This window comes from Hibiscus syriacus, unplaced genomic scaffold, assembly GCF_006381635.1.
Source record: "Hibiscus syriacus cultivar Baekdansim isolate YM2019G1 unplaced genomic scaffold, ASM638163v2 tig00116995_pilon, whole genome shotgun sequence".
Classification (NCBI taxonomy): Eukaryota; Viridiplantae; Streptophyta; class Magnoliopsida; order Malvales; family Malvaceae; genus Hibiscus; species Hibiscus syriacus.
The window spans coordinates 858512-976560 of NW_024063511.1; the positions used below are offsets into that span (position 1 = coordinate 858512).

General features: G+C 35.5%; 9 protein-coding genes, 1 long non-coding RNA gene and 3 pseudogenes across 14 annotated transcripts; 8 read left to right on the forward strand and 5 right to left on the reverse strand.

Moving 5' to 3' along the window:
• The first annotated feature begins 3572 nt into the window (after positions 1–3572).
• On the forward strand, positions 3573–5899 carry LOC120193340 (annotated as a pseudogene).
• A 24286-nt stretch (positions 5900–30185) lies between these two features.
• On the reverse strand, positions 30186–32198 carry LOC120193316 (transcription factor HHO2-like). Of its 2 annotated transcripts, XM_039195834.1 has the most exons (6): positions 31745–32197; positions 31373–31665; positions 30969–31275; positions 30809–30885; positions 30411–30629; positions 30186–30380 (listed from the first exon to the last, which is right to left on the reverse strand). In XM_039195834.1, exons 1-6 carry the CDS (start codon positions 31872–31874, stop codon positions 30297–30299), a joined length of 1110 nt encoding a protein of 369 aa, XP_039051765.1. In that variant the 5' UTR covers positions 31875–32197; the 3' UTR covers positions 30186–30296. The 2 variants fall into 2 exon arrangements, with proteins under 2 accessions (XP_039051765.1, XP_039051764.1); XM_039195833.1 differs by having other exon boundaries at positions 30186–30629; positions 31745–32198.
• Positions 32199–34074: 1876 nt separating this feature from the next.
• On the reverse strand, positions 34075–49064 carry LOC120193331 (allene oxide cyclase, chloroplastic-like). Of its 2 annotated transcripts, XM_039195845.1 has the most exons (3): positions 48736–49064; positions 48103–48654; positions 34075–34085 (listed from the first exon to the last, which is right to left on the reverse strand). In XM_039195845.1, the coding sequence occupies exons 1-2, from the start codon at positions 48974–48976 to the stop codon at positions 48131–48133; spliced, it is 765 nt and encodes a 254-aa protein (XP_039051776.1). In that variant the 5' UTR covers positions 48977–49064; the 3' UTR covers positions 34075–34085; positions 48103–48130. The 2 variants fall into 2 exon arrangements, with proteins under 2 accessions (XP_039051776.1, XP_039051775.1); XM_039195844.1 differs by lacking the exon at positions 34075–34085 and having other exon boundaries at positions 48003–48654.
• A 559-nt stretch (positions 49065–49623) lies between these two features.
• Positions 49624–53659, reverse strand: LOC120193333 (methionine aminopeptidase 1B, chloroplastic-like). The gene is made up of 10 exons (XM_039195847.1): positions 53471–53659; positions 53288–53369; positions 52432–52669; positions 51992–52153; positions 51867–51908; positions 51619–51690; positions 51335–51410; positions 50604–50705; positions 50452–50499; positions 49624–49928 (listed from the first exon to the last, which is right to left on the reverse strand). The coding sequence occupies exons 1-10, from the start codon at positions 53619–53621 to the stop codon at positions 49768–49770; spliced, it is 1134 nt and encodes a 377-aa protein (XP_039051778.1). The 5' UTR covers positions 53622–53659; the 3' UTR covers positions 49624–49767.
• Positions 53660–53789: 130 nt separating this feature from the next.
• Positions 53790–57585, forward strand: LOC120193431 (annotated as a pseudogene).
• Positions 57586–62301: 4716 nt separating this feature from the next.
• LOC120193325 (serine/threonine-protein kinase STN7, chloroplastic-like) lies at positions 62302–65733 on the forward strand. The gene is given in 11 exon segments (XM_039195837.1): positions 62302–62753; positions 62755–62817; positions 62900–62989; positions 63109–63231; positions 63344–63442; positions 63660–63828; positions 63910–64003; positions 64658–64751; positions 64835–64891; positions 65027–65440; positions 65531–65733. Coding segments are annotated over 11 exon segments (1773 nt in total). The 5' UTR covers positions 62302–62381; the 3' UTR covers positions 65729–65733.
• A 2653-nt stretch (positions 65734–68386) lies between these two features.
• Positions 68387–68738, forward strand: LOC120193332. Its single transcript, XM_039195846.1, has one exon. It carries the CDS (start codon positions 68426–68428, stop codon positions 68564–68566), a length of 141 nt encoding a protein of 46 aa, XP_039051777.1. The 5' UTR covers positions 68387–68425; the 3' UTR covers positions 68567–68738.
• Positions 68739–73772: 5034 nt separating this feature from the next.
• LOC120193334 lies at positions 73773–91903 on the forward strand. The gene is made up of 3 exons (XR_005522856.1): positions 73773–73784; positions 73896–73898; positions 91677–91903. It is a non-coding gene; the product is annotated as an uncharacterized LOC120193334 (long non-coding RNA).
• On the reverse strand, positions 74563–77565 carry LOC120193327 (SUPPRESSOR OF GAMMA RESPONSE 1-like). Its single transcript, XM_039195839.1, has 6 exons — positions 77456–77565; positions 76961–77090; positions 76100–76286; positions 75526–76016; positions 74897–75334; positions 74563–74817 (listed from the first exon to the last, which is right to left on the reverse strand). The coding sequence occupies exons 1-6, from the start codon at positions 77461–77463 to the stop codon at positions 74764–74766; spliced, it is 1308 nt and encodes a 435-aa protein (XP_039051770.1). The 5' UTR covers positions 77464–77565; the 3' UTR covers positions 74563–74763.
• On the reverse strand, positions 77903–93314 carry LOC120193328 (transcription factor bHLH30-like). Of its 3 annotated transcripts, XM_039195841.1 has the most exons (4): positions 92952–93314; positions 92273–92858; positions 90867–91365; positions 77903–77931 (listed from the first exon to the last, which is right to left on the reverse strand). In XM_039195841.1, exons 2-3 carry the CDS (start codon positions 92843–92845, stop codon positions 90898–90900), a joined length of 1041 nt encoding a protein of 346 aa, XP_039051772.1. In that variant the 5' UTR covers positions 92846–92858; positions 92952–93314; the 3' UTR covers positions 77903–77931; positions 90867–90897. The 3 variants fall into 3 exon arrangements, with proteins under 3 accessions (XP_039051772.1, XP_039051771.1, XP_039051773.1); XM_039195840.1 differs by lacking the exon at positions 77903–77931 and having other exon boundaries at positions 90339–91365; positions 92952–93313; XM_039195842.1 differs by lacking the exons at positions 77903–77931; positions 92952–93314 and having other exon boundaries at positions 90339–91365; positions 92273–92914.
• Positions 81986–83767, forward strand: LOC120193329 (leucoanthocyanidin reductase-like). Its single transcript, XM_039195843.1, has 5 exons — positions 81986–82186; positions 82277–82417; positions 82492–82729; positions 82969–83172; positions 83255–83767. Exons 1-5 carry the CDS (start codon positions 81998–82000, stop codon positions 83512–83514), a joined length of 1032 nt encoding a protein of 343 aa, XP_039051774.1. The 5' UTR covers positions 81986–81997; the 3' UTR covers positions 83515–83767.
• Positions 85769–87773, forward strand: LOC120193326 (pentatricopeptide repeat-containing protein At4g14170-like). Its single transcript, XM_039195838.1, has 2 exons — positions 85769–85773; positions 86207–87773. The coding sequence occupies exon 2, from the start codon at positions 86224–86226 to the stop codon at positions 87658–87660; it is 1437 nt and encodes a 478-aa protein (XP_039051769.1). The 5' UTR covers positions 85769–85773; positions 86207–86223; the 3' UTR covers positions 87661–87773.
• A 14452-nt stretch (positions 93315–107766) lies between the features above and the next one.
• On the forward strand, positions 107767–109365 carry LOC120193319 (annotated as a pseudogene).
• The last annotated feature ends 8684 nt before the right edge of the window (positions 109366–118049 follow it).

A 118049-nucleotide genomic window follows, 5' to 3' on the forward strand; every position in this document is an offset into this window, starting at 1 on the left:
CAGATCTACAGAAAAAAATTGATGCATCAAATGGAATGTTTGTAACAAGCTTCTCTATAAGGCATGAAATGTTTCGTGTCACAGAGTTACCGCGACCTCTTCAGGGATTGAAGCTGTGTCGTTAAGAGTAAATCTAAGGGACAGAACATGCAACTGCGGGTTTTTTCAAGCTCTGAAGTATCCATGCTCTCATGTGATAGCAGCTTGCTCGCATACACGTCAAGACTATAACCATTTTGTGGATCTCGTATACCTACTATCTGAAGTTTTTAAGGTATACGAATTTGAGTTTCCCCCATATGTAATGATAAAGACCCTGATGAGGTTCAAGATTGGCTTCCGATTGTACCAAATCCGAGTTTATTGAGGGAGCGTGGTCGTAAAATCCAATCGAATTCATTGCGATATGGTTAGAGAAAGATCTAGACAAGACAGAAGATGTGGGCATTGTAGAAACCCAGGACACACTAGAAAAACATGTCCACTTCTGTTGTCATCAAGTAACAATTGATGAGGAAATGATGTATTTTATTATCAAATAATAATTCTTCTACTTTAATTTGCATTTACTTCAAGTTAATGTCATTTGATAATCACCGATGAAGATTAAAAAAACAAACACAATCATTAAATTTTAACAAACTAATAACAATAAGTATTAAATGGTAAATGATAACCAAATTACAATAACTGATATTAAATGGTAATAAAAAACGAATTAAATACATTAAAAAACAAAATAAAGTAAGTATTAAATGAGAAATAATAAAAAATTATAATTTAACAAAAAAAGTAAATACAAATATAATAAAAAACGAAATCTATCGATGCCTGCGACGCGAATGTGAGGATTTCTTCGTATCACTGGTTCTGACTCCTCACTGTCATCATCATCACCGTTGTCGTCGTCGTCGTTGTCATCGTCTTACGCATGTACATGAGGAGCTAATGACGATGAAGCACCTCCGTAGAATAAGGACCCTGGAGGTGTATGACTGACTATCCCACCGGCCTGCGAAAACTGGGAAAAGTCATAAAACCCAGACATCGCTGAGTGTGAAAACTGTACAGGAGGCGGTGTATGTGCTGCGGCCATATGTGATGAGGTTGAACTCGCCAAATATCCAGCATATGAACCCCAAGTCGGGTCTGCAAATATAGACCCATAATAGCCTCCAGGAGGGGTCATCTGTGACGGTGACGGTGGCGGTGGCGGGGTCATAAAACCGGGTGAAGGCAAAGGCGGTGACATCTGGTAATGGAAAGGCGATGGCGGCATCATATGGCTGCGGCATCATATATGGCTGCAGTGGCTGCTGGGAAGGTCCTGCTGGTGCAGCTGAGGATGAACCGGAAGCACCTGCTCTCCGTCCACGAGTCAGGGGACGATGGTGCTGTGTCGGTGAACGTCTCTGTCGACGTCGTGGAAAGGTCTGCCCTCGTGCATCCTCGGGAAGTAGAAACGGTTTCCCGTTACTGTTGAACCACTCATAATAATCCTCAGCATACATCAAGAAGTCAGTAAAAATGGGCTCTCTACGTGGAAGGCTCCGATGTCGATCCTCCCATAACACGACCCACTCATGATGCCTCACCAGCCAATCTGTATCTGTCTTGCCACGTCTATCTAAGCTATGCAACTCATTCATATTGCGAGGTGCTTCCGGAATTGGTTGAAAACAACCAAACTGCCGGAGCACGCGATCAGTAGAGTGCCACTCGACGGTCGCATAACAGATCAGAGGGACCATCGCCATCCAAACATCTAATGGACCCCTCAACTCAGGTGGGATCACCGCCCACATCATTAGTAGAATATGACACTCATTCAAACTAAAACAAATAATATATAATTTTTTTCAAAATAATAATCTAATTATAACTATAATCTAAAATCGATTTTTAAACATTAAAATTCATACATGTGTGTCAGCCTTCTGATCGATTAGCACCCTAATCTTTTCTAAATCATCAGGTAGCTCCTGATGATTTTTCCTATCAGTAGACCACCTATTCAAGGAAAAATATTTGTTATACGCTGTATAAAATTATTAATATACAAAATCAGTTTTATAATTACCTCAGAAGTAGTGGAAATACGAATGGGTTCTTCACAACGGGACATAAAAAGGGCAATCGATACCATGCCCAAGACTGCAGCAGCAGGAGACATCCGCCAATAGCATTACGCCTGTAGTCAGTGGTTCCACACATCTCCCTGTACAGCAAAGCCAAAACTGTCGAGCCCCAACTGAATGATCTAGCGAGACGAAAGTCGCTAAGATGTCGCAACCACATGCAGTGAACTAGGTTGCGCGATTTGTCCGGCATCAACAACCCTCCTATCAGCTGCAGTATGCATGCCCGTGCATACATCTCATCCTCAGAGGCGTCTACGCTCAACTCCTGAAAATTGGCATCTAACCAATTTAACGGTATCCTACCTCCGATAAAATTTTCCGGGACACGTCCTAGACTATCCCGAAGCTATCCCCGATATCACATCTCCATCCACCGGAAGCCCCAGGTGCATAGAAACATCCTCAAGCGTGATCGTGCACTCTCCGCACGAAAGATGGAATGTGTGGGTCTCCGGCCTCCACCGCTCTACTAAGGCAGAAATCAGGTCTGGCTCTATCTTACAGTGACCCTGATATCTACCTATGTAACCGAATCCAGCATCTACTAAATACGACAAGACACGACTAGGTATCACTAACTTAAGATTCCTAATAAAATGATCTAATACACGATCATTCTCCTAAAAATAAATAATTACAAAAATTAATTCTTAATCTAATAATCATGCATTAAATGAATTAACTAATTATTAATAATAATTTAAATTAAATTAAAACGTTAAAATGTTACCGTATCAGTAAAGTGTTGAAATATTAATTATTAATAATAATCATGCATTAAATAAATAACTAAATATTACTAATAATTTAAATTAAATTAAAACGTTAAAATGTTACCGTATCAGCAAAGTGTAGAGATATATGATTTATATCCGAGCGAAGTAGACTGCCTTCCATTATATATTTGCAAAAGAATTATATTAGTAAAATTAAATAAAGTACAAATATAATAGTAAAATATTATAAATATTAAAAATACCTTAAAAAGAGTGTATTTGAGAGAAATTTAGGGAATTTGAGAGAATTTGGTATGATAAAATTGATTGAGAATTGGGGTATTTATAGGGAGGAGGGTCGGTAGTTTGGGGTATAGCGCGCCCCTGCACCGCGCTATACCCCACGTGTCAGATATACTGGTATATCGCGCTGCAGGAGTCGCGCTATACCCACGTGGCACCAGCTCACAGTATAGCGCAGTGTAGGAGGCGCGCTATACCTCACATAGCGTCAAATCATTGTATAGCGCGGTGCAGGAGGCGCGCTTTACTGCTAAGGGTGTTAGATCGAGAAATATAATCTGACCGATGTTAGATCGATAATATTACCAGTCACCGGTGATATATCGGAAAAATCACCGTTATTTCCGAAGAGAATAATTTTTAAAAGTAAAGGTTGAGAGCTGTGCCAAGTGTCTGAATCAAAACCAGTAGAGAGAAGGATGGCATTTTTCTGAGTTGGTTAAAGAAACGCCTGGAAAGTGGTAACAAAAGGCTTCCACAACCAGTTCACGCTCTGGGAGCTTTCCAATGCATTAAACTGAAGAAGCGAAGCAGCATGGCTATTCAATGCAATTCCGCTCCTTTGTCTTGCAAACCAATGAGAAACAGAGGCCCCAGACCCGTATACGCGCTCTTACCCGCCCGTCTATTCTCACTTCCTCAAACCCTCTTCAGTTTCCATTCAGATAGATTAAAGCTCTCAGCTTGCACGTATTCATTAACTTTAGAACCAAAACCTACGATTCTTTCTGTTTGTTTAATTGCGTGCTTTACATTGTAGTCTTTATATGTATATGTTTTCGTTTTGGGTTGGTTTCGCAGGTGGGATAAGGGGGTTTCTGCTGTTGGGTCCAGCTCTTCTGGGACTGATGTATTCAACCTTACTTACCTAGAGGTGGGTTTCTTTTTCTTTTAAATTTAATCATTCCAGTTAATTTGCACCCTCTTTTTTGTTGTTGACATGGTTTTAGTTTGGTTTTTAGGGTAATAGTTGGCTGTGGGATGTAAGTGAGGTCAAAATTTTGGTTGATCCAATTTTGGTGGGTAACTTGGACTTCGGCATTCCATTGCTCTATGATGCGGCCAAGAAATTTATAATGAATTTCAAGGTTTTTTTTAGTTTGATATATATATATATATATATCAGTAATTTGCTTTGTTGTTTAATTAGTGTGGTTGTTGTGATTGGGATGTAACTTTCTTTGTGCAGCTTTCTGATCTTCCTCAACTTGATTGCTTACTGATTACACAAAGCCTTGATGATCACTGCCATTTAAAAACCTTAAAGCCGCTCTCGGAAATGTCCCCAAATCTTAGAGTCGTCGCAACTCCAAATGCCAAGGCTTTGCTGGATCCTCTTTTCAGAAATGTGAGTTAAATCTTTTGGTTTAGTTTTCAGATGTTCTACTAGGCATCTGTTACTGTTTGCAGTTCACTCTCCACTGCGTTTTTGTGGTTTGATTATGGAGTATATCATCGTAAGTTGATGCTAGTGTCAAATGTAAACAATTCAGGACAACTTGTCATTTTATTAAGCTATTTAGTAGTGAGCATCTGGTTTTAAAACTAATTTTCAACCGCATTTGCTACTGTTCGATATATCCATGCATATGGCTTTACTTTCGTTCACCGTTGCATTGGAATCATTCAGGTCACATATCTAGAACCTGGTCAGGAGTCTGAAGTCGAATCAAGCAATGGTTCCAAGTAAAAATTCAAGCTACTGCTGGGCCAGTTCTCGGTCCTCCATGGCAACGACCTGAGAATGGGTAAAACTCTCCGAGCTTCAACTTGTGAATGTGACTTTAAGTATAATGCTTGCACTCTCCAGTACTAATCATTGGTACCTTATGGTGTGCTATATTATTTTCTTATGACTGAACTTAAATGTAAGGTTTTTTGTCATGACGTCTTGGAATTATGTGTTTCAGGTATCTAGTCATTTCTCCACAGGGCCACTTAACTCTTTATTATGAACCTCATTGCGTATACAACAAAGATTTTCTCGAGAAGGAGCGTGCTGACATTGTTATCTCCCCAGTCATCAAGCAGCTTCTTCCGAATTTTACTTTGGTTTCTGGACAAGAAGATGCAGTGCAGTTAGTTAAACTGCTGGATGCCAAGTACATTACCTGAACTATTCCTTGAAGCTAAAACTGATCAACACATTTTACAATTCTCATGCATATGCCATTTCCTTTCTTTCTTTTAGGTTCGTTGTGCCAATGAAGAATGGAGATCTAGATAGCAAAGGGTTTCTTGCTAGCATAGTTCGGTCTGAAGGAACAATTGAATCGTTCAAGGTCAGATTCCTTTCTCCTTGAAAATAAATGAACCTAGACCTCCCTTATGGTGTACACATCCACCTCATGTTGATTACAGCTCATAAACGCTGAAAATGTATTTGAATCTCTCGCGCGCGGGCATATTGACAAACAGCGTGGGAATCGATCTTTAACTCTGGAATGAGTCTGATTTGTGGTGTTCATCTGCATGCTCAGTTGAACTGATCTTTCATTTTCTATCACTCGGTTAAAATCCATCGTCGCTTATTCAATACGTATTCAAGATGTATTTTCTTTTGGAAATACAGGAGCTTCTGTCGAAGGATCTACCGGATGCAAAGGTGTTAGAGCCCACCCCTGGTGAACCATTGCAAATTCCTCCCCCTTAAAATCTCTTTATAGTGATTCACAATTTGGTGGTAAAACTGTGTATATACACTTCTTGTAATTAGTATCAAGTCCTCTGCTTGCATTAGGTATAATTATTACCTAATTTGAACTTGGGATTAAATACATAAACTGTGTATTACTAGTGCATTAAACATATAAATCGCTGGTTTTGAACTTGGGATTTGGTAGCCAAGGAAATGTTAATAAATATTAATTTGGAACTGATTAGAATTTGGAATTTTAATTTATTTGCTTAATACCAAATTGGCCACTTTCCCAATTTCACTCAAGTTTATTTTAAATCAAATATAAAGTCAGGGATTAAATTACAAACTAATCATCATCTATGAATAAAAAATACTATGATTATATCAAATAATAAAAACTCAAATAAATAATTTGAACAATTGATAGATACAAACAAACACTATTTAATGATAAAGAATAATGAAAAAAAATATTGACATAAAAATACATATAAAAATGATGGTTCGTGAATAAATTGACATTATTATAACTCAATTGCAATCCATCTTCGGTGATGCACGCACTAATTAATATCCATTTTAAGAGTATAAAGAATGGATAAATCAACAAGATAACTAAATAAAACTAGGCATGTTTTCCTCATTATTTTTAATAATATTTGAGGAGTTTCATTCATGTGTTGCAACATTTGAATAAAATAATTTCATAATTAAGAAAAAGAAAAGGGGGATGGATAATTATTGTTTTCTTATATGTAAAGAAGACATGTTTATTCGTATCATTGAAATTAATCATAAGAGTGGGGTGAGTAATCGCACAAAAAAGAAATGATGGATTTGGTGTATCACGATGTCAACGTATTCCATTTCCATACCAAGCAAATGTTGACCTAACTGATGCGCATTCCTAAATAACCCTATTTTCGGAACTAACCAGTTTGGTCAGTCGAATAGTCTCGAATTTTGCGTCTACTTATTTTATATTATCATGCGATATACCAAGAACAAGAAGCGGCTTTGTGTTATGTTGTGTACTCTTCTCCTCGCCTTACCATTAGTTTCTTTAATAAATAGGTGAAGAGCATTTGGCCTTAGATTCACTCAAGGGACGCTTTTCCCCTCACCACCAAAACAACACCACAAATAAACAACTTCATAAAATCAGGCAAATAATCCCCAGCTTAATGGATCTATATTTCATTTAAATATATATATATATAATTTCTCTAAAAAATAAATTAAAAATAATAATTTTTATAAATTAGAATAATATTTTTTTTTCTAAAATTGGGCAAAGCTTGGTTGGGGGGATTAGTTTGAGTTGAGTTTAAGAGCCACATTCACGAATATAACTATGATATGATATTTAATTAAATTAAAAAATGTGGAATTGATACGGGGAATCTTGGACAATGTAAGATCTGAGGATGAGGAATGGATTAATTAACTGAATGGACATTTCCTACAAGGCTGTAACAATACGGAGATAAGATAAACAATAGGGAATATACTTTGGACAATTAGATGATAACATTTCCAATTGGTTGGCGCAACAATCCAAACGTGCATTTTAAGTGTTGGAGCCAATGAGCATCCTTGGAGTTAGATAGAACAGCCGCACCGCCATGCAAAAGCATCCAAGGCAAATTGACCAAATACTAGGGTTGTCTTCGGTTAAGATTTCTCCGACAATGAACTCAAAACCCTTTTATTCGTTTAACACGAATCTGACAGTGTAATTTTTGGTATATCTAACTTGGTATGTTTATTGTTTTTTTGTAGAAATTTTTTTCGGCTTTATTGACATTAAGGAATAAAGTTAGCCTAGCCACTACAATTGCTTCGAAGCTTTCACCTGCACAAAGAAAATTGTTTGAAGAAACCTGCTTCGGGCCATGGCTGAGAGTACAGCATCCGGGTGGAGATGCTAGTTTGACCCATTTTGGCTTCAGACCATGACTTATTGACATTAAGGAATAAAGTTAGCCTAGCCACTACAATTGCTTCGAAGCTTTCACCTGCACAAAGAAAATTGTTTGAAGAAACCTGCTTCGGGCCATGGCTGAGTACAGCATCCGGGTGGAGATGCTAGTTTGACCCATTTGTGGCTTCAGACCATGACTAGCGATCTACCCGACAGTATACAACGTGGTGAGGAAGAGATATGGTTTCATTTTCCACCGGCGTATACTTGTTTTGGGCGGAATGAGTTCTGCTTAATCACTGGTCTACGATTCGGACACGATGATGTAGGCCGGTACACTCGTCATATCACCCCCCATCATGGTTATCCAAGGTTTTTCCTGATGAGTCAATAGAGAAGCCGAACTTACACGTCGACGACATGAAGAAATTGTTTAATAAGAAAGATGGTTTTACTCAGATGAATGACGTCGATGTTGTCCGAGTATGCCTTCTACTACTTTTGTATGCCGGCTTTCTAGGCAGAGAGGCCAGACAACCTATTCCTCAGGAGCTAATTATTGGTAGAGGACCTAAATGCATGGAATCTGTTTCCGTGGGGTTCGTATATATGGAAAGCTACCTGGACTAAGTTGTCTGCCTTTGATGACCGCAAAAGTTTGCGGGGCGATGGGTCGAAATACACTTTGTCAGGCTTTGTTTGGGCCTTTAAGGTAATTTCTATATATAATGTTTTCAAAATTATAATTAATTATTTAACAATTACTAATGTTTGTATTATATTGTTTGTAGATTTGGATATTCGAGGCTTTCCCCAGCATGCGGACATATGCATTAAAATCCTCAGATGATATTCCTAGGGCTATTTCCTGGAAGAGGAAACGTATGTTGGATTGGGAAGACTTAATACCATATGCGACAATAAATAATGTAAGTTAACACAAATACTATCATATATAAACAAGTTATTAGTAGACGTTTAACTTTGTTTTAGTTTTTATATTTTTAGGAGGCCAACACTCCATTAATGAGACTGACACCCACGGAGGCTGAGCTTGCCACTGATTGGTGGCAAGCTAGTCAGCGTTTTTTTGATGGCACGAATGTGAGCAGCCTCCACTTCCTCCACTTCGAGAGCCATCACCTCACCCAGAGCCATCACCTGATCGACCCGACTGTACACCTCTACAACGAGAGCCATCACCTATCCCGTCACATCATCGAGTCTCTTCTCCACCATCACCTCATGATAGGCGACCGACAAAGATGCCACGACTTCTATCTCCCTGTTCTCCACCTCCACGGGATGAGTCAAGGGAGTTACGTGATGAGGTCAATGCCTTGCGTGAGGAGATCGGTACTCTACGCGATAACGATGGTGCATGGCGTGTGGAGGTGTCTACTTTACGTGGTGAGGTTGCCGCTCTACGAGATGGTAGTATCGTTGCAGAATGAGGTTCATACTCTACGCAACGAGGTAAGTTTAAGATTTTCCATATTTAACTTGATGATAAATTTACTCGTAATTTCACTTAAATTAACCATTTCACTTAGATTGCTTAGTAAATTTATTCGGTTGCTGCCAAAACTGCTAAACTTTTTACTTTAGAGAAAATCGCCTCAGTGACCAAAAAAAAGTTATAATATACGATTTTAACCAACTTTTTTTGGATTTGCCAAAATGACCAACAAAATCGCAACGCGAAATAAAAATCGCAACGCGATCCCCAGAATCGCAAATCAGTTTCCAGAATCGCAACGCGATTCTTGAAATCGCGATGCGATAGTACAAATTCGTATGGGTAAATCGCAATGCGTATCCGTAATCGCAACGCGTATCCGTAAATCGCAACGCGTATCCGTAAATCGCAACGTGTATCCGTAAATCGCAACGCGTATCCGTAAATCGCAATGCGTATCCGTAAATCGCAACGCGTATCCGTAAATCGCAACGCGTATCCGTAAATCGCAACGATCCGTAAATCGCAACGCGTATCCGTAATCGCAACGATAATCCGTAAATCGCAACGAGAATCTGTAAATCGCAACGATAATCCGTAAATCGCAACGAGAATCTGTAAATCAACAACACTGAAATTTTGGGTATATAACACTGAAATCATAAACTAAATCCCTAAATTGCAACTCATTCCATCTCCATCTATCACTCTCTCCGGCGACATCCGTTCCTATATCCAACGACACCTTCCCCATCCGGCAAAGTCTTAGTTTCGCATCTCGTTTGTTTAGTTACAACCATGAAATCATCTAATGTTGATCATGTTTGGATAGATTTGTGTTTTGGAGGGTCATGGGATAATGTTAATGGTGTTTTACAATATATGCCTTTACCCATAAATCTTCAACTAAAATTGTCTTTACAAAAGTTAACTTATGAAACTCTAATGCTACGTGTTTCAAATAAATTGAATTTAGAGCCCCTAAGTGGATTTAGGCTATCTTATCAGAGAAATGGTAAAGTTTATTTGTTAACCGACAATGAAGATGTTGAACGATTCATTGCTTACATTAGTGTTTCACAAGATGATGTTACATTGTATGTTGTTGAACCTAGAAGTAGTATTGTTGGGTCAGTAGCGGGTAGTAATCAACTAAGTTTTCTCAAAACCCACAACCTTTCTCTAATCCAAATCCCAATCAACTTTCAGCACCAAATTCCGGTTTTCGTATTGACCAGTTAGACGATGATGAGCCACAGAAAAATTGTGAGTACTAGTCAGTATTCGAAATTTGGTCTTGGTCAATATCCGGACTTTGATATTGGTCAATACACGGATTTTGATGATGTTTCAGAAGAAGAAACAGACCATGGTGTAATGATATTGATATTGGTCAATACCCGAATTTTGATGATGAAACAGCCGTTGCGAAGAATGTAATGTTGATGATAATGAGGAGGAAGTTACGACTGTGAATGAACATGTTGAACATCCATTCTGTAATTCATATAATCCTGAAGAAGAAAAAGAAGAAGAAAAGTCCCCGAAGAAAAGAAAATGCCACGGGCGTATAACTGGAATATGCCAGAATTACTTCAGATACCGGAAGAAGAGTTGATAAAGAAGCAGTTGATTGTTACACAAAAGTTATTCGTATCAAGAAAGATGATTGTTTTGATACAAAGGAAGACTTGAAGATAGCTTTATATACGAAATGTGTGGAAGATGGCTATCAACTAAAAGTTAACAAATCAAGCAAAGATCGTTTCGAACAAGGTGTATGATTGACAAAAACTGTACGTGGCGTATGATTGCAAAGAGAATAAAAGATTGCAAAATGTTTCAAGTTAGGACTTTTATTGATAAACATACATGTTCAAGAACCCAAGTTTTTCCTCACCATAGACAGGCAAACAAAAAGGTGTTGGGTGGTTTTCTGGCTGAGTTAATGTTTTTGAATGGCAGGGTATATCGGGGACATGAAATTATGACTGACATGAATGCTCGGTTCAAGATTAGTATATCATATTCTCAAGCTTGGAGAGCCAAATGTTATGCCTTGGAATTGTTGAGGGGGTCGCCAGAAGCATCGTTTGCCCAACTGCCGGCTTATTGTCACAATTTAAAGCTGAAAAATCCTGGGTCGGTAACTCATATCAAAAAGATAGAGATGGACGCTTTGAGTTGCTGTTTATCGCCATTGGTGCTACGGTTAGTAAATCAATATAATTTTGTTGACTTTTTGTTAGTTACATGCATTTCACATTTAAATGATTATATTTCTTGTGTATATTATTTTGTAGATTCGTTCGTTTATTACTTGCATGCGCCCAGTTATTATAGTTGACGGAGCACATTTGAAAGGTCGATACCTTGGAGTAAACTTATTAGCAGTAGCCATGGATGCTAACAATGGGATATTGCCAATAGCTTACGGGGTTGGCAAATCTGAAACCTCTGATTCATGGACATGGTTTATGGGCATCTTAGGGATTGCATAGGTCCTATTAGCAATCTGACAATCATATCCGATAGGGCAAACTCAATTGACAACGCTGTTAGAAGGTGTTTCCCAGATGCTTTTCATGGACTTTGTGGTGTTCATTTGTATAGAAATCTAAAATCAAGGTCTGCTGGTATAAAAAAGCACAAATGGACATACTGGAAGGCTGTAAAAGCTTATCGGGAAGTGGATTTCAATAAGCATATAAATTGTTTAAGACGTGTTTTGCCTCAGTGTGCTCAAACACTAGAAGATGTCGGGTTTGAAAGATGGTCAAGAGTACATCAACTTGGAGCAAGATATGGTTTCATGACGTCTAATAGTGCAGAATCAATCAACGCTCTAAGTCGTCATTCCCGGAAATTACCCATTACTATGTTAATGGAGTTTTTTCGAGCCTCTATTCAACAGTGGTACTACAAGAAAAGAAACCATGCAGGTATTATTTCTTTGAATTCGTAACTTATCATATTTATATATTTACTAAGTATTGTTTATTTAAATTTACAGGAACATTGGAACATCGTGTTACACCATGGACTGAAAAAAGATAACGAAACGTGTTGTGAAGTCAACGTCATGGAGAGTTGAACCATGTTCAAACACTTTGTTTCAAGTACTGGATAATAACTTAAATGGGCTAGTCGATCTAAATGCAAAGACGTGTAGTTGTATGAAATGGCAAACATCTGGTTATCCGTGTGGCCATGTTATAAAAGTTGCTCTTCATTTAAACCAAGATGATTCAAGCGCATACGCTATGGATTGCTACACTACAGAAGTTTATCGACAGACTTATGCCGAGATTGTCTACCCTATTCCACATCCTTCTGAGTGGGACATACCAGATGACTTACAAACAGTTTTGCCACCACCATGGACAGAAGGCTACCTGGCCGACCAAAAAGTCACGATCGTATACCGTCTAAGGGTGAAGAGAAGAAGAGATCGACATGTAGTCGGTGCAAGGAAAGTGGTCATACAAGGTTGACATGTGGATCACCAGTGCCATCAAAATCATCTTTCCTCTACCAAAATATGGATCCTCATCAAAATCCAAAGCTCATATGGTGTGAACTTTGTATTATGTAAACGTTGTTATTCAGTTGTATTATGTAAACGTTTTAACATTTAACATTTTATGTGTATTATGTAAACGTTGCCATCAAAAGCTCATATGCAAACGTTGTATTATGTGGATTTTATGTGTGAACTTTTAACATTTTCAGTTGAATTAATGACTCAGGCCAACCATTTGACTTAACCAACTCTTGTTATTCAGTTGTTATCACTATTAGGCATGCATTTGACTATCGCAACACGGAAAATACAATCGCAACGCGAAATGAAAATCCCAACATGAAAATCGCAATGCAGAAATGAAAATCGCAACGAGAGAATCGCAATGCGAAATGAAAATCGCAATGCGAAATGAAAATCGCAACGAGAGAATCGCAATGCGAAATGAAAATCGCAATGCGAAATGAAAATCGAACCGACATAATCGCAATGCGAAATTAAAATCGCAATACGAAATGAAAATCGCAATGCGAAATGAAAATCGCAATGCGAAATGAAAATCGCAATGCGAAATGAAAATCGCAATGCGAAATGAAAATCGCAACGCGAAATGAAAATCGCAATGCGAAATGAAAATCGCAACGAGATAATCGCAATGCGAAATTATAAACGCATTGCGATTTTCATTTCCGCATTGCGATTTTCATTTCGCATTGCGATTCTCTCGTTGCGATTTTCATTTCGCATTGCGATTTTCATTTCGCATTGCGATAGTCATTTTTGCCTTCAACATAATGCAGATTGAATCAACAAAATCAACCATTACATTTCAATCAATTAAACAAGCACAAATAAGAATTATGTTCGCATCAATTACACAAATCAACTTTTACAAATCATCTTTTACAAATCAATTAAACAATCAAAAATTGAATCAACTTTTACAAATCAATTAAACAATCAAAAAACAATCAATTAAACTATTGAATCAACTTTTGCAGCTCGACATCATTTTCACGCAGTTCACTTCTGAGATTAACCTGCAGAAACCAAACATTTGTTCAAACAACACTTTCTACGCAAATTATTGAATTCTAATTACTTAACCAAACATTTTCATTTATAAGTATATAAACTTACCAATTGTTTATGGACATTTTTATAACGCGGATGCAGGTAGGCAGCGTCTCGTATATCGATTTAGCCATATAATGCCGAAACCACAAGCCTACTGCAGCTTTATCTCTATCGGTGGGAGGTAGATACTTGATGCTTCCCGTCGTCAAACGCTCCAACGCCAAGCATACGAGAGGACCACAATCTCCTCTGGCTCCGCTCGTTTGTTGTGGCGCGGTCTCGTCTCTAATAACTGTAATATTGAGCTTCTTTGGCTTCTTGTTTCCAGAACGAGTCCAATAATTGATCGCATGCAAGAATTTAGCCAAATGAGAGCTCCATCCCTTAATAACATCTCTTAAATCAGCCAATGATATGTAATTATCATGCTGTCATACACTATGTCTTAAGGGATGGGAGCTGAAGCTCGACGAGAATCCAATGTTTACGTTCCAAAACAGGGATAAACACCTGCAATCATAAGTAATAATTCATTCATTTGCGCACTTATTTCATAAAACCTTTAAACTCAATCTAAAATAAATACTAACCTTATCGACCTCCCACCATGCAGGATAAAGTTTAGCTTGTCCATTGCCCAAATCAAATGATTCATCTCGTGCATTCTTCAAGTGAACGGCGTGAAAAGACGTCGGCATTATTGTATATCGTATATTTTATTTTTCTTAAGTTTTCTTATTATTAGAAGACGTGTCACCCACGCATCGATATGCTGTTTTACAAAAAAAGACATATATTAGTGACTTACATAAATTTAAAAAAAAATTAATCAAATTGAAATATAAGAAAAATATAAGACTTACCCCCCATCGAAATAGCCATTGTCTTCGACCCCTAATAATACGCCCCACCAAGGCCGTTCAAGCAACAAAAAGATATCATCGGTGAGCTTGCATATGTCAGTGAAACACCCCTTGCTCCGCTCATGTAGATAAAAATCAACTGCGGTCTTAGCCCAAAGGGTGTTATCCAAAATTGTGTCCGGTAGTTGTTCCCTCTCCTCTTCAGATACCGGTATGGTACTGGCCGGTAACTCATACGAGAGCCAACTCTCATCCATCATGTCCGGAACCGGTGGGGGTTTTCTCAATACTTCGATATATTACCCCATGTGAATCGGGCTCTGGAATGGTGGGAGGGACCTCTTCAACGATGACAGTTGCCTCTTGAACGGTGGGAGGGGACTCTCGAGGAATGATATGGGGGGCCTCTTCAACGATAGGAGTGGACTCTTGAGGGATGACAGGCGAGTCGGGCTTCTTCTTGCGGTGTCTTCGCACTATTGGGGTGTACGGAGACTTAATAGCACGTGCACTGTCTGATGCGTGAACTCCGTCGTGCAAGCATAACCCGACGTAAAGCATCCACTCTATCGGGCCGCTAAATAATTAAATACAAAAATCAGTAAATAAACAGACATGATATTTAAACAGTGAAAACAAAGACAAATATGTTTCAAACTTGCATTGTATTCACCCAAGTCATTATTCTATCATAGTTCACAAAATGCATCAGATAACAAAGAAAAATATGTTTCAAACTAATACCCTGAAGTTAGTATTGTCTTTGATTTGTCTATTGGTTGAAGTAATGCAATCCATTCAAGTTTCAATTTGCAGAAGAAGAAATAGTTTACTTTCGCAACACGAAACTTAAAATCGCAACGCGAAACCAAAATCGCAACGCGAAATGAAAATCGCAACGACAGAATCGCAATGCGAAATGAAAATCGCAACGAAAGAATCGCAACGCGAAATGAAAATCGCAATGCGATTTTGGTTTCGCGTTGCGATCTTGTCGTTGCGATTTTGGTTTCGCGTTGCGATTCTGTCGTTGCGATTTTCATTTCGCGTTGCGATTTTGGTTTCGCGTTGCGATTTTAAGTTTCGTGTTGCGAAAGTAAACTATTTCTTCTTCTGCAAATTGAAACTTGAATGGATAAATTTACTTTCAACCAAAAGACAAAACAAAGACAAATACTATTTCACAGTGTTAAAGAATACACAGTTTAGCAGAATTGGCAGCAACCGAACAAATTTACTTTCAACCAAAAGACAAAACAAAGACAAATACTATTTCACAGTGTTAAAGAATACACAGTTTAGCAGAATTGGCAGCAACCGAACAAATTTACTTTCAACCAAAAGACAAAACAAGACAAATATATTTCACAGTGTTAAAGAATACACAGTTTAGCAGAATTGGCAGCAACCGAACAAATTTACTTTCAACCAAAAGACAAAACAAAGACAAATACTATTTCACAGTGTTAAAGAATACACAGTTTAGCAGAATTGGCAGCAACCGAACAAATTTACTAAGCAATCTAAGTGAAATGGCTAATCTAAGTGAAATTACGAGTAAATTTATCATTAAGTTAAATATGGAAAATCTTAAACTTACCTCGTTGCGTAGAGTATGAACCTCATTCTGCAACGATACTATCATCTCACGTAGAGCGGCAACCTCACCACGTAAAGTTGACACCTCCACACGCCATGCACCATCGTTATCGCGTAGAGTACCGATCTCCTCACGCAAGGCATTGACCTCATCACGTAACTCCCTTGACTCATCCCGTTGAGGTGGAGGTGGAGAACAGGAGATAGGAGTCGTGGCATCTTTGCCGGTCGCCTATCATGAGGTGATGGTGGAGAAGAGGCTCGATGATGTGACGGGATAGGTGATGGCTCTCGTTCTAGAGATGTATAGTCGGGTCGATCGGGTGATGGCTCTAGGTGAGGTGATGGCTCTCGAATTGGAGGAAGTGGATGCTGCTCATCATCCGTGCCATCAAAAAAATTCTGACTAGCTTGCCACCAATCAGTGGCAAGCTCTTCCTCCGTGGGTGTCAGTCTTTGTAATGGAATGTTGGCCTCCTAAAATATAAAAACTCAAACAAAGTTAAACGTCTACTATTAATAACTTGTTTATATATTATGAAAGTATTTGTGTTAACTTACATTATTTATTGTGGCATATGGTATTAAGTCTTCCCAATCCAACAGAGTTTTCCTCTTCCAGGAAATAGCCCTGGGAATATCATTTGACGTTTTTATTGCATATGTACGCATGCTGGGGAAAGCCTCGAATATCCAAATCTACAAACAATATAATAACAAAATTAGTAATTGTTAAATAATTAATTATAATTTTAGAAACATTATATAGAAATTCTTACCTTAAAGGCCCAAACAAAGCCTGACAAAGTGTATTTGGACCCATCGTCCCGCAAACTTTTGCGGTCATCAAAGGCAGACGACAACTTAGTCCAGGTAGCTTTCCATATATACGAACCCCACGGAAACAGATTCCATGCATTCAGGTCCTCTACCAATATTATTAGCTCCCGATGAATAGGTTGTCTGGCCTCTCTGCCTAAAAAGCCGGCATACACAAGTAGTAGAAGGCATACTCGGACAACATCGACGTCTTCCATCCGAGTGAAACCAGCTTTCTTATTAAATAATTTCTTCAGGTCGTCGACATGTAGGTTCGGCTTCTCCATTGACTCATCCGGAAAAACCCGGGATAACCATGATGGGCGGGCGATATGACGAGTGTACCGGCCTACATCATCGTGTCCGAATCGTAGACCAGTGATTAAGCAGAACTCCTTCCGCCCAAAGCAAGTATACGCTGGTGGAAAATGAAACCATATCTCTTCCTCACCACGTTGTATACTGTCGGGTAGATTTGATGTCATGGTCTGAAGCCACAAATGGGTCAAATTAGCATCTCCACCCGGATGCTGTACTCTCAGCCATGGCCCGAAGCAGGTTTCCTCAAACAATTGTCTTTGAGCAGGTGAAAGCTTCTTTGCAATTGTAGTGGCCAGGCTGACTTTATTCTCAAGGTCAATTGAGCCGAAAAAAATTTCTACAAAAACAATAAACATACCAAGTTAGATATACCAAAAACTACACTGTGAAGATATACCAAAACAATAAACATAAAAAGTAGTAGTTTATTCTTTAAACTAAAATTTGCAACACTGTTTTGTCTTTTGGTTGAAATGAAAATCGCAACGAGAGAATCGCAACGCGAGATGACAATCGCAACGATAGAATCGCAACGCGAAATGAAAATCGCAACGAGAGAATCGCAACGCGAAATGAAAATCGCAATGCGATTTTGGTTTCGCGTTGCGATTCTCTCGTTGCGATTTCCATTTCGCGTTGCGATTCTCTCGTTGCGACAGTCATTCTCTCGTTGCGATTTTCATTTATCTCGTTGCGACTCTTCTGCAAATTGAAACTTGAATGGATTGCATTACTTCAACCAAAAGACAGAACAAAGACAAAGACAAATACTAACTTGAAAATCGCAACGAGAATAGCAACGCGAAATGAAAATCGCAACGACAGAATCGTAACGCGAAATGAAATCTAAGTGAAATGGTTAATCTATTATTGAAATGACCAGTAAACTTATCATCAGTTTCAATATGAAAAACCTACAATAATGCAAACATTTCAAAATAAAAATAATTAAAAAAACTAACCCTCGGAGGTTGATTTCCATTTCTGAATATTGTGAGGGATTTCTGACCGTGAATGGTTGTGAGGGATTTCGCCGGAGATGGGGACGGAAATCTTCGGAGATGGGGACGGATTTCTTCGCCGTAGAGAGTGAGAGATGGAGATGGGACTGAGTTGTGATTTTAGGTTTTAGGTTATGAGTTGCGATTACGGGATTTTGTCTTAATATTCTTTTTGTAATTTGAAAATAAAATACGCGTAGCGATTATAATGGCGCTTTAAATATCGCGTTGCGATTTACGGATACGCGTTGCGATTTTATGTATTATCGTTGCGATTTACGGATACGCGTTGCGATATACGGATACGCATTGCGATTTACCCATACGCGTTGCGATTTACGGATACACGTTGCGATTTACGGATACGCGTTGCGATTTATGTGTTCGCGTTGCGATTTTCATATTCGCGTTGCGATTTTGGAAAATCGCAATGCGAATTTGTACTATCGCATCGCGATTTTCAAGAATCGCGTTGCGATTTTGGAAACTGATTTGCGATTCTGGAAACTGATTTGCGATTCTGGGGATCGCGTTGCGATTTTTATTTCGCGTTGCGATTTTGTTGGTCATTTTGGCAAATCCAAAAAAAGTTGGTTAAAATCGTATATTATAACTTTTTTTTGGTCACTGAGGCGATTTTCTCTTTACTTTAACACTGTGAAGTTAGTATTTGTCTTTGTTTTGTCTTTTGGTTGAAAGTTTGAAATATATTTATCTTTGTTTTCACTGTTTAAATATCATGTCTGTTTATTTACTGATATTTGTATTTTTATTTAGCGGACCGATAAGGTGGATGCTTTACGTCGGGTTTTTCTTGCACGACAGAGTTCACGCATCAGACGGCGTGCACGTGCTATTAAGTCTCCGTATACCCCAATAGTGCGAAGACACCGCAAGAAGAAGCCCGACTCGCCTATCATCCCTCAAGATTCCACTCCTATCGTTGAAGAGGCCCCTATCATTCCTCGAGACGCTGCCTACCTGCATCCGCGTTATAAAAATGTCCATAAACAGTTGGTATGTTTATAGGCTTGTGGTTTGAAAATGTTTGGTTAAGTACCTAGAATTCAATAATTTGCTGTTTGTAGGTTTTAGATGTGTAGAAAGTGTTGTTTGAGCAAATGTTTGGTTTATGCAGGTTAATCTCAGAAGTGAGCTGCGTGAAAATGATGTATGGCTGCAAAAGTTGATTCAATAGTAGAAGTGTTATTTTCTCTAATAATTATTGCTTATTTTTTGATTGTTTAATTGATTTGTAAAAGGTGATTTGTAAAAGTTGATTTGTTTAATTGATGTTAACATAATTCTTATTTGTGCTTGTTTAATTGATTGAAATGTAATGGTTGATTTTGTTGATTTCAATCTGCATTATGTTGAAGGCAAAAAGTACTATCGCAATGCAAAATGAAAATCGCAACGAGAGAATCGCAACGCGAAAATGAAAATCGCAACGCGAAATTAAATTCGCGTTGCGATTTTCATTTCGCATTGCGATTCCCTCGTTGCGATTTTCATTTCGCATTGCGAAATTAGCGTTGCGATTTTCATTTCGCATTGCGATTCTCTCGTTGCGATTTTCATTTCGCATTGCGATAGTAATTTCCGCGTTGCGATGGACATTAAGATGATTGCCTATTAAGTGATAACAACTGAACAAATCATAGCAATTTTCAAACTCAAGTTACTAATACATGCCTAACTGAAAATGTTAAAAGTTCACACATAAAATCTACATAATACAACGTTTGCATTTAAAAATCACCTAAGTTAACAGTCCCAAAAGGTGAAGCCAGTTGTGATTGGGATTTTAAAGATGATTGCGATTTTGATTGCTTTTTTCTTGACACCATATGAGCTTTGGATTTTGATGATGATCCATATTTTGGTAGAGGAAAAGATGATTGTGATGGCACTGGTGATCCACATGTCAACCTTGTATGACCACTTTCCTTGCACCGACTACATGTCGATCTCTTCTTCTCTTCACCCTTAGACGGTATACGATCGTGACTTTTGGTCGGCCAGGTAGCCTTCTGTCCATGGTTGGTGGCAAAACTGTTTGTAAGTCATCTGGTATGTCCCACTCAGAAGGATGTGAAATAGGGTAGACAATCTCAGCATAAGTCTGTCGATATACTTCTGTAGTGTAGCAATCCATAGCGTATGTGCTTGAATCATCTTGGTTTAGATGAAGAGCAACTTTTATAACATGGCCACATGGATAACCAGATGTTTGCCATTTCATACAACTACACGTCCTTGCATTTAGATCGACAAGCCCATTTAAGTTATTATCCAGTACTTCAAACAAAGTGTTTGAACATGGTTCAACTCTCCATGACGTTGACTTCACAACACGTTTCGTTATCTTTTTTTCAGTCCATGGTGTAACACGATGTTCCAATGTTCCTGTAAATTTAAATAAATAATACTTAGTAAAATATATGATAAGTTACGAATTCAAAGAAATAATATCTGCATGGTTTCTTTTCTTGTAGTACCACTGTTGAATAGAGGCTCGAAAAAACTCCATTAACATAGTAATGGGTAATTTCCGGGAATGACGACTTAGAGCGTTAATTGATTCTGCACTATTAGACGTCATGAAACCATATCTTGCTCCAAGTTGATGTACTCTTGACCATCTTTCAAACCCGACATCTTCTAGTGTTTGAGCACACTGAGGCAAAACACGTCTTAAACAGTTTATATGCTTATTGAAATCCACTTCCCGATAAGCCTTTACAGTCTTCCAGTATGTCCATTTGTGCTTTTTTATACCAGCAGACCTTGATTTTAGATTTCTATACAAATGAACACCACAAAGTCCATGAAAAGCATCTGGGAAACACCTTCTAACAGCGTTGTCAATTGAGTTTGCCCTATCGGATATGATTGTCAGATTGCTAATAGGACCTATGCAATCCCTAAGATGCCCCATAAACCATGTCCATGAATCAGAGGTTTCAGATTTGCCAACCCCGTAAGCTATTGGCAATATCCCATTGTTAGCATCCATGGCTACTGCTAATAAGTTTACTCCAAGGTATCGACCTTTCAAATGTGCTCCGTCAACTATAATAACTGGGCGCATGCAAGTAATAAACGAACGAATCTACAAAATAATATACACAAGAAATATAATCATTTAAATTTTAAATGCATGTAACTAACAGAAATGAGTCAACAAAATTATATTGATTTACTAACCGCAGCACCAATGGCGATAAACAGCAACTCAAAGCGTCCATCTCTATCTGTTTTGATATGAGTTACCGACCCAGGATTTTTCAGCTTTAAATTGTGACAATAAGCCGGCAGTTGGGCAAACGATGCTTCTGGCGACCCCCTCAACAATTCCAAGGCATAACATTTGGCTCTCCAAGCTTGAGAATATGATATACTAATCTTGAACCGAGCATTCATGTCAGTCATAATTCATGTCCCCGATATACCCTGCCATTCAAAAACATTAACTCAGCCAGAAAACCACCCAACACCTTTTTGTTTGCCTGTCTATGGTGAGGAAAAACTTGGGTTCTTGAACATGTATGTTTATCAATAAAGGTCCTAACTTGAAACATTGTGCAATCTTTTATCCTCTTTGCAATCATACGCCACGTACAGTTTTTGTCAATCGTACACCTTGTTTCGAAACGATCTTTGCTTGATTTGTTAACTTTTAGTTGATAGCCATCTTCCACACATTTCGTATACAAGCTATCTTCAAGTCTTCCTTTGTATCAAAACAATCATCTTTCTTGATACGAATAACTTTTGTGTAACAATCAACTGCTTTCTTTGCCAACTCTTCTTCGGTAACTGAAGTAATTCTGGCATATTCCAGTTATACTCCCGTGGCATTTTCTTTTCTTCGGGGACTTTTTCTTCTTCTTTTTCTTCTTCAGGATTATATGAATTACAGAATGAATGTTCAACATGTTCATTCACAGTCGTAACTTCCTCCTCATTATCATCAACAACATCTTCCTCGGCAACGGGTGTTTCATCATCAAAATTCGGGTATTGACCAATATCAAAATCATTACACGCAGGGTCTGTTTCTTCTTCTGAAACATCATCAAAATCCGTGTATTGACCAATATCAAAGTCCGGGTATTGACCAAGATCAAATTTCGAATACTGACTAGTACTCACAACTTTTTCTCTTGGCTCATCATCGTCTAATTGGTCAATACGAAAATCGGAATTTGGTGCTGAAAGTTGATTTGGATTTGGATTAGAGAAAGGCTGTGGGTTTTTTGACCCACTTAGTTGATTACTACCCGCTATTGACCCAACAATACTACTTCTAGGTTCAACAACATACAATGTAACATCATCACTTGAAACATTAATGTAAGCAATGAATCGTTCAACATCTTCATTGTTGGTTAACAAATAAACTTTACCATTTCTCTGATAAGATAGCCTAAATCCACTTAGGGGCTCTAAATTCAATTTCTTTGAAACACGTAACATTAGGGTTTCATAAGTTAACTTCTTTAATGACAGTTTTAGTTGAAGATTCATGGGTAAAGGCATATATTGTAAAACACCATGAACATTCTCCCATGACCCTCCAAAACACAAATCTATCCAAACATGATCAACATTAGATGATTTCATGGTTGTAACTAAACAAACGAGATGCGAAACTAAGACCTGTTGCCGGATGGGGAAGGATGTCGTTGGATATTGGAACAAATGTCGCCGGAGAGAGTGATAGATGGAAATGGCATGAGTTGCGATTTAGGGATTTAGGTTATGAATTGTTGCTGCTGCGTATATATATACACTCAAAATTTGGCTTGCGAAACTAAAACCTGTTGCGAAATTTGAAACTCGCATTGCGATTCTGTATTATCTCGTTGCGAAAGTCAGAATCGCGTTGCGAAAGGCAATCATTTGACCATCGCAATACGAAATGCAAATCGCAACGATAGAATCGCAATGCGAAATGAAAAAGGCAACGAGGATTAACATGCATAAACTTTTAACAATTATTATTGAATTCTAGGTACTTAACCAAACATTTTCAAACCAAAAGGAGTATATATGTTAACAAAACTTGCATTATGTGTATTTTATGTGTGCACTTTTAACATTTTCAGTTAGGCATGTATTAGTAACTTGAGTTTGAACATTTCTATGATCTGTTCAGTTGTCATCACTTATTAGACATTCATTTGACTATCGCAACGCGAAAATGGCTATCGCAACGCGAAAATAGTTATCGCAACGAGAAAATCGCAATGCGAAATGAAAATCGCATTGCGATTTTCTCGTTGCGATTTTCATTTCGCATTGCGATTTTCTCGTTGCGATAGCCATTTCGCGTTGCGATAGTCTGTTTTGCCTTCAACATAAAGCAGATTGAAAATCAACAAATCAACTATTACATTTCAACACAAATTATGTACACATCAATTAAACAAATCAAGATTTACAAATCATCTTTTACAAATCAATTAAACAATCAAAAAATAATAATTCTTATTTCTTCATCAATTATTGAATCAATGAATCAACAACTTTGTGACCCCGTACATCCATTTCACGCAGCTCACTTAAGGATTAACCTGCAGAAACCAAACATTTGCTCAAACAAGACTTCCTACACATCTAAAACCTACAAACAGCAAATTATTGAATTCTAGGTACTTAACCAAATATTTTCAAACCAAAAGGAGTATATATGTTAACAAAACTTGCATTTGACTTACCAATTAACAATGGACACTTTCATAACGCAGATACAGGTAGGCAGCGTCTCGAATATATTACTCTAGCCATATAATGCCGAAACCACAAGCCTACTGCAGCTCTATCTCTATCGGTGGGAGGTAAAAACTCTGTGCTTCCCGTCGTCAAACGCGCCAAGCAAAGGCATAGGAGAGGACCACAATCCCCTCTGGCTCCCGGCGATTGCTGTGGCGCGGTCTCGTCTCTGACAACTGTGACATTGAACTTCTTTGGCTTCTTGTGTCCAGAATGACTCCAATACTTAATCCCATCCAAGAATTTAGCCAAATGAGAGCTCCATCCCTTGAAAATATCTCTCAAATCAGACAGTGATATGTAATTGATCATGCTGTCATACACTATTATCTTCAGGGATGGGAGCTGAAGTTGGATGAGAAGCCAGTGACGACGTTCCAAAACAGGGATAAACACCTGCGATCATAAGTAATAATTCATTTATTTGCGCACTTATTTATTAACACCTTTAAAAAATTTAAAAAATTAACACTAACCTTATCGACATCCCACCATGCAGGATAAAGTTTAGCTTGTCCATTGCCCAACAAAAATGATTCATCTCGTTGATTCTTCAAGTGAACTGCGTGAAAAGCCGTCGGCATTATTGTATATAGCGAATTTTTTTTATTTTTCCTAAGCTTCCTTATTATTAGTAGACGTGACACCCACACATCGATATGCTGTTTTACAAAAAAATACATATATTAGTGAATTACATTAATTTTTAAACAAATTAATCAAAATCATATATAAGACAAATATAGTCTTACCTCCCCATCCAAATAGCCACTGTCTTCAACCCCTAATAGCACACCCCACCAAGACCGATCAAGCAACAAAAACATTTCATCGTTGAGTTTGCTGATGTCAGTGTAACACCCTTGGCTCCGCTCATGTAGATAAAAATCAACTGCGGTCTTAGCCCAAAGGGTATTATCCACAATTGTTTCCGGTAGTTGTCTCCTCTCCACTTCAGATACCGGAAGGGTACTAGCCGGTAACTCATACGAGAGCCAACTCTTATCCATCATGTCCGGAACCGGTGGGGGTTTCTCAATACTTCGATATATTACCCCATGTGAATCGGGCTCTGGAATGGTGGGAGGGACCTCTTCAACGATGACAGTGGCCTCTTGAACGGTGGGGGGGAATCTTGAGGGAGAAAAGGGGCCTCTTGAACGATTGGAGGGGACTCTTGAGGGATGACCGGTGAGTCGGGCTTCTTCTTGCGGAGTCTTCGCACCATTGGGGTGAACGGAGACGTAATAGCACGTCCACGTCGTCTGATGCGTGAACTCCGTCGTGCAAGGAAAACCCGACTTAAAGCATCCACCTTATCGGGCCGCTAAAAAAAATTAATACATAAATCAGTAAATAAATAGACATGATATTAAACAAAGACAAATATGTTTCAAACTAGCATTGTATTCACCCAAATCATTATTCTATCATAGTTCACAAAATGCTCAGATAACATTCCAGAAGTAAGCACTTATATAAACATTTAAAAGGACAACATATATAAACATTCCAGAAGAAGAATAGTTTACTTTCGCAACACGAAACTTAAAATCGCAACTCGAAATGACTATCGCAACGCGGAAATGGCTATCGCAATGCGAAATGAAAATCGCAACGACAAAATCGCAACGCGAAATGAAATCGCAACGACAAAATCGCAACGCGAAACACAAATCGCATTGCGATTTTCATTTCGCGTTGCGATTTTGTCGTTGCGATTTCATTTCGCGTTGCGATTTTGTCGTTGCGATTTTTATTTCGCATTGCGATAGCCATTTCCGCGTTGCGATAGTCATTTTCGTGTTGCGAAAGTAAACTATTCTTCTTCTGCAAATTGAAACTTGAATGGATTGCATTACTTCAAACCAAAAGACAAAAACAAAACCAAAAACAAATACTAACAAAAACAGATTGGCAGCAACCGAATGAATTACGAGTATGAAAAATCTTAAACTTACCTCGTTGCGTAGAGTATGAACCTCATTCTGCAACGATGCTACCATCTCACGTAGAGCGGCTACCTCACCGCGTAATGTAGACACCTCAACACGCCATGCACCATCGTCTTTGCGTAAAGTACCGACCTCCTCACGCAAGGCATTGACCTCATCACGTAACTCCCCTAACTCATCCCGTTGAGGTGGAGGTGGAGAACAGGGAGATAAACGTCGTGGCATCTTTGCCGGTCACCTATCTTGCGGTGATGGTGGAGAAGAGGCTCGATGATGTGACAGAATAGGTGATGGCTGTCGTTGTGGAGGTGTATAGCCGGGTCGATCAGATGATGGCTCTAGGTGAGGTGATAGCTCTGGGCGAGGTGATGGCTCCCGAAGTGGAGGCTGCTCATCAACCGTTCCATCAAAAAAACGCTTACTAGCTTGCCACCAATCAGTGGCAAGCTCAGCTTCCGTGGGTGTCAGCCTCTGTAGATGAGTGTTGGCCTCCTAACAATATAAAAGCTCAAACAAAGTTAAATGTGTACTAGTAATAACTTGTTTATAAACATATGGTAGTATTTATGTTAACTTACATTATTTATTGTCGTATACCATAGTAAATCTTCCCATTGCAAGGTTCGTTTCCTCTTCCAGGAAATAGCCCTGGGAATATTATTTGAAGTTTTTATTGCATATGTCTTCATGGCGGGAAAGGCCTCAAATATCCAAATCTACAAACAATATAATAACAAACATTAGTAATTGTTAAATAATTACTTATAATTTTGGAAACATTATATAAAATTCTTACCTTAAAGGCCCAAATAAAGCCTGTCAAAGTGTATTTGGAACCATCGCCATGCAAACTTTTTCGATCATCCAAGGCAGACGATAACTTATTCCATGTAGCTTTCCATAAATACGAGCCCCACGGAAACAGGTTCCACGCATTTAGGTCTTCTACCAATTTGATTAGATCATTTGGAATAGGTTGTCTGGCCTCTCTGCCTAAAAAACCGGCATGCAAAAGAATTAGAAGGCATACTCGGACAACGTCGACGTCATCCATCCGAGTAAAACCATCTTTATTATTCAAAAATCTTGTCAGGTCTTCTACGTGTAGACTCGGCCTCTCCAGCTCAGGAAAAACCCGGGATAGCCATGATGGGCGGGTAATGTGTCTAGTGTACCGACCTACATCATCGTGTCCGAAGCGTAGACCGGTGATTAAGCAAAACTCCTCCCGCCCAAAACACGTATACGCCGGTGGAAAATCAAACCATATCTCTTCATCACGACGTTGTATAGTCTCTGGTAGATCTCTAGTCATGGTTTGAAGAAACAGGTGTGTCAACATCGCATCTCCACCGGGATGTTGTACTTTCAGCCATGGCCCGAAGCATGTATCCTCAAACATTTTTCTTTGTGCAGGTGAAAGCTTCGACGCAATTGTTTTGGCCAGGCTGACTTTATTTCTCAAGGTCAATTGAGCCGAATAAAAGTTCTACAAAAACAATAAACATACTAAATTAGATATACCAAAAACTACACTGTGAAGATATACCAAAAACAATAATAAACATAAATAGTAGTAGTTTATTCTTCAAACTTAAATATGCAACACTGTGAATTTCGTATTTGTCTTTGTTTTTTGGTTGAAGTAATGCAATTCATTCAAGTTTCAATTTGCAGAAGAAGAATAGTTTCTGAAAATGAAAATCGCAACACGAAATGACTATCGCAACGAGAGAATCGCAACGCGAAACTAAAATCGCGTTGTGATTTGCATTTCGCGTTGCGATTCTTGGTTGATTTAATAAGCAATCTAAGTGAAATGGTTAATCTATTATTGAAATTACCAGTAAACTTATCATCAATTTCAATATGAAAAACCTAATAATAATGCAAAAATTTCAAAAAGAAAATAATTAAAAAAACTAACCCTCGTTGGTTGATTTGGTTGATTTTCCATTTCTGATTGTGAGGGTGGCTCTGAGAGATTTAGATAGATGGATTTCGCCGGAGATGGGGACGGATTTCGTCGGAGATGGGTGAGAGAGTGAGAGATGGAGATGGGACTGAGTTGTGATTTTAGGTTTTAGGTTATGAGTTGCGATTACGGGATATACTGTGGACAGTTCAGTGTTCCAATATATTTATATTCATGTTTGGAATTTAAAAATAAAATACTTGGCCAGGATACTAATGGCGCTTTGAAAATCGCATTGCGATTATGTATTATCGCGTTGCGAAAGTCAGTATCGCGTTGCGAAAGTAAGTATCTCGTTGCGATTTTTTATTATCGCATTGCGATTTTCCCAATTCGCATTGCGATTTACTTATTCGCATTGCGAATTTCCCAATTCGCGTTGCGATTTACTTATTCGCATTGCGAATTGGGAAAATCGCAACGATACTGTAGACCATCGCAACGCGATTTTCAACTATCGCATTGCGAAAATGCAACGCGAATTTGCGATAATGGAGATCGCGTTGCGAATTAGCGATCGCATTGCGATTTTGTTGGTCATTTTGGCAAATCCGGAAAAAGTTGGTTAAAATCGTATATTATATGGGATTTTTGGCCACTGAGGTTATTTTCTCATACTTTATTCACAATTACAAACTAATCATCATCTATGAATAAAAAATACTATGATTATATCAAATAATAAAAACTCAAATAAATAATTTGAACAAATGATAGATACAAACAAACACTATTCGACAATGATAAAGAATAAATGAAAAAAAAATATTGACATAAAAATACATATAAAAATGATGGTTCGTGAATAAATTGACATTATTATAACTCAATTGCAATCCATCTTCGGTGATTGCACGCACTAATTAATATCCATTTTAAGAGTATAAAGAATGGATAAATCAACAAGATAACTAAATAAAAACTACGCATGTTTTCCTCATTATTTTTAATAATATTTTGAGGAGTTTCATTCATGTGTTGCAACATTTGAATAAAATAATTTCATAATTAAGGAAAAGAAAAGGGGGAATATGGATAATTATTGTTTTCTTCTATGTAAAGAAGACATGTTTATTCGTATCATTGAAATTAATCATAAGAGTGGGGTGAGATGTAATCGCTCAAAAAAGAAATGAATGGATTTGGTGTATCACGATGTCAACGAATTCCATTTCCATACCAAGCAAATGTTGACCTAACTGATGCGCATTCCTTAAATAACCCTATTTTCGGAACTAATCAGTTTGGTCAGTCGAATAGTCTCGAATTTTGCGTCTACTTATTTTATATTATCATGCGATATACCAAGGACAAGAAGCGGCTTTTGTGTTATGTTGTGTACTCTTCTCCTCGCCTTACCATTAGTTTCTTTTAATAAATAGGTGAAGAGGCATTTGGCCTTAGATTCACTCAAGGGACGCTTTTCCCCTCACCACCAAAACAACACCACAAATAAACAACTTCATAAAATCAGGCAAATAATCCCCAGCTTAATGGATCTATATTTCATTTAAATATATATATATATATATATTATAATTTCTCTAAAAAATAAATTAAAAAATAATATAATTTTATAAAATTAGAATAATATTTTTTTTTCTAAAATTGGGCAAAGCTTGGTTGGGGGGATTAGTTTGAGTTGAGTTTGAAGAGCCACATTCACGGAATATAACTATGAATATTGATATTTAATTAAATTAAAAAATGTGGAATTGATACGGGGAATCTTGGACAATGTAAGATTCTTGAGGATGAGGAATGGATTAATTAATTGAATGGGCATTTCCTACAAGGCTGTAACAATACGGAGATAAGATAAACAAATAGGGAATATACTTTGGACAATTAGATGATAAAATTTCCAATTGGTTGGCGCAACAATCCAAATTTGCATTTTAAGTGTTGGAGCCAATGAGCATCCTTGGAGTTAGATAGAACAGCCGCACCGCCATGCAAAAGCATCCAAGGCAAATTGACCAAATACTAGGGTTGTCTTCGGTTAAGATTTCTCCGACAATGAACTCAAAACCCTTTTATTCGTTTAACAACGAGGATGGTTTTATTCGAAACATAAACAACAGGAGATTGAAGTAGCAAAGACAGAAAGATCTCTACATATCATATATATATAGAACTTTCTACCGAGATTTTTCTTACAAAAATTTGTACACCATATTTCTCATTGTCATGAGAGCTTAGTACGCCGGTGAATCGGTTGTGGCGTGGGTAGAGGAAGATGTCGAATGAACTCTCCCTTCACTATGGCTGCCCCTTTCCTCGGAATGCGACTGTTGATGTCTTTGCACCGATGTTCCGCATGGTTGAGCAACCGTGGCCAATGTGGCTACCGGGGTGTAGATTCCGCTACTCGGCGCATCGGTGGCTGTTTTTGTTGATGTCGTTGCGGTCATCGTGGAATATTCCGGTGGAGGTACCCAGATGCCTCCGACCACCACAAATTGAGGTGCTTGTGGATTGGCGCTGTGTTGGACGGACGGACTCGGTCTCCTCGTGTGCAATCTATATTTCTGCAACACATGAAATGAAGGATTTAGGCCATGCAGGAACTTAAAATCTATTGAAAACTAGGTCAACATTGTCAAATATAGTGGGAAACACGCTACTCTAATTGCAGTATTTTCTCAAAAACCAGATTAATTTGCCAAAACAGAAACCCTACTGATTCATCCCTAAAGTCTAAAATCACCTGTAAATGACTTTTAACTTCATCATTTGTAAGTCCATCAACCTTCATCAGCTCCCTAATTTGCTTTGGAGTGGCAGCTGCAACCAAAATCCATGTTTATAATCGTCGCCTCTATGAACGAAATGGTAACGATGATAATAATAAGTAGAAGAAAACTCACCATGTGAACCGCCGAGTTGATGGAGAGCGTGCAAGAAGCGCCGATGCAATTCCGGCGACCAACACCGCCTTGTCTTTCGCTGAGTCTGACCCTCCTTTTCATCTTTTTTACTTGAGTTTCCATTATTGGCTTCTCCTCCTTCACCTCTACTCTTACTTTCTGTTGTGGAAGTACTTGTAGCTGAAGCATTTGCTTTTCCTACCGCAGATGGTTGAACACTTTTTACCACGACTTTTTCTCTCTGGAACGGTTGAAATGCTCCACCATTTTCCTTCACTTCCACACCACTTCCATTGTTACCGGCATCCTAAAAAAGGAAAGAAAAATCCCAGAAATTGTTGATCTTTTGTTCCTTTTTCTCTTTGTTTGGAGATTTAAAAAGGGGGGGGGGGACAAAAGGGTACCTCATTCAAGGGTAGATCTGGGGATTGATTGTTGTTGTTGTTCCACAACTGAACGGATCTAAGCCAATCGGATTTCCTTTCATGATCAACAGCAGCAGGAACATTCTTTTCTTTGGATTTATCCGATTCTTGTTCATCGTCTTCCTCGGAGCAATCAGAGCTTTTTTTTATCGGAATAAATTCTTCCAAAACCGGAACATCACTGGTCGTCTGCTCCGAACAATCCGATTGCCCTTGCATGTAATCCGTCGTGGTCGAACCCCCCGATATCTCTTTCTTGCATGCCTCAATCGCTAATAAGAAGAAAAAAAATCGGCACTCAAAACAACAAAAACAATGGAAATAAAAAAACAAAACAGATAAAAGGTAAACCTTGCGTGACAAGCTCCAAACACAAAGGAAGTTCGCGTTGAAAGACTTGAATTTTACGTCGTTCTTCTTCTAGAGCTTCAGCATATTCATGGCCTCGGCGTATTTTTTGAGCGAAATCCATCTCTACCATTTACCCTTTTCTTAAAAAAAAACTCCTTTCACTTAAACTTTTTTCTTCTCCCTCGTTCTTCAACACCCAGATTACAGAGACAGTGGAGGAGGATGAATTTATGTAGGGGGGAAGGGTTGATTTTCAGACCAAACAGCATAAATAGATCCGGAGAAGACGAGACAAAAGGGATCTAAACAGAATCAAAAGGAGAATAAACTTTGGGTACCAAGAAAAAAATACATAAAAATCAAAAGCAAATGGAAATCAAGAGAGAAAATGGAAGACAACAAGGAAAGAAAGAACACAACAAAGTCGGGGCGTCGCGTAACAAACAAAAAATGAACCCTTTTTGTGTTTAGAGGGAGAAACAGTTTGTATTTAGCCTTACTTATATAGTATAAAAGCAAGATGGGAGAGAAGATAAGGAAAGAGATAGAGAGAGTTGAATATTCCAGTTAGTGATTCGGTTTTCGTCGTTTCTGGATGGGCCCGGCCATGACGTCACCTCTTTCTTCCATACGCACTCCTTATTTTTTGTTCTTGATCAGATCAATGACTTGTCTAGTCTCGTTGGGATGAATCACTTTTGAGATCCTAAATTTTAATTTTGTCTAATATGATCCATAAACTATTTTTAATAGTTTAGGGTGATTATAATGTAATATTTATTTTAAAAAAATAAACTATCAATAATAGGCATACCTTACTGACGTAACTGTTTGAACTCATAACATCTTGAGAGAATAACCTTTCATTTTACCACTCAATCCCAAAACTTTTTTTATCTCTACTAAATTGTGAACTTAAATATTTTCCAATTTTCTAAAACTATTTCGATAACGTAATACGCTAAAATTGTCTAATTGTATTTCATCACTAATAAGAGCTTAAGTAAACGATATTCACTAGGTCAAGAATGCCCTCTTTAGTAAAGGCTTCATAGGTTTGATTGATTAAAATGAGAATCTCAAATTAAATGAACAATCGGTTTCACATATATAAAAGATTATATACTCGTGTATCAAACTCATCATAAAATAGATTTCTCAAAGTCCAAAAAAAACTATTGCTAATTACTTGTAGTGAGAGTGAATCTCAAAATATCATATCATCACAATACTAAAATCATGTTAGGAGGGTCATCCTCATAATGGGTTTCTGCAAAAATTCGATATGAATTAGTCAGATACCAGTGAATATTTTTTTTAAAAAGTTTAGAACTAAATTGAAAAGATTACTAAGAACAAGGACTAAATTTTATTTTACTCTTTTTATGAGGGTTAGGGTAAGAGCGACTCTAGATTGTTTAGTGTGGGCTACGAATTGAATGGCTGCCACGTAGGCCAACTCATATTTGAGCTGGGTGTATTTGTTTGGTTTGTTGGTTGTCCTACTTGGACAATGGAATATCCGGTCGGCTTTTCTTTTTGGGATAAGTGAAAATATGAATAATAATAACAATGGAAATCGTGTTTGTTTAGCTCCTTGTTTAATACTCCGGCTGTTGTTTTTTATTTATTAAAATAAATTGTAATCATATTAATTAAATTTTTAGAAATATAATTACAAAAATAACAACATATTATGTATATATATATATATATTCAAAATTTATAATTACAATAGATAATTATTTGATATATCGAAGGCGCTTGTGAATTTTTTTATCACCAATACATGTGATAATAATCTAATTATAATTAATATAATTTAAATTTAAATTAATTTTTATATATATTTAAACTTGAACTAAAATAGATTTTTATTGATAATTTAAATATATTTATATATAATAAATATCGAACTTAAGAAATCAAGAATTTTAAAACCTTAATCTTACCATTAAATTATATTATGTATGGGTATAACTTGGGATATTCTCATCGTTGATTGTTTTTTTTTATTCTTCATCGGGGATAAGTCTAAATGGTCCCGTCAAGCCGCACTGTGTGATATGGTAGTGGGCAGTGTGGCTTTTCAGTGTGTCGAAGGGCCATTTTGGTGGTTTGATAGTTTCTTTTGTCTAAATTACATCGAAGACCCTGCTCTCGTTGCTGTCAGTAGAGGCCCCACGTCTTACGTTGCTTTCCAGCCTGGTGGTTTGACAGCTAAGCAACTGGGAATACAAATCGGATGCCCTGGAGATTCTATTATTCATTTTTCTTGTTTCGACACATTTGGATAGAGTATTAATAAGTTTAAATTTAAATTATATAAATAATCTCTCGACTATATAATATTATTTTGTTGAATTTTTTTTGTATAAATAAATTATATTTCATCTAAAAAAGAATGCAGTCAAGCTGCTACAAAACATAACAAACTACAAGCTAGATGATACCCTAATTCATGCATAATTATCTATTTACATCATCAATCCTATACATTCCATGCCTATAAAGTTTAATTTTCACAGCCTCCATTAGCCTACTTACAATTACATCAACCGGGCGAGTCAAATTCCTATAGTGTTTATGGTTGTGTTCCTCCCAAATAAAGTAGAGAAACCCAATCCACACAAGCTTAAGAACACGAACTCTGAGGGATTTGCCCTTCATATTAGCAAGCAGGCAGTGAAAGTGCTCATCCCAGGTACAAGCCACACATGAGAGACCACAAGCACTTAGAACAATGTCCCACACTCCTTTTGCATAAGAACAACCAGCAAAAAGGTGATCCCGAGACTCCACACCAGTTCCACACATTCCACAAACATTTTTAACAATCAACCCAAACCGAACAAGTCTATCTTTTGTAGGCAATCTATCAAGGATGACCAACCATGAGATTAAAGAGAATTTGGGAATATGGACAGGGAACCAAATAATCCTATGCCATGCAACTTTCTCTCTACTGTCACGAATGTTGTCCCAAATCCATTTTCCTTTTATTGAATTCCAGCTAGCACAGGGATAGAATAATCTCATAACCTCCTCTCTCAACCTCAGTAACTTGGTTAAGATCCAGCTGAAATGGGGCTTATAATCAACCTCCCAGTAGCTAATAGATTTAAAAAGTATTCCTTAATCCATGCAATCCAGAGTGAGCCCTCATTTGCCAAAATATTCTTACTAGCAACAGGAAACATGCTCTGCTCCATACCACAGGGTTCCTAAGTCCCAAGCCACCCTCAGACTTTAAGGTACAAACCTGATTCCAGCCCACACGTGCTCCCCTGGCTGGGGTATCACTGTCATTCTAAAAGAAGCGCATACAAAGCCTCTCGATATCTCTAATAATCCCTTTTGGAAGAATGAGCTGCCTACTCCAGTAGTTAAAAATACAGAACAAAATAGTTTTAATCAATTGCAGTCTGCCCCCAAAGCTAAGATTTTTATTAGACCATTGCCTGAGCTTGTCATTAATCCTAGCCAACAAAGTTGCACAGTCTTTACTTGTGAGTTTCCTAGTCACAAGAGGTACTCCAAGGTACCTAAAAGGAAGGTGCCCCAATCTAAATCCAGTAACATAACAAATATGCTCAAGAGTGTATGCATTCAACACACAAGCAAAAAATTCAGTTTTCTGAGCATTCAATTTGAGGCCAGATAACTCATAAAATTTCTCCAAGATGCTCAGCACTCCCAAAACAGAATCAAGTGATCCAGCAAAAGACTAGCAAATCATTCGCCAAGCAAAGGTGAGTGAGGGGAACTCTCTTACACTTATGATGGAATTTGGAGATTTCCTGCTTTGCAACAACATCCAAAAGAGAGGACAAGACATTCATGGCAATGACAAAGAAGTAAGAAGATTAATTATCTCCTTGCTTAATCCCCCTAGCTCCCTTAAAGAACCCCACCAAACTCCCATTTAAATAGACAGAGTACATAAGAGTAGTAATGCAAGCTTTGACCTAATTACAGGAAATAGTAGGAAGACCCAAAGCCTCAAGAGCAGTCAGCTAAAACCCCTAGTTAACAGAGTTAAAAGCTTTTTGTAAATATATTTTAATGGCACGCCTAGGAGAAAGACTCCTCATTGAATAACCCTTAACAATCTCCCGAGCTAGCAAAGTGTTAACAATTATGTTCCTTCCCTTAACAAAAGCAGACTGACTTTGAGAGATCATGGCAGGGAATAAAGATATTAATATATTCACAAGAATTCTAGTAATGGTCTTGTAAACCACTGAACAACAGAAAATAGGCCTAAAATCTTTTGCCAAGCATGCATTGAGGGACTTAGGGACCAAAACTAAGGCATTTGAATTGAAAGCTGGCAACATAGAAGAAGTGTGAAAAAAAATACCTCACAGCAAAAACAAAGTCTACCCCAACAATGTCCCAGGCAGCCTTGAAAAAATCAGAAGTGTAGCCATCATGGTCAGGACTTTTATCATTCTCTTGCCTAAACAAGGCCTTTTTAATCTCCATATCATCCACCTCATTAGAGAGGGAATCATTAGCTTCATTAGGCAGGGAGTAGCTCAGCAATCCTTTTAAGCTTTCAATAGAGTAGACACTGACCAATGGATCAGCAGAGCCAATTAGGCCAGTGAAATAGTCAACTAGCTCTGCAATCATCTCTTCAAAGGACTCATAACATTGACCTTATTCACTTTTAATAACTCTAATGGTATTTTTCTTTTTATTAGACTCAACCCTCTGGTGGAAGAATATAATATTTAAGTCACCCTCCTTTAACCAGTGCATTTTAGCTTTCTGGCTGTAAAACTCTGACTCAGTAATTTCCAAGTCTACTAATTCAGCTTGGATGCTTATTTCATCATCAATCCTCCTCTGATCCACATGAGACAGATTAAAAATTTGAATCTGCTCCAGTTCAGATCTCTTGGATCTAACTCTGCCAGAAATATCAGAGAAGTATTCCTTGTTAAATTCCTTAAGGCAAGGTTTAAGTCTTCTCAATTTTATTAACAATCATTGCATATGAGAGCCTTTACAATGACATTGCCATGACTCCACAACAGTACTTAAAAACTTATCATGAGTAGTCCAGCAGTTAAAAAATTTAAAAGGTCTGGGTTTCTTGGTCATAGCCCCTTTATGTGACCACAGTAAACCAAGGCAGTGATTAGAAACCCCTTGAGCCTTAAACTCAACAAAGGACTCAGGGTAGTCCATCATCCACTAAAGGTTGATTAAGATCCTATCCAGTTTCCTGGCAAAAAAATATCATTCCTGCATATTTGACCAAGTAAACAGATGACCAAGAAAATGATGATCCATCAATTCAAGGTCCTCCAAGCACTCATAAAACTCCCTCATGTCAGGGGTAGAATGCACTCCCATAACTTCAAAATCAGATATTTACTCAGCTCTAGCAGTGATGTTAAAGTCCCCCCAATCACCCATGAGGAATGACCAATATCATTCTCAACAATCTTCAAATGATCCCAAAGTCTTCTCCTTCCTACACCATTATTACTACCATAGATGACAGTGATTCCAGTCCTATGCCCATCAACAACTCCAAAGATTGAGATGGTCTGGTCACATTTTCTCAGTACAGTGAGCAATAGATTATTCCTCCATAAAATCCACAACATACCTCCTTTAACAGAATCATAATTCTCAGCAATATTCCAATCACTAGTCAAAGAGGAAATAAACTTGGCAGAATTATCACTCTTAATCCAAGATTCCATAAGGCACATGACATCAACTTCAAAAGAAACCAACCTCCTTAAAACCTTCATTTGCTTTAGAGGGTTGTTAATCCCCCTAACATTCCAAAAACCAACTATCATCAAGAAAAGACAATGGGAGCACCACTACCAGAGCCAAAGCTTACCACACTACCTTTGGCTTTATCAGAATGGTCATTCTTTTTAGCCTGTATCTCATTAAGCAACAAGGCCACTCCCATAGAGGCCACATGAGCCTTCCTAGGACCATATACCAAAACATCAACCTTACCTGAGGAACCAACATAATCATTTTTCTTTTCCCTAGTCTTCTTCTTCTTCGAGTCTTGAAGAGAAGGAAAGTGACCAGGTTTGACAACCTCCTGTGAGGCAACTAACCCAATTCCCTCAACAACAAGATCATTATCACACTGATTAAGGTCCACCTTCTCCTGTTAATCAGTGGCATCTACCATAACAATAGATTGATCCAGTGAAGTGTTAACAGTATTATTCATGGCAGCATTCTCCCTAACATCGTTGACCTCTTAAAAATACTGCACAGTTGCCTCAATAGCAGTACCAACCTGCAATCTCATGCTTATCATCTTAGCCTTGGTGATACAATCACCCCCATGAAAGATCTCACCCCTTGAACTGCAAGGCACATCCTTGGAAGCAGGGGTATTCACAGGCAAATCCTCAAAAGCATTGAGGTTAGAAGCATGCCTAGAAGAGTTATCTCTATTCTCAGATTCAAGAGTGCTAGATACATCATTCTTTCTCCAAACTTTGACTTCCCTAGGCTTTAGAGAATAGTGCCCAGCCTTTATGCACGAGCTTACATGGTGTCCAAAGACTTTTCACTTAACACAACACTTAGGAACCCAAGGTACATATACTTTAATTCTCACAGAAGACCCGTCACTCAGAACCACATGAATCATGTCAGAGATAACCCCTCCAGCTTTAATCTCAACACACACATTTGCATATTCAAGCCTTGTAACACCCTTAACTCATATCCAACCCGAATACAAGTCCGAGGTGTCACATTGATTTTTCAAACTTTGACTCTTATAGAAAATCACGGGAATTTTTAAAACTTTCATTAAAACGAAATACATTAATTTACATAAAACCATAAAATACAAAATCGATCAGAGTATTCGTAATTAACACTTATTACATGCCCACATTTTATATATAACCAAGTACATACTTTGTCAATTACTTCTGATCTAATCTCTTAGTAGTATTGTTGTCTGTCCTACTTCTATTTCCACTTTTCCTGATTCTTTGTACCTACGTATAAATCACTTACACGCTAAGTCATAGACTTAGTGAGGCAATAAATGAATATGCAACAATAAACTTATGAATGTTCATACTTACCATTGGATCATGACATTTCAAGATGCATGTATCTATCACACGATAACATATATAATCATATAATGCACATACGAAACTTACCTTCTTGTATCACTTTCACTTTAATTCGGTATTTCAATTGCATTGTCCATGTATATTATTGAGAATAGAGGTATGTGAGTGCATTGAGGTTGTGCACTAATGTTATCACCACAGCTAGTATCAATTCCCTCATGGGGCACCGAACCTTAGTTTAGTATTTGTCCCGAAGAACCACGATCCAGAGGTCACAATATAAACTGTTCATATGTGCCTTTAAACATATGTAAACTGTTCATATGTGCCTTTAAACATATATAAACTGTTCATATGTGCCTTTAAACATATATAAACTGTTCATATGTGCCTTTAAACATATGTAAATTGTTCATATGTGCCTTTAAACATATGTAAAATATTCATATGTGCCTTTAAACATATGTAAACTGTTCATATGTGCCTTTAAACATATGTAAACTGTTCATATGTGCCTTTAAACATATGTAAAATGTTCATATGTGCCTTTAAACATATGTAAACCCTCGACTCTTGGCATGCCAACTACACCTATAGTTATTATATCGTATACTATGAGTATTATTCTTATACCTTTCATATCACTTGATTCATATCATGTTCTCATATCACATATCATATCACCATAATTATCATGTATGCATGTTCACAATCATTGTATTATAAAAATCAACATAAGGATTAGACTTATCACAAGTCTTATTTCATTATACTATACATATAGTATGCACTTACCTTAGCTTTGCTTTGATTCGATTCTAATCATTTGATCGTTCCGGAATAAGCTTACTTTTAGTATCTACATAATCACACATGGATTTATATCAGTATTATAACTAATATACTCTAATGATTCACTCTTTAGACTAAGAGAAAAGTCAATTTCATCTTTTAATAAAGGTATGCATCGATGCACTAATGATGCATCGGTGCATAAAAGGTATTCGATGTAGTATTATTGCTGGGATGCATCGATGCACTCCTTATGCATCGATGCACCAATTGCAGTCGATGTTTCATTATTAATGGGATGCATCGATGCACTACTTATGCATCGATGCATGAATTGCATTCGATGTCTTTATTTTAAAAGAGTGCATCGATGCACTACCAATGCATCGATACACCTTCAAACAAATTTCTGGGTTTTAACCTTGATGCATCGATGCACTCTGCCCAGAATCCTATTTTTGAACCCGAAAATCATTCATTTTGGATTAAATCCTTCATGTTTAATCTCCTCTTTCACTCTTAACTCTAGTACACATCCTTAAACCAATCTATATTCATTTATTTCGTCTTAAACCTCAAAATCCTATCTTTCATATGTAATTTAATAATTACATCAATTTTGTAACATGTTTCAAATCTAATTCTATTACTTCATATCTCTTACTTAGATTGATAACAAGTCAAATCCAACTTTCAATTCTTGTTATGAACTCTATTCCAACATTTCATTCAAGAACCTCTAATCTTTAATCTTCTCTATCTCCTTTATCTTTTGATCTTAAGATAACTTAAGCTTTCCTTTAGCTTAGTTATCATCTAATGATCAAAACCCAAATCTTAAAATTAACAAATAATTAACTAAGTAGAAGACTCACCTTTGAGCTTGGAGTTACGAGAGGAGAGGAAGGATAAGGAGAAGTTCTGGAGAAATATCTCCCTATATGCTTATCTCTTAATAAAGAGATAAGATAATTATCTTTTAGATAAAAAGACCATTTTACCAATTAATTCATTCAATAATTACTAAAAATTTTAGGATTTATCTTCAGATAAATCATTAAACTAATCCATTCTTTTATTTTAACCACTAAATTCTGAAACTTTACCATTTAGTCACTAACCCATAAATTGGGATGTTACAACTCTCCCTCCCTTAAGAAAATTCGTCCTCGAATTTTCATTGCACAAGAAGATAAGATACTGCCTACACATCCACTATTCCTTTTCCCATATTACCTCTTCAATAATTCTTTCGTGCTATCACAACTTCACTTCATTACTTTAATCATTCCTTTACCTTTTTCCTTTATGCTCTCACATTCTTTTAACTTAATTACTCTTACTATCATACCATTTTATTATTCCACTCATTTATTATACAATAAACGATACATGCTATTATCTCCGGATCATCAAAATCTTCATTTGTCTTGAGATTATATATTCGAGCAGTAAAGCATATTTCCTGTTGAGTAGAGGATTCATGTTGACTTCTGTTTCTTTCTCTACCTCGTCCCCTCTGAGATATTGAAACAGATCTCTCCGGAAGAACCAGTTCTCCGGCCCTCAAAGAACAATCTCTCTTGAAATGTCCTGTTTCCACACATCGGAAACAAGCCACTGTTTTAACTCTGCATATCCCGCTATGAGTTCTTCCACAAATCTGACATTGTCTAACTTGACTCTGTTGTGTTCTCCCATCACTGGACCCGGCAGATTGAGTCTGTTTAGCTCTCACCTGATTTGGTTCCCTTGCAACGGATGCCATCGACTCTGATTGTGCTTGATATTGGAAACTAGAATCTCTATCTCTATTAGGTGGTGCAAAACTTGATGAAGCCCCAGTTCTTTTATATGGTTGAGTTATTTGATTCCCATGCCTTTCATTTTGAACTCTCTTTAGAGCTTTAGCACGATTTACTACCTCTTGAAACGAGGACAAGTTCAATACTATTAGCATCTCCTTTAACATTGGGTGCAAACCTTCAATAAACCACTCGCATGAATCCTTCTCTGTCGGAATTAACTCGGCCACAAAACGACTTAACTTGTTAAATTCACACTCATATTCATATACAGTGAAATCCCATTGCTTCAGATTTAAGAATTCTTGCTTCATTTGCCTGATAAATTGATCTCCTATATACTTGTTTTTGAACTCTTTTAATAACAAAGACCAGGTCACTTGGTCACTTGTCATTCTCAGAGTGACGTTCGTCCACCAAATTCTCGCTTGCCCACGAAGCAAGGTGACCACTCCATTTAATTTCTCTTCATCAGAACAGTGGAGTCCATCTAACATAATTTTCACATCATTGAGCCAAAGGTCTGCAGTAACAGGACCTTCCTCAGCTTCACCTTTGAATTCAGGAGCTCCTAATCTCTTCAACTCTTTCGCAACATTCATTTTCGGAGTTGAAGTAACAGGAGATTGGAAACGCGTTAATACCGCATTTAACGTTCTAAAAAATACATCTTGATCATTCACAAGCACTCCAGAGAGTGTCTGTTCTTCACTCTGCCTGGCCAGGGCAGGTGAATCAATGCTTTCAGCGGGTCTATCATCTCTCGCTTCATTCCTAGAACTACCTTGTCCGGACATCTATAAAAATACAACCATATAGTTCTATTAGCAAAACAACATACTTGCTATTCTATCAGATCAGAAGTTTTCACTATTTTGTTGGCATGTATACCTTATAAGACACTCTAGAATTCGGTTTATGCCGAGAATCGACTAAACCGTAGCTCTGATACCATTAAATATAACACCCTTAACTCATATCCAACCCGAATACAAGTCCGAGGTGTCACATTGACTTTTCAAACTTTGACTCTTATAGAAAATCACGGGAATTTTTAAAACTTTCATTAAAACGAAACACATTAATTTACATAAAACCATAAAATATGCAACAATAAACTTATGAATGTTCATACTTACCATTGGATCATGACATTTCAAGATGCATGTATCTATCACATGATAACATATATAATCATATAATGCACATACGAAACTTACCTTCTTGTATCACTTTCACTTTAATTCGGTATTTCAATTGCATTGCCCATGTATATTATTGAGAATAGAGGTATGTGAGTGCATTGAGGTTGTACACTAATGCTGTCACCACAGCTCGTATCAATTCCCTCATGGGGCACCGAACCTTAGTTCAGTATTCGTCCCGAAGGACCACGATCCAGAGGTCACAATATAAACTGTTCATATGTGCCTTTAAACATATGTAAACTGTTCATATGTGCCTTTAAACATATATAAACTGTTCATATGTGCCTTTAAACATATGTAAACTGTTCATATATCCCTTTAAACATATGTAAAATGTCCATATGTGCCTTTAAACATATGTAAACTGTTCATATGTGCCTTTAAACATATGTAAACTGTTCATATGTGCCTTTAAACATATGTAAACCCTCGACTCTTGGCCTGCCAACTACATCTATAGTTCTCATATCGTATACTATAGGCATTATTCTTATACCTTTCATATCACTTGATTCATATCATGTTCTCATATCACATATCATATCACCATAATTATCATGTATGCATGTTCACAATCATTGTATTATAAAAATCAACATAAGGATTAGACTTATCACAAGTCTTATTTCATTATACTATACATATAGTATGCACTTACCTTAGCTTTGCTTTGATTTGATTCTAATCCTTTGATCGTTCCGGAATAAGCTTACTTTTAGTATCTACATAATCACACATGGATTTATATCAGTATTATAACTAATATACTCTAATGGTTCACTCTTTAGACTAAGAGAAAAGTCAATTTCATCTTTTAATAAAGGTATGCATCGATGCACTACCGATGCATCGGTGTATAAAAGGTATTCGATGTAGTATTATTGCTGGGATGCATTGATGCACCAATTGCATTCGATGTTTCATTATTAATGGGATGCATCATTGCACTACTTATGCATCGATGCATGAATTACATTCGATGTCTTTATTTTAAAAGAGTACATCGATGCACTACCAATGCATCGATACACCTTCAAACAAATTTATGGGTTTTAACCTTGACGCATCGATGCACAATGAATATGCATCGATGCACTCTGCCCAGAATCCTCTTTTTGAACCCGAAAATCATTCATTTTGGATTAAATCCTTCATGTTTAATCCCCTCTTTCACTCTTAACTCTAATACACATCCTTAAACCAATCTATATTCATTTATTTCATCTTAAACCTCAAAATCCTATCTTCCCTATGTAATTTAATAATTACATCAATTTTACAACATGTTTCAAATCTAATTCTATTACTTCATATCTCTTACTTAGATTGATAACAAGTCAAATCCAACTTTCAATTCTTGTTATGAACTCTATTCCAATATTTCATTCAAGAACCTCTAATCTTTAATCTTCTCTATCTCCTTTATCTTTTGATCTTAAGATAACTTAAGCTTTCCTTTAGCTTAGTTATCATCTAATGATCAAAACCCAAATATTAAAATTAACAAATAATTAACTAAGTAGAAGACTCACCTTTGAGCTTGGAGTTACGAGAGGAGAGGAAGGAGAAGGAAAAGTTCTGGAGAAATATCTCCCTATATGCTTATCTCTTAATAAAGAGATAAGATAATTATCTTTTAGATAAAAAGACCATTTTACCCATTAATTCATTCAATAATTACTAAAACGTTTAGGATTTATCTTCAGATAAATCATTAAACTAATCCATTCTTATATTTTAACCACTAAATTCTGAAACTTTACCATTTAGTCACTAACCCATAGATTGGGATGTTACAAGCCTCATCCTAGAAGCGGTTATGGAATCCATATACAGAGGATTTCCAATCGCGCTAGCTATGTAGCTTAGGCCCTTTTTAGTATAAAGTTCCAGTGGGACATTGTGAAACTGAACCCAAATCGGCATACAAGACAGGTCAAAACTAAGATTCTGCAGACTTGACTCTCATTTCCTCAAAACTGGGGGATTATTCTGAACATGCCAGTGACCGTTATCAAGCACCCAGTCCCTCATATCAGAATTTAAGAAAGAGAATATATAAAGGTTATGGACAACCAGACTAACCTTCACTTGCGACGATTTCCCCTAAATCGATTCGATGATTCGCTACAACGAGCCAAATTAGGGGCCAAACAAATAAATTGACCCACTAACGCGTAATTCTAGTAATCTATACCTTCCTCAATCACTCCAGGTGGGGGTTTGACAGTAGCAACTCTGTCATGTAAATCAAGGGGGAAATAACTCGAGAGCCTGCTCATTCGATCCCACAAACAGTTTCCTCCAATCTAAACCCAACGAATCCGAACCCATGAAATTAGAACAAGAAACAAATCAAGAGAACTCTGATTAGCCAAATCGAAGAAACAATCAGAAGCGAAGAAGAAAATCTGGAGACCCATTAGTCCAGCTAACGTGCGCCCAGAGAGACTTCATCGTTCCACTTATTTTGTTGAGTTTTTTATTCGTAAAAGTTACAAAATTACCTCTCGATTATAAAGTGTTATTTTGTTGAGTTCATCGACTATTAAAAGTTACAAAATGGTCACTTGACTATTCATATGTTTCAAACTCGTCATTTCCCGTTAAAAATTTGGCTGTAAATCTGAGCTAGACGTTAACTTGCTGACTAAGATATTATAAAATATGATCTCATAATCTCAAATAATTATCGAATCTCAGTCAGTCTGTTAACATCCATTTCAGATAACTGTTAATTCTTTAACGAAAAATTATGAGTTTGGAATATAATGAATAATCAGGTGATCATTATGTAACTTTTAATAGTCGAGGGACTCAACAAAATGCCCAATAATTAGAAGACTATTTTGTAACTTTTAGTAGTTGAGAGACTCAATAAAATAATATCCTATAATCAAAAAAACATTTATGTAATTTACCCTAAGTTTAAAAATATTGTTACTAGTTTAAGTATTATATTACAAAATATTTTTGTAAATGTATGTTATTATGTTTGTAATTGTTCCATGTTGGTTGGTTTGTATAGAGGTGGAAATCGGGTTTTTTAAATCGGATTTGAGTTTGGATAAGTTTCTACCAGGATAAGTTGGGATTAGATTGTATTTACTTTAGATTTAATTTATATTAAATTTAATTTTATTTGGATTTAATTTCGTTCTATGATAAGTTAGGTTGAGTCAAATATAAGATTCATACCTGTATCAAATCAGTCAATTTTCGCTCATATTTTTTTGGATATTTGAATCATTTTAGGTTGAATTGAGAATGATTTCAATCGAATATAAACAGAATTATTGATATATTCTTATAAAAATATATCTTTTTGCTTGTCACTCTAATCATTAATGTTGAACCATTAAATTATCACCAAAAGTGATGATTAACTAGTACTATAATATAAAAGGAGAATAAAAACATAATCATTTTATTATTTATCATGTTGTTAAAAATAAATAATAAAAAAATAAATTATTCAATTAAAATCTTATCAATATTCAATTTGAATCAGTAAATTAAATTTGGATTATTTTTTGTTCAAGTTAATTTGAGTATTGGATTTTAAATTTGATAAATAAAGGGATTGTAATTAAAAGTAGAGGGACTAAATATCAAATATTTGAAGAATATAGCAAACTGGAGTAGAAGTAAACCATGGGTATTTTACATTTCAATGTAATAAAAGATGGGTCAGATTGTTGGATGAAACTGACACCTAACCCACTGTCCTTATTCGGAGATTATGGATAGAGCTCTACTTGTGTGGATAGGTTTCCTACCGTACTTGACCTTTAGTCAACGATATTTAAAGTAGATAGTTAAAAATCACTTGGTTAATGTCTCCCCTTTTCCTTCTAAATACGAATTGTTTAAAAAACACACAAAAAATGTAATTGTTATACTATTAAATTTTAATTAAAAAAATGAAATCTTATACTTATTCGGCTTTGAAATCAAGAAAAGAAATATTTTTGAAGCAGAACATATAATTTGAGAGGTATGAATAGATTGAGGAACGATCGGGGCAATCATCCTCTTGAAAATGATCAATTATCATATACTTTTTACTAATAAATTATTTCCATCCCTTTTACAATTTTAAAATTTATTCTCTAACATAAAATTACGCGTTTATGCATATTAGAAGGTGGATTTTATGTTGTTTGGTTTCTTCTTTGAGATGGTTGCTTCCAATCACACGAAGGAGCATTGGGCCTAATTAATATGGGTTAGACCAATTAACGCTGATAAGTTTGTTCAACTTCGTAAGCGGATGGTCCTCCTTAGTTGAAATCACATGGGGACTTCAGAAGAGGAAGCCTTGCCTCGGCCCCTAACCACCAATGGTTTTCATAATGAAAAATATTTTTTTTTGGTATTTATTTGTCTAATCTTTCTGATCTAATTAGTTATTTAGATTTGACTTATAGATTTTAATTCACATAAAAACTTTGCTTCACGATTTAAATTGGTTTAAATTCACATATAATGTGAATGTGTAAAACTGTAGTCTTAATCATCTATTTACATTATCTTATGATCTTAAATCCGTATAAAAGTAAAGAAATATGCACAATGTAAATAGATTATATCCTAATATAATCATTAGTATCTAATTCATTAATCGACTAATATAGATCAAGTACTGAAAAATACTTATTATAAAAGTTATTTTTTCAATCCATTTTTTTTATTTACAACGATACAATTCAAATTTTAAATTTTACTTTTGAGTAACCTAATATCCTGTTAAATCAACTCGTAATTAGCATGCTACTTTCAAAAGCTATCTCTTCATTTTTTTTTTCTATGAAAAACCACACGAAACGCCTTATTTGAACGTGGCAGATAATAAATTCAAAAGGAAATGTCAAAGTTGGGAAATGAATAATATATAAAGTAAAAAACATACGGAACCAAACAACAAATTCCACAAGAATACATTTTTTCTCAGAAAATTTTCTTCTTCTTAGATGCCCAGGAAGTGTTACTACCGGTTTATATTAATTTAGCGCATTTCTTTAATCGCATATTAGGATGTTGCATGTGAGACTTCCCAAAATCCTATGTTCTAACACAACACAACATTGACTATAACACATGGTAAGTCTTTCTAAATATACAGGCTGTTCAAACATTAACCTAAACACTATTACCGGTAAGTCATCTTATATTGACGACCATAAAATTAGATTCGAACATGGAAGAAAGACATTACAAGATAATGAATATAGAAAAGTAATACCAACTTCGAATATAGGAAGTTAAGAAAAGCAAAGATTAACCTAAACAGATGTGGCTGTTTAGACATTACAAGACAACTTTAGGTCTGAACCGCATAGTTCAACGATAATGCTCTGGAAAAACTGGTAAATCTCTCTTGCGGTAATGGAAATGAACAAGGCGATGTCTTACATAGGAGAAGAAAGATCTAATTCGAAGTGCAGAATAATGGGAAAAACTGATCAGATGGTGAAGTTCCGATCTATATCACTTGGTAAAATTAGGGATAGTACCATGAGGTTCCGTGGCTTTAGCAGCCGGTGAGGGCTCGACAGCCGAGGATGGTGGAACCGGTTTCCCAAGAAGCTCAGCTGGCAAAGCCGGTATTCCTTTCAAGTAGAAAGTATAAAAAAGTTTCATCGGGAAAACTATCTGATGCAGCCTGACTTGGCCGTATGCTCCCTCAAAAATCCCAGATCCTCCCGTCACGGCCAAGAAGGTATCCTCGTACGTTAAATAGGGTCCCTGGACAGATAAGTGGCCGTAGTCACCAAAGTAGAAGCTGTAAATGGCTTCATATCGATCGCCTTTTTTCTCCGGAACGTGCTGGATCAGCACACAGAGACCGGCTGTGATGCCGAACCTTTTCTGCAAGTCACCGGAGTAGAGCTTGTTGGTGAAAGGAACCAGATCACCCAGCGAGTTTACAGGTTTTTGACTCAATTTCAAAACTGCAGGGCTGCTTCGATCTCTCTCGTTGAGTTCATAAACGTGGAGCTGTTGAACTCGGGCTGAAACGTGAAAACCCGAACGTCGAAATCAATCAAAAGTTTGAAAATTTAACGAAGGAACAAGGTGGAAATTGTACTTACAGGGTTCGGGAGTAGCTGGTTCGGCCTTCTTGTTCTTGTTGAAGAAGAAGGCTGTGGTAGATAAGAGCTTAGAGGATCTTGATGAGGTGAAGAAAGAAGTTGAGCTGTTGAGGCCATGGAACCGAGAAGGCTTTGAATAAGAAAATTTTGAACCTAAAACTATGTGAGATTGGGGAGGTGAACTGCGATGTTCAGCTAACTTGACCGAGGACATCAGTTTCAGAGAGGTGGACTGTGCCATTGACGGTGTCGGAAAGTTGGTGAAGACGAAGAAGACGACCGAATCCCAGGACGGGGAAGATTTTTTTTTTGGGGTGATAGTTTATGACCACTAAACTAATCACAACTTCGATAAAAATACAAATGTCGGACCTCGAAGTTATATTTTATACACTAATCTACATGTGAATCATGTAAAATATTTAGAATACAAAACTCAAAATTCTGGTTTATTTTCCAAGACAAAACGATGGTAACAAAAGAGATGAACGCTTGTGATCAATCCATTAAAAAATGGCCCCTGATTAGTTTAATTCAACGACATTTTCTCAAAATTTTCGGATAATTTTACTCTATTTAAAAACAATAAAAGTATTTTATCAAAATCATCATTATATGTAAACGGATTTAATCAATACCGTAAAATTTATCATATATATTTTTAAAAATAATTTTGTTTAAAAGTACCATTTCTCTAATTTTATTTTATTTCCCCCTAATTTAACCGATTGAATAAAAATAGCAATTACTTTTAAAAGTTAAAAATATTATGTCTTACCTAAAATAATCAAAACCGATGGAATATTTAATGCTATTTGAAACCACGTGTCATATTGAAATATAAAGTGTCATAGTTAAAATGCTCGAGCAAACAATTGTTTTAACAAACTTCTTTTGCATCTGAATAGCTTTGGGCTAAAATAACACATTTTGTAATCGAGGTTACATTATGTTATTTTACAGGCACCTTATGAAGGAAGCCAATATGCACCTTTTGCCTATATGTGCATAATGTGTCCAATATATGATCGATTAAAGATTCGTGTCTTCACATTTAGTCAGAATTTCCGCACCGGTTCTTGTGATAAGGATGGTATGTTCGAACTGAGCAGCAGGGCTGCCATCGGAACTCAAAGTTGTCCAGTTGTCCGGCCATGTGGTGCACTCGATGCCTCCCAGTGTAAGAATTGGTTCTGCACCATAAATGCATCGATATACATGCATGAATATCTAATATAAACGAAAGAGCATGGCAGCCGTCGATGTCAATGTTCATGTCCTAGGTGCAATTGGTAATGAAAAGACGGAGCCAATCTTCGGCGTCTAAATTTTAAGAAAAATCATTGAAGCATGTAACATAAATGTTGCATGTGAAACAATTAACTTCAAGACTTCACCTGACAACTTGGTTACTAATCACTCAACTGAACAATCAATAGCTTTAAAATATTAATGTGCTTTAGGTTGACGTATTAATCGACAAGTACTTTCAGGTACGGTAACATATAGTTGCAAATAACCGTGCACTTGTTATCTATCTACTACATTGTTTCATCCTCTGCTCGTCCATCCTTCCATAAATAAACCCAAATAAACCGAAAATGTCCAAAGACATTTCTCGATCAACTGATTGAAATATCTCATAAGCATGCATACTTTAAATCAGAGCCCTTGACTATATAACACGCATGCAAATAAAGATAGGATCGTGCTCACCAATGGTAAATGTTTGACCTTCAACCATGTGACCAGGACCTTCATTGCCTGTCAAATAATTAATAATTACATTTAGATGGGATTGGATTGGGAAAAGATCAGATATCATACAAATGCCAGACTAGGTTATCTATCATCCGATGAGTACTTACGATGATGAAATATAATTGGCTCAGAATGAAAAACAGTCCCGACACCGTGCCCAACAAAACGCTCCACCACTCTATAACCATATTTTTCAGCATGCTCACTGAGATGATATTAACAACATACAGTTAAAATGGACAAGGGGTTCAGGAAACCATTCAATATGACACATACAACCAGAGAATTGAAGCTATGACGTTGTTAAGTATCATGTAACTTTATCCAAAGCACAAGACAAGCATGCCTAAGCTATAATGCTATATCAGGGCAAGCTTGTTCTACACTGAATAATTATAGACTAGATAACAAACAATTAATGACACTCGAGCGCTAATTATTTGAAAACTTTTGCTTCAATTAAGTTGTTTGAAATTATTAATAACAAGCAGGGTTTTAAAAAACGGTCCGCGACCGCGATATAGCGGTTTCGCCGCTGTCCGAGTTACCCGCGACGGCCGTAATGGCGTCCGCGACGGCCACAATCATGGTAAATCCGAAATAACCGAAAACACGACCGCGACCGCGATTTGAAACCCTGATAACAAGTTCAAGGTTTCCATGTAATTGAATAGATTCTAACACTAACAAATGACTCTTGATTGGTTCTCACGGTTTAACCAGGCATCTGTGCATTAGCCATACGCCAGATGATACGATCATATAATTTTATGTGCACATATCTTTAATCCTTTCAAACCCTAAACAATAAAGGGGGAAGGTAGTGAGAAAACCTTATTCTTTTTTCCAATTTTTTTGAAACTAGCACCATCTTTGCAAACAGCTATGCCTTTCTCCAAGCACTCCTCGGTTACCTTCAAAAAAGGGTAAGTGTGAATCCAACGAGTCAATTACATGTAAAAAGTTGCACTTTAAAATTAATCATATCATTATAAAGATGGTTAATTCTAAGCAAAGAAGAGCTTCACACAAGTGCAAATAGATCTTACAAACTCTTCAAATAATAGTGAAACTGGTGATAATTAGAATTCTTTGTCTTTAACAAATCATAGTAAAACTTACTTGTACAAGGCGTTTAACTGGACCACTGACGTCTCCACAGAGAAATGTCCTGGATGTGTCTCCATGATAACCCTAAGAACCAAAGGATATTCCATGCAATTTTGTTATTGCAAGGTATTGCAGCTTAACTAAAGGAAGTTCATGGCCATATAATCGCTAATATATTTAAATAAACCTGTAAGTAAATAAATAAACGATAAAATTGATTCCTAAGAGAATTAACCATATGGTATAAATTGAGGACATACATTTAGGTACACTGTCACATCTATGTTTATTATGTCTCCATTCTGCAAGAAAGATTCAAAGATGAGCGTTAGTGATAAAATATACTAGCAATGTTTGTACAATCACAAAGGCCCATATACCAAACCTGTAGCTGGCGAGAATCAGGTATTCCGTGGCACATGCACTCATTAACTGAAGTACATACACTCTTAGGAAACCCACCATACCCAAGAGGTGAAGGATAAGCACCCGCCTCTATTATCATCTGGTGCACAGCTCTGTCAATTTCATCCGTTGTCACTGATGGCTGATAAGATTTTTTTAAAACAAAACTGTTGATGAGTGCATTAATTTAAACAGAGTTGTCAGCTAAATGATTTTAAAGAATATATAGTGCTTAAAAAGAGATGAACCACAGTGATGAATTAGAATATCCATTAGTAGCAAAATCTAATACTAAAAACAATCAAGAATGATGATTGCTAATAACTTCAGATAAGCAGGAAAGTTTGACAAGAACATGATTCTTCTGCAGTTAAGAAAAAGGGGTGGGGGATGCCGATAAAAAACAATGTAATTGCTCACCCTAACTAACGTCCCTGCATAGTTTAAGACACAAGCAGCAAGCTCACCAGCAGCTCTCATTCGAGCAATGCCTTCAGCATCATGAATCTGATGTTCACTGGAAATTTCGGGCAATATATTTGAATCTAAATAATGAGGCTTTGGTATGTGATCAGGCACAGGAAGACGTGGTGACACCTTCCCTCGTCTTAAAGGTGGCGGCCTTCTAAACTCTGTTGTACCCTGAAGTTCACGCTCTCTGCATAAGATTGAACAATCTCATAGCTAAATGACCAAGCAAAATGAATCCTTCAACTTATGTACTAATGCTATGTTTGGTAGGAGTGTAATTCACAAGTTAGCAATAAACTTATGAATCCTTCACTATGGAGACATGTAGGATGGACATCTAAGATCCCTATAATTTTATGCATACTGTTTATGAAATTTCCGGAGGGGGGGGAAGCGAAAAGCTGCATACTCCATATAAGTATTTGAAGTGCAGCATGATATGCTACTAGCTTAGCAGCAGTTTCCTTTCTCATTCTAATCTTAATAAGCACACGAGTCATACAAAATTTTCAACAAGTCCTCAATAACCCTTTGCCCAATATTTTCCCGGCGAGCTATATGAGAAGCATAGCATCAAACTAAAATGAAGCCATCCAACAGACCCTTCGTTAATTTCAACTTATATGAAAACATAAGATTCCCATACAGTAAAATACAGCAAAAGGCAAAACTTTCATATACCCGTATGTCTACCCTTCAACAACTCCACATAAAAGTAATCACTTCAATCCAAAATTAACATCCGAACACATTTCATAATATTAAAGCAACGATTTTTTAATGCATCAGAAGAGGAATACCAAACCTCCTTATTCTCAAGGCCTCCTCTAAGCCTGATACCCTCTTGGAATAAACAACCAGCTGTGGTCGAGGACGGCACTCTTTCCCTGAATGATTAAAACCATTAAGGCAGCGTAGAAAGAACAGACCACCACCATTTTTTGCAGTGCTTAATGAATTGGGTAAAAGAGATCGCGGAGAAACAAACCGTGGAGAGTAGAAGCATGGGAAGTGAGTGGGAACCCCATGAATAGAGTTGACTTTGATGACGATGAACACGATTGTTGGGCATGTAACAAGGAGGAAGGGAGATGTGAAGAGAGGCCATGACCATGAGAAACTGAAACACAGAAACCCATTTCTAGATAATACTTCACAATCACTCACAAGTCACTAGAAGGGTTTATGCCTTGGGTTTTTCCATTATTTTTTAACAGAAAAAATGATTTTTTTTGGTTGATGGGCTGGGTGCAAACATAGAATGGGAAGGAAGGCCTTTATCCTTTTATGGACTGATCGACTCCAGCATGGTTACTTGGTGGGCGCAAGGTTTCCATAGAAAAGCAATATTATGTCCAATATGCCTTATTATCATAAAAGTTTTGATTAATTTTTTATTTGCCCCCTGCTCTTGCATTTCTGTTGATTAAGTCCTTTTTAAACGTTTCTTTACTATTATAACCCATTTAATTTTTTTTTTTTTGTAATCCCTCAACCTGTCATGTTATTGTTTTATATATTTATTTGATTACTCATTTTGTGCATTAATTTCATTATTACTATAATTGTCTATTATTTATTCATTAATGATTTTTCTTTTATAGTGTCATTCTTTTTGAAATATTTTCATCAATATATATATATATATATATATATATATATATATATTATTTATTATTATTACCATCATGATCATGATCATGATCATGATCATTATCATTATATATATATATATTTCAAAATCATTATATTTTTCATTTTCATTATTTTTCATTATTATTGTTATTATCAATAACCTGTTATACATTTTTAGGATCACTTTTTAAAAGATATGTATCTCCATTAATAATTTTATTTAATTTTATATTTTTACTACTATCATTATATTTTATTATTATTATTATTATTATTATTATTATTATTATTATTATTATTATTATTATTATTATTATTATCATCATTTTTACTAACACATTATCCTTTTTCTTTTGTAGAGTCATTAATCTTTTTCCTATCAAAACAAGACAATATAATCCTTTTAACTTTTAGGTGTAGTGGGAGTGTTTCAACTTTCTAATTGATTATGATGTTAGATGTAGACCAATATTCATGGGTATTCGGTCTTATCTAATTCAAAAAAATCAATGATGACTCCAATTACAATAAATTCTTTAAAACGTCAACACATTCGAACCATCACTAGATAACTTTAAAAACACAAAATCAACAATATAATGGAGAATGATTATCGACATTCTACAAGCCACTTGTTTGATTCCGACCATCACTATTTACGATCAAGATTAAGAATTTATTAATTGTAATACCTAATTTTGTCGGAACATTTAGAATCGAATTGAAGAGGATCGAAGACCAATCGAAAGAGGTTCGTGCATCGGGATCAAATTAATTCAAGTGGCTTTGGTATTATTTAAATTTTTGTCATTTAAATTTTGTTATTTTAATTTTTGCCTTTATATTAGCAATATTTGCATTTTAATCCTTTAATTTCCAACTTTAATTCATTGTTGTTTGGGCTTTATATTCTGTTTTTATTTTAATTTAGTCACTAGGTTTGCTTATTGATTTTGACCATGCATTTTATAATTATTTTAATTTAGCCATTCTGTGTTTATTTATTGCTTTTAATTTTTTCTTGAAAACTTTAATTATATTTAATTTGGTCCTTGACTGTCTATTTATTTTTTTAGATTAAATCCTTAGATTTAGACTTACCACATTTTGGTCCTAATTTAGGTTACCATATCCTTTTTTTTTCTTCTTTAAAGCTAGATTCTTTTCTATTTGTCCTAAACTTTTAATTTAGACAAATTCCATAATTGATTAAAATTAATTAGGATTACTATTACAGCTTTCACTTTAGGCCTAATTTCAAACTTAGTCCTTAAAATTAGGGGAATTTTTAATTTGGTCATCATTTTTGCTCGATGTTCCATTTTAATTATTCGAATCAAATAATTGGTTAAAATTAATTAGGAATAATATTAGAGCCTCCATTTTAGGCTTAATTTTATATTAGTCCTTTAATTTATAGGAATGCTTAATTTGGTCCTCACTTATGCTCGAGGTTCCATTTTAATCAAACAAAATGTTATATTAAAATTATATGATTTTAGGTGTTTCAAACTCACCTTAAAAATAATTGGCTGCGACTCCCATCTTTTCATAAATTTCATAAAAACCTTTTATTTTCCAAATCGTCGGATTGGTCTTCCCATCGAAAATTGGTTACGAATGATTTGGTCCCTTCGAGTATCCATATGTCATATCGTATTAGAGGTGTAAGTTGTAAGTTTTATATGATGGATTGGTTAACCTTCAAAAAATATTAATTTATATATAATATTATTAATTAGATTAAATACATGTATTTATGTTTCTTGCTTATGTTAGATTAAGATATGTTTATGAAATAATCACGGTGTTCCCCTACATATAAGGGCGTACGACTGAAGGTCGATATCCCAATTCGCCAAGGGCTGCAACTTCCATCGATCAACTGGTGGCCACATTTTGCAGCTATGGTGGTCGATAAGCCCACGTCTCTGTTCTGCCAAATATGGGGCTTGGCCATCTCATCCCGCATTTGGAGTTTGCTAAGCGCCTGGTGGTTCACCATGGTATCCGGGTGAGCTTACTCGTCGTCACCACGAGTGAACCCTCCGCAGCCACGCAAGACCAACTCCTTGGCTCGCCTCACCTCCCTGCTGACCTCCACATCATCCATCTTCCTCCGGTCGATGTCGATAAAATGATAATTGATTATGATGATGCTCTTGTCCTAACCCGGCTTTGTACCATTACAGGCGAGAGCCTTCGTTCCCTGAAGTCAGTCCTCATTGAAATAGGCAAACCGAAGGCTCTGGTTACAGACTTATTCGCTACACAAGCCTTTGATGTTTGCAAGGAATTGTCAATTCCTGCTTACTTGTATTCTACTACATCTGCTGCATTCAATGCCTTCATGCTATATCTGCAAAGCTTGACAGTGATGTTAAGTCATAAGTGTGAATTCATCGATCTTCCCGGACTGATTCAGGTCCCGGGTTGTAGCCCGATATGGATCGCAGATTTGTTAGACCAGGTTCGGAACCGGAAGATTGATGAGTACAAATGGTTTCTCTATCATACTATATCTGCCAAAGCATGACAGTGATGTTAAGTGTGAATTCATCGATCTTCCCGGACTGATTCAGGTCCCGGGTTGTAGTCCGATATGGATCGAAGATTTGTTAGCCGGTTGCCATTAGCCTCTGGTATATTTATCAATTCCTGGCAGGATCTTGAACCTATGTCAATCAAAGGTATACAACAGAACCCTTTCTTCAAGAAGATACCAACGCCTCCTTTTTACCCTGTTGGACCTATTATAAAACAAGAAGAAACACTGAGCTATACAGAATGTCTAGAATGGCTGGACAAGCAACCACCTGATTCGGTTCTCTTTTTGAAATTCGGCAGCGGTGGGACTCTTTCATTTGAGCAGCAGACTGAGTTGGCTTGTGGTTTAGAACTGAGTCAACAAAGGTTCATGTGGGTGGTAAGGAAGCCAACGGATACCCCTGGTGCAGGTGCTATTTTTCCACTCAGGAGAAGTAAACGAGAATGATCCCAAAGTTTATTTGCCCCGAGGGTTCTTGAACAGTACTCGAGATGTGGGTTTCGTTGTGTCGTCATGGGCTCCTCAGGTTGCCGTACTCGCCATTCCTCCTACGGAAGGATTCCTATCGCACTGCGGGTGGAACTCGGCGTTGGAAAGCATAGTTCACGGACTGCCGATAGTCGCGTGGCCTCTTTACGCTGAGCAAAGAATGAACGCGACATTGCTAGCGGAGGTTATGGGAGTAGCAGTTAAGGCAAAAATGGAGGCAGGGGAGACCGGGAGAGCGTTATCGGGCGAGAAGAGATTGAGAGAGTGGCGAGGAAGGATGATGGAGGGTGAAGAAGGGAAGGTTATTAGGTGTAGGGTTAAGGAACTGAAAGAAAGTGCTGCCAAAGCACTGAACTCTAATAGATCCTCTTACGATTCGCCTTCCTGTGTTGCCGACCAGTGGAAGACTGAGCTTAACTAGTCAATGAAGCCATTACAAATTCTCCTCTGCAAATAGAAAGGAACAGTTGTCTATAAAATATAAATGTCTGTTGTTGATATACACGGCTGGATCCACATATTAATATTACCATGTTTGTATAATAAATGATTATTTCTTCCACGTCCTTTGATGCTTTTTATTCTTAACTTACAAAATGAGTCCACTATTCAAATATTAAGAGGATAAATTTTATAAAATATTATGAGGGCAAAAATAGATTATCAATATAAAGTAAATATATATATATATATATATAGTTTGAATTTTTTTATGAGTGCGAACTTTTCTATTCATTCCTCGTAATCCATCCCTTATTCTCTATTCATGAGTATTAACTTGTCTAATTAGTTAAAATTTGGATTTAACTAATAATTATGCTATTATGACTATTTTTTTTGTAATTATATTTTAATCAAGTGAAATTGATATTTTTTTCTCCTTAAAAACAAGGTTTCTTAGAAAGAAAAGTATTAGTTGTATAATTTAAATTTGAATATTCAGAACTTGATATTAAAATGATAAAGTAAAATACGTATTTGTTATAAGTATTCCTACCCGAGTTCATGAATACATATTTAATTTTATCATTCTTTTAAGTGGCGTTTGGTTTGTTGGAATGTTTAAGAGGGAATTGAAATTTGTGAAGGAATTGGTATCTGAATCTGAATATGAAACCTGTTTGGTTGGCAGGATATTGAATTGGAATTCAATTTCATATTCTGTTTGGTTCGCAGACATGTCAGATGAATTTGATTTCAGTAATGTAAAATGACAAAATTGCCATTTTTTTGCTTAATTTTAGTTTATTTTACAACTTACATGTAGTAATATATTATAAAATTTAAAAAATATTAAATTTTCATTTTATTGATTGATTATTCATTTCAATAAATTATAAAAATCATACTAATAAACATCATAAGTTAAAATCATCTCAATTAGGGATGATCATGGGTCGGGTTGGGTCGGGTTTTTGGTCCACCCGACCCGACCCGAGAACAAGGGAACCTCCACCCGACCCGAATATATGAATTAGAAACCCGACCCGAAATAATAAAAAAATTATTTTTATTCAATAAAAGTAGTGACTTAATTGAAAAAATTATATATAGAGGGGTATTATTGTAATTATTCTTAAATATATAAGGTAAAATTATATATTTTTTCGGGTAGGTCGGGTATTTTCACCCTAAATCTGAACCCGACCCGAATATCACACATAAAAAACCCCGACCGACTCAAATATCACACTTACAAAACCCGACCCGACCCGACCCCGAAAATTTAAAAAAAAAACCAGACCCGACCTGAATATCATACTTAAAAAACCCCGACCCGAACCCAATTTTTTTAAAAAAAAATCCGACCCGATCCCAATTTTTTTAAAAAAAATCCGACCCGAATACCAAAAGATTGATGAGGTAGTATGGCCAAATTTCACTTTCCCTCATCCAAAAGATTTCAATTCGATCATGTTATGGATGTAATTTATTTTCCCTCACTTTATGAAATTGAATTCCAATTCCCCTTTGAAAACTTGAATCAAACATGAGAAAGTAGTGAAATTGGATTCTAATTCCCCCTAATTTCAAGGGATTCCAGCGAACCAAACACCACCTTAGGATAAGCTACACGTTTAGTATTCTATTATCATTTTGTTCCATTTTGATCACTCAACTACACTTTTTTTACAGTGAACACTCAGACTCCCATACAAATGTCTTGCTTGAACTCATGACCTCTAGAGATAATAATTATCTCTTAATCATTAAAGTTGTTTAATTCATACGCTACATAAGAATGATTGAGCTTCATGAACCCAAAAGAAAGAGAAAAGCCAAGAATCATGAGCGGCAGTTTCTGTGTAACTTAGAGGATCATTCATGGAAAATTCTTACAAATCATGAATAAAAAAAGCCCTCATGGATTCAAATCTTTATAAGCTTTTAAATTTCTTATTGTGGAACTTCAGGTAGAATACTTCAAGTAATTAAGGCGAGATAATGTCAATGGTCTCACGTGGGTTAGCGAGTGATTAGTGGTTTTTAACAATGTATTACGAACGAACATGAATCCCATGGGTTTTGACAATGTCAAAAAGAATTTAATTATGCAGCAGGTCTAAACCCCATGTTGCCATCTATACGATATAATTGCATTATTCTACTGCAACATGAGCCATTATTTGTTTCAACTTCCTTACAAGAGCATTTAACCTTTCAATAATGAGCTTATTTTAAGGTTGTATTTGCATGTTTTTAAAGTGATTAGTCAAGATTCGTAGCCTGCGTTCTGCAGCAGATCAGAAGCATGTGCCCATTACCACAGAAAATGATGGTTAAAATTAAAATAAACTAAAGTCAGAAGGTTTAATTTGATATTTATCCATGTATATTTTTAAATTATAAAGGGGAAGAGGGTATTATCGTAGTTATTCCTAAATATATAATGTAAAATTATATTTTTCCCGGATTGGGTATTTTCACCCTAAATCCGAATCCGACCCGAACAAAACATAACTTTTAAAAAACCCGACCTAAACCCAATTTTTTTAAAAAATGACCCGATCAGATCGGTCGGGTTCGAATCTCATGCCCATCCCTAGCTGTGTGTGCAAATTGATGATTTTAAAATAAAAGATTGAAACCTAACTAAGGGGTTGTTTGTTTACTTCAGAATGATTAAACGTTAAATGATTCAAATGTTAAATGATTCAGAGGCTCTGTATGAATTAACTCTGAATGTGACATGTTGTTTGATAATGACTCTGAATCATTCAGAATATACTTCTACGCTGAATCATTCAATATTGTTTTGTTGAATCAGTCAGCACTGAATCATTCAGAGGTGCGAAACAAACGCGCTGAATGCTGAACGGTTCAACATTCAGTGCTAATGATTCCATTAAGAGACAAACATACAACCCTAAGTTTGTATTTTATTGGCTCCCTCACAAGAAAAGTCAGTCCTCTAAACCCTGTATTAATGGTCAAATAACTCCAAAATTAATTTGGAAAAACAGGTGCTACCCAACATCCGTTGGCATTTGCAGAAACCAACAATAACAATAACAATATGATTATAGAGTTTCCAAATTTAAGGAAATAATATAGTTTATATAAATATATTTACCACTAATATATAAAATAATAAATTTTCAATTACTTACAATAGTAACAATAATATTACTTTACGTCAACTATGAAGTTAATTGGTTTCCAGAGAATAATATATTAATATCCCTTCGGACAGACTACGTGGCTTTGTTTCTTTAGACAAGTAGAGAATGAGGCGCATTGATAACATGTGTAGGTACCTGTGCTTCTGGTAAATGAGGTCCCTTGTGATTTGGACATATATATCCAATTGTATAAAACATTTGAACCTCTGTTTTGACCCATGACTTTAATTCATAAAGAGATAAGGCCTCATGGGTTAGAGAAGCCCCTGTTGCAGCCCATCAGCAGTGGATAATATCTTAATGATAAAATATTATTATAATAATAATTTAAATATTTATATTTATTGATTTAATTCTTTTCAATATAAATTTAATTCTTAATTCTTCATTTTTAGTAAAAATAAAATACTCTGATTTAAATGAAAGTGATTGTTAAATTATTAAATCTTTAACAGTGTGAATATATTAATTTGTATAATGATTTATGTGTATTTTATTGTTAATATATTATTATTTTATTAATATGATAATTTGTATTATCTTATATTATCTTATATTAAATTATTTTTTTAAAATTATTTAATGATATGATATTTTATCATTTTAATAATATAATATACTTTTATCGTTATGTGGGTTATTATGTTAATATTGTAAATAAATAAATTGCTTAATCATATTAAAATAAAAATAATTTAATCGAGAAAGAATGTTAAATACTAAATTTAACTAAAATTTAATGATAAAAGTAAATATTGAATGTTACAATTAATAGGTTAAAGTATATAAACAATCTTCTAATTGTAAGATGTTATTTTATTGAGTCAATCGATTATTAAAAGTTACAACATGATCTCTTGACTATAGGACGATATTTTGTCGAGTTTTCTGACTATTAAAAATTACAAAATGATCACCAAACTATTCATGTATTTCAAATTCGTCATTTCTGTTAAAAAAATTAACAATCGTCTAAGTTAGACGTTAACTTGTTGACTGAGATATGATAAAATATAATTTCAAAACCGTTTGAGTTGTATTTTGTTGATCTACTTTTCGTTTACATTATATCGTCAAGTCAATGCTTTAAACATTATGTCGTCGAGTTAGTGCTTGAAAGCAACGACGATATCAGTAAACATTATTAAAATAAGATTTTATCATATCTCAGTAAATATACATCAACAAAACATCATCCTCATGAAGTCATTTTTAACTTTTAATAATCGATACACTCAACAAAATAACGTCTTATAATCGGAGTCGGGTTTGTATACTTTACCCAAATTAATAATATGCCGAATAGTAAATGCATGTGGATATACATAACCAACGTGGTTGCTAGTGCCAGCTGATATATGTCAACGGTGTAATTTGTGGTGCGCGGCACTTCTTCAATCCTGTTAACCTGCCCTCTCTTCCACAAAAATTACCTGAAATACTGTCATTGTAAGAACGAGCCCTAAAACGGTAAAAGAAATATCACAGACTACAAACCAAACCAAACTAGTGGTCTAAATTTGAAGCCGATTCCTGCAAGCTTCAGTTTATGTTTCTACTCTTCCAGCTAGCATCCCAAATTTGCCTACCTTTTCTCTAGAGGCATGGCCACCGTTGCATACGGTGGAGCTGCCATCGGACTTATCAACAAACCTTGCAACGCCCGGAAGCTTATAAAGCACCCATCTCCGTCTCCTTTTCTCGGCAAGAAGTTCAAACTCAAGCTCTCCTCGAAACCTGACATCTCAATTCCTAAAACGACTGGAGTTTTGTCCTTGAAAGCTGAACTGATCGATGCGGTCCGTGAGCTCTTTGTGGGAGTCGGGGTGGGTTTGCCATGCACTGTCATGGAGTGCGGTGATATTATTTACAGAAGCACTTTGCCCAAGCCCGACGGGCTAACCCTAACCGTGCCTGGCGCTATGTTGGCTTTGGGTGCTCTGTCTTATCTGTGGGCGACTCCGGGTGTGGCTCCTGGGTTTTTTCGACATGTTTGTTCTTGCTTTTCTTGAGAGGCTGCTTAGACCAACTTTCAAGAAGGTGAGTTCTGAGTGAATTCATATCGAATTTTTCAATGGGGGATTTATTTTATGGTTGCAAAGCGTTGTTTCTGGCTTTGCAGGATGATTTTGTTTTGGGAAAGAAGCTGGGCGAGGGTGCTTTTGGCGTCGTCTATAAAGTTTCCTTGGCTAATAAGAAGCCTAATTCAAAGGTAAGGCTGCGTGTTTGATGATCAATTTATTAACTTAATATCTGAATTGGGATGCTAAGCTGTTGAATTTTGTTGCTTTCGTTAGTAAGTAGTTTAAGATAATGTTGAATCCTTGTCAGAAAGAGGGTGACTTGGTTGTGAAAAAGGCTACTGAATATGGTGCGGTGGAAATATGGATGAATGAGCGTGTGCGAAGAGCTTGTGCCAACAGTTGTGCTGATTTCCTATATGGCTTTCTTGAGGTCGTCATTTTTATTGCCTACTCTCAGTAGAAAATTTTTAGTTTGATTTTTGAGACTGACAATTCATCTGTTGCCTTCATACTGAAATTGTCGTCTTTAAAACATCTTCTAGGGTTCCTCAAAGAAAGGAGGAGAATATTGGCTTGTATGGCGATTCGAGGGGGAGGCAACACTTTCGGATTTGATGCAGAGCAAAGAGTTTCCCTACAATGTAGCTACTTTCTCTGATCAGCTTTTCTCAGACAATTCTGCCCTCTTCTCTACCTTTGTGGTTGTAGTTCTGTAGGTGGATGGTTAGATTATTAGGCCATATTGAAATAACCTTTGAATGTTAACTGCTTTTCTCGTTAAAGACTGCCTTGCGGATCATCGCTTTATCGAACTTCACTTTAGCCCTTTAATTGCCAACTCTATTTGTTTAATATCAGGTAGAAACAATGATACTTGGGGAGGTCCAGAACTTGCCCAAGGGCTTGGCAAGGGAAAATCAAATCATCCTAACTATCATGAGACAGATCTTATTTGCCTTGGATGGCCTTCATTCAACAGGAATTGTGCACAGGGATGTTAAGCCCCAGAACATCATTTTCTCAGAAGGTAAGCTTTACTTATTCAGAGAACATTTTCCAATTCAAACATTCCTAGATTAATTCTTTTTCTGTTTCGGAACTTGAGTAGGCTCTTGTTCGTTTAAAATCATCGATCTTGGAGCTGCGGCAGATTTGAGAGTAGGCATCAACTACATTCCAAAGGAATTTCTTTTGGATCCAAGGTAATTTCATATCTATAAGCAACATTGATATTTAATTGTGGACTGATGTTTAACTGTGACAAGTATTATCCAAAATGGTAATCATTGTCATCCATGGCTGTTAGGGCTTTAATGAGAGAATAGGCTTTGATCCATGGCATGCATAACCATCACTTGCCTGAAGAAGTGAAGCATTCATTTCATGATATGTGGATACATATCAAACAATATGATACGCAGAACTGTCAGATCATTATGGACCTTAAGTAAGGAGATACATCATCAATGTTAACAGCACAAGAACTTCACTAGGTTCGATCGAGTATCAACAAATTTTAAGCTCAAAAGTTAACAGAAATACTCCAATAATTTAGCTTTTGCATAGAAAGATCAACCAACATCGATGGCATTTCTCTCAATAACACTTTCTCAGTAATAATTATCCATATTACTTGGTTCTAAAGCAAAGGTTGATCAACAAAGAAGCAGAAATTAAGGCCAGAGTAGGTGTAATAAGGTTGGTGGGGAAAAGGGTTCTTTTATGGTTTTTGCATTTGGAATGAGTGAACTGCAACAAATTTCTGTTGATGTATTGCAGTTCTCTACAATCCACTCTTTAAGTTGACATCTAACTGATACTCTTTAAGTTCTCTTCAATTTTTCTGTTTTTCTTAGATATGCTGCGCCGGAGCAATATATCATGAGTACGCAAACTCCCTCTGCACCCTCTGCACCAGTGGCAACTGCACTTTCCCCTGTTCTATGGCAGGTTTGTACCCCATTAGATTATCCCAAGTTTATTATTACCTTTTGCTTTCATCAACACAGAATTTTGTTGTTGTTTGCTAACAGATGAATCTGCCCGATCGGTTCGATATCTATAGTGCTGGTCTCATTTTCCTTCAAATGGTGAGTGGAGGATAACGCTCAAGTAATCTTTACTATTGTGTTTTTTCTTTTCTTGAAGACCTTTTAATGTTAATGCTAAGCCGATGCTGAAAGCAGATATAGGTTAATATCATCCAAACTGTTTTCTTCTAACAGGCATTTCCATCGTTAAGGACAGATAGTGCATTGATTCAATTCAACCGTCAGCTAAAGAGGTGTGACTATGACTTGGTTGCATGGAGGAATACCGTAGAGCCTCGTGCGAGCCCCGAACTCCGGAAGGGATTTGAGCTGCTGGATTTAGACAATGGGATAGGTTGGGAACTTCTGACATCGATGATTCGTTACAAAGCAAGACAAAGAATTAGTGCAAAAGCGGCATTGGCTCACCCTTACTTCGATAGAGAAGGACTACTAGCTTTGTCATCCGTACAGAATTTGAAGCTACAAGTCTTCAGGGCTACACAACAGGATTATGGGGAAGCTGCCAAGTGGATAATCAATTTAATGGCGAAATCCGGAACAGAGAAAGAGGGTGGTTTCACAGAAGCACAGCTTCAGGAGCTCAGAGTCTGTATCGAACTTAGTCTATTAAAAATGCATTGTTTTGCAACCATCATTAACTGGATAACCTTCGTCTGAGTTCTCTTCATTGTGTAGGATATACAGCCTAAGAAGAAGGCGAGTCCACAAAGAAATGCTCTTGCTTCAGCTCTAAGACTCCAGAGGAAGATTGTTCGAACATTGAACGAGAGCATGGACGAGCTTAGCAGACGCAGTAAAAGCCTATGGTGGAGCAGGTGGATCCCCAAGAGGAATAGAGTTTGTATGTCTACACACACAAACATATATGTTTGATTTCTGTTAACTGATCAGGAATTTAGCTGAATACTATAGGAACCTTTTGCATGCACGTGTAAAGGCATTTGTGAATGATAAAATTAGTTGGAAGTATATACATGTATAGTTCTGAATTAACTGAAACTGCTATGAAGCTAGCTGTGTCCTTGGCATAATATTCTAAAGATTTGATTGCTTAATAGGCACATTGATCAGATAAAAGAAATCCCATCCGTACATGATTAGTTAATTACTAGAACTCTCATGCAAGTTTCTTCCTAATTAAGCAAAGTCGGTCATAATTTATTTACTTATCATGTGTAAGCAAATAGGCAACTCCAACTGTAGCTAATGGGGCATTGGAAACCATTAGACATTTGATTTGAATCAAAGGTAGATGGTGGGATCCTACATGCAGTAAGGAAAGTTGCATTACAATAAGGAAGCAGGTCATGATGAGACTAAATAAACTATTTGGTGGGTGCTTCATTCATCATTCAAAATCATACATGTTAGGGTTTTGTGATCCGAATTTCGTTTTAAATTTATGTTATATGTTAGAGTTTTGTGACCCGAATTTCGTTTGAATTCATATTATATGTTAGTTTTGTGACCCAAATTTCGTTTGAATTCATATAGTATGATAACGTATACACATAATATAATATAGTAAGGGATGAGAGGTAAAATAAGCAAATCAATAACGTTGAAGCTATTAGAGGCAATGACATTTGCAGATCACGATAACTTCACGTGCAACTCTGACCTTGTTCAGTACAACACAACCAAAGCCATTTTATAATTGTGAATTAATGCTGTCTCAGCTGTAGCAATGCAGACGTAAAGCCACCACTTTATTGATCCGAACCCTGTAAAGCCTTTGATCACCGTGCATTCCACACATTAATTTATGTAACCCTGTCTGTCTCTAATCTTAGTTTAATTCCCCAAAGCTTTGGGTGTCTAAACACTCCATATTAATTTAATAACCATTTTGATAATCTGCTGGGACACCACCTCTGGATTTGACCACAGAGAAATTAACCCTTTATTGGAACCAACTACAGCTTTAAACACCAATGAATTATATATGAAATTTGGCCATGTACGCCTACAAAGCGAATACAGTTCATATAAAGAATTTGATCTGATAAATCAAAACCTTGGAAATCATATTATTGAAAGAGAAAACTACGAATATCGAAAGATTAGCATTCATATATCATAAAACGGATATTATTATAATATTTAAAAGATAGCATGCACAAGTAGAAACGGCATCTTCAAGTGTGGCTCATAAAAAGAAGGGAGAGAGAGCTCTTAAACCGATAATGACAGCCTAAAAATCTCGTTCAAAGATTAGTAATTTGTTCATTAGGAGAGCTGAGTCAGCAAGGGTTAATGGAAGTTGACGTCTTGAACTGAAGTGGGGGGAACACGAGACCAAGCAAGTGGTGCCTTAAATTTAATCAGAGCTTTGCCTTTAGAATTTAAGTAAAAAATGGTTTTTTTTTAACCAATCACTTAATTGGGTTTTGAGCTCTTACCTTGCTTTTACAAATCTTATTACTTTAGTATTACAGGGGAATCTATGGTCGGTCATATATAACCTCGAGTCTTGAGTTTTGATCATCAAACTTCTGGTTTCTGATGGATATTCCCACCTGCCAAACACTTCACCAGGATTTCAACCTCATGAAACCCAGAGGTGATTTGAATTCCACTTCCCCTACCAAATCTATAAAGAATTACATTGATGTCGCTGCACTGACATCTTTATTCTTATTTGGTCTGCTGCCAACTTAACATATTTACATCATATTATATATATATATATATAACTGATAGCTACATTCTCTTAATATACAACACACAATCTAATCCGTTTATGTATATTTACCTAAAGGATTTTTCTGTTTTGCATCGTTCTTCTTCTCGTTCTTTTTATATATTTTTTATTAATAAAAATATCAGTTCTAAACTGACAGTCGATTTTAAAAAAATATAATTAGTCATGTCCTTGTATGTAGGACATTAAACAAGTGAGTGGACGTTCATTAATAATGAATTATCATGTAGGATTCAACTACTTTTTTAAAACAAGTAGTTGGTCCCAACAGGAAATGAGGAAGAAAGCAATATGGTCTCATCATCAGCCATTGATAATCTCCTCGTCATCCACAAATTGGGAGGGGGGAGCACAACACCATAAATTATTTTGAACAATGACAAATTTGCTAGCTTATTGAAAATTATGGCCGACCCATTGTGCTGCTGGCTCATACCTACAAGACCAATGATATAGACAATGACATGGCAGTAACGTTTAAGGACGGATCGAGAGATTAATGTCGCATTTATCTTTTATAAATTTTATATGTTTTTTTTATAAAAAATCATATGTTCGCCTATGATCATAACTTCATCAATGATAATGTTGATAATTGAGTGTATAAAATGAAGAATGGGATGGATTCCCAAAGTGAGAGGGGACCTGTGGGGTCGGAGAGGAATTGTCGGGTGGGTTAGAGGGCAGTGCACGTTGCCCTTTCATGCCCATCGCTGGGTCTTTACTAGACCAATGTTAAAGGCAGGACCACACCCACCGCCCCTCTTTCCTCCCTATAAGAACCCCCCACTCCCACATCTCCTCCTTCACTTCACTCTTCTTCTTTTTCCATATTCATTCATATTTAATCATCAAAAGGAACAAAGATGAAGATGAGCAGTGCCACCATGGGATCCTCTAAGAGAAGGCTATCAAGCAGAGGCCTTGGAGGGGTTCTCCGAGAGCAAAGGGCTAAGCTTTATATTATACGAAGATGCGTTGTTATGCTCCTTTGCTGGCATGATTGAACACCCCCCTTCTACCTACTAGCCATGGAGGATTTGGGGGGCTTTTTTTCTTTCCCTCTTCTGCTTCTTATTTTGGTGGAGGGTGTAAATACTGGCGGCGGTCGGTGGATGTTATCGGAGAGTTAGAAAAGGAACAATTTTTGTATGCAATGGCCTCAGGGCCTAGATGTAATTAGATGGCTTGAATCAAAATCCTCAATATTACTTTATTATTTAGCAAAAGTGGCGTTTTTCTTTCTTTCTTTTTTACATCTGCTGGTTTCTGTGTGATGAATTACTTCATATGTTCACAGACTTACCCTAATCAACATCACGAGTGCTTCTATATTCCAACAATTTGCGTTTGAATTACAATTTTGATGGGGTCAAAGCAACTGATCTTTAACATCATGATTTTTAATTTGGATTAAGTGAAATAGAAGTAGAGAGATCCAATCAACCTAGACTCCATGGGTGTTGTTAGATGATAAATTCATGGGGATTGGGCAGGAAAATACCCCATGAGCTTTTGCCCAACTTGCCAGGTCTTTTCAACAACTGCTTAAAGCTGTTGAGCCTGCGTTAGTTGATGCATACAAATGGAAATGTCCACGTAACATGAAAATGATGGTAGAATGGCCATTGCAAATTAGTTTAATGCTCCGATTCTTTTTCCCCAAAAACCAGCTTCAAGATTTGACCATATTTTATTAATACTAGCATTAGGCAAGTAGGTAATGCCCTAAAAGAAACCTAAATCAAGCTTAGTGGGAGTCATCAAAGGCAAAAATTATTATCCTAAACTAGTTCAAGTTGTTAAGACGTCTCCATCATAACCCCCTTGTTTTATTTTCCTTGTCTTGGACCAAACTACATTAACCCATGTTATATGAATTTTGTTTATTTGTTATTGATTTTTTAGGGACCATATTGTTAAATTTTAATATCTAAAAATTACAAAGTTATATTTTATCAATAAAATATATTTAACTTAATGAAAAGTGTTTAGAAGAAGGGTAAAGTACACAAATGATCCCCTGACTATAGGGGCTGCTTTATTGAGTCTCAAAATTATTGAAAGTTATAAAATGGTCTCACGACTGTAAAGTGTTGCTCTGTTGAGTCTATGACTACTTAAAGTTAAAAAATAGTCATCTAATTATTTATATGTTTCAAACCTGATATTTTCCGTTAAAAATTGACGATCGTCTGAGTTGGACGTTACTCTGGTCACTAAGATGTGATAAAATTTGATCCCAAAATTGTTTGAGTTATGTTTTGTGGGTTTAGTCTCTGTTTATATTATATTGTCGAATCGGTGCTTTAAACATTATTTCATTGAGTCAATGCTTGAATGCAACGATATTATCAGTAGATATCATTAAAATATAATTTTATCATGTGATAAATATTAAGTTAACATTAAACTCAAATGATCAATATTTTTTCTAATAAAAAATTATATATTTAGAACATATAAATATTTAAGTATCACTTTATAATTTTTAATTTATGTCCTCTACCCTCGGGAAAAATATACTTTTATCCAAAACGTTTTAAATAAGAGAAAATAACCTCAGTGACCAAAAATCCCAGATAATATACGATTTTGATCAACTTTTTTTGGATTTGCGAAAATGACCAACAAAATCGCAATGCGATCTTTAATTCACATTGCGATCTCCACTATCATAAATTCGCGTTGCATTTCGCGTTGTGATTTTCTATTTCGCGTTGCGATAGTCTATAATGTCGTTGCGATTTTCCAAATTCGTTGTGATAGTTAAAAAAAAAGATTTTGTTTCTTAAGAATTTTCTCTAAAAAAATAATATCCGCACGAACGTGTCGAAGACACGTATTACCACGACCACGACTACGACCACGACATAAAGAGCGGTAAAGTAGAGGTGTCTGTGGGTCAGAACCAGATGCAAGTGAGTTAGGGAAGTAAAATTATTGGACCACAACTCATAACCCACGTTCACGTGCGCCACCCGAACGCTAAAGACTGGTCCTCCCGTCTTTATCCTCTTAAGTGACATTTGGTTTACTGGGATCACTTGAAATTAAAGAGAATTAGAATATAATTCTACAACTTTCTCATTCATAAGGGAGAGAAAGTAAATTTCAATATAATAGAATTGAAATTTTTAGAGGAGGAAATATGAAATTGGATCATACTATCTTCATCCATATTTTGGTATTTGGGTCGAATTTTTTTAAATTTTGGGATCGAGTCGGATTTTTTTTTAAAAAAATTGGGTTCTGGTCGGGTTTTTTTAAGTTTGATATTCGGATCGGTTTGGTTTTTTTTAAGCATAATATTCGGGTCGGTCGGGTTTTTTTAAGTGTGATATTCAGGTCGGGTTCGGGTTTAGGGTGAAAAATACTCTACCCGACCCAAAAAATATATATAATTTTACCTTATATATTTAGGAATAATTACAATAATACCCCTCTATATATAATTTTTTTTCAATTAAGTCACTGTTTTATTGAATAAAAATAATTTTTTATTATTTCGGGTCGGGTTTCTAATTCATATATTCGGGTCGGGTCGGATGAAACTTTATTTTTTGTCGGGTCGGGTCTCGGGTGGAGGTTCCCTTGTTTTCGGGTCGGGTCGGGTGGACAAAAAATCGGACCTAACCCGACCCATGTTCATCCATAATTGGGATGATTTTAACTTATAATATTATTAGTATGATTTTTATAATTCATTGAAATGAATAATCAATCAATAAAATGAAAATTTAATATTTTTAAATTTTTTATAATATATTGTTACATGTAAGCTATAGAACAAACGAAAATTAAGCCAAAAAAAAAATAAGAAGGGCAATTCTATTATTTTACATTATTGAAATCAAATTTATCTGACATGTTTGTGAATCAAACCGAATATGAAATTGGATTCCAATTCAATTTCCTACCTACCAAATAGATTTCAGATTCCAATTCCTTCACAGATTCCAATTCTCTCAGAAACATTCTAGTAAACCAAACGCCACCTTAAGATATTTTATTATGTGCTTATATTAGGTCATATAAATGATTTATTATTAAACTTTGTTGGTGATTTTAAGATAAAAGGTTTACGGTTATGAAATATGACGGAAGATATAATAAATTTAAACTAAATTAATTAAAATGTAATATTAAGTTGTCGGCCACGTATAAGATAAGATAGGATTGACAAAATTTTCAGAGTGACAGTGTGTGCCATGACTAGTTTTAAACTGAAGTGATATAGAATAGGAAGTAATGAGGTGAGGTGTAGGGCTATGGTCAAAAGAATGATTGAACCCACGTGCGCCTCTTTATTATGATTCAATATATATATGATGTACTTGTCGTTAGGAATGATAAACGGACGGGTCGGATACGGATACCACTCTCCTATCTTCATACACACTTAATATTTTCAAATCTACTACCCGTCCACCACTTATGATAGGTAAAAATTTTCAAATCCACACTTGCCCACTCGAGTACATTCTCAAATCCATCCCCACACCCACTACCCAACTGGAGACGTACCCGACTAGACCCGCCTGATAGCAACCTTAAGTTATACATAAGTAACAAACATAAAACAAACACGTCCATTAAGAAGCATAATAAAATAAACCAAGGATTATAAGTTGTATCTTATACAATATTAAGATTTATAAATTAGTCTATAGAATTACACCTTCATAATAGTCCAAAATTTAATGGGTATTAAATGTGGGGCAGATGTGGGGCGGGTAAGGTCTCAAACCCATCACCCGCCCACTATCCGTGATGGATATCACTTTCTAAATACACACCCGCCCACTACCCACTAAAGTTATATCCATTCTCGCCCTAATTAAAACGGATATAATACGAAATCCACGAAATTATATCCGTTTACCATCCTATCTTTTGTCCAAATTCATGGACTTACAAAATGGATCAGCATGTGCAATGCATATGTATGTATGATCGACCAAAATTCTCAAAGGCTCTAATGAAAATTAGATGCATGAGAGTGATGTTGTGCAAAGTTGGGACAAGAACTGCCCCCACTAGGATTTCACAAGAGAGGATTGGAATATTACTTTAAAAAAAGGATTTTCCGTTGCTACAATGTTTAAAAAGTTTCCTAAACATCTCATCAATCTGATTCCAATGTTGAAACTAAGATGCAATAATGGTTTCTAAGTGTCTTTCTTTTCATATGATTATGAAGTTTTATCAATAATAATATATTAAAAGCTTTTAAATAATCAAGTAGGTGAACTGTTGGAGAAAATGTCGAAAATTGTATTCATCAAGCTATTATATCTGGTGCTTGCTAACTAAATGAAAAAAAAGTATTTGACATGTCAAATCTTTGTGTACATGAAATAGACACATCGGGTGCTTCATAGTTTATTGTCCCCTTGATTGTAATATTCAAACATAATAATAATAATAATAATAATAATAATAATAATAATAATAATAATAAAATAATAATAATAAAATATAGCTTCTCATAAGGAGGATGTAAATTGGGGTAAATAAGCCCAGCCTGCAAGTTATTTCTGGTGATTTGAGGCAACAAAACATGGATTAAGATGCCTTAATTACATGTTATAACTATGAACGAGTTAAGTTTGAGTCCGATCAATTACAAGTTTAAATTCAGATTAATCGAGTTAGATTATTTTTTATTTAATCATTGGTATCTGATATATTGAACGACTAATCCGTAATCGAATATTGTAGAAGATTATTATAAAGACAACCTCCCAACCTGAGATGTTCCATTCACAAGTCAGAATTTGAACTGCTAAACTTACTTAAGGGATTTAATGTTTTACCCTACTAAATCAATTAAGTGTTGATATCAAGTTGGATTTTAAAGTTCATGTCAAAACTGAATGGTTTAATTACAACTGTTTAGAGTTATGACTATGAGAAGAGCTGTTGAGATGAAGAGTGAGCAATCTATGTTCATTGATAAAAACTACTGGATCCTTTGGCTTTCTGCTCTTACAAATTATAATAATGGAAGCTTTTTGGTTAAAAACAACAACTAGAAATGCATGGAATGAGTATTGACCTTAGCCAAAACCAGCATGTTACCGACGGCTACTAGTCAGATTGCTGTGATCCTTCATGTCTGTTCAGTTTGCATCATGGCATTCAACGAGTTCAATATACCCTGAGTTATATATTCGTAAATTCTTCAAACAACACTCCCTGTGGCCCATTTTCAAGGCTCAAGTGTTCTGCTCAACAAATCTTTAATGGCAGACCTGCCTCGGACACCCTATGTAAGTGCCCTACACTGCGGTGGCTTACGACAAGCTGCCAGCCAACATGGGACTGTTGCAGGGGGTCATGTTATATTCTAGCTTTCACAAAAGCAATCATGCTCCATAAAGAACGATGAAACAAGTTCTCTTGGGGACCTTTTTGATCAGTTTTTGTAGGCAGGCATGGTGGACTCTTCTCCAAGCCATTTTCAATCCAACTTCCAGTATGATCTGTAAAGCTCGACAGGTTCATGAACCTTTCACTCATCTGAATGTGCGATGATGCCTTATCAGCCTTGGTTGATCGCGACTTCCCCTATTGACTAAATAGGGTCCACACGGCATTGAACTCAAATTGCCATGACAATCTCCCACCAAACAATCAAGAGATGAGGAAATTTCTCTGTTGCACAAATATTGTATATAGTGTATGTATGTATGGATGGACGGATGCATGCATGCATGGATGTTCCTCCTGTTGTCTGCTAAATAGTCCTCTGGTTTTACTAATGTTAGAGTGGAATTTAACATTTATTTTCTGGTTTTACTGGTGATGTTCCAATCGAAATAGTTCATTGGGCCAACAATAAGTCAGCTGCATTTTCTGCATCTATAAAGTAAAGGAATTAGCGTCTATAATGATGAAACGTTTTCAGAGTACGTTATAATGATTACTAGAAGCAAAACTCGCGAGCTAGATTTATAAAGCAGACCAACATCATTAATAACAATGTCTTAGATCCGTAGCTGAAACAAAAGGGTTGCATTCAAGTTCTAGGAAGAGCAACCTCCAGAAGGTCGAGTATCTCCACCGTCACTAAACATGGTTCAAGCTTCCCACCAAAATTTACAGTAGAGATAGCCCCAAAATAATGAAAGATTGATAAGGTAAAGTTTTCACAAATATTCTACAACGTGCTTCTCCATGACTCATGACGAGTATTTAGTCAGTTACCTTTGCTCCAACCCCAAGCAATATAGCTATCCTGTGATGCAAAGTCCTACAATTACAGTTAACAAGTTCATTATAAGGATATATTAACCAAATCGTAAAACAAGTTAGGAAAGGATATAACATACAAGCTGACTCAGACGGAACTCTGGTGGTGTATCGAGTTCTATGTTTATTGGGTCATCACCTTCAAGGTTTTGACATTCCTCCAGATCCTTCTTGAGATGTTCTGCTCCCAACTGAGCATAATCGGAGAGACGGGAATTGTTGTCTGGTATTCCATCATTACCATTAGCATCCCTCTTTGGTGACTGGCTCTGAAGGAGCTCATCACAAAGAGAGAGCCCTTCCACTAGCTGTTGTGAATCCAACAAAAACTGCGATTCACCATCCCACCATTTTGAATCTTCCTCGGCATGATTATCATTGTCATTATTATCATCATTATCTAACATCTGATTAGCATGGTTTTCTTGACCAGGTAGATCATTGTGACTGGAATTTTCACATTCAGCTTGAACTTCATCTTCAACATACTGCATTGTAGGATGCTTTGCTGAAAAATCCTGAGATAAAGAGAACATCAGAACCTCTTTCAATATGGCCACTTGCAACACAGAGCACATGAATGCATTACCTCTACCGGTTAATAACCACAATCCGTCACATGACAATTTCCTACTGCTTAAAGTAGATAAAATGCAGTCCATGGATGATTCCAAGGCCCATAGCTAGGAAAACAAGAACAAAATATTACCTGAGCAGGGGGGTTGATGAAAGAAACTGTATTATCCTGTCCTTGGTCATATTCATGGCATTGCCTCCCTATTCGTGGAGGGTCAGGTGTCACAGGATCTACTTTAACAATCATTGTATCAGTCATTTCAGGTAAATCCCGCTCAGTTTTATCACCCTGTTTGGTTTGTTGCTGTTGCTGCTGATGAAATATTTTAGAAATAACAAACTCCCCGTCTTTTTCATCCTCCTCAGTTCCTAGATGATATTGGTGCATCACCCAATTAGTCTTCTCCGCTTTTCCACCTTTGGCCATAGTAATATAGAGAACCATAATCTTCTTGCATCCTCTTCGAGCACCATCCAACAACACTGGTTTGGTCCTACCAGTCTTATGCCAGCGGACATCACCAAAATGATCACCATGGATCTTTCGACGTTTCCGCGTTCCAGTATTGTAAGCTTTGATAGCTCGATGAAAGAAGTGGGACACACTTCCATCTTCCTTAACCCCTAAAGTTTCAATTCTTTGAATTAATGTTAGTAAAAAAGATGCTTAAAGAAAAGAGTAGGGAAAACCCTTAATCCTTACCAACCTGGTAATTTTTGGGGATGTGTATAACAGATACCATCATCATTTTCAATGGTTGGAATGAATTCGTTAATGAACGGATGGGGTTTTGAATCTTCCACACCAACTTTTGTTAGTAAATGCCATATGATCTCTTGATCAGATGGATCAAATTTGACACCTCGAGGTAACCCTGGCCATTCTTGATTCACCTAGAAACACACACCTTTAGTTGCAGTGCACATTACATGTACCAATTTCCTACTGTTCATGGTTATGAACATTAAGCAATGCCATAATATTTATGGTTATTAGTAAGTCAAGCAAGAAAGTTGATCACTTTAACAGTGAAATTAGAACATCACAAGTTCTGTTACACGCCCATTAAAACACTAATACTTGGACTTATGATTGTCAAAACAGTTATAATCCACAATATCTCCAAATATCATTGAATAATATTGGAATATTAGTAATAAATCTAGACATCTAATACTAGACACAAACCACATTGCAAGTAAATAGCTATATAGATAGTTGTAAGACAAAATTTAGCTCAGCTGAGATTAGGATTTGCCAAGATAAAGGAGAGCAAGTATTTGCAAAACAGAGAACCTAGCCTGATCGATGGAAGAGATACGCGGATGACCTACTTCGGATGCTATATGTAAAATCTTAGCTTCTATAAAGTAGCAGTTCAAGGCATGGCAATTTAACATTTCGTTTTATTGCTTATATCATGTTAAGGTAGCCATACGAACCTCGAGAAAGGCCCCGGGCAACTAATATAAACTCAATCAGCACAGACCAATATAAGCGTGCTCAACTAATCTCATTTAGGTACTCAAAGCATATAAGATAAAGCAATGGAAAAAGAAACTTATACATCACTATTGTCAATAATATGATGGCAATTAGGACAAGATTTGGTTGGGTTGCTTTTCCATGTCGCCCTTTCAGGATCAGATGCACTCCTGATTTTTGTTGCAATTCTGTTACCATCCACCAACCATGTTCTGCATAAAGCACACAAAAAAGAGAAAAAGGCGCCACTGTTAGTAGTTCTGTTCTCCATTTTGGTATGCAATCATCGAGTCAGTAAATAAAAAACCCAGAAAATCCAACATCTATATCTGTTTCATTAATCGAATACAACAAAAACCCTAATCATAAACAAACAATTTAAATGAATTAAACACTGCCCATACTACCTAGAAAATACCCAGAAAATCAATAAACATTTTTTTTTCAAAAATGGAGGGATTTTAGCTAAGGATCCAAAGTTAATATAAGGAAAGGATTTATCAGAAACTGGCATAAGTACCCAAAGTAATCATTTTTTCTTCACAGCATCAAGAGAAATGGAAGTTAGTCAACTTACCCAGCCATGGATCAATTCTCTCTCAGCTTTCAGTTCTGGTGAAAAGGGGTTATGTATATTCTACAGCAACATTAACTATTTGCTTCTGAATTTCAAACCGGATTTGTGGGATTACTACCACTATTGTTGTGCACGAAAAGGAGTATCAAAAGACTTTCTTTTTCTATAGAAAATAAAGGAAAAAACATCTTTTACTACCACTGTCGTTGACTACAGTTTTGATCAACGCCCATTATTGCCATGGTTAAGACTTGAAAAAGCTACCTTTTTTTTATTTTGGCTTATTCCTCCTTTAATTTAGTTTAATTCTTAGTTTAGCCCTTTTACTATTTTTTTCTCTTATCCTTGTACTATCCTTTAATCAATCACTTTGTTCGAACTATCGTTATTATTAAATTTAAGTCGCGTGACAAAATTATATCATACTATACATTAAAAAATAAATAACTCCTAAATTTTTTAAAAAATATATAAAATATATTTAAAATATATAAAATCGAGCTTTTTCATATCCGATTTGAATAATTTACGAACAAATAAAAAACAATATATTAAAAAAATTAAATTTATTATATTAAATTATTAATAATATTAACATTTATATATTTTTTTTATTTTGAAAAATACAATTTAAGACTTATATGTAGTTAAAGCTCACTTCCCAGGTCGATTCAAGCATTAATTTTTTTTTTTGAGTTAAGTTTAAAAATTTTAAACTCGTGAACTTTCGAGTCGAATTGAACTTCAATTTTTTATTTTGAATTTGAGTCAAACTTGACAATTTAAACAATTGAATTTTTTAACTAAACTTAATTTTATACTTTTCGAATTAAATCAAACTCAATAATATTTAAATTCTCGACTCGTTTAAAGCCCTAGTTAGACCGCGTAACGTTGAGATTAAGTCGGAAATAGAGAATAGAGAATATAACAGTTTATACTTGGGATGTAGGCTATAGCATTCGTGGACCCGGACCCGGACCCGGACCCGGACCCGGACCAGGATCCATTTGCCATTAACTGCCTGCAGTACCCAATACTAAGCTCCACTATCTCAAACTATTCCATTCTAATGTCTTGGATATGACACATTAAGAATGTATGGGAGTCAAATATTTGATAGAAAATTTCTAATATTTTTATCAACTACTTGATTCAAACATGCAACAACAATACAAAAAATTCAATATCGTTGAACTCGTTCAGTGTACTTAATTATAAAAGAGAACGCTATTCTTTTTAGAGAATTCGAGTTCGAGTAGTTGTATCAGTAAGATGTGTGTTGTAAATAATTCTAGAATTATTCTAGTAACTTTTTATCATCCTATGTTTACTTGTGTTTATGGTCCTAGTCCTGGGCTAAACACCATCGCCATACGTATGCGTTTGGTTCCTCCATGCATTTAGGTTTAGCTCAACAGGCTTCAACTACAAATGCTACGCGTGTTATGGAGAGTGGATCGGTTAGGTTAATATTTAACCCATCACCAACCTCTCTTTCCATATTTACAGTTAAAACCACAAAGCAATTAAGGCTTCATTCGAATCATAAACGTCTGTTGTTTGTACCATTCCAAACACATGCACGCCTTAATTTAACACAAAATCAGGTTTTACGTCTTCTCCAGTTAACATATCATACATATTGAAGATAAAAACACCATGCACGTGGTAAACAGAGCTTATTTGAAGTTGATTGAGAGGAAAGCAACCATGCAATTGCAGCAATGGCGTCGTTGGCAGCAAATAAGAATTTTTGCCATCCATGTGGCTTCAGATGCGGAACACATTATATTTTATGTAAATTTATTAAATGTGATCAAAATTAATACGAACAGATTAAATATAATTTTTATTTTTAAAATATTATGAATGTGTATATGGCCAAAATTATTGAAGTAGACACGATGTGGATGTGAGTAATGCAAAGAAATCAACTTCACGCCGGTGAAATATTGGTTCTTTGAAAAGTATAAAATATAAATAATCGATGGTTGATAATTAACGCAATAGTTAAATACTTGACTGGAAATGGAATATTAGGTACTAATTCATCCAAATCCAAATCACGTTTTAAGAAATAGGGTAAAGTACACAAACGGTCCCCCGACTATACGATGTTACTTTATTGAGTCATCCGACTATTAAATGTTATGAAATGGTCTCTTGACTATAGGGCATTGAGAGTCTCCCAATTATTAAAAGTTACAAAATGATCACTCGACTATTCATATGTTCGTCATTTTTGTTAAAAAATTGAAGTTAATTTGAGCTGAACATTGATATGATGACTGTGATATGATAACACATGATCTCAAAATCTTAAACGACTATCATATGTCAGTCCACATGTTAACGTTCAGCTCAGAATGTCATCAAATTTTTAACGAAAAAAAGACAAGTTTGGAACATATGAATAGTCGGGACACATTTTATAACTTTTAATAGCCGAGGGACTTAACAAAATAACACTTTATAGTCGAGGGACCATTTGTGTACTTAACCCAAAAAATAATAATAAACAAATTGTCTTCATTCATTGATTTTAATATATATATATATATATATATATATATATATATATATATATATATATATATATTGTCTCCTCTACACAAATTGCAGGTTTGGAAAATGACAAGGGTTTAACTCATGAATAAATGATAATTATTTAATATAGTGACACTTATAATTGAATTAGTTTTAATCATGAAGTACTCCTCATGTTTCAAATTTAATCTTAGTAATTAAAAAACATTAATATTTAAAAGTTAACATCTGTACTGGACTTATCATCAAATTTATTGCAGCTGAAACTCATTTATACCCTGAAGCAACAGATAGGTACAATAAGTTTGTGATGGTGATCTTCAGACCATGTGAACCAGCTGGCTTAATTAAATAAACTTTTTAAATAAAAATTATTCATGCATGAAATTTGATAATTAAGTTTGATCGCTCCTCGCCAGGACCGTTCCGTTCCGACACACATGCAACATACTACAGATATAATGTAGAGAGTGGAATAATAACGTTAGGTGAGGACCGACTAACAATGATACGTTAGGTGAGTCAACCTGGAATGAAATACGTGCTTCCTCTATCTCAGTTTCCGCTTCATCAAGCACCCACTTTGTCAACAGATCATTTATGTCACTTTAATCTCTGCACCCTGCACTTGTTCTTAGGACAATTTAATCTGAAACTAAGGGATTCTAATATGATAGTCAACTTTTTTTTATAAAAAAAAAACAAGTTTTAGGTCGGGTTTAAGTTAAGTTCGGCTTGAGGGCGAAAAATCTTCGATCCAACTCGATTTGAGTATAATAATGTAATCTCATACAAATTTATAGATAATTGTTATAATACCTCATCTCTCTATAGATTTCTTAATTAGGTCTTTATTTTACGTCGAATCGGGTCAGATCAAGTTTATATTAAAAATTTTAAGTTGGATCAATTTTGAGTAAAGAAAACATATTTTTCAAGTCAAGTTAGATCGAGTCAATTTAACCAAAAATTCGATCCAACTTGACCTGTTGTGCTCTCTACTTATTACCCAAATTTGATTTCTTCATATCGAAGCTGAAGCCAATTCACCACGCATCATACTAATATTTTTTTATAATAATTAATATTATTATACATTTAAACTATTGTAATTATGTAATTACAATTTGTGTTATTAAAATAACAAAGAAAATTAAGATGCAATTATGTTTTCAATCTCAATCGATGAGGACTAAAATTTCTCATAATTACACAAAAATAAAATTATTAAGATGATAATTATATTCTAGTATGAAATTTACATATTTTTTATCCGATAAAATCTCTATCTTTGGTCTATAATATTATATATTTTCAGAAAATGGAAATTATATAATTATATTAGTTACTAATGTATAGTTAGTTCTAATGTGTGTTTTTTGAGTTTTGGTGGATTTATCTTGTATTGAAATTCGGACTAAACTTATAATTATGTACAATATAAGTACTAATTATAGAATTTAACCCCTTTACTTTCAAAAGAAGATGTAAAACCCTATACAAAATTAAGCCCCGGGATTGCAAGTGAAAGGGAGGGCGATCCATTTTAATTCGTTCATCGTCGTCACCGGTCACGAGTTTCTTAGCTAGCAGTCAAACATGTTTAATTTCTAAAACAATGATGAAAATTTATGAAATAAAAAGCAAAAAAAAAAAAAAAAAAAAACTTCATCTCGCTGTAATGAAAGTGAGTTTAGTAGTATTGCTTGCAGCCCATTTTTCAAGAAGACATAAAAATGAATCTACCACAGTTGATGTTAGTTTTATTTACGGTCGGACCAAACAAATTGCATTCTTAATGGAATGTTTTTTATCCAAATTGTATAGGGATGGGAGAGTTTGATCCATGGCTGAAGTTGTTGAACCCCTGACGGGTAGTTGGATCATCCGCTGCCTCCCTATATATAGACCAACCACTCTTCTCTCTTGTTATATCTTTCAATAACGCCAAAAATTCCATAACTTGCTAAGATCCTCAGCTAGTTCACAGGCATGACTGTCTCCACATCCAATGGCCGTGTCCTCATAGTCGGAGCAACCGGCTTCATCGGTCAGTTTGTGGCGGAAGCCAGCTTAGATGCTGGTCGACCCACTTATGTTCTGCTCAGGCCCAGCTCGGAAAATCATTCCAAGAACAAAATTGCCAAATCCCTTCAAGACAGAGGCGCCATTTTGTTGAATGTATCATCATAAATATTCTTCTTTTTATCATAGAAAGAGATGGGTTTTTTTTTCCTTCTTCTTCTTCTGATGGGTGGATTTTGTCTCCAGGGAGTGGCGAAAGACAAGGAGTTGATGGTGAAACTGCTGAAAGAGCACCACATTGAGATAGTGATATCAACTGTGGGTGGTGAAAGAGTGCTGGATCAACTGTGTTTAGTCGAGGCAATTAGCTCTGCCGGTACAGTTAAGGTATAGCTCCGAGGCATTCATTTACTATAACTAGTACAAAGAAAAGAAATCGGGTTGATTTTATTTTCTTGCAGAGGTTCTTGCCGTCTGAGTTCGGACACGATGTGGATAGGGCGAACCCAGTGGAACCCGGGCTCAAAATGTACAAAGAAAAGCGGCAGGTCAGGCGTTTGGTTGAAAAATTGGACGTTCCCTACACCTACATTTGTTGTAATTCCATTGCTTCTTGGCCCTACTACGACAACAGGCATCCTTCGGAAGTCATTCCTCCGTTGGATCAGTTTCAAATCTACGGAGATGGAAGTGTCAAAGGTAATAAATACAGTGACAAAATCACTGTTGTCCTCGTCTACCACATGTGATAAGGTTAGGTGGTCCAGTATGTCAATAAATTTAACTATAGCTACTTACATTGTTATAATCTTACCGGTCGAAACTACGAAGACCGTTAGTCTAATATTGCTTTTGAAAAGTACTTTTTAACCGAAGTTGGTGTAAAGTTTTATGACTATTCAAGTTGGTGAATTCTTTGTTTATGTCTCCCGGTGCAGCTTACTTTGTTGCAGGCACCGATATAGGCAAATTCACCATGAAAACTGTTGACGACATTAGGACAGTGAACAAGTCGGTTCATTTTAGGCCAGCCTGCAACTTCTACAACATGAACGAGCTTGCAGCTTTGTGGGAAAGGAAAATCCGACGAACCCTCCCTCGAGCTACCGTCACTGAAGATGACCTTCTCTCGGCCGCGGAAGGTCCATGATTCTCATAGACCAGTCCTGTTCAATTTGAACCTCCCCTGCATTGCTTAACTTAATTCATAGCTTGAATTTGCAGAGAATCGTATCCCACAGAGTATTGTTGCGTCATTTACGCATGACATCTTCATAAAAGGTTGCCAAGTCAATTTTTCGATAGACGGACTGAACGAAACCGAAGTGAGCAGCCTGTACCCAGATGAGCCATTTCGAACATTGGATGAATGCTTCAATGACTTCCTAATGAAGATGAAAGGTGAAAACACGAAGCAAAGCAATGAAATCCCGGCCCCAAAGCCGGTGGTCGAAGCCTTTGCCATCACGGCAACATGTGCTTGACGTCAAAAATCAGCACAAAACTATCCTTGTTTACTTCAATTATGATGATTGAATAAGATGATTGAATAAGATGATTGAATGTTAATTTAGTCCAAGACTCTAATTAGTAAAGATCTGTTCAAGGTGGGAAAGAAGGTGCAGAAAGGAGAACGAAAACCACCAACTTGGCTGTTTTATCATGTACCTTGATGATTTGTCTAGTGATTTTGATTTGTATGCTATCCTGCATTTAGTAATAAAATGTGATATATTCTCAAAAAATAAAATAAAAAGAAAGTTCTAAAAGTGAATACCCTCTTAGTGATTTCAAGTGTATTATATTTAATGTTTAATAGTTATATGAATTCGATCTTAGTATATCAATATCTATTTTCACAGAACTTAAGTTTGATATTGTTGATAGGAATAAGTTTATCTCGATCCTTGATAATTTACTTCTTTTAATTTAAATTAAGAGTCACAACCGATAACTTGATTTCTATGAAAGTTGAAAGTCAAACATAACACCAAACCTATTTGGAATTATTTGAAATGTGGCAACAACAAGTAAAGTTCTTAATAGTTAAGAATTAAGTTTTGATAAAGACATTGAAAAGTCAAAGGAAATCCTCTACGGTAAGGAATTATGAGGCTGCAAAACAAAGTCAAAAAAGGCTGCAATAAAGGAAGAAAGTGGTAGCTTCTAAAGGCTTCAATTAGTCGGTTTAATTAGCTTATAAATATATGCAATGTATGAGATGTAATACAAAAGAAGGAATATGAGTGAAAGCTTAGAAAAGCTAGAGAGAATTGAGTAAAGCTTATCAAAACTTAGAATAGCGAGGTTGTGTTTGTAAACTAGTCGCAGCTAGTGCTGTAGTGTTGTAATATTGGGTAACATCTTTGTAATGTATTTTGCCTTGTATCAATAATAATTCGTGTTATAAATTACTGAGTGCCCATTTACGCTTCCAACAAGTGATATCAGAGCTTGGTTCGAGTTTAACGTGGTGAAGATGGTCAACATGATTCAACCACAAATCCCGAGATTGACAAAGACGAATTATGGTAATTGGAGCATTCAAATGAAGGCGCTACTAGGCTCCCAAGATTGTTGAGATATCATCGAGGATGGTTACACCGAACCTGAAAATGCAGTAGCAGAAGCAGTTCTGACCAATGAAAAGAATGTATTCAAGGAATGCCGAAAAAAAGATAAAAGAGCATTGTTCTTTATTTTTCAAGGAATAGACGAATCTATTTTTGAAAAAATTTCTAATACGAAGACCGCAAAACAAGCGTGGGAGATTTTGCAAAAGTCTCTCCAAGGTGCCGAAAAGCAAAGAAGAATCGAAAGATTTATCCCAAATATCGATCGACGAGCTTGTAAGTTCACTTCAAGCCCATGAGCAGAAAATGAAACAAAATGAAGATTCTGAAAATTCGGAACAAGCTCTACAAAGCAAGATGAATGTCAATGAAGGAGAAGATAATAATAGGTACACACGAGGCCAAGAAAATCGTAGTGGTTATCATGGAAGATACAGAGAAGGATTTAGAGACCGAGGTATAGACAGATATCAACAAGGAAATAAATCCCATAAAATAAAGAATCTATTGGAGATGATAAGCGGAGAAAAGCTCGGAATGGAAAATCAAGTTTGAGGGGGAGTGTTAGAAATCAAACTTGATTTCTATGAATGTTGAAAGTCAAACATGACGTCATACCTATTTGGAATTATTTGAAATGTGGCAGCAACAAGTAAAGTTCTTAATAGTTAAGAATTAAGATTTGATAAAGACTTTGAAAAGTCAAAGGAAATCCTCCACGGTAAGGAATTATGAGGCGGCAAAACAAAGTCAAAAAAGGCTGCAATAAAGGAAGAAAGTGGCAGCTTCTAAAGACTTCAATTAGTCGGTTTAATTAGCTTATAAATATATACAATGTATGAGATGTGATACAAGAGAAAGAATATGAGTGAAAGCTTAGAAAAGCTAGAGAGAATTGAGTAAAGCTTAGCAAAACTTATAATAGCGAGGTTGTATTTGTAACTAGTCACAGCTAGTGTTGTAGTGTTGTAATATTGGGATAACGTCGTTGTAACGTATTTTGCCTCGCATCAATAATAATTCGAGTTATAAATTACCAAGGGCCCATCTACATTTCCAACATCTTGCATTTAGTAATAAAATGTGATATAGTCTCAAAAAATATAAAGGAAGTTCTAAAAGTGCATACCCTATTAGTGATTTCAAGTGTATTATATTTAATGTTCAATAGTTAAATGAATTCGATCTTAGTATATCAATATCTATTTTCACATAACTTAAGTTTGATATTGTTGATAGGAATAAATTTATCTCGATCCTTGATAATTTATTTCTTTTAATTTAAATTAAGAGTCACAACCGATAGTTAATATGTGAGATAGAAGAGAGAAAAATGGAGTAAGAAAAGAGGTTATTCTAAGTTAAAATAAGAGACCTCTCTCACACTATTTTATCTCTAATCTAGAATAATTTATTCTTTTACGTCATATTTCTCCCCTTATCTTATATAAATTTATTATCAATTTCGACTCTCCCTTTATAAAAATAAAAATAAACTATCAATAATCAATGAGATAAATTTATTCCATCAACAAATACCTAAATATCGAATCGTATATATATCATAGAATGACTTATATTGATATTAATATAAATAATAAAGATGTAGTAAGAGCAAACATGAAGACTCTGTTCAAGAAGCTGTATTCAACATTGGATTGTTCGAGTCCAATCAATGCCAACCTCATCTCTTACTACTTCTCCCTCGTTAACTCATCGCCGAACTGCAAGCATTTACGCCACCTTCACGCTCGCTTGCTAAGGACCTCTCTTTACGACAATGTTGTTATCAGTTCTAGGCTTGTTTTGGCTTATTCCCAGCAAAACCACCTCGTCCCTTACTCGCTTTCTGTCTTCTTTCATATGCCCCAAAGGAATATCTATTCATGGAACATCATAATCGGAGAGTTCTCCCGCTCAAATTCCCCTCTTAAAGCCATAGATTTGTTTCTTCATATGTGGCAGAGTTCTGATGTCAGACCCGATGACTTCACTTTCCCGCTTGTTCTAAGGGCATGCGTGAGTTCTGGGCTAGTGAAACTAGCTCTTTCTTTTCATGGGTTGTGCTTGAAATTGGGTTTCGAAAGGAGTCTATTTGTTGCTTCTGCTATGGTCTTCATGTACGTGAATTTTGGGAAGATTTTTGATGCGCGAGTCCTGTTCGATGGAATGCCAAAGAGAGATGCAGTGATGTGGACGGCAATGTTGGATGGATATGCGAAGCATGAGGAACCGACGTTGGGTTTGGCATTATACAGAGAAATGATTGATGCTGGGGTTTCGCCTGATTGGGTTGTTATGTTAAGCTTGCTTTTAATGTGTGGACTATCGGGGTGGTTAAAGCATGGGAAGAGTGTCCATGGATGGTGTGTGAGAAGGTCATTGGGGATGGAACTGAATTTAGGCAATGCCATTGTCGATATGTACTTAAAGTGTGCTGTGTTAACTTATGCTCACAGGGTTTTCAATACGATGAACCAAAGAGATGTCATCTCTTGGAGCTCTCTCATATTGGGACACGGGTTGAGTGGGGATGTTAGGACCGCATTCGAACTTTTCCAGAATATGATTGCTGAAGGGGTTAAACCCAACGAAGTTACATTTCTTGGTATATTATCAGCTTGTTCCCATGGTGGACTAGCGGAAAAAGCAAGTTTGTGTTTCGAGATGATCGGAGACTATGGGGTGACACCAGAGTTGAAACACTACGCTAGCATGGTCGATTGTTTGGCGAGAGCAGGGCTTTTGGAGCAGGCAGAAGAATTTGTAAATGGAATGCCTATGGAACCTGATGCAGCCATACTAGGAGCTATTCTAGCTGGATGTCGAGTTCATAACAACGTCGAAGTCGGTGAGCGAATCGCAAAGAAACTCATTGGTCTAGAGCCAGAGAAATGTGGTTATTATGTGTTGTTGTCGAACATATATGCCGCCACAGGTAAGTTCGATGAAGCTGAGAAAGTTAGGCAGGTGATGAGGGGGAAGAATGTATCGAAAGTACCAGGTTGTAGCTCGATTGAGTCGGAGTGTTGGCTTTCCTCTTCGGCAAAGCAATGAAGTTATTTTGTTGGTTTGCTGTTCCTGCAAGGAGTTGCGCACAAATGTTGAGTATTATAGAGCCTGAAATTAATTGGGCTTATAGGTTTCAATGGGCATATATCCTTGGGTAACTCGAAAATTTCTTATGTTACAAAATTGTGTTTGGTCATTTTATTAATTTGGAAATTCGTTTCTATATTTTAATATTTTATTTCTCATAATTCGTTCTTTATTTTGATAATGATATTAGTTAGTCCAAATAATTAATACCTTTATAATTATTATATTAAACATGTGACTAATAAATTTATATAAATATTTTATTATTTCATCTATAATTACTTTTTTTTTTAAAAAAAAATTATTATTTATATAAATAGTTTTACTCGTTAATATTATAAAGGTAACGAAATCTAATAATAAGAGAGAGGAAATTATTTGCACACCAGTAACATATGTTAATGCGTATGGTCTTATCCACACTATACTTTCATATTTATTTGTATACCTTCAGCACCGGGCATCTTCACAGTAACTTTGAAGTTGCGAATGAATCCAGGCGGCCTGGTGTTTCAGTTAGACGCAGTAATCAAGATGCAATATAGTATTATTTTTTTTATTACAGCAAACAGTGGTTTATAGTACATGTTCATCAGCGGCTGTCTTCAATATACGCAGCAATATTACAGCTCCGGTTCATTACACTTAACAGCCCTTGTCTTAATTTTAGTTGACCACAACAGTCTCCTTTTATCATGAGATAAAGCTGTTTGATTCCCCACTGCCACCTGCATCTGTTTCATTCTTCAAACTCCAAACTTCAAATAGCCCTTTCTTAGATTCTTCACTAACACCCTATATATGCTATCTAATGCTTTTTACTCGTCTCTCACTGCTCTCTATTCTTTCCTTCTTTTTATATCACAAATCTCATCACCATTTTAAACAACTTGATATTGGAACTTGGAAGCTATAATATATCAGATCATGGTTTAGGGTTCATGCAAATCAAAAATTATAAATAAATCCGATTTGTATATATATATATATACTTACTAGCCCACATGCTTTTTGAATTTCTTACCCACACGTAGCTTAATATACATGTATAAAGTAAAGACAAGCAAAAGGAAACATAACTTACAAGTGTTTCTCTCTTGTACCCATATTAGCAATCACTAACAGGTGGAGGTTTTACATGGCTCCAATTAAGGTGGACTATTATGGTTTATTACATGAGGTTTGGTCCTACAAGAGGATATCAAAATTATCCTCTTTGTCCCCTATTAAAGTTAATAAGATCCTTGATCTTAACTTATTATAGGCTCGTTTAAACTGAGTTTAATGTAAGGATACATTTCTCTATGCTTGCACGGAAGTTCACCTCAAGAAGACAAAGGATATATACTTCAGAAGCAACTAATTATCCTGTTTAGAAGTTCAACATATGATGATATAATCAAGAGGCCATGGCTTAGGTGAAAAGCCATGGCCTTTACATTTCTATTTTCTTTATTTTTGTAAAAGAAAGCAAAATTTTGAATAAAAAATCTAAACATAAATAGAAAAAAATGTAAAAGGGCAATTCATTTACAAAAAAGAATCATAACTTATATAAATAAAGAAGTCCACGCACATACATATATCAGCTATCTAGTTTTCTCTACATATGAAAGTAAACCCCTGATTATTAAAAATAATAACCTAAATAATCTTAGATCCTACACGTATTGTATAAGGTTAATAGATAGTTTATGTACTAATGATATGGTTTTATAAATTATCAATGAATCAAATCAATACATAATATAAATTAAATAAATTTAATTATGATTTTATAAATTTTAGGGTAAAGTATATAAATGGTCCATTTGATTATGGGGGATGTTGTTTTGTTGAATCCCCTAATTATTAAAAGTTAGAAAATAATCCCCTCAAATATAGAATATTGTTTTGTTGAGTCTCTGACTATTAAAAGTTACAAAATGGTATGTGACTATTCATATGTTCCAAACTCTTTTTTTGTGTTAAAATATTGACGGTCGTCTGAGCTGGACGTTAACATGTTGAGTTAGATATGATAAAATCTCTTAATGATGTCTACTAGCACATTCATTGTTTTCAAGCACCAGCTTAACGTTATAATGTAAACGGAGAGTCGATCCACAAAATACAAATCAAATGTTTCTAGGATCAGATTTCATCATATCTCAACCAACATGTTGACGTTCAACTCAAACAACGACCAATTTTTAACGAAAAATGATGAGTTTGAAACTTATGAATAGTAAGGTAATCATTTTATAACTTTTAATAGTCGATGGACTCAGTAAAACAATTTTCTACAATCAAAAGTTCATTTTGTAATTTTTAATAGTCGAAGGAATCAACAAAACAACACCATTTAATCAAGGGACCATTTATATACTTTATCCTAAATTTTATTATATTATATATTTATATGTTATTGAAATTAAGAAAATAATAAAACACTCGTTCTCTCGTGCATAGAAAAACAAGCCAGACCCGTTAGGGTTTTCTCTCTAATATCTTCTCTCTCACACTCGTTTTTTTAATAATAAATAGAGGCAAAAACTTATGAAAGCTGAGATATGATGATGGTGGTAGTGTAACATCATGGGTAGAACAAGAATAAGAAGAAAAGAAGTTGGTCGTCACCATTCTTAATACATTAATGCATATGATCATAAATTCCCACCAAATCTGAAGAGAGAGATGGATAGATTTTGCTACAAAACAAAACCCCAGACCAGACCAGACCAAACCAAACCAGAACATGGAGTTTCATGTTTTTTGTCCCAACTCCAAGCTAAGCTGGTTCCACTCACCACAGCAATCACGTTCACGTTTTCTATGTTGGGTTTTGATATAAGGTTTCTCTTCCCACGAAAAAGATCCTCCACTCTTTTTTTGGCCTATTCTTCTCTCCATTGCAATCAGCATCATTGATGATCATACGATAACCAAAACCCCAAGCACAACCACCTCATCAATGATCATGCCATCAGACCTTACCCCCATTTCCTTCAAATCCTTGTTTATAATTGAACCCATTGTTTATGTATACAAACCAACCACACCATCATTATATATTTTGTCCACTGACAGGAAATACACATTTAAAACACTCCCAGAAATGGAAAGAAAAAAACAAAAGAGAAAAATGAACACCCCCATCATGAATACTTAGTAGATTAAAAAATAGTACGTATTCAAAGGTATTTTTTTTGTAAGTTAAAGAGACCTGTGTTCAAGAATACTGATGTTGGTCCTTTGTCTCTTAACATTCCCCGAAGAAGACTCATCCACAGACGTCTTCTCCATCACCGCTTTCAATGCTTCTTGTATTGAACTAATACAATACTGCAGCTGCTGCTGTTGCTGCTCACCGCTACTACTCGAGTCTTCCTCTCCGGTAATAAACAGAACGTTCTTTACACGCCCACCCAGCGTTGTGATCTCGGCTTTTAGTGTTTTTAGACGTAAAGCTTTCAATGTCTTGATTAGATCGGGCAAGAGGTCTGACCTATCTTCACAGCAAAGTGAAGCTTTGACCACGAACTTACCGTCTTCTTCCGATGTATCAACCGTAAGTTCATCGATTTCGGTCGGAACCGGACTCGTTTCCGCTATCAAAGAGGTCTGTCGCTTCAGCTCCTTAACATGTTGGATCACTTCTGCAAGCAATGAAGCTTTGTCCGTCTACGCCACAGTGATAAACAACACAAACAACAATTAAAAGGAGCAATCATTTAAGTTTTAACGTGGATTAAAAGCTAAAGTGTTGTTTAATTAACGTGCAAGTGATTAGGTTAAAAAGCTTTGTCCCATCAATGCATAAAAAGAAATAATCAAATAGACAAGAAATGACATGTTAAAAGTGGTTTCGGTGAGTGAAAGGAATAGGTGCGTTTCGTTGTTTTCTCCCTGCTTTGATGAATTAAAACTCGAAAGTAGCTTTAAGAATAGGCTGTTAATGGCGGGGATTTGGTTTATTTTTTAAAACGTTCAAGGGAATGGCAGAGGTGTAATAGTATGAACTGACAACATGCTAGTTTGTCTTCCTTTATATCTTTTCATTTTTCCTACTTAATTTGACTGATGATCCGGCAAGAAAATTCTGTGGAAGCTTTTCAACTGCTCCTTGGTTTCTCTTTATCATATCACCCGAGCGACATTAACGCTCATTCCCTTTTCGTATACCCTTTTCTTCCTCGGAACTACCACAAGATTGTTAAGAATAAACCCAAAGTCGAGCTTTTTTAAAAAAAAGACGGGCCGAGAAAGAAATGTGACGAACTTTTCACGTCTAAATGGGTAGGTTTTGAGAGCATAGTATCAGAACATCTAAGTAGAATCTTGGGAAAATCTGCAGATATATCTTTGAAGGTGGGAAAGGCTTCAATATAATACAAAACAAAAAGGAGGGAATGGGGGGCAGAAAAGGTGTATTGAGTGACACTTCCATAGTTCCCATATAATTATAATATAGTAGGGCATGTTGTACGCGTGATGATTTATAATGGTTTATTTTCGACAATTTTATAAAAAAAATTATTTGTGAATAATTTTTTTCACATTACTATTATGTGTGATGACTACAACTTACTTTCGTGGTGCTTGGGAGTAAGCTGCGTAGCTTGGCGAGATGATTGTTGATTCGTTCTCTTCTTCTCCTTTCAGCTTCGCTGTGACTTTTGGATGCTGCGAGAGCCTTAGCATCCATGATTTCTTGAGCAGTCATCTTACCCAACTCGGCTTGTAGCCCGAAAGGAGCCGAGCCTGGTTGAACCATCGGTCCTAAAGTGTCAGATAAGATCCTTAGATGATCAGCCGATGTCCCATCGTATGCAAACTGCACGCCAGGAGCTCTTCTGTTGAATAAAGCACCGTACGAGGACGGCGGAGGAGGGACTAGAAAAGGGTCATCGTCTCGAACAGGGTTACCAATGAAGTGGTGGGACGGATTGAAATTGTGAATCGGAGGGAGAGACCATGGTATGATGGGAGAAACTTCAGGGAATATCAACCCTCCCCGTGTTCCCCCAAATAAATCATTTCCCTGCTGCAGCTGATGGTGCATCTGCTGGTGTTGTTGCATAAATAACTGTTCTTGGTACCCCTGTATGTTATGGATAGCTTGAGAACACTCCCCTTGATCTTCTTCTTTCTTTCCACGCATCCCTCGATATTTCCTGGAGAAAACAAAGATGGATTCAAGTGTTTATCCTACGGATAATATGGACAGAACCAAAAACAAAAACGAAAGAGAATAAAAGGAGACAGACCTTGCTATGATATATATTGCTTACATAGATGAACTTTTGAGAGGGGACTGGATTCTTCTTTGGTGGTGGTGGTAAGTGGTAAAAAAGAAAGAAAGAAAAAGGCAAAAAAGGAATTGGGTTTTGGGTGTAGGAAGGAAGAGGATGACTCAATCTCTTTCACTTGGGGTAGGTTAGTTTCTGGCAGGCACTTTTCTTATCCTTAGCTTCAAAACAAGCTTTCCTTTTCCTATATGCTTTGTTGGTGTCTTTTTGGTCGCTTTGGTTTTTGCTCTCTTCTCCTCCTCTTCTCCACCACTCTAAATTTATAGAGTCTGCAAGTACTGTTAGTCTCCTTTGCTTTATTCCGAAGGCATTTTCTCTATCCATTCTTGTAGCAATCAGGGATATCCTCTCTCTCTCTCTCTTTTTAATTTATTTTTATAAAATGCTACTAGTTTATACATGAAAGTATTTCTCTCTCCATCCTTATAAAATAATGCAAAATGGTTTGCTTTTTGTGATTGGTCCAAAGTGTATAATTACATTCTGTGTCTGAGTGCAGTTTTTTTTGTGAAGAGAGAGATCGAGTGGGGGATGGGAAACACACAAAAACAAAACACAGTGAACACACAAGACATTAGACTGTCGACAAACCAAAGACCAAAAAAGGCTGATAGTATCATCATGATAAAAGGCTTAGCTAAACCCCCTTTTCTTTTTTTCTTCTTCTTCATCTTTAATTTATTCTATGCATATTGCCATCGCCTCGTCCTTTTCCTACCTCGGTCAAGCCCCCACGTTCTTCTACACTCTTGGCTATTTCCACGCCACCCTTTCTGCTACCCCAAGACCATGTAATCATTGTGTCTTGGAACACACTCCACCACCTTCCCATCCCCTCTTCTTCTCTTTCATCACCCCATCTGGGTTTTCGTTTACATCTATGTATTTATCCATATCCATCACTTGCCTTGCTTCTCTTATAATGAATCCTTATATTATAGTACAAGGGAGTTTGGGCACTTCTCCATTTAATTATTAGTGTATATGACTCTTGTGCTGTGGTTTTATTTTACTTCATTTTCACATGCACATGTAAAAGGTAGCATTGGCATGGGAGCTTCTTCCATTACCTCCCTTCAACGAAGCTACTAAAACAACAGTACAATCATAGAGGACTCTACCTGACGAAGCAAGAAACTAACTGGTTAAAGGAAGAAACGGTTAACTCATTTGGGATATGAAATGATTTATATTCGTTTGCTTACAGAATGTAAGATTATTTTTTAGAAAAAGATTAGTTGAATATAACATTACTCTAGGAATATTGTATTATCTTGTTTGATTTATTTAGCAGGAATGTAAAATTACAGTATTTGGTTGAGGAATATAAGATTACTTGGGTGCATATTTTATAAAATTATCCATGTGATATTTTTTTTCCAACAAGATAAATTTTAATATTAAATTTTAAATATTTGAATGAAAATTCCTAGAAATATTTTAATTTTTATACTATTTAAATTTTGAGAAAAAATACATTTAACGTATAATTAATATAATTAGTATAACAAACTTATATTTTAAAATAATTTTCATAAGTATCATATATATTTATATAATATAATATGAAAAAAATAATATTATGATCTCGAGTGGATAAAAATATTATTTTTTAATGTATGAGATCTATTTTTAATAACTCAATGTTAGTTATTATTTTAAATAATTACATATTTTACAATAATATCACTTTTCGCCTCATAAAATTATAGATGATTAATATATTAAATATTAAAAATATAAACCAATTTTAATTACTCAAATTTATTAATATTTTATTAAATCAAGTTTTTTTTTGTATATTATTACTATGTTTATAATTTTGAGTAAAGAATGAAGAATATAATTGACAAGGATCCATATGAAAAAAAATTATTATTCCGGGGATATTCTTGTCCAAGGTGGTAGAAATTGTGTAATACCTAAAAATTACGAGGTAAAGACATTTCCACCATTATAACCAAAAACTGTTACCATTGATAATAAGTTATTATTTGAAAATAATTTTTTTTGTAAACCAAACGTGAAAATTCAATTTCACAAAAAAATTATTACCCTTAGTAATGATTTTTTTTTTGTAAATCAATTGTCCATTTAATGTACTTACTTATATGTGTATAGAATTAAAAATAATATGAAATAAATATATAAACAATAAAAATAAGTGTAAATTACATTATATGTTAATGAACTTTAACATTTTTACTATTGAACTTTAAATGCATTCAATTATAACACTGGATTTTTGTGGTGTTGTAACATAAGTTTTGGACAGTTAAAATGCAAATGGTGTGACAGGGTAAATGAATCTTTTCGTCATTGTAATAGCGTAGCCAAAGCGATGTTTATTATTATTATTGATGGTCAAAATAGTATCGTTTTGTTATAAAGTCTTTAATTTGTATATCGGTTTTGTCACTAAATTTTAAAACACATCTATTTTAGACACTAAACTTCCCAACATCATTGGCATTCAACCATCATTGGCCGCTATTTGCGATAATATTAGTTTTAAAATGTTTATATTTGACTCTTTGTTCTTTTATTGAATTGGGTTTTCATGAAAATCATTCAAAATTGATGCAAATCCATCTAAAAGTTTAATATTCTAATACTTTGATCTCTTCTGATAATCATTCAATTAGGTTAGTTTTGAGTTATGATTTTTGTCTACTCGAAAAAATACTTTTCATCATATGGATATTCAAACAAATATCCTAACCTCTCAAATCTGAGAAAGTTCTCAAACCCCATAAATAGTGAGGTTTTTTAGTTTTAATTATATTTTAAGAAAATATAAATAAAAAAATGATAAATGATGAGAAGACGAGATGAATGCCTAGGTGACCGCAAAAGACATGGAGAGTGGTGGTTTTCAGTAGCGGCTAAAAATATGTGAAAAAAATCCTAACTCTTATTTAATAATATGTGGTGATTATAAAGTAGTATTTGTTCATAATCTTTTTTAACAGTTGACAATGCACATACATCCTGTAGATATAATTACTCGAACCCAAAATCTTAAAGGTAAATAACACTCCCCTTGACCACCGAACGTGAATTCAGTTTCATGTAACGTTATAACAAGTAAATTAATTGAACATATCCGTGTTGGCATGTAGAATTATTTTTTATTCTCAATTTGATATTAAAATAGCATTGTTGTTACGGCAATTATTTTGGCGTAATTAACATATATGATAGACTGAATATTTTTAGAGTGTTTGCTTTGTTGTTATAAATTTTGGAATGAATAATTCAAACTTACAAGTTATAAATTTAGAGGAAATTAAAAGGATTACATCAATAAGATTAATCATTATGATTATTAATATTTTTCACAAAAGGAAAATAAAATCTAATAACTTTTGTTTTTAATTTTCTTTTTTGAACTTGTAATTAAGCAGTTACATATGATTACATTAATAGTTAGTCAAAATCTATTCAGAATGATATTATTAGTTTTTCTTTAACTCTACATTTACTTATCATCAAAATTACAAAACATATATATATATAACTTTTACATTTCTTATCAAAAATTTTAAATACATTATATTGAATGATACAAAATATTATTATTTATAATTATTAAAAATTGATTGTAATTCTTTATGAATCACATATTTTTTTTTATCAAACTACTAAATTAGTGACATGGTAGTACTTGATGCAATGAAACCTCCTTTGAAAACTTGAGAAAGGTGTTTCCACAATGAACAATCATGCATGTTCACATGTAAAAATAATTCGTAAAACTACATACTTATAGTAATTATTAAAAAGTTTAATTGAATTGGTAATATCAATTAATTAACTTAAATTCAGTTGGTCAAAGATGAAAAAAAAATTAAATAGTCTAAGGAGATCATAATGTAGTATATGTTCTGAATTTTATTAATTTATTTACAACGTACACACACCTTGCATCTATTCAATACTTTTTTTGAATAGTCTACGGTGATTACAAGGTAGTATGTGTTCAGAATTTATTAACAACGTACACACATGCACCCTGCATCTATTAAAAAAAATTAATAGTCTAGAGTGATTATAAGGTAGTATTTGTTCATAATCTTTCTTAACTATTGACAATGCATACATCCTACAGACGCAACTGTTTGAACCTAGAATTTCAAGAGAGAACAACATTCTCTTTAATCAATGACCGCTCCATTGATTCAACTATTCAATACGATAGTGATAGTGTACAAACTTAACTTTTATTTCTTACACTTTCTTTCATCTTATCATTTAAAATTAGGATGGTTTCTTTTTATTCCTAACATCAGAAAATGGTCAATCTTTTCTATTTTCTTTTCCCACACTTCTCTTTATTATTAACGCACTAAATTTGATTTTCATTTTAATTTTACAACCATCTTCTTCACATAGCTTCTAGCTGACATTTACATGCATATACATATACACATAATATTAAGAATGAATCAAAAAGAAAATGAAGGTGGGGAATTTTTTTTCTTTTCACCATTTTGTTTGAACACGTTATTGGGAAGGAAACATGATTATATCTTGCTTTGCTTGGTGCAATTGATCAATGGCTATGGAGTTGAGTATATAAAAACTTATAGACCAAGACTCTAAAAGGGAATCATAGATGTTTCCGTTAGCTTTGGACAAATGGCAGGCAGGCTCTATGTTTTATTGCCTAGTTTTCTTTCATAGCCTTTACCTGCTAAGCGCCTGCTGGTTGGTTGGCCTAAACAGGATACCCAAATGTGATGTTTTAATGGTAAAAGTGATTAAAAATCATGACTTAAAAGCTTGTTTAAACCTTTGATAACCAGCAAACTATGCTTAATTACACGGTTATTCAAGCACAGCAACTTTGCCAAGAAAAGCAAGACACAAATCATTCAACCAACATTACCCTTTTTTTAATCTCTTCCAAGAGGCCAAACCCATAATTTTTTTCAAATGTAATTTTGCTGTATAATATTGACTACATAGTGTATGTTTTTGCTTTCAGCTTAGGGTACGATGAATTGACTGAACGGGTGAGGCATAGTATTCTTTTGGGCAAAGCCAAAGGAAGGTTGGAGAAGAAAGGGATGATTTGTATACTCTGAGGAACCCCTTTTTGTGGTTACACGCTTGGCTGCTTTGGTCCCCCAATGTTTTATCTTTTCATCCTTTAGTGCAGCTTTTCTTTTAATTTTTTTTTTGGAAAGACGAAATATTCAAACAATTTATGATAGCTGCACCACCACTATCTTAACCCACGAGAAGTCCCCCTCCCCATTGTCGTGGGGTTTTTGATGACATCAACCCACCCTGTCATGACGTTCAACTAAACTCAGTAAAAATATGTTTTTAGCGGCGTTTTTTTAGTCATATAGCGGTGTTTTTAAGCTCGCTAAAAACTTTTGTGGCCCAAAATAAACGTCGCAAAAGTGCTATTGAAACAAATTCCGCAAAAGGTAGCGGCTTTTGTCGTTCACAAATGCATTTAAAGGTTATGTTTTTAGAGGCGGTTTTTTTACAAATGTCGCTAAAGGGGTTATGATATTTAGCGACGTTTTCTCCAAACACCAGATTTATCTTTTCTTTTGTGGGCTTTTGTCTCAAAAACGCCGCTAAATATTCTGACATATAGTGGTGTTTGTTCTCAAAAACACATCTATGTTATGTCATTTAGTGGTGTTTGTGAATGTAAAACACCACTATTGACTACGTATATAGTGATATTTTTTGTATAAATGCCGCAAAAGATCTAGAATTTTAGTGGCGTTTTTCAAAAATGTCGGTATTGACTATGTATTTAGTGACTTTTTTTATACAAATGTTGCGAATTAAAACTAATTTTTCAAATGTTGTTTTCTACTATTTTGTTGCCCAAATTTAAAATTTTAACATGTAGCATTATCCAATAAACTTGACATCCATAATAACAAACTTAAAATCCATAACAAGAAACTTGAAATCCATAATAATAAATCAAAGTTGGCATCCATAATAACAAACTTGAAATCCATAATAATAAATCAAAAGATCTAAAACTTCAGCTATTGTTAAGAACCAAATATAACTAAGTTCTACATAACTAAGTTCTACATTGTAGTAAGTTTATATCCTAGAACATATGACTAAAGTACGAGTATTTAGTGGCGTTTGTGCTTAAAATACCACTAAATTATAATATTAGTGGCGTTTGTACTTAAAATGCCACTAAAGTACGAGTTTTTGGCGGCGTTTGAATACAAATACCACTAAAGTACATTATTTACCGGCATTTATATAAAAATGTCACTATAGTACGAGTATTTAGCGTAATTGATGCTTAAACGCCACTAAAGTACAGTATTTAGCGACGTTTATATAAAAACGCTACTAAAGTACAAGTATTTACCGGCGTTTATTCAAAAACGCCGCTAAAAATACGGCTAAAAACCATTTTGCTAGAGCCTCTCCCTGATTGCTCTCTATTCTTAATTAGGGTTTCTTCTTAATTTTATTCCAACCATATATATTGTTGCCCTAGCTACCTAGCTATGGTGCATGGCCAGGTTGGCATGAATGGCAACGGAAATTAGTACGAACGTACGCAAATGATCTTTGTTGTGTTTCTTCTCAATTTCCTCCAAAGTAATACTTTGTTTATCAAGGCTTCAACAGTTTATGAAAGTCTTCAGAGTTTTATATCTTCTAGTCTGCTATAATTATTTGACGTGATCGTTGTCAATCCTGTCAACCAACTAAATCTGCTATATGATGATTAAGTCTTCCCATCCCACCAATCTAGAAATAATTATCATTATTCTAGACACCAGCATTTAGGACACTTATATAAACAATCTTACAAAGTTGAATGGAGGTTTTTCTCTCTCTCTTTGTCTTCAATTCAAAATTTATCTTTTATTATTTTCTTCGGCTCATAAAAAATATCAATTGTAATCTCAATTCAAATTAAAAGAAATGAATTGCTTACGACCGTCATAGTCTCATATTTTCCATCAACAGGTCCAAATTAATACAAGCACGGACTAGAATGTGGTCTGTTGGATTATAATGTTATGAAACTACACTTGAAAAAAGAAGAAGCTGAGACTGTGTATTCTAAGAGTAACTCCTAAGCTAAAAACATGGTACAACGTAGTCAAAAGCTGAAGCGACGGGGAGAAGTTCACATCACGTCGTTGTTAAAACTATTGTTACCCGAAAATATTACAAGTACATCTTGCCTTTTAAGTTAAGCACTAATGATATGTTTAACTAAAAACAAAATAGATAGATGGCGCAGTGCGATCCAGGTCAAGGTGATGAAACACTTAGCTGGCCTGTGACTGTGAGGATATATATATATATATTCTCCCCTAACCAGGCCGACCTTAATCGAAGGTAGGTAGGTGTCCTGCTTATCCCCACCTCTTGATCTTCGACAAGCAATTCTCATCACATGTGGCCTATTGGTTAATATTTCTTTTCCAGTTTACTTATTAATATTATGCATAAAATTATAAATTATCAGTGCATTAAATATTAATGAAATCATATATCATCGAATAGTTTAAAATTTAGAGGGAAGAGAAACGTTAAGAAGATAAACAAATTGATGATATATTTATGTATGATCTACAGGTTAAATATATTTAATTTTAAAAGGATGATTGTTATTCCTAGAAGTTCTAGGCTCGAGCATTAAAGACTGTAATTTGAACTTTTATTATCAAATGATTGAAAAATTTTAGAACATATACTACTTTATAATCGTCTTAGATTAATATATATATATATTCAATTTTAGGTAGAATAACCTTTTTTAGCCTCCAATTTTATTAGTTCAATCATTTAAACACGTAAACCATTGTTATATCTCTTTTAATCCTCAAACTTTTATTATTTGTCAAATAAACCTAAATGTGATAGAACATCGATGGATCACTAAGGTAACGTAAATTATTTTGTATATTTATTGTAAAGTCATAAAAAATATTAAAATTTAGAAATAAAAAAATTATGTCAATATTTTAATAAGGACAAAGATTATTTAAAAAAAGAATGAAGATGTGACAGAAAAAAAATAACTAGCATCTGTTTAACGATATTGTTACGTGAGATTTATGTCAATATAATAAAAATAATAAAGATTTAAGTTCAAAAGAAACATAATAAAATTTTAAAGACTCAAATAACTATAATAAACGGGAGCTAAAAGAACATTTTATCATAATTTAGTACATTGATAACATATAAATGTATATGGATTAAATACATACTATGATCGTATATGTATAATCAATTTGTTTATCTTCTTAAACTATTCAATGACATATCACCGCGTTAATACTTAGATATATAATTTCGAAATCTCATACAAATAAATATGTATAACAAAATTCTAGTATTATGTGAGTATGATTAATATATATATATATATAGTGGGTGGCCAAGTCTTGGTCAAGTAAGTAGCTAGAGAATCATGTTGACCAGATCTTGAGTGAATTAAATAATTAATTTCCTCTTGTTTGTTGATTATATAAGTGATTAAAATAATAGATCCCAAGTTTTAAATGAACACATATACCTTGTAAAATATTTTAATAAGACGGTCAATATAAAAAAAAAACAGAAGTGGACATGGATGAATACATACATATTGGTCAGATTAAAAATAAAAATGTGGTGCAAAACATGAGAAAAACCAAATGATTACCTTCAACCCACACTTGCATGCCGTTAATTATTAGAGGCAAGACTTGAGCTTATAATAAATTGGCTTAGGAATGAGAAGCCTACTACTACGTGCTTAAACAGGACAGACCGCTGCAAAAGCAGCAGAACCTGGTTTGGCTGGTTTCAAGAAGGGCCTGATTTAGTTACTTTGCCTATAAACTAGCTAAGTCATTAATCTTAATGGCGCATAAATTAAGAAAATCAACAAGATTGTGGACGGTCAGAAACAATCCAATCAAAATCCAGGAGATCCGTTGGTGGGTCCAAATGGGTTGTTCAACTTCTCTCGTAGAGCCGTTCTTGGTGCTTGACCGGCGGATATGGGATTATTATTATGTCCCATTCAATGAGGAAATGGGGAATGGTTTCATGATATGCATTGAGGCATGTACATTATAAATAAGAATAGCAACGAATTCGGTCGGGTTAGATTTTTAGTTCATTCAAAATTTTTCTAAAAATTAAAATTTTTCATTTATGGACTTCTGGGAAACTTTTTTTCGATATGATATTGCAGGTTAAAATCTGGATCTAATCCGACCTACATGAACTCAACCTCATTTGATTCAAACTCAAGATTTTAAAATAAAAAATCGACTTAATCAGATCAGGCCGGATCAAACCCTTAGGTCCGAGTAAAATGGCCTTCCCTAATTATAAATTGTATTCTGGCCGCCGCTGGAAGCAGTTTCTTTTGGGTATAAGCAGGGAAGAAGAGTCAAAAGGTAGACCCCAAATTTCCATGGAATGTGTCCTGAAAGTGGGACAGTGGGATTTCTGCATTTTCCCACCCTCATCAACACGTCCCTTTCAGTAAACATTTTCTTTTGCACAAAGTACCCATGTTATGCTCTTTATCTATCTATCTATTCATTAATTTCTTTCCTAAACCGAAAGTGAGTCCCACTATAAGTACCTTTCTTTTTTAATTTTGTCTCTAAATCACATAACCTCAAACAAACTATCAAACAATGGTTAATAGGTAATTATGATCTAAACCCACTATAAGTACCTTTCTTTTTTAATTTTGTCTCTAAATCACATAACCTCAAACAAACTATCAAACAATGGTTAATAGGTAATTATGATCTAAATCCATTTTATCTTTACAATCCTTTCATTGATTTTCCTTTCTTTCAAATGTCACTCTCATTCCGGAAACCTGATCCATCTTTTGAGATAAAATCCGTACATAACCCGACCTAACATATGGATGTCCCTTTTTCCCATATATATATATGGGGTAAGGGGGAGGTAAGATAGTAGGCTACCCCCAACACCAGGTTGAGAGCAGCTTCCGTAAGAGACCTCCAAATTATGAAATGCCCTCTGTGGGACTCGATCCCACAACCTCAAGATTAAGAACCTTGTGCTCTACCAACTGAGCTGGATGGCGACCTAACATATATATAATAATTAATTTTACTTGATAAAATAGTGACCAAATTGAAAGAAAATCAATATAGAGAAGGATATTATTACAAATATTTCTAAATATATAAGATATAAGATATGATTACATTAAATTTTTTTAGGTCAGATCAAATAGAATATTTATCACTCTAAACTCAAACTTAGTCCGACCTGAGATCATAATCCAAAAATAAAATAAAATAATACCATGCTTTTAGTCACATGCAAGCTTTTCTCACAGAGGGCAGTTATCGTAACTGTAAATGCTAAATTTGGCACGGTCGTTTAGAGAAACAACCATATCGGGGAATACTTGATTACTCAGCCTGCACTTATATTTAAATTTTTTAATAAATACATATAAAAAGATGGATTGTATTATTTTAAATTATATTAATACTTTTAATAATGTCTAATAGTCATTATTAATATAAAAAGTGAATGCATGCATGAGATGTATGCTTGAACAAAACGCTAGATCACACGTACATTCATCATTGTCATTTACAATAATAATTTTGATCAATTTGTTTAACAAAAACACTTGGATAAATGGCAGCACGCCTTAATTTAGAGGTTGAATTAAAAATTAAACAGTATAAATTATAAATTTTAAGAGATGTAAAATTATATAATTAAGAAAAAATATTAAAAAATTATATAAAATTTCAAGAAATACTGTTTAATTGAGGTCTGGGCTGATAATGGCAACTTTGGGCACTTCAATTTCTAGTAAAGGTTGAGCATTGCTGGGCCTTTTAATCTCTTTGTTCTTCGATCCTGATCTGTCTATTGATTACCTTGTCTATTGTAGCCATGAACATTGCTGCAACACCAACTTGATCTGTCTAATGTACAAGTTTCAGAATCTGATTCACCATCTACTATATCCAGCCATGGTGTAATCAATCCCATGATTCAAAAATAGAAAGTTCATCACCATAAAAATTTCCATCCAACTTCCTATCTGGCTCATGGGAAGCAATAACTTTCTGACTTGGAAACTCCAACCTCATCTGCTTTTCCTGGGTATGATTTTAACACATATATTGATATATTGGTTCTCACTGCACTAACTGCCGGTGCTTCCTGGCAAAAACTTAGTCAAAATTTTGCCAGAAATCTGAGTCAGGAGTCTATTTTCCCGTCTAACCAAAGGTTCCAAACCTATAGCTAAATATTTTGTTTAAATATGTCGCTAGTTCTTATACTATTTCGGAATTTAAGATATAGACGAATTAAACATTAAATTGTTCAATTAATTGACAACCAAAACATAATACAAATTGAGTGATGGACACATGTTAAACACATCATATCACTTTAAACGCTCAAAACCTGCTAGATTTTTATGAGTATACTGGTGCTGACAATGTGATTGTCAGAGATGATAATTGTATAATAATCACACGTACATTACATACTTTCCTTCTCATACTTTTCTTTTGAAAGATGTTTTATATGCACTTGGTATTCAAAGAAATTTAATTTTGATTCCTCAAATTTTATGAGCAAAACAAGAAATCTATTAGTTCTTTCCTACTTTCTTTGTTGTGAAGGATTAGAGAACGGGGGCTCCTCTTACTCATGGCGGGAATAATTCATGGACGTATGAATGGACTCGAAACTCACCACCAACGACAAATTTTTGAACTCTTCCATTGTTAGTGTCTATTCCGATGGAGGTGGAGAGTATGAGAGCTTGATCCATGCTCTTTATGGAAACAACATTTACTCTTTTACACCAAACTTCCTTTCCGCTCGCTTATTGGCCTTATGCATGCTTTATTATCAATTGCGGATCCACATGTATACGAGAGTGGATAGTGTCCACTCTAAAATTTTATTTATGTTCATTTTATTCAAAAAATTTGTATTAGTTTACCCTCAAAAATATTTATGAATCTGCGACCGTCCACTACTATATCTTGTCAATCGAATCTTTCTACCGGAAAAGTCAACATATGAATTTCTTTTTCGCACTAGCCCAAACTATACAACTCTTAGAACCTTGTACTACGTGGACTATACACAAAACTCGACTCTAAATTCAAGCCTTGTGTCTTTCTTGTCCATTCTACTAAATGTCACTATTATCAATGTCTTGATCCTAGATCCAACGAGATCTTCCTCTCCCGTCATGTTGCCTTCATAGTAAGAAAATTTGGAATATATCGATTCCATTTAAAGCGTTCTTATACATGAAAATCATGCTGAGCAGTGCAGGCCATTTAGAATATTTGCTACCTATACCCTGGGAAATTGGAGAAGAATTATATTCCCATTAAAGATGATTAAAAGGTAGCTAGAGCATGAATAGCCTAGCTTTATGTACCATTTTCCATTTTACTAAATGTAGATAATCTGATAATAAATTGGTCTCAATCAGCTGCAAGTTGAAGCCTAACCTATTCCTTTTTGAAAGAGAATGTCTATACGTATACAATGAATGAGGTTCTTCCTGTGTGGTAAAAAGTAAGTACGTCGGCGGGGCGCTAGAAGATTGCCTGGGGTATCAAACTTTTGAGCATATAAAGCCAAAATCTGACCGAGATTTAAGTATATCATGTATGTTTTTTTTGGTCATCTAATCCAAACAAATTGGTGTGCGTGGCTGATCATTGGTAGAAGTGCGCGTGCAAATCTACAAGCAAGTGTTCATGGCAACTAGACATCTTATGATGGGGAAATTTAACAGGAGCGCGAACTGATGACCTATTGCACATCATCGAAAAAGACCGGGCAGTAATGTTTTGACCAGGTGATACATTCATCTGCTGTTCAGTCATATTTCAATTACCGTCACATTCCACAATACTTCCCTGGCATGGTGGGGTAAAGACGACAGAAACCAGGCCAAATAAAACTATAACAAACGACACGATCGATCAAATTCACACATATATGTACATAAAGTTACCCATCAACTTGCCTGTTTTCCCTATTCTTCTTTGCTTGTTAATTCTTCAGGACGACTATTACTTCTTAATAAATGGAGAAACATCATTTGCAGTTTATGGGGCATCACTTTTGTTTTGCTTTTGGGAAACAATTTTGTGTGACAGTAGGCAATATGGAAAAGAACCCCTCAACCCCCCCCCCCCAAAAAAAAAGGCAGCTCGTTTATTATAAGTAATCTTTAAATTCAATCTAAGCAAAGAAAATTACTGATATATATAAATGTTAAGTCTCTGTAAATGATTAGGGGGAGTACCCGATTTTCGAAGCTGTAGATTTTCTTTTTTAACTTTTGTTGACAAAGTAGTTTATTCCCTGACAGTTAATTACCTCTCATGTCTTGTTATGAGTAACCAAGCTGCTGTCCCATTATTTAAGAGCATCCGCAATCCAGACAACTGGCAACGTTTTCACCCGATGGTTTGCAAGAAAATATTATCTAGTAAATGATTGCTTCTCTGGATACGTCTCTGATAAACCTTGAATATTTTATTTTGATAGTAATCTTCTTAAAATGAAAATGATCACTCCAAGAAAAGGGGAAAGAAAATGTTCCTTATCAGTTGAAGGCGTTTGATTTTGAGTGAAACCCTTCGTGTAGAAATGAAAATAAATGAATTAAGATGTGAAGGTTAAACACGAGAAAGTGTACAGCAGTTCTGGTTTTCAACTAGCAGATCAGGAAGCTATTCAGATGGAAATATATATATGCTTAAATATCAGCCCACGTGCATTAGGGTTTTCAGAAACTCTCTTTTTCAAATGGATACAGGGTTGTACTACGTCTACTAGTAGCTAGCCATGCAGACATATTATATACATGTATTTGGTGGAAATTAAATAATAAAGTTTATCTTTTTCTCACTGAAACCTGCAGGCGGCATGTGTACAAAGCCAAAGCTGCAACTGCAAATAGTTTGCAAGAAAATGAGCACGGAAACTTAATTGCCACTATAACTAGATAATTTTCAGGCATAACTGGACAGATTTCATTAGTGTTACATATACTTAAATTCAGCTCAAACAGATAAGTTATGAGTTTCAGGCATAGTTGGACAATTATAAATATTAGGTCATAGAATAGAGTAACTTGATTTGGAAATAATTAGTAGGTAGATTAAGGAGAAAGAAAAAGGAATAAAGGATCCCAATGAACAACGAAGGGAGTAGACAACGAAGGGAGTAGACACTAGTCAGAGAAATGAAACCTCGACAGCGATATCTGGTCTTCCAGTCAAACAAAGTTCACTTTGCAAATGCACATTCATGGGCCGTAAAAGCAAACTCTATCCCCCCCCTTTTGCATTGTACATTAATATCATATCATATCAAAATGCTCTTCCTATAATTAATTATTGTCCTTGTTTTACTCTTTCTTTCTTTCTTGCTTTGCTTTCTCTTGCTCTTTCTCTCCTTTAGTCCAAACTAGCTAACCTAGGTTTTACCAGAGGAGACCATGTCTACTCTCTGTCTCGTGGTGGTTTTGATACTCTTAAACCTTTCTATCTGAAAAGAAGAAAGAGAATAAGAGAGAAATATGAAGTGTTGCTATCAAGCAACTAACCCACACCCACGTGAAGTGTCGCAATACCGGCACTTGGGGTTTGCAGCTTCCTACTAACTTCAAATTCAATTATCATTTATCAGTTTATCACCTCACTTTCACAGTTCCTCTACCTCCACTCCCTTTCACTGTGTTCCCCTTTTCTTTTTCAAGCTTCCCCTATTCTTCTCTTTGCTTCTATAAAAAAAAGATGAACAACTTTTGTCTCAAATAAATAGCTTCTACTTGCGGAAGTATTTCAATTTGCGGCCATGTTTCCTTCTAGCAACGGTTACAACCCCCATATCATGCCTGGATGTTCTTTTTCAGGCGATAAACACCCTGCAGGTTCTTCAGTACTGGAGGATCATACATCTCCTTTCTTTCAGTTTCCTGCACCCTTTTTTGATAATGATGATGGGTTGCTTATGAGTCATCTTCTATCCCAAGTACATCAACAGATCTTGGGGTCTACTAGCAACATGGCACCGCCAGATTCCGAAATCAATGCGGCTTCTCCGATTAAGGAAACCAAAAAGGTTCCGACTAACCGGAAGAGAAGCACCGGTAGCGGGGCAAAGCAAGGGATTCCTCGGAAGAGAATTGGGAAGAAAGACAGGCACAGCAAGATCTGTACCGCTCGTGGTCCGAGAGATCGGCGAATGAGGTTGTCACTTCAAATTGCCCGTAAGTTTTTTGATCTTCAGGACATGTTGGGGTTCGACAAGGCAAGCAAAACTATCGAATGGCTCTTCTCAAAATCCAAGGCTGCTATCAAAGAACTCACTGAGAATCTCCCAGCAGCACTGAAGAACGGATGCAATACTGGGGGTGGAAAGAGCGTGTCATCTACCTCTGAAAGCGAAGTGGTGTCAGCAGCCAAGTGTCAAGACACTACGGGAGACCAGCAAGGTGGAGTAGCAAGAGGTGAATCTATGAGAAGTACTGCTACGGATAGAGTGACCAAGGAACGAAAATCACGTAAAGTTTCATTCAGACATGTCGTGAGAGAATCCAGGGACAAGCGAGGGCAAGAGCAAGGGAGAGAACTAGAGAGAAAATGAAGATGAAAGGGCTAGAGAAAACAAACTGTTCAGATGAGTCGAACTCTAATGAATTGATACAATTTCAGTCCTCTGCTGAAACAAACAATAGTCTGAAGTTAGTGGTCGAGGAAGAAGATAAAGTACACCATGGTACTGTACAATCTCACTCGTTAGAACATCAAACGGATTATGTAAGTACCATCGAGAGATTTCTGGGCATCACAAGACCGTCATCCATGTTTAATTACTCAAACAACATCGCAGACTCAAGCGGAGAATACTCGGCGGAGAATTGTCCAGTTATTTCAGGAAATTGGGGCATGAACAATGAGAGGATCCAATACAGCTACTGTGCAATGACAGGTATCAAGGACTCAACAGGTAATACCCAAGAACAAAACGCTAGTATAATTTTCATGACGGACCCCGATGGACAAGACCAAAAATCTAGCTCGAATCTCATTGCCAACTCATATGAAAAAATAATGAACCATAATTCAGATTTGACGAACCCCTCAAATGCCAATGAAGGAATAAACCCTACTTCATTTCTCATCTCCACCTCAGACATTGGGTTGCATTCAGATTACCAAGAAAATCCTGCTATTGCCAGCAAATTCCACAACTTTTACCAATGAAGATTGTTTGATAAACCCTTCCTATATTTCCTAATCGTGTTAAACAAAAATTGTTCCTCTATCTTCAATTTGATTTCTGTGTGATGAATTCTCTCTGCTAAGTAAATGGTGGAACTGATTAAATGTTGTTTTTCTTCTATCAAATCTATTAGAATTTGATGTGGCTTGTCATTCTAGTATTTCTGACTGTGCTTCTTCTTGTTACTCTTTATATGAAGTTACCTACTAAATCAGAGACAAATTATATATATATTATATATATATATATCCTGCATTAGGGTGAAAAGGAGTGCTTATGCTTTCGGTAAAGAAATAGAATTAATCGTTGATGGAAAGGAGTGCTTATGTTTTTGGTGCCTTTTGCATTAGCATGGTAGGGAGCCTAGGAAGCAGGGATGAGCATTCAATCGAGCCGAGTCAAAAAATTTTGAGTTATTCAAGTTAACGAGTCATATTTTACAACTCAAAATTGACTTGAATTTTTTCTTAGTCAAATCGAGTTTAAGAAATTTGAGTTGAGTTGTTCGAGTTTCTATACAAATATAATTGTAATTAATTATAGTATTATAGTACGAATTTATTTCAATTTTTTGACTTTCTCAAACCATATAATATATATATATATCTTCATATACTTTCACATTACAATGTTATTTAATATATCACACACAATCTAAAATTATAAAATATATTTACAATATTATATTTCAAAGAAGGTGTTTTAAGGATAAAAAATTAATAGGAGTATAAAAGAGTCAATGAATTGATGCGAAAAAAGAATTTGTTAACAATTGCAGTCAAAATACTAAATTGAGCAAAATATAAAGTTAAATGACTAAATTAAAAAGATAGAGTATATTTTGGTAAAAAAATTGAAGTTACATAGGTATTCTATAGTGGTAGGGGAGCATGTCATTTAAATTTGGTCAAAAACGTACTTAAAATGAATAATGAATTGAAGAAATACATAAATTATGAAAAAATGAAGGATTAGATTGAAAAAAATACAAAATTAATTATCAAAATTGAAATTGAAATTACATTTATATTCTATGATAGTTTAGGAGCATGTGGTTCAAATTTGGTGAAAATTTGAGTTAAAATAAAGGAGGAATTGAAGGAATAGGAAATCTGAGATCAAATCGTAAATCTGTCCAAATACTCATCCAAATTTTTTATTTTCCGAGAAACTCGAAATTTTGATCTTTCAACTCAACTCGAACTTGAAAACCGAATTGATAGTTCTAGTTGACTCGAATAACTTGAAATTGAAAAAAAAAATTATATTTCGAGTCGAGTCGAGTTTTACTCACCCCTAATAGGAAGAACTTAAGCTTAATTAAAGCCATGGGATTCTTCACTTCCTTTTCCTATAGAAAAGCTAATTTTTCATATGACAGGATAATGAGATCATTATCCTCTTTCTAAAAGAGATATGTCTTATATGAAGTGTAGCATCATCGTTTTTAAATTAAATGATTTTTTTCGATGTGGGATTAATGTTTTACACCTCTCCAAGGCGTGATATTTTTCCCACTTAATCTTTTGATATCCTCGTCACGTCACTATTGTCACGGTTGTTCACCCTGTTTACTCACCACCGGGACACTTGGCATGAAATCATTATCATCTTTTCCAAATACATGTCTAACGAGATGTGCAGCACTGACGCTTTTAAATTCAATGACCTCTTTTTACTCTCTGATGTAAGGCTAATGTCTCCACTCTCCACTTCTTTAAAACATAATAATAGCCGTGGGCAAGACATTAGTATCACCAAAAGTTCTTGGAGATTCAGTTCTGTGCACCGTACAAAGGCTTGGTTACTTACATATGTAGTTTTCACCATCTTAATTACAGATGGCAACAAAAATTCATATATGTATGTGCAGTGTGCTGTTAGGTGATATTGATGAATTCTCTCTTAGTAATACTATACAGCATGATGCATCAAATTAATGCTGAAAATTTGACTTTACCTAAAACAACAGAGGTAATTAGATGGTAAGCCTTTAATGGTAAATATGATGTTACAGTAACAAGAACACGTGAACAAATCAGGTAAAAGGAAAACTATGTTGCAGTAAAAAAAATTTGCTATCGAGTCATGACATGCTTCTGTGAAACTTCAGATTTCCTTACATTTATGATTAACTCCGTAACAAGTTAGAATTCCCCGAGATGACTTATGCTGGTCTATATTTGGTAGACAATCATTGCATGCAATATCAATTGCATATTCTTTCTTTTTTTCTTCCAAATATTATGAATACAGTTAGTCAGTATTCTTATTTCCTTAATTTAAAGTCTCACTGTTAGGACCGTCGACGCACCCCATGACGCAGCGGAAACAAAACTCGACGGTCTCACCAGCGATCCAAGTACAAAAAACTGAAATCGGAAGGAAGAGATGCGAATACTTACAGCGGGTTCCTTGAAAAATAGCAAGGAAAGAAGTGAATTCTGGTGGTGTAGATCGGTTCGAATCGTAAGCCTCCACGAAATCACGTCTCGGCCTCTACTCAGTTCACCCGATTGAGAGCAATTTTGTTTTCCCCAAAACAGTTTTGAGAGAAAGTGGCTGAAGGTTTTGTGCGTGTTCTCCCCAAAACGGCTGCTAGACCTAACACACCCTTTTATAGCCAAGTTACCCTAGTCATATTAGGGTTTTTATTATTTTAAATTAATTAAATCTATATTTAATTAATTAGAATTTAATAATCTTTTTATATCTAAGTTACCCTAATTATATCATGGATTTTATTATTTCAAATTAATTAAATCTATATTTAATTAATTGAAATTAAATATTCCGGATTATTAAAATATATATACTTAATTAACTCTAGATATATTTTAGTAACGTACAACAAATTGTACATTTTTGCTCGTTTCAATCTTAGGGTATGACCATGTAGGTTCTTGTAACATTAGAAGTAATTATTAGAATAATTCTAATATTACATACAATGAGTGACATCTAACAATATATCATTGTCACCTAAGTTACAAGAAAATATGATTCGATATATCATCTTGGTGATTAACTCTTTTATATATTATATCCTTATGTCCTTTATATCTAGAATAGGCACAAGTCTTGGAATAGTCACACTTGTATAGCCCATCTATTGTTTCTTGATTTCTAGAGTAGACTTTAATTAACGAATACTTTATGATATCTCATATCAACTTATTCGAGCATGACCATGCGTTTCTAGTCTTACTCAATCAAGTTGCCTATGATATATTTCCTATTATGTAGGAAGGACATATCCTATCTTAATCATACACACCCACTACATATATTGAGATATATTCAATAACAGTCTTTATAGAGTAACCAGTTACGGAGCTTGTTTAGCTACATCAAAACATACAACAATATATGTTGGGATAGTATTGATCTCAAGTCTGAGGATCATACATATAGCCATCACCATGAGTAATGCTATGACTGTCACATAATAATCCAAGACATATGCTCATGGTGGGTCAATCCAATACATTGTTCTCTAACAGTATAATCATGTATTAATTCTGACATCTCTATGTCAATGACAACTCGTTGTTATCAATCAATAACATGTTAGTCTTGAGCATATTATTATTATCCATGCCCATAATAATACTTGACTAGAGATCTTTTAATAATAACAATTATGTCATTATATGGACTTTATTATCTTCCAGTTTATGTTAAACACATATATATAACTGAAAATAATAGCGGCAATGCATTTATTCAATAAAATAGGTAAATAAAAGTATTATTACAATCATCATATGATTGGTCTTTGGGCATACTCTAACACTGACAACCTTAATGGTCCTTCTGCTCCAACTTTATTTCTTTGGTCCGCTGACCAACTGCTTTTAGCCTTATTATGTTGATCTTTAACTGTAAACGTTTTGCCTTATAACCTATAAGATCCAAGAAGCCCTATGGAACATAGGGCAGGCAAACTTAGAGTAAGTAGTTTAATTGATTTTGCCAATACTAGTTGATCATACTAAGTTGTTGCCTGATATATATATATATATATATAGATTAAGATTCATTTACACCATTTTAAGATTGTTGTGTTGAAGTATAAAAGTACATGAGTTTAGTTTTGCATAAATTATATAGTTAGTTTAGTGTAATGAGTGCAGCTAGAAGATTGTTAGTTTGTTAAGGTCACTTCATTCCTACCAATAAACTGTTTGTACTAAAGGAGTTAAAGTTACATGGTCTCTCATCACTCGATCTTCTCTCTGTCTCTCTCTTCATGCTGTTCTTAATGATTTACACAAGATATTCTATATATCGATTAATGATGCATATGCTTAATTGAACTTTCAAGAGTAATGGTATTTCCTAGCTACTTTGCCTAAGTAAAACGATTATTTTAATGACCGTCTTTTACTAATAATGTACAAGCCAGAAGGAAGAATGACAAGCTTTTGTGATAGATCTTTTTAATGACGCTCAGCTGTTCTGTCCTTGCATGCCAAGTTAGATGGCTAATTTCCAGCTTGTTTTCATGAACTTTTCTTAGCTATCACATCATGTTTTTTAATGTGATCTCAAATGCATTCGTCTCACCATGCATTATGCTTCTGGTTTTTCAATATCAAGCTAAGAAACCAGGAACAGAAAACAAACAATATTCTTCATGGTTGAACTTTTCCGCATTATGTGTTGAGGGTGACAGATAGAGCAAGTTGAAACTTCTGCTCATCCATGAAGAATATATCATGGAATAAAATACAACCGACATATCGTAACAATTTTCAAAATTACCACGACATCACAACTGTATCCATAATTTTAAAATATAATTATTTTTAAAAAAACAAGTCACGTTGTAATGCCTGTAACACCTACAATCGTTACATTCCTTACTGCAACCGCAACTGTCAATCTCTCCTTTAATCCATCTCTGCTTGTAGTTGGGCTACTAGTACTACTGATTAGTATTACTTTGTGCGGAGTCCAACATAACTGAACTACTACTGATCAACCAATAATTTTGCATATATAAAAAAGGTATACAACAATGCTAATCATTGTTTATCTCTTCAAGACAATGATTTAATTTGTCTTTTTATTTAAGATAAAACAAAGATCCAAGGAAAATGAATTATTTAATGTAGAAGTAAGAGTACTTGGAGGAGGGCAGCAGTGAGTAATGAAAGCATCTGTGGTTTACAGGGTGTGACCAGCAGTTAATCGTTAAAAGTAGAATAGTACGTAAAGTCAACAACTTTAGTTTGTTTGCTTCTTCAAATGGACACTGTAAGTAAAGTGGAGCATTCTTCTTCTTCGTGGTCGTCTTCTTCCCCCTACTACTTTTAGAATTTTACACATCTCCATCTTTAAACAAGCTGATGAAGTTGCTTAGCTTAGCCTAGCCTAGCTAGAGCAACCCCAAGGAAGACAAAAGGAGAATGATGATGTTGGATTGCATGCATCCATTGTTTTTTTACTGTGGGATCATCCTATGGATGCATAATCTACTGTGGGACCCTAATGGAGTGTGGAGATGTGGTGGGAACGACAGTCGATGTTTTACTATCCATGCATGCTTGCTTAGCAGCAACATGATTGTCTGAATCTGAAAGCTAACATTTTCATGCAAATTTGCGTAAAAAGAAGAAGAATGCAAAAGCAAACATATGGGGCGGCAGTTGTCAGATATGTTTAATTGAATAAAACATCAGATCTCACTTTATTACACCATTTTTTTCTCCGTGTTGGGTGTTGGAATCTATCTCCAACTAAAACATGTAAATGCGTGCTGGGAAACAAATTTACAGAGGCAGAAGAGAGAACAATCAAAGAAAATAAACTGACCTGAAAATGCTTGGTTTCTGCAATGATGTGTCTCTACTACACTCACTGGCTTCTCGATCGCTTCCATGTCAAAGTAGACGAAACATGAACAGAAAGTGCAGATTGTGGAACTGGCAGCAGCCTCTCAGCCCTAGAATACCAGCAAATGGATAAAGATTAATTACAAGACAATCACTTCAGTTTATAAGACTAAGTTCACTAACCGACGCCCCGAAAGTAGCCAAAGTAAACTACCCTTAAAATGCCAAAAAACGATGTGCTCAAAGAAAAGAAAAGGCAACGAAAGAGACCATACAAAGGAAATAAATACTAATAGTGAGGAGGCACAACTATTGTAGCGACAAACCCGGAAAAGAGACTCCTGCAAGGCATTAAACAAAATGTATGTATGTATGTATGTATGTATAGGAGTGTGGAAAACAAGCGAAAGAAATTAAAGAAGGAAGAGGATACGGTTATATAAGAGAGATGGCATTTGTATTGAAAGTGAAATCTTATAAAATATTATTAATAGAAAAAAAATGATAGAAGAAATGAAACATAAGGCAGGCAGAGGTAGTGGGAAAATGTTACCATGTTTAATGCATTAGTACTATTATTTTATAAGGAATTAGTTACCTTCGATTTGGTGGTTTTTTGAGTCAGTTTTGCGAGATCTTATGGCAGTGTTAGGTGCTATAGACTGCAAAAAATATGTGTTGGGAAAAATAAACCGAGTACAAGTAATTTCCCTATAACCAGATTAGTGAGAATACGAAATAAAAGCGGAAAAATAATACCCGAAAATTGATAACGGAGTTCAGCCAATTGTGCTTACGTCTCCGGGCTGCTGCAGATCTTTTACTAAGAGAGAAAATTTACAGGTGTTTACAAAACACTCACTACTCACAAGAAAGCTCTCTAGTATAGGAAGAAAGAAATGTTTTGGGATGATTTTGAAGCTAAATGGGTAAGGGTATTTATAGTAGAAACTTAGGGACTAATCTTTGAAAATACCCTAAAGTGCAATGACTAAAGTGAATTTACCCATTCCTATTTTCAACAAACATCTACCAAAATTTTACCAAACTTTGAAAAACATTTTTCAAAGAAACATTTACCAAACTTTGAAAAAAAAACATTTTCCAAAGTTGGTTGCCAAACTTTGAAACTTTTAACAATCTCCCACTTGAAGACTGATTTTAATATGTCTTCACACCTCGATCAATGCAGCAGCATGTCTGGTCTTATTATTCTAGCATGCCAACTGAAGTTGAACACAACTTCAGTTTGTCCGTAGTCACCGTCTTTGTCAACATGTCTGCCGGATTTTGAGCTCCACTAATCTTTTCAAGTTTCAAAATCCCATCTTCCAGAAGAGACCGGATAAAATGATATCTCAATTGTATGTGCTTTGTCCTGGAATGAAAAGACGGATTCTTTGCTAGATGGATAGCACTTTGACTGTCGCAATACAAGATATTGTTTTCTTGTTTCTTGCCTGGTGGTAATTCAGCTAATTCCCATGTCTGATTTGACATAAGCGAGTCCATCTCATCTTTCATGGAAGACTCCCACTTGACTGAATCCTCCACTTGCATTGCTTTATCATAGCACTCTGGTTCACCATTGTCAGTCAGCAACAAGTAATGTAAAGAAGGAGAATACCGTTGGGTTGGTTTAGGAATTCTGGAGGAGCGTCTCAGTTCTGGTGTGCCTGGTTCTTCTTGAACTGCTTCAGGATTGATCTGAACATCATTTCCAGAAATATCCTCGAACTCAGCAAATTCCTTTGTTTCAGCTTCGGTATTACTTGATTCTGCGGTTGACCTATCTTTGTACATCACATTTTCATTGAAAATGACGTCTCTGCTTCTGATGATCTTTCGATTTTCGTAGTCCCAAAACCGGTAACCGAACTCATCACCACTGTAACCAACAAAGACGCATTTGTTGGACTTGGCATCAAGTTTACTTCTTTCAGCAGAGTTTATGTGTACATAAGAAATACAACCAAACACTCTTAAGTATGAAAGGTTTATTTCTTTCTTGCTCCAAGCTTCCTCTGGTATTCCGCCATCCAAAGGAACTGAGGGCCCACGGTTGATCAGGTAAGCTGCAGTGTTGATAGCTTCAGCCCATAGAAATTTGGGCAATCCGGCATGTATCCTCATGCTTCTGGCACGTTCATTCAGAGTTCTGTTCATGCGCTCTGCTACGCCATTCTGCTGCGGTGTTATGGGAACTGTTGTCTCCATCTTGATCCCATTGTTTGCGCAGAAATCTCTGAAACTACTGTCTCTGTACTCTCCTCCATTGTCAGACCTCAACCGCTTGACTTTCAAACCAGTCTCATTTTCCACCATGGCCTTCCATTTTCTGAAGGTATCAAAGACTTCTGATTTCTTCTTCAGAAAATAAACCCACACCTTCCTTGTTGAATCATCGATGAAGGTGACATAATATAGTGAGCCTGCAAGAGATGGAACAGGGGATGGTCCCCATACATCAGTATGAACCAATTCTAACCTTTCTGCCTTGGGAGTCTTGCCAATCTTTGTAAAACTGACTTTCTTTTGTTTTCCAAAGATGCAATCCTCGCATAGTCCGACATCTACATTCTTTAGATTCGGCAGCTTCCCTTTTGACAGAAGTATCTTCATTCCTTTCTCGCTCATATGGCCGAGCCTTTGGTGCCATAGGTTTGATTTTCCATCAGCATCTGCTACTGCAATGATATTCTCTAAATTGGAGGTTACATAGAGAGTACCAGTCTTCTTACCACGAGCAATGACGAGTGCTCCTTTGGTAATCTTCCATTCACAGCCTGAAAAAGTTGTACTATATCCTTCTCCATCAAGCTGTCCAACAGAAATCAAATTTCTTTTGATGCCAGGAATATGTCTCACTCCTGTCAGCTTCCAGGTGGTCTGGTTTGGCAGCTTT

Excerpts from the sequence above, each read along its gene's own strand:
- LOC120193329 (XM_039195843.1), top strand. The coding sequence starts at position 81,998 with ATGACTGTCTCCACATCCAATGGCCGTGTCCTCATAGTCGGAGCAACC. Across the intron at positions 82,418-82,491 it reads GCTCTGCCGGTACAGTTAAG|AGGTTCTTGCCGTCTGAGTT; the intron begins GTATAGCTCCGA and ends ATTTTCTTGCAG. Across the intron at positions 82,730-82,968 it reads CGGAGATGGAAGTGTCAAAG|CTTACTTTGTTGCAGGCACC; the intron begins GTAATAAATACA and ends CTCCCGGTGCAG.
- LOC120193332 (XM_039195846.1), top strand. The coding sequence starts at position 68,426 with ATGAAGATGAGCAGTGCCACCATGGGATCCTCTAAGAGAAGGCTATCA.
- LOC120193331 (XM_039195845.1), bottom strand. The coding sequence starts at position 48,976 with ATGGCACAGTCCACCTCTCTGAAACTGATGTCCTCGGTCAAGTTAGCT. Across the intron at positions 48,655-48,735 it reads ACCAGCTACTCCCGAACCCT|CCCGAGTTCAACAGCTCCAC; the intron begins GTAAGTACAATT and ends TTCACGTTTCAG.
- LOC120193328 (XM_039195841.1), bottom strand. The coding sequence starts at position 92,845 with ATGCGTGGAAAGAAAGAAGAAGATCAAGGGGAGTGTTCTCAAGCTATC. Across the intron at positions 91,366-92,272 it reads TACTCCCAAGCACCACGAAA|ACGGACAAAGCTTCATTGCT; the intron begins GTAAGTTGTAGT and ends ACTGTGGCGTAG.
- LOC120193326 (XM_039195838.1), top strand. The coding sequence starts at position 86,224 with ATGAAGACTCTGTTCAAGAAGCTGTATTCAACATTGGATTGTTCGAGT.
- LOC120193327 (XM_039195839.1), bottom strand. Across the intron at positions 76,017-76,099 it reads ACATCCCCAAAAATTACCAG|GGGTTAAGGAAGATGGAAGT; the intron begins GTTGGTAAGGAT and ends TTGAAACTTTAG. Across the intron at positions 74,818-74,896 it reads AGTTCCGTCTGAGTCAGCTT|GACTTTGCATCACAGGATAG; the intron begins GTATGTTATATC and ends CTGTAATTGTAG.
- LOC120193333 (XM_039195847.1), bottom strand. The coding sequence starts at position 53,621 with ATGGGTTTCTGTGTTTCAGTTTCTCATGGTCATGGCCTCTCTTCACAT. Across the intron at positions 52,154-52,431 it reads ATGCAGGGACGTTAGTTAGG|CCATCAGTGACAACGGATGA; the intron begins GTGAGCAATTAC and ends AAATCTTATCAG. Across the intron at positions 51,411-51,618 it reads CAGTTAAACGCCTTGTACAA|GTAACCGAGGAGTGCTTGGA; the intron begins GTAAGTTTTACT and ends CCTTTTTTGAAG.
- LOC120193316 (XM_039195833.1), bottom strand. The coding sequence starts at position 31,874 with ATGGTAGAGATGGATTTCGCTCAAAAAATACGCCGAGGCCATGAATAT. Across the intron at positions 31,666-31,744 it reads TTTGGAGCTTGTCACGCAAG|CGATTGAGGCATGCAAGAAA; the intron begins GTTTACCTTTTA and ends TCTTCTTATTAG. Across the intron at positions 30,886-30,968 it reads TCAACTCGGCGGTTCACATG|CTGCCACTCCAAAGCAAATT; the intron begins GTGAGTTTTCTT and ends TTTTGGTTGCAG.